Raw genomic sequence first — 142,529 nt, forward strand, 5'->3', positions numbered from 1 at the left:
CGATCTGGTCAGAAGCCACATTGTGATTCAGGCAGGTTCTGCTCTGAAACAGATGACAGGAGTCTGTTGAGTATAACACGGGCGAGGATCTTTCCAGCAGTGGAGAGTAGTGAGATGCCTCTGTAGTTGTCACAGGCTGCTCATGAGCCTTTGTTCTTGTATAGGGCTACAATGGAGGCATCTCTGAGTTCTGAGGGCATGTCTTCCTCTTCCCATATGCTGGTCAGCACTATCTGGAATGCCTGGAGCACTTTTCCATTTAAGGCCTTGTACACCTCAGTTGGGATCCCATCTTTACCGGGTGCCTTGCCTGCACTCATTTGTTTAATGGCTTTTTGGACTTCCTCTATTGAAGGAGGGACGTCAAGTTGTTCAATGGTGCGGTTTTGGGGGATCTGGTCAAGGGTGCTTTGGTCGACTGAAGAGGGTCGGTTGAGAAGCTGACTGAAGTGTTCTTTCCACCTGTTGCTGATGCCTTTTTTATCTTTCATGAGAGTGTCACCATCAGAGGATAGCAAGGGAGTGGTGGTCGTTTTAATGGCCCATAGACAGTCTTGAGGGCACTGAAAAATTGTTTGTAGTTTTTCATATCAGCAAACCGCTGGATTTCTTCTGCCTTTTTTTCCCACCATCGGTCTTGCATCTTCCTGATCTCATGCTGCACCGTGACTTGGAGAAGTTTGAATCTGTCCTTTTTAGGAGCAGAGTTTGGGTTATTTTGCCACTCCATAAAGGCTTTGTTCTTCGTGCTCAATAGGTCTTCAATAGCAGTGTTGTTCTCGTCAAACCAGTTCTGGTGGTTGCGTTGTTTTGGGCCTAGGACTACCTTTGATGTTTCCTTCACTGCGTCTCTGAACTGATTCCATTTCTCGGTTGAGCTTCCAGTGAGTGGTCCCTTGGCAGACAGCTTGTCGTCCAGGCAGGACTGGAATGTTTGCAAATAAGATGGATCTCTAAGACGACTCACGTTGTAAAATGCACGAACTGTCTGGGCGCGTTTTGGATGGCAAAGTGCAATGCGCATTTGAAGAGTCACTCTAACCAATCAGTGGTCTGTCCAGCATTCAGCTCCTCTCATGGCTCTGGTGATCTTTACATCCTGGATGTCTCGCCAGCGTACAATGATGTAGTCAATGAGATGCCACTGTTTTGATCTTGGGTGCATCCACGTTGTTTTATATTTGTTTGCCATTCTGAACACAGTGTTCGTGATGGTAAGTTCAAACTCTGAGCATTTGCTGAGTAGCAGTAGGCCGTTGTTGTTCATTTTGCCCACGCCATGTTTGCCGAGCAGTCCTTTCCATCTTTCATGGTCCTGGCCAATGTGGGCGTTGAAGTCTCCCAGTAGTATCAGCTTGTCATTTGTGGGCACTGAGTGCAGGATGGCACTCAGGTCAGAGTAGAACTGCTCAATGGTCTCCTCTGTGCTGGTCAGTGTAGGGGCATATGTGCTGATGATTGTGGCATACCGGTCTTTGCTGAGAGGCAAACGGATCTTCATGAGCCTCTCGCTGATGCCCACAGGCAAGTCTGGCAGCTGTTTGAGCAAACTGGTCTTGATGGCCAGGCCAACACCATGGATTCTGTCTTCATTTGAGGCTCTACCTTTCCAGAAGAAGGTATATCCAGTGGTGGGTTCGCTGAGTGATCTCTCACAAAATAAATATGAGGTAGGTTAGGGAGGGAGGATACTAGCAGTTGGAAGCATCAAGAAAGGCTTCATGTAGAAGATGGGTGCTTGAGTGGGATGGGATCTTGAAAAAACATTGAATTCCATTCAAAGTGGCAGAGTCGAGGATGGATCACAGTCCAGGCAAGCAGGTTGGCCAGTACAAAGGCAGAGAAACTAAAAGAGAGTTTCATGTATCAGGAACAGAAAAAGGTTTAAATTGGAAAGCCCATAAAATAAAGGAAGAGGATTAATATATGGTAAAACTAGAAAGGTATATTGACTTTAACGGGTTTTAAAGGAGGAGTTGAGAAGCTATCATAGATGCAATAGGTAACCACTGAGGCTTATTAAGGAGAGAGGTGATATCATCAGTCCTATTGATGGGCTTAATGCTAATTGGGTCTCATCCAAAGAATTGATTAATGCCTCAAATTGACTCCATTTTGAGGAAACAAGATTTATTATAAGAGAATATAGTAAAAGAAGAGCTAGTAGAGTAAGTAATTAAAGTAAGGTAAGGAGATGAGGAGGGGTGGTAAGTAAAGGCAGAGAATGAGAGAAAGGAAAGGGTAAGAGTAAAAGGTAAGCAAGAGTTGATAGGGTTTCTCAGGAATGCTTTTTATTCGATTAATTACTAAGGAAGGGGTATTTGTTTGGGTGGTTGTTGCCATATTATTCCCAAGAACCAATGCCATTTTACCCATGGTCCACTCTGCCCACTGGAGGAGTAAAACAATATGTAAATGGGTGTTAATGATATATTAAATACCCTGGGGCAACTTTAAGTTTAGTTTTGCTCTTTTCTGCACAGACTCTAAGCAAGGCAGTGAGTGTGGAAATGGAGTACTGTTTGAACTTAGTCCTGTGTGATTGGGAAACTGAAGCACCTGTACTTGCTGTTCAGAGACCCAAACCAAGGACCTAGGTTAGATGTAAAGACTGATGTGAAGAGTTTCCTTATAATTGTGAATCTAAGCAACTCATATGTCTCATAGGAAAGGAATCCCCAGTCTAATCAACTGCTTATTGTTTCTATGTTCTTTTGATTGTGTACAGCTTCTTGGCAGAGTCTCTGGGACGCTTCAGCCCATAGCACTATGCTTATGGAAAATCATTTGGCAACTCTATGGGGGAATGAGTTAGACAGGGAAAAGAACTGGTGCAGGGAAATGAATAAGAAGTTCTAGCCATGCAGGTAAGGGATGATGAGGGCCTGGTCTAGAGTGACACCTTAATAAAAAAGGGATAGAGACAAGAGATGCTGTAGGAGTAGAAATGATGGGGCAGGTTTGTGGTTCAGTGGATAGATAGCCAGACCTAGAGACAGGAGGTCCTGGGTTTATAGCTGACCTCAGAAACTTCCTAACTGTGTGACCCTGGGCAAGTCACTTAAGCCCCATTGCCTAGTCTTTACTGGTCTTCTGCCTTGGAACCAATACACTTCATTGATTCTAAGGTGGAATGTTAGGGTTATTTTTTTTTCAAAAAGAATTAAAATATCAAAATTTAATAGCTGACTATATATGGGGTGAGGGAGAGTGAGAAGTAGAGAATAATATTCAAGAGGCAAATCTGATTGACTCAGAGGGTGGGAAACCCCTTGATGATGGGGGAGTTTGGGGAGAAAAAATTAAAAGTTCTGTTTTGGTCATGTTGAGTTTGAGATATCAATGGGACAGCCAGTTGAAGTATTCAATAGGCAGCATTGTGGTACTAGAACTCAGGAGAGAAACTGAGCCAGACATATAGACCTGGGAGTTGATAATTGAATCCAATAGACCTAACAAGACCACCTAATGGAAAATTTTAAGAAAGGGGAAGGGAACAAGCATTTATTAAGCACATTTTATATGCCAGGCATTTTATAAATATTACTCAATTTGATCTTATTTCTCAAGAGAGAAGGCCTATGGAAAAATCTGAGAGTATAGCTACTTTTATAGGTGTGTGTGTGTGTGTGTGTGTGTGTGTGTGTGTGTGTCGCTAGGAAATCAGAAAAATAGCCAAAAAGTTGGTCAGGGAGATAGGAGAAAAACTAGGGATGAATGGTATCACAAAAACCCAGAAAAGAGCAAGGTTTCAGGAGGAGAACATGACCAACAGTTTCAAATGTTATAGAGAAGCCAATCAGGACAAGGATTGAGAAAAAACAATCATATTTGGCAATTTAGCAATTGATGATATTTTGGAAAGAGAAGTTCCAGTTAAGTGATGAGTTCAGAAACCAGAATGCAAAGGGTTCAGGAGTAAAAGAATAGGAAGTATAGAAGGAATTTGTCTAAGAAAGGGTAGAGAAATAGAATATAACATAAGGGGATGCTACTCTTTGTTGAAAATCTTTGTTCTTTTTGGGAAATTTCCCAAAGGGCAATAAAAGACCGCCTACCCTTTGATCCAGCCATACCACTGCTAGGTTTGTACTCCATAGAGATAATAAGGAAAAAGACATGTACAAGAATATTCATAACTGCGCTCTTTGTGGTGGCAAAAAATTGGAAAATTAAGGGATTCCCTTCAATTGGGGAATGGCTGAGCAAATTGTGGTATCTGTTGGTGATGGAATACTATTGTGCTAAAAGGAATAATAAAGTGGAGGAGTTCCATGGAGACTGGAACAACCTCCAGGAAGTGATGCAGAGCAAAAGGAGCAGAACCAGGAGAACATTGTACACAGAGACTAATACACTGTGGTATAATCGAACGTAATGGACTTCTCTCCTAGCAGCAATTCAGTGATCCAGGACAATCCCGAGGGACAAAGGAGAAAGGACACTATCCACATCCAGAGGAAGAACTGTGGGAGTAGAAACACAGAAGAAAGACATTTCCTTGATCACATGGGTTGATGGGGATATGATTGGGGATGTAGACTGTAAATGATCACCCAAGTGCAAATATTAATGATATGGAAATAGGTCTTGACCAATGATACATGTAAAACCCAGTGGAATAGCCTGTTGGCTACAGGTGGGGGCAGGGAGGAGGGGAGGGAAAGAACATGAATCATGTAGCCATGAAAAATATTCTGAATCAGATAAATAAATTTTTAAAATTAAGAAAAGAATAGGGGAAACTCAAACATAAACATAAGCAGCAGAAAAGGAGCCAGAAAATAGGGAGAAATTCAAGATTAGAAAGATTAAGGGACAAATCAGCTGGAGAAGGTGGGAGGGAATGGGATCAAGGGCATATATGGAGGAACCTAGTCTCATCAGGGGAAGAATCACATCATTACTGTAGATTTTAGTAAAGAAAGTTATTATAATTGTCCAAGTAAGAGGGAATGAGGGCCTGAAACTGTGTGATAACCATGTAAATGGAGAAGAGATAGATTCTTTTAAATATCTTTGCATATGCTTTTATTTTAAACTTAAACACTAAATAATAGGATTGTTTTCATATACAAAGAAGAACAAGTAGGGGGGAAATTTTTAACAAAACTGTAAATATTGCCTTTATTTCTGACTTTAATAAATTCAACCTATACCTTTTAAAGCTGTTCTGTGCTTCCTTCTGGCTTTTAAAGGGGACAGGTTCAAATAATGCTTTGGAGTTAGAATCAACAAGATGTGACAACTGGTTGGCTATTGGGGGAGGAAGACCACACAATGCAGTAAAGGAGAGTCAAGATTTAAAGATGACTCTAAGATTGTAAACTTGGTTGATTGGAAAGATAGTAGGACCTTGAAAACAAATTGAGAAGTTAGGAAAGGAGTAGGTTTAGGAAGGCAGATGATAAATTACATTTGGGACTCATTGAATTTAAGGCGTCCAGGAGATATCTGATCAGCTAGGTGGCACAGTGGATAGGGCACAAAGATCTAGAGTCAGGATAGACTCATCTTCCTAAATTTAAATCCAACCTAAGACACTTAGTAGCTGTGTGACCTTGGGTAAGTTATTAACCTCAGTATCCTTATATATAAAATGAACTGGAGAAAGAAATGGCAAACCACTCCAGTATCTTTGGCAAGAAAATCCCAAACAGAATCACAGGAATCAGACACAACTTAAAATGACTGAACTACAGGGAATATGGGGTGGGAGTGTCCTACAAGGTGAGGAAGACTAGAAGTCAGGAAGGAGATCAGGACTGGATATGTAGCTTTGAGGGCTGTCTAGAGACAATAATTCAATTAATTCATTGAGATCAGAGGAAGATGAGAAAGAGGCCCCAGATAAACCTACACATCAGAGGTGGGACATAGATGATGCTCTCACAAAGGAGATTAAAAGAAAAAAAAGCAATCAGACAGGTTGGGCATGGGGAAGAGGGAGGAGGGAACCAAGAGAGCAGAAGCTGTGGAGAGGTCAAGAAGGATGATGTCCCAGAAAAGGCAAGGGATTTAGCAATTAAGAGACCATTTTTTGTTAACCTTGGAGGTTTCCTTTGAGGATCAGGGTGAGAGTAAACACTGTTCCTTTTTGGGCTTTGGCTTCTTTAGGCTCAATACCTCTGTTTCTGGGACACTTGCAGATGGGTCACTGGCGACTCTTATGACCCCATCCCAGGAGGATCAATTGACCTTATACCCTATACAAGCTGCTGGCCCCTTTATCCACCTGAGTCTTGGGATCATCCAATTTTGCTTTAACTGACTCCATCTTTTTCTGCACAATAACTCAGCTTTGTTTATTTTCTTTGGGTGGTTCTTTCCTGAAAACATCCTTAAACCCTGTTAGACCATAATCCCACTTGTACCTTTAAGCATTCTGTCTCTCCTCTGCCAAGAAACTGAAGACTTTTCTTCTTCTTTTTTAATTTAGTGTGCCCTGCCTTCCTCCACACTCATCAGCTATAATATTAACTACTCTTAACATTAACTGAACAGAGCAAGGTTATTTAATTAGCCTAAATTTTCTGTCTTGATAGACAGTCAACTTGCTGGGTTGAATGCTGGGAACTGAATCATCTTAAGCCAAAGAGAACTCTTGAAATACCTTAGGCTTCCTTTTTATTTAACTCTTCTTAATTGCAGTTAGTCAATAAACGTTTATTTAGTACCCACTGTGTGCCAGGCACTGTGCTATTCTCTGGGAATTAGTTAAAAAGGCAAAAGACAGTCTTTGCCTTTGAGGGACTCAGTCTAATAGGGGAAGACAACACCTTAGAAGAAACTGGGGGTGGGGAGGGATGAGGATATAGAGGATCTGGAGGTCCTCTCTGATGTCTACCCTTAATCCTCTCCAATCAGAAGGAGTGAGGGGTCCCAGGGTCAGAGGACTGTGAGGAAGTATGAGTTTCAGAACTGATGCAATTTTACAAGAAGATGAGTTTGGGGAAATATTGATGAAGTTAAATTAATTCTTCCATTCTCCTGTGGTCCTTGTATGTTTAGGGCAGGCTTTAACACTCGAATTCTCTTAAACTTCCTTATCCAGAAGCTCTGTTATCTGAAATGAGGTCATGTTACTGTCTGCATCATGTTTACATTGAAGGCCCTCTGTTTTCTGAACCCCTGTTTATCCAATTTAACATCATGGAGTCATAGAACCTCAAACTTGGAAGCTTTAATTCAGGCTTCTCTATTCTTTTCAGATAATCAAGACCTTGGGGAAGATACTATATACACTCCTCCAGTTTCTTATTGTTTAGCCTCTGTTGTAAAACAACTCCAATTTCAGCCTAATTTTCTATGCTGGAAACACATGCTGTGTTATTTGAGTCCAGTACTTGCCCTACCTACTTTCAAACACACTTAACAAACCTGGTATGGCAATATGACCCAGCCTGATGATTTGCAGGGGAGGGAAAGATAATGTGTTTCTTAAATATTCAATTTATTATTCTATATTGTTATATATTTTATTATTTATTTGCATTCATCATGTATTTGTAATTACTTTTCAAATGTATTTATTATGTATTTGTAATTACTTATTTAAAAAATCTATTCTAACATCTACCTCACCATCACTACCAATAACAATGCAATGTGTGGAGGAAGTGATGGAGCGAGGGATCTTCCATCCATCCTTTTGATGCCATGAGGCAATATGGTACAATGGACAGAGTAGTGAATCTGTATCTGGATTCATATATAACATAGGCTACCCAGAACCTTACTGCCTGGAAAGCCAGATATGTTAGCTTTCTCTCTTCTGCCTGCCCCCAGGGATTCCCAGTAACCTCAAAGAGATCAAGGATCTAAGTTTTCTGCCATTGACTACAGCCCTTTCTAATGGTATTCCTTTGGTTGTAAGGGTTATTTTCCTATACTTCAGTTCTCTTAACTAGCCAATAACATATTGGATTTTATAAAGAAATGTTTATTTCAAAAACAAAAAGTGTACGAACTTATTCCCCCAACACGTGAGAGACGTAATCTTCCTCCCCTCCTGACTACCTCCATCTCTGTGCAGAGGAGTATTAAGTTGATAGCTTAGCTCATTTCTTAATAGTACAGTCCCACTCCCAAGTTCAAACATCACCTTGGGCTCAAGTCCCAGGAACCTTGACTTCTTGGGGGCTTTCATGTTGGACTGGTGGGTACTTGCACCAAGGTTGCCATGGTTTTAAACTCTGGTATTCTAAAGAGACCTGAAACTGGTACCTGAAACTGAAGACAAACAACACAGAAAAAGCAAATACTCCCTATCAATCTCATTTCTGGAAGCCCAGGTTAGAAAGAGGATAAGGAGAAGAAGTCCTTTCCTTCTCATTGATTCAGTTCATGGCATCCTCACTATGGATGAACTGGCATCTTTATCTTCAGATAAAACTTGCCAAAAAGAGAGCATCAAAAAAACAAAACAAATAAGCAAACAAACAAAGACTCTGACAGAAAGAGAGGGAATAAATGGCTCCATGTTGCAATTTTTAAAACAAGGCAGTCAATCAAAGAGGCTACCCCTATTGATATGGTAAGGGAGGTAGTAGGGCTCCATGTAAAGCAACTGGGCTTGCTCAAAAGGCTACTCAAAGACATCTCCATGTTAGAAGACAGGGGCATGCCCAGAGAAGCTCAGGTTACACTTACTACCTGTGTGATCTTTCAGCAAAGTCACTTAACCTCCCTGGGGCTCAATGTCCTCATCTGTAAAATGAAGGTGTCAGACCAAATAGTCTCTGAGGTCCCTTCCAGCTCATGATGTATGATCCTTTGTATGAAGATGGTCCAGCTAGGTGGCATAATGGGTAGAGCACTGAGCTTGGAATAAAAAAGACTCTTCTAGTTCAAGTCTAGCATCAGATGCTTATTAGCTGTGTGACCCTGGGCAAGTAACTTACCCCTGTTTGCCTCAGATTCCTCATCTACAAAACAAACTGGAGAAAGAAATGACAAACCACCCCAATATCTTTGCCAAGAAAACACCAAATGGGGTTACAAAGAATAAGATATGAATGAAACAACAGGACAACAACAAATGTAGTAGGTAGTAGTGGAGCAAGGTCATCATCTCCCTTTTCCATTCATACATATCTTTAAAGATATCCTTTATACGGACCATTTCTCCTTTGTATTTCCTTGTTTGTGATGTTTTATAGCCTGAACACCACCATGGGTTTCTCTGTAGCCTTTGGATAATCCTCAATCTTAATTCTTTGAAGACTATATATTCTATGACTCGACCATAACAAAAACACTAGAAGAATATTGATTTTTAAATGGATATTTGTTTCAAGGAGAAGATTAGAGTCATTAAAAGATCTGTGTGATTTCTCAGAGGTGATCCACTCCTTTCCCCTGTGTTCAATTGGGTTCAACTCATCCAAAATAAATTAGATGATAAACAAATTCTGTAAGCTGCCATTCTGGTTACATATTATAGTTTGAATAATAGGCATTCATCCACTAGGTTTTTCCTGTGTGAATAGTTAGTTCAAAATCTTTTGAGAGCTTTTAGATTTCTAATTAACAGGATCTGCTTGATTCCATTATCTCTGCAAACAGGAGAACTTAGAGGACTTCACCACATAAAGAGTCTTTCTTTGAGTTGGACTCTGTTGAATTTCCTCAATAACAATGGCAAACACAATTGGTAAACATACAGCTTCCTGTTTTTTTGTAGGTGTATATTTTATGCTTTGATATCAATGAACAGTCATCAAATAAGATTATCTGTGCTCTTATTCTTTCAAGGAATCATGCACAATTTTGACCTATGCAAGGAAGACTTCTTGTTTACAGAGAGCCTTTTGTTGAAATTTGCACTACTGAGTCAAATTCTTTTTAACAGTTAAGAATTGTTAAGATTAAAATTTGTTTCTCTGCTAAAAGTATTATATTTTATGGGTTTATTACAAATTAAGAAATAAAGAAAATACAAAATAAGAAAGCACGTGCCTAGGAGGGCTGAAAAGCCCATTCACAGCCACTTACTCTACATCTTGAGAGATTCATGTACTTAGAAGTGGAAGCAGAGAGAGGGGGCAAAGTAGGAGGAGAGTCAGTTTAAATACAAGTTGTGTTCTCACACTCAGGTGAGGACTCAGAGTGATATTGTAGGGAATTCTGGGAACTACCAAGGACTTCTGGGAATTGAAGTCTGGGGTTCAAATCTCCATTTTACAGAATGAGTGCAGTGGGATCATGTATTCTTCATATCTTACAGCCAATTTTGTGATGGTAATAATAAGGTCTGCTGCATAATATCACTTTTTAACAAAACTCTGCCTGTTCCTAATAGAGCAAGGGAAGAAGGAAAGGAAATAAGCATTTATATACTGCTTACTTCAGGTCAGGGGCTATGCTAAGCACTTTGCAAATATTGTCTTATTTGATCTCACAACAACTCTGCAAGGTAGTTAATATTATTGTCCCCGTTTTATGGTTGAGAAAACCAAGGCAAACAGCATATATGTGACTTGCCCAGAATCCTATAGCTAGTATGCACCTGAGGTCATACTCAAGTCTTCCTGACTTACAGACTAAGCACTCTAATAGTCTCATTGAGGATGCCTTTGAGGAATGCATACCTAATTTCATAAATCTTTTAAAAATGGGAAATTAGACACATAGACCAGAAGTTATTGATATCTTCTCAACTTAGCATCCTTTTTAATTTTTTTCTTTACAAAGTTGGTATCTTCCCTTGATTGCATCTCCTCTAGCATGGACCACCTTGGTATATAGTTGATCTAATCCAGCTACTTCTCATCTTTCTCTTTTCTTCAGAGCTATTAGTCTATAAGCACATCCAGACCTGTGATGTTAGAGAAACAATATGGTAGATCCACTTTTCATGATAATTAAGACTTGCATCCCCAGTTTAATTCTCAAATAATTTTAGGAAAACAAATAAGTTTTCTTTCTCGTAAAATGCTTATCATCATATTGGAAGGCAATATTGTTAATCTTTCACTATCCTTCTCGGTAAGATTTTACAGATTTTTTACAAATGTTCCTAAACTAATGTTACCCAAGGCTGCTATATCTTTCTCTCTGCTTGGCAAGCAAATCAGGTATCTGCTGACTAAAGTGGTTTTTAGGTTCTTTTGTTTTCCTTATTATAACAATTGGTTTATATTAGTTAAATTTCTATATTAAATTATTATAATCAATGTCAATTTTCTAGCCATTTCCCATTTTTTGACAGCAATAATTTGTTTAAATAGATTGAGTTGAAGTTATTTTAAACAGATGCCATATATTTTTTCTCTTGTTTATTCTTTATTCTGATCTTAATTAATTATTTAATATCCTTAATTTTATTAAGGTGGTTCTTTCCTATAATGTCTGTACTTTCACTGGACATAGACAGCTGATTCAGGAGTGACTCCCACTTCAATAATAAGTCATTTGTTGTCAAAATATAATGACTTTCATTCTGGAGTTTTTATTTGGAGTTCAGTATGCCCAGTAGATTCCAATTCTTTTCTTAAAGAAAGCATGTAGATTGTGCATGCATAAGATATTTGTATAGTCTCATTTTCCACCTTTATTTCTTATTCCTTAATTTTACTATCTAACAGAGTTTTAGCTTTCCTCTCATTCCTGTATTTGTAATGCAGGATTTATACTATGCACAATTTAATGCAAAGTATTAAAGACTATGCTCGTTTCATTTTGTAGGTCTTACGTATTTCTTCATAGAATTTCTCTCTATCAACTATAATGTCACATAGTCAATAATTATTTTCATAGTAGCCCTTTTTAAAATACCTATTGTGAATACTGAAACATGAGATGGGCAAAACTTGCCATGAAATGGTACTTCTTGATACCTTTGGGTTGCATGATAAAACCAACTCTACCAATCTCCTTTCTTGGCCTCTCCAAGGAGAACTTGTATACTCTTCCATCTCGTGACAAACTTCCTTTGGCCTTCTAAGGATTTTTAATACTAAGAATGTCAAAACTGGTTCACTCTCATTGTTTCGCTGTAATGTCCATTTATTAGTCATTGGACAAGGATCTCAAGTCAGGCTAAGTAAACATTTATTATGTGCCCAGCACTATGCTAAGTGGTAGGGGACATAAAGGCAAAAACAATCCCTGCCCTTAAGAATCTTACATTTAGTGTACCACTAGCTAAGCTAATATTTACAATATGTTTCTATATTTCTTGGGTTGCTGTGGTCCAATAATTTGTTACCAAGTGACCAGACCAACTGGCGATGAACCTCTCCAAACTTAGTCAGACCAATCCTCAGAAATCAGACTTAATCTGTTCCTAGAACCATATTTGAAGTTTTTCCAACATGTTAGAACTTATCAGAACTTATATTTCCCTGGCATTACCTTTGTTAATGCTGAGCCATCAGTGCAGGACTTCATGATGGAGTATTAGAAACATCAAATGAGAGTAAAGATTTTATTTTGTAAATCTTAAGGAATACGAATGACATTTGTTGCTCATTTTCCCTCAGAGGAATCTCTGTGTTAAGAAGACTGTTTTTTCTTTTAAATCCAGGAAAAACAGAGAAGGTCATAACAGAAAAAAAAAACAGTAGGATGTACTAGAATATTGGATCTCAGAACTTGTTATAACTATCAGAAAGTGATTATGAAGGTGGCAACAGTGTTTCCCTTTTTTCTAAGCATTGACTCATGGCATCATAGTTAATACTTTTAATTGAATTTAATTTTTTAATTCAAAGACATTTCATTTTCCCAATTACATGTAGTAATAATTGTCAACATATATTTTCCAAAATTATAAGATCCAAATCATTTCCTTCCCTTCCCTCCATCCATTTGGAAATGGTAAGCAATTTCATCTGGGCCACACATGTATTATCATACAAAACCCACTTCCATATTGGTCATTGTCATCCTAGTTATTATTAAATTTGAATTTCTCTATTCTGAGATTGAGTACCTTAAGTTATTAGAGCATTCTACAGCAAAATCGACCTCCTTATAATATCCAATCATCATTTGTGACTGTATGTCATCCAACATAAATCTTGTAATAAGCCTTCAACTGCCATATTGGTCCAAGTATAGGTCATAATATCCCCCAAACCTGTCTTTTGTAACACTTCAGTGTAGCCTATAATGATGTTCTTGGCAGGCACTTGGGAGCCAGGGTTGGCAGGGGAGAAGGATTGTGGAGGTATCCATGATTGCATATAATATATCCTCTGTGAAGGAAAGAATTATCAGAGTCCACTTCTGAGTTTCACTGAGAGTCATTCACCTGTATTTTCATTTCTTGGCTGTGGTTCACATTTCCTGTTCTGTAGATCTTCCTTAATAAGTATGGAACTTCGCCCTTATTTCTATTCCCAGTCCTCTTTCAGAAAGACTTCACAGTATAACATAGTGTTCAGGAAAAATTCATTCCACATTGATTCACCAATGTTCTGCTGCCTTATCTGTAAAATTATGGTCAAATTCCCACTCATGACTACACAGAACACTTTATACATTCCTCTCTGTGGTAGAACAACACCTTAGTGCCATGGGTAGAGAAAACTTGAGAAATATGCTGACCGTACATATGTCAGTAGTCCATAAAAAGATGGTGCTAGTTACCTGGTAAGTTCCTCATAAAATGAGTTTCAAAGCAGAAGAAAAACAACCGCTTGATCACATGCATCAACAGGGATATGGCTGGGGATGTAGACTCTAAATGATCACCCCAGTGCAAATATCAATGGTATGGAAATAGGTCTTGACCAGGGACACATGTAAAACCCAGTGGAATTGTGCATTGGATATGGGAGGGGATTGAAGGGAGGGGAGGGAAAGAACATGATTTTTGTAATCCTAGAAAAATGCTCTAAATTAATCAATTAAATAAAATTTAAAAAAGAAAAAAGTGAGTTTCAAGTTTGCATGCGTGCTTTTTGAGATTGTTAAAAACATAGGTGACCCCAACAGGCAAAACACATCTGTCAGTTAGGGTTGAGTTTTAATGATGATTCAGATCATAAGAGTAACTTTGAACTATGATGAAACTACAAACATTCAAGAAAATCGTGTTGATGAAACAACATATATGCTTTTTAGAAGTCAGAGGAGAAAATATTTTCAGAAGGTCCATTTCCTCATGAAAAGCATTTTGAGGGTCATAGCCAACTTTAGTAGGTTAATGAGCAAATAAAATAACAAAGACAAAATGGAACATTGGTTATCTAAAGAAACCATTTAATCTAGAGTTATGGAAAGTGCAAAAGTTACTTAGAGTATACTTAAAGCAAATATTGAATGGGACCAGAGATTTATGCAAACAAGTGGCCACTTCTGTAGGACATCATTAACTTAGTAGATATCCTCTAATTGCAATGGGAACTTGATAGAATGAAAATGACATGCCATTGGCCTTCAAGAAAAACAAGACTATCTTTGGCCATCAATGGCACTAGGAAGTAGACACAATACTAGAGATCTGGAGACAGGGAAGTATGGATTTTAATTCTACCTTTCATACTTAGTCATGCAACCTTGGTCAAGTCCCTTAAGGTCTCTGAGACTCATCTGTCAAATGGAAATAACCATCCCTATACGACAGGACTCTGCTGAGGCTCAAATGAGAAAATGGATATAAAGCTTTATCTACATAAATAAATGTTCACAAAACTTCTAAGCTCCTTGATATGCTATAATCCTCCATGGTGTGAGAGAAAAATGCCAACTTCATCTTTGTAGAGCCCAAAGGAAATGAAAGTTTGTATTATTGTAAAATATTTAGTTTTACAGTAAATGTTATCTGTCATAACTAGTGATGATGATGATGATGATGATGATGATGATGACAACTAGCATTACTAACATTTATATAGCCTCTCTTTGTGCCAGGTACTGTGCTAAGTGCTTCACAAATATTATTTCATTTGATCTTCACAATGACCCTGAGAGGTAGGTGATAACCCTTTCCCCACATGATCCCCGCTTTACAATTAAGTAATTGAGTATACCGAAGCAAATAGAGGTTAAATGATTCATCCAGTATCACACAGTTAATGATAAGCAGGATGCAAAATTAATGAACTAGACTTAAAATCAGTAGACTTTGGGTTTGAATCCTACCTTCGACACTCTCTTTGTAACTGTGCGTAAGTCACTTAACTCTCACTGTCATGAGGTTCATCTGGGATTCCACGCCATGATAACTTGTTTAGATAAGTCAGAATTTAATTACACTAGTTGAATACTGTATCTTTTCCTCATTATTGTTTTTCCTTCTATTATTCCTTCCTCTGATCTTTACTTTGACAAGTCATAGATAATTTTAAAAAAAGAAAAAAAGAAGAAATATGTTCCAAAGAAGAAATCAAACCTACTTCTTGAGGTAAGTCACCAGTAGGCTGGACACTTGGTGATGAAACCTTTGGCCTTTGTAAATCCATGAAACAAAGAAAAGGGCAAAATGGCCTTCGATCTTCAGCAAACACCTCCCACTTCTGAAATAAAGTTGACAGAATCATAAAAAATAATGAAGAAGAATATGCTTTTTTTAAAAGCCATAGATCTTTAAAGCCATATTTAAAGTTTAACTTAGCTGTTTGTACTCTACGAGTATCTAGCAACCAAGGAGTAGCCTTAGTTCTGGAGAAGCTGAATCATCTCAGTCTTGACATTTACCATATAAACAAAACCAGCAGTCTGAAGGACATCACAGAAAGGATGAAGGATGGCTCATAGATACCTTTGAGAGGCAGAGACAAGAGTTAGTAGAGTGGGTTTTATCACACTCCCAAAGCAGACAGAAACATAATTTTATGGGACATCTGGTCATCTTGTTTTGCAGTGCTCATGGATTTGCCAAAAAGCCACCATGAAAATAATCGAAGCTTGTGTACACCAACTAATATCATAGAAAATAGAAGAAAATTTCAACTAAAAACTCCATAAAACCAACAAAATTAAATCAAAGTATACCTCAATTCCCAATCATTTCAGTGCAAAAGAAAATAAATGAGTTTAGAGAAAGAAAGAATCTGACAATTCAGAGATTTAAAGACTGTACACTAACCTCATATTATGAACATTTTCCTCAAGAAGAGCATCAGTAGGAGTGGGACATGGTAAACACAAAATGATGACCCCCAAAATGAAATTAATTATATTTTAGAGACAGACAGAAAAAGTTTGTTATTAATTTATAAATTATACCTATATCAGCTGCTTGTGAACATTTAAACCTCTGGCTTATTAGAACAAACATCAGAATTACTATAGACATAGAAGACAGAATAAGAATGGGAAAAATGACATGAGATTAAAACCATTCATTTCTAACATGTTTATAATAAAGATGGATAATGGACAGTAGAAATGACATTTGATACCAATGACTGGTAATTTTGCATTAAATTTGTAAATTGTAAATTTGTAAATTAAAATTTGTAAATTGTCATTATGAAGAGATTACAAGATCCTAAAAAGTGCTTTACCTAGCACATATTTTATTTATTTGCCAAGTAGGAAGAAAGGGGAGGCAAAAGTAATACTTTTTTAGAATAATCTAGTTTTTAAAATCTTTCAGAGAAGGATTATATCATGGCAGATGTGTCACAAAACAGAGATACAGTGTATGATAAAATAACTTAAATAAAGTTGGCAACAGATCCAACTAAGGAAAGTAACCCTGAAGAGATTAATGGATGAAAATGGAAAGGACAGAAGAAAAAAGGAAAAAATTTTTATAAAACTATTTTTGCACATTTTACACTGGTTTAAAGTCACCACAATTGAACTAAATATAGCATCACAGTCATGAGTATCCTTATAGGGAAAGTGGAAATTGCACCAAAGAGAACAAAGACAAGAAAAGTAGGCAGACTGAGCAAAGTATAAATAGAGGAGATCCATACTTCAAGACTGCCCAGTTATAAAGAGATTGATTCATAAAGTATCTCCAAGAGAACAAGACACCAAAGGAATGGGGGGAGGATCTTATCGATACCTCCCCCTACTCCAAGAGAAGACAAACAGCCAACAACCTGTACTTCTTCCTTCCCATCGATGCAAAACTTTTATGAAAATCATTTACACATGGAGCAAGGGCATGCTCAAAGAGGATATTAGTAGTGAACAGGCAGGCTTTCACAAGCATTATTCCACAGAGGACCCTACCTTTACCGTCATTCGATTGATTGAAAGCTGGGGAGAATACAATATTCTGCTGAACTTCTTGTTTGCTGATTGTGTAAAAAGCATTTGCTTCAGTAGCAAAACACTGCCTTTAAGATTCTCTTCCAAAAAGGTACCATTTATCTATATATCAAAACCATTCAAGATGCTTTGAAAGCTAGAAGAACAGAGAACTTTGTTCAACACACTGACTTTGATCACAACCATTGGCAGAAGCATAAAACAGGAAGGTGTATGCTTGCCAAATGTGTTTGCTGTGTCCAGAGCAGACTCCAAGTTGAAGAGATATACCTCATTTGTCATGAAGTCCCCTAGAGGCTCCTATTTGTGGAGAACATTGTATTAGTTGCATTGTCTCAAAATAGGACAGAACCTACTGGAAGAGACCCATAACCACTCAAAATAGTTGGGCCAGACCATTCATACCAAGTGGACACCATGTCAGACCAAGCATATATTAGCCAGATTAAGACAAATGCAGTGAGGTAGACAACCTATGGAGCTTTTTCATACAGACGCTACAAATGGACAATGTCATGGACCCAGAATCAGAGAAGAAGAGGAGAGCAGACTAGATTGCCTCAAGAAAATGACAAAGTTCCTTCAGTGATCTTCAACTTCTCCCAGAAATAGAGGCCCATTTTAAAAATAGTTTTATTGTTATTATTGTTCAGCCATTTTTCAGTTGTTTCTGATTCTTCCTGAACCCATTTGGAGTTTTCTTGCCAATAATCCTGGAGTAGTTTGCCATTTCCTTCTCCAGCTCATTTTACAGATGAAGAAATTAAAGCAAACATGGTTAAATGACTTGCCCAAGGTCACACAGCTAGTATGTTTCTGAGGACATTTTTCAACGTCAGGTCTTCCCAATCCAGACTCAGCACTCTATTAAACTAGTTAGCTGCCCAAAACATTACTACCAGGGTTAATTGGTAGGGACAATTAATATTAATTCCAATTATTATCCTGATATTGTATTGCCATAACATATAAAACACAATGGTCTACAGATAATTAAAAATGAATTATCACAGAGAACAAAGGATAGATGTGTGGTAGCTGTGAATGGGCTGGAATATTACCAATGAGGTAATTCAAAGAATGTGAGGGAAAGTTCTTATAAGGGAAATGTGATGAAGTTAAGGGATGATATCTGGACAGCTCAAGGATTCCACTGGTGTCCCAGCAATATCAGGGCAAAAAAGTAAGGAAAACCTCCAGGATATTGGGTGAACCCTTTGTAAGAAATTGATGGATATGGCCAGGAATCATATCAGATGGGCAATCACAAATGGGTTGAGAGCATCCCTATGGAAAGAACATTTGAATTGATATTGGGGGAATATATTTCCTGAAAAGCTTGGCTCATAAATAGGCTCTCCTAATGAAATGGATGGTAGCATGATGGGCTCATATGGGCAGGAAGGAGAAAATTACAACATAAATGATGAAGATAAAATGTAAATGAATAAAACCCATAAATTGGAGATCATAACACCTACCTTCCAGGGTTATTGTGAGGATCAAACGAGATAATAATCATAAAGCCCTTAGCACAGTACCCAACACATAGTAGGTGCTTAGAAAACCATTATTCCCCTCCTTTCCTCCTAAATATGCTAATTTTGTATAATAATTTTCCAGTGTATTTTTTATATGCTTTCTTCTATTCAGAGGCTACTTATTTAATATACCAGAAGATAGCTGTCACTCAGTTTTCCTCTGAGTATCTTCGTCTCTAGCACAAATTTTCTTTTCTTTACCCATTCCTTAGAGGACATGGTTTCCAGCCATCCTCACCAACTTGTCACCCTCTTCTGAATGTATTCATTCAAGGTCTGTTTTCAAGGGTGACACCCAAAACAAGACACAATACTTCAGAGAACAGTAGGACTATTATACCTCTTGATCTGAGTGCTATGCTTCTATTGATGGATTCTAAAATATTTTTTAACAGACAACATCATGCAGTTGGGTGCTTTTGAACTTGTGTTCAGTTAAAACCCCAGGATCCTTTCTCAAATTTTACAAATTCAGAAGATGATGAGAGGACAAATAACTTGCTCACAACTCACACAACTGCCTGGTTAGTTAGTAGCAACTAGACTCCAAGTTTTACGTTGAGTATTCTTTCCCTGCGGAATTCAGTTCTAGTACAATATTTGGTAAATCTCACCTGCCTGGAAAATTATTCTGTAGATCTAACTCTAAATCCATCTGACTATAGCTTAAACCCATTGCCTATCGTCTTGTCCTTTTGTGGAGATGAGAAAAGTCTCATAACCACTGCAAGTCTCCAATCCCCCTGCCTCAGAGGTTTAGCAGCTTAATCCATAAATCTGGATTTAACCCAGAACCAAGAGGCCAGATTAATCTGTGGATTTCCCAGGAGTGTTTACGTGGGCCCCAGCTTCCATTCCTGCCGTGTGGGGCACTGTTCCCTTTCATTTTAAGAGGCTGCTTCATTTGGAGGATTTTCTCGCTAACCTTTTGTGTCTTAGCCAAGCCACAGGTCTCAGACTTGTAAAGGACCACAAAGGTCATCTAGTCTAATCTGTACCTAAACGAGAATCTTTTTACAACCTCTGGGACATGTCGTCATCCAAACTCGACTTGGAGAGCTTATGTTATTTCACTCAAAATGACAGGAAATCCACTTCACAGTCCATCCTACAGGCTATCCCCTCTCCATGATATATTCCATTTCTCCCTTTCATATCAGAGCACACACTGTTCATTATGCCTGTAATAATCTCCTCACCTCCATCTCTTGGAATTCCTAACTTCCTTCAGGACTCAATTCAAGGACCTCCTACCAGAAGCCATTCCTATTTCCCCCAGGTCTTAGCAATCCTCCCTCCCCCTCCACAGAGAAAATTACTTTGTATTTATTTGTACATATTCTGTGCTTATTTTTCTGTTTATATATTCTCTTCTCCAACAGAATGTAAGCTTTTTGCTGGCTGAGACTATTTCATTGTTCTTATATTTAAAAGTGGAAGAGGTCTTTGTTGTTGGTGATGTTCAATCATGTCCCACTCTTCATGGTCCCATTTAGGACTTTCTTGGCAAAGATACTGGAGTTGTTTACCATTTCCTTCTCCAGTTCATCTTACAGATGAGGAAACTGAGGCAAACAGGGTTAAATGACTTGCCTAGGGTAACACAGCTGATAAGTATCTGAAGCCATATTTGAACTCAGGAAGATAAGTCTTCCTCATTCTAAGCCCAGTGTTCTATCCACCTAGCTGCCAAAAGAGATCTTAGTTGTCATTTAGTCCCGTTTCTTTACTTTCCAGATGAGAAATGTCTTTGGGACCAATGAAAAATGCACAGTATTTCCTGGACCTCTTGTGAGCCCTATTCATTTTCTCCTCTCTATTAGATTGATAAATCATAGCTCATGCCTTTCCTCTGGGGGTAAATGCTTTCAAAACTCCAGAGTTTTAGAGTTAGAAAAATATATACTTGGCACACAAAGTAAATAAAATCAAATAATAGCAAACAATCCTTCCCCTATGCTGCTAGCATCAAAGTAGAGGGAAAATATGATATCACACACACTGCCTTTACTGGGTAATTGCCTTGTACACCATATCTGAGAATTTTTGTTTTCAGAATATCTGATTCTTCGTGACCCCATTTGGGGTTTTCTTGGCAAAGATACTGGAGTGGTTTGCCATTTCCTTCTCCAGCTTATCTTACAGATGAGGAAACTGAGGCAGACAACATTAAATGGCTTGCTTGGGGGGGGGATATGATTTCCTACAATGCCTTTTCTAGGTAATTAATTGACCTGTGCATCTTCTCCCCAAGTGGCACCTTAATTTTAATAGTTATGTGATACTAAGAGTAGACATACTCCTTGCCTTTAAAGAGTTTAGTCTAATGAAATTTATAGATTATATTCTAACCTACAACTTCTCTTTTCTATTGCCACTTCATTTCTTCTCTACTCCATCTACTGCCTCCTGTTTTCTCACTACATACAGAGGTTTAATTTTAAGATCTCATCAAAATAATATGTATGTCTCAGAGACCTCATCACACCAGATCTAATGTCATTATTCAGTGACTTCTTAACCTTGTATTAGAGACTTAGGGAGAGCTCAGATCTGAATATTTATGTTTACCTAATTATCAGCTTTGGCTAAGAAAATCCCCATGGGAATTCAACTAGAGACAAACATCGCTTCCTGCATTGGGTTCTACAGCAAAATGTTTGAGTTTGGGTTGATAGTTGGCCATACACTATTCAGTTAAGGTTGTTGTTCACCCTTCCATTCAAAGAGGACCAATGGCATCATGGAACAATATCTTGACTTGCATGTGAATTGGATTTAAGTGAGGCAGAGTTGTGCAAAACCATTAACTTCTCTCTTTCTTCTAGAGTCATTGAAGTCCAATGGCAAGTCAAAAGGCAGGATGATTGACTATGGTTCAGGATGCATTGGATGACCTTGGCAGCTTCAATGTCTGACCAAATTCTAAGCACTCCCTAGCACCTTCTTTAGCCACCTTTATGGGTGTTAGAAGAAAAAAAAAACTTTTACTGTGACTCACTTTGTAGTAGCAATGACTTCCCATAATTACATTAGCACTATGCTGTAAGATCTATCAACCTATCTACATACCTACCTACCTACTTACCTGTCTGTCTGTCTATCCATCTGTCTTTCTATCTAAACAGTTATATTTTTGGATTCTTAATAAAGACTTTGGAAATTCAAAGGTAAGCCCATTCATTACCTTCAATATCAAAAACCTAAATTTGAGTTAACTGAAATAGTGTTCTTCCTAAATATTTATGAACCTTTGGTAGGTGTTTATTTCCACATACCCTCCACCTGGTCTCCTCCACTAGTATATGCCTCCATTTGGCCCATTCTTGTTATATACATCATCCTCTAGTCTTAGAACTTAACCTAGTCTTAGATCTTAGGGGTACTTCAAAGTGTTTTTATTCTACTAATCAAGGACTCGGAGTAAAACTTGGCAGATATTGTAAAGCCTCATCCCCTGGGTCATTTCCTTCCAATATCTTTACTTCAGGCATTACCCCTGTCCTTTTCTGCCCCCACCCTCTGTACCTACCCAGCCACACAACCTGGAGCCCTGGCCACACCAACAGTGCGCCATTCAGCTAAGAGCCAGAGAAAGCAGAGAAAGAAACTAAGAACCAAGTGAAGGATTCTTTTCCTGGAAGTTTCTTTACATAGATGGGAGAGGAGATGGGTAGGTCTTCAAATAAAGGTGTAGATATTGGCCTAGGTATGACCTTGGACATCCTAAATTAGGCAGTTTTCATTTATGTATGATGTTGCTAGAGGAACTCCTGGTTTTCATAAGCACCAAGCAATACTCTTTGACTACTAGACACTTAGAAAATCTGGGTTTACATTATCTCAATACCCATGATGCCCAAAAATATGGAAGAAAAGATTTATTAAATTTCTTTTTGAGTACTGGTTTTTCTTAAGAAGCAGGATACTTCATAGTATTTCCCTTGATTCATACTTGATATATGTGTATATCATATAAATATATATATATATATGTATAGTATATACATATGTACATATGTGTAAAATCCTTGGAATGTTCTCATACTCACAGTAAGAGATCATATTCCACTCTTAAAATGGATGTTGGGGGAAGAAAAAATTAGCTGCAAAACCAGTGCCTAAGAGGGAACTGAGGAAATAAAACTGTTTTTTAGGAAATAAAGGGATAAGATTGAGCTCTCAGCCTCGAGGATTCCTGTAATCCAGCCTGAGCTCTGACTGTTCTTCTACTCTTTGTGCCCAAGTCCCCTCATTATCTTACTGAGGTGAACAACTCTGACCCACCTCCTCTTGGCAGATTAATTAATGATAGCGATATGCTTGAAGTATACCAAGTGCATATATTAATGCTGGGAGCAATTTTGCCCTGGTCTTCCCTTTTGACCCCAAAGTACAGCATGTGAATACAATATAGAGGATGCCAAGTCAGGGGACAGGCACATTTGCAGAGTTGAAACTCCATGTCCACTTCTGTGTGTCTGACTCATTCCTAGGAAACTGAGGGCCCACCAAGGATCTGACTGAATGGAGTACTGGTGACTAGGAATGCCAGGTCTATTGACAAGATCTGGGTTTGTTCTAACTTTGTCTTTTCCACTTGTGCGATGTCACCTAACCTCTCTGAGCCCTATACTCCATTGATAAAATGATGACCTTTAAAAATCGATGACATTTATGAACCCAGTTAAATGGCACAGTGGATAGAATACTACAAGACAGAGCACTGAAACCAGGAAGACATCTTCCTGAGTTTGAATCCAACCTCAGACACTTACTGGCTGTATGACCCTGGGCAAGTCACTTAACTATATTTCTTTCAGTTTCCTCATCTATAAAATGAGCTGAAAAAGGAAATTAAAATGGCAAACAAGTCTAGTATCTTTGCCAAGAAAACTCCAAATTGAGTCACAAAGAGTCAGACATGACTGCAATGACTCAAAAGAAGAAGATGCCTTCCAAATCTCAATCGATGGTCCTTTAAGTAATTTGCTATCTCCTTTGCATCTCAGGATATACAGAGAAATAAGCCCCCATTGCCCTCTAGGAGTTTATGTTCTATTTTTGAGATAGAACATATACTAATGACCTACTCTTATTAGCTATTCCATCATATATATGATGGAATAGCTAATATATATATATATACCCAGCTATATGGAGTTCTAAGAAAAAGCCTTGAATGAATGCTAGCCTGCTGACTGTATTCATATAGATAGTAGGCTTTGGAGTCTGGAGAGTGGAAAAGGGAAACTGCATTCATGCATAGTAAGAACAAACTCAATGGCAGCTTAGTTTAATGCCATTTGCTAACCTTCTATTCCTTACCCAAACTTTCTGAGAGTCAGAGCTGTTTATGTGGAGGGACAAATAAGCTTCTTGCCTCTGGGGAGGTTTCTCAAAACCTGGTCAAGAAAATGAGAACAGAACTACTACATTTGAAAGATCACCAACAGAGAGAGTCAGGTTCTCCCCCTCTACCGATTGACATGCTTAAAGATGCCAGATGAGTCTGGGAGGGAATAGAAATTAATACGTTGCTTCCCTACCAGTTCCTAACCATAAATCTCTAAGAAACTCAAAATTTGGTAAGTCATCACTGCAAACTTAAGTTGGAAACTTTCCTGTATTAAAAAAAAGAAAATTGGAGATCTATTTTTGGTACTATTTCTTCCATGAACTTGCTGGTACAATCTTGCCTTGGGATCATAGAGGCAGAGTTAGTAGGGACCTTAGATGTTATTGAGTCTAACCTTCTCAGTTTTACAATCAAGGAAACTGAGACTCAAAAAGGTTAAGTGATTTGCTCAACATCACACAGCTAATGAGAAAAGATTCAAACTCATTCCTTCCTGATTCCAGATCTAGTTTTTGCCACCTAGTTGGACAAGATCTGAATCAAGATTCAAACTAGAAAAGCTGTATCAGGCTCCATTTTTCTATCCTCCCCCCCGCCCACTATCACCCTGAAGGCTTCGACTTGGTGAAAAGAGAATCTATTTCAATAAACCTAATCTAGAAATATGTTTTGTGCTGGGGCCCTCTTTCATCTTTCTGATACAACTGTAGGAATCGCACAGAAAAATTATTCTTTTAGAGAGGGTATGCTACTAAATGATGGGGAAAATGGATTGGAGAGTCTATGACCTGTTCTTTTCATCTCAGAGAACTACATACTCCTAAAATAAAGCTAATTAACATGTGCACAAATTACTATAGTGTAAGATAGCATATAGTAAGTACCACATGAAAGTATTCAGAAATGATTCTACAAGATTATTCAGGAGTTATGAGAAAGACTATGTTGATAATACTGTAGACCCATGCAATTTAAAATTTTCTAATTATTATAACATGTAGTCTTCAAGATTCACCTCTGTGGGAAGGAACCAAGCAAGGCAGTGACTTTATTGGACATACGTTGTGCTTGTCAGCTTAGGTTGGCCAACATTAACCTAACTTCTGATGGTGGTAGGACTACCCCCAGAGTTTTACTTAGGTCTAGGAAGCAAACTAGTCTGGGAGAAGCAACCAAGAAGTAGGGATATAAAGCCCAGAACTTAAAAACTCCTATTTTGGACTCAGGTTATGAGGTCCATAGTCTTCATTACAGAAGAGGAAGATGCAGTCTGAGCATCTAAGAGTCAAGAGTCTGAGCTTCCAAGAAGATCCAGCTAACAGTGTTTGATTTGGAGAAAGATTGGGAGGGAGGTGTAGAGAGAAACAATCAGAGACAGAGAGACCAGGAGAAGAAAGGACAGAGGAGAGAGGGGAGAGGAAAGGACAGAATAGGAGGGAAAAGGAAAGAACATGAGAGGACAGGAGAAGACAAGAGAAGGGATAGGACAGGACAGGGCAAGTCAGGAGAGAATAAGATAGGATGAGAGAGAAGAGAGCAGAGGAGAGGGGAGAGGGCAGGACAGGTAGGACAGGAGAGAATAGGACTGAACAAGAGAGTTCAGAGGAGATGACAAGAGAGGAGAGGACAAGAGAATTTCCAAAAATTAGAGAGATATCCAGGGAATAAAAGATAAAGAGTAGGTAGAAGTGTCTCTTTGGGTCCTTGGGCCAAGCAGATCTGGTTGAGGGAATCACTCCATTAACTGAAGGTCCAAATAAGAGAAATATTTATCTGGTCCATAGGCTACTTAGACAGAACCATCAGCACATCTGAAAGTACATGCCCAAGTCATAGTCAGGGCTAAAGGTAAAGTACCCTGTTGAGGGACTCAGTTGAACAGCTATAAGTAGAAGTGGCATGCCTAAGACTCAGAAACCTGTACAATTAAAGACTAGAGGGCTAGATTCCTAGAGGCTAAGAATGACATTTTTGGTAAGCTCTAGAACCAAGTTTTATTTATTTTTTGTTTTTCTTTAAAGGCCAAGACTGGGCAAAAGAGAGTCAAGCAGTAGTGAGCTAAGAAGAATAAGGTAAATATCCTATAACTGACACTGAAGAACCAGAACTAAACTATAGGAATTGTTTCAACTTGGGAAACTATTATCCTTTTCATTTGTTATTGTATTGCCTTACATGTATTCTATTAATAGCAAAAATAATAATATAATAAACCATATATGTATGGCAGATGAAAGTTAACCAAGTTATTTTCTCACTGCAAGTGTGAGATACAAATAAGGAAGTATTGTTGCCATTTTACAAAGGAGAAAACTGGGGCTCATAGAAGGGAAGTAACTTGCTTAGAGTCACAGAATGAGTGAATGTCAGAGCCAGGATTCACTGGTCTCATCGTAAATCAATTTGTAAAACTCCTAAGTATTTAATGTGTTCTCAGAAAGTATCAGAGAGATAGAATGTCATAATGGATAGGAAACCAGTTACAGAGTTAGGAAGATATGGATTCAGCCTTTACCTCTAATACCCATTTTCCCTCCTTCTTTCTTTCCTCCCTTCCTCCCTCCCTTCCTTCCTTCCTTCCTTCCTTCCTTCTTTCCTTCCTTCCTTCCTTCCTTCCTTCCTTCCTTCCTTCCTTCCTTCTTTCCTCCCTTCCTCCCTTCCTTCCTTCCTTCCTTCCTTCCTTCCTTCCTTCCTTCTTTCCTCCCTTCCTCCCTTCCTTCCTTCCTTCCTTCCTTCCTTCCTTCCTTCCTTCCTTCCTTCCTTCCTTCCTTTCTCTCTCTCTTTCTCCTTCTCTCTCTCTTCCTCCCTCCCTCCTTTCCTTCCTTCCTCCTTCCCTCTCTCCCTCTCTCCCTCTTTCCCTCTCTCCCTTCCTATCTTCCTTCCTCCCTCCCTCCCTCCCTCTCTTTCTCTTTCTTTCTTTCTTTCTTTCTTTCTTTCTTTCTTTCTTTCTTTCTTTCTTTCTTTCTTTCTTTCTTTCTTTCTTTCTTTCTTTCTTTCTTTCTTTCTTTCTTTCTTTCTTTCTTTCTTTCTTTCTTTCTTTCTTTCTTTCTTTCTTTCTTTCTTTCTTTCTTTCTTTCCTGCTTTTTTGCTTTCTTTCTTATTACTTCCAAATCACTCTCTTGGCAGTTTCCTAAAAGTATAAGTTACATAGCAAATAGATATTCGTTTGCACTAAGTACAAGTCCCTCCATCAGGAGTTCACTACATCAATTAATTCAGAAGTTTAATTTTAAAAATCAGGAAGTAGAGAAAGTGTGTGTGTGTGTGTGTGTGTGTGTGTGTGTGTGTGTGTGTGTGTGTGATAGATGGTGGTGAAAAATCCCTATGGCCTTTTTCCTTTTAGAAACATTGTAAACTAGAGGCAGTAGTGTCGAGTGTAAACTTGAAGGGGGCACCTGGGAGTGGGACTTACTTGTGGAAAGAAGTTTCCAATGAGTGGGTAGAAGATTCCTGTCATACCACTTGCAAAGAGGAGAATAGACAATAAAGGCAATAGGAATTCCTATAAAGGAGAGGTCACTTCCTGCTGTTTTGGCAAGGGAAGGCTTCCTGGGGGATGTGAGATCTGAGCTGGGCCTTGATGGATGAAGAGGACTTTGATAGGTTTCTGGGAGAATGAGGCATACCCTCAGTAACAGGATGTGGTGGTTTTGATGGTTCTGGTGGGTTCCTGACTAATACTTCTAACCAGACTTCCAAATTTCTCCTTCCTCCCACCATATGGGTATGCTGAGGAGCAAACATGCTGCCTGTGTGTTTCTTGAATGGCACAGATGTGGTCCCCAAAGAGTTTCTGTGTTGTTCAGGATAGAATAACTGCTCAAAGAACCATCACATGGCTTATGCTCCTAGCCCTGACACTGCCGACTCTTCAGGACCTGTGCAAAGGCCAAACATATCCTATCACACTAAATTCTCGAATGAGGGTAACATTACAATATGCACAGGAAAGACAACTTTGCCCTGAACAAATAATTGGAGGGCACCTCTAGGCATTATTTCTACACAACAAAGAATTATGTGCAAGTTCAGCCTTCTCATTCCATGTGACTAAACTACCTGCTGACAGTAAACAGTAGTAATTTCAAGTTTTTCTGAGTTACATTAACTCTTTCAGGCCTCAGGGACTCTGTCCGTATACCTTAAGAGGCCCATGTGGCCAAAAGGGGTTCTTGTGGTTTAAATAGCAGCGAGGCCTAGGGAACAGCTAACTCCTGTGGTATGTAACACTGATTAGTAATAATGATAACTTTCAGCTCTTTTTCTGATAGCCTCTTCTGAAAATCCCTTTAGACAACTCTACCTAATGATTAAAAAATGTTGAGTGGTAGTTTCAGTTTTCTTTTTAAAATGTATATTTTTATCAAATGTAAAAGTCACAGTAACATTGTTCATTAAAAATATGAAAGGAAGTAGGGAAAGAAAGAAAGAGAAAGAAGGGAAGAAAGAAGAAAGAGAGAGGGGGTAGGGAGGAAGGAGGGAAGGAAGGAAGGAAGGAAGGAAGGAAGGAAGGAAGGAAGGAAGGAAGGAAGGAAGGAAGGAAGGAAGGAAGGAAGGAAGGAAGGAAGGAAGGAGGGAGGGAGGGAAGGAAGGAAGGAAGGAAGGAAGGAAGGAAGGAAGGAAGGAAGGAAGGAAGGAAGGAAGGAAGGAAGGAAGGAAGGAAGGAAGGAAGGAAGGAAGGAAGGAAGGAAGGAAGGAAGGAAGGGGAGGGAGGGAGAAAGGAAGAAAGAGAAGGAGGGAGGGAGGAAGGGAGGGAGGGAGGGAGGAAGGAAGGAAGGAAGGAAGGAAGGGAGGGAGGGAGGAAGGGAGGGAGGGAGGGAGGCAGGGAGGAAGGAAGGAAGGAAGGAAGGAAGGAAGGAAGGAAGGAAGGAAGGAAGGAAGGAAGGAAGGAAGGAAGGAAGGAAGGAAGGAAGGAAGAGAGAAACTATGACCCCTTAGCAAGAGAATCTCATTCAAAATGAATCAATCTTCAAGCATTTATTAAGTGCCTATTAGAGATAGAAATACAAAAATGAAACATTCTGTCCTCAAGGAGCAGTTCCTTGATTTACAGTATATCAGGGGAAAAAATTGTATGCCTGTAAATAGACATAATATATAATATGTTTAAGAGGGGGGGAGGGGAGAGAAGGAGAGAGAGAGAGAGAGAGAGAGAGAGAGAGAGAGAGAGAGAGAGAGAGAGAGAGAGAGAGAGAGAGAGAGAGAGAGAGAGAGGGAGAGAGAGAGAGGGAGAGATACATGTAGGGCATATAATATCTTATGTGAGCAGCTGGGTGACCCAGTGGACAGAGAACTGGGTTAGAATAAGGAAAATCTCAGTTCAAATCTGCTTCACATACTTTGTAGCTGCTTGACTGACCCTGAGCAAGTCATTTAACTTCCATCTGCCTCAGTTGTCTCAACTGTAAAATAGAAATAATAATAGCATTCTCTCCCAGGTTTGCTGTGAAGATTAAATGAGATAATATCTGTAAATCTGTAAAGCATTTAGCACAGTGCAAGAATACAGTAAGAACATATTTTGTGCATGATTTGCATGTTGTTTTTTCCATTTAATTGTGAGCTCCTTGAGGAAAGGGGTTGCCTTTTCCCTCTGTTTCTATCCCTAGTGCCCAGCACAGTGCCTCACACATATTCAGTATTTCATAAACGTTTATTGGTTGATTGATAGGGACAGTCTGTGTAGCATCACAGAGACATAAGATGGAATGGGAGTGGGGTGGGAAGGATAAGGTAGAGCAGGGAGACATAGAGACCACCAGTTTGCCTGAAAAATAGTGTAGAAGAGAGAAATCTGGAGATTTGGTCCAGAGTCAGACTGTAAAAAGCTTAGAATGCCAACAAAGGCTTTTGGGTATGGTTTGGAGTCAGAGGAGCCACTGGAGAGCCTTGAGCAGGAGCCAACGTGGCCCCTCTCTGTGTCTGAAGAGCGCCTCTTTGGCAGCCATGTGGCGTGTGGATTAGAGAGAGGAGAAGCGACCGGAGGCAGGTAGAACAATTCGAAGGTTGTGCCATGAATCCTCTTGTTTACCAGCTACCAAACTCAGTTCATGAATCTGACTTGGCTCCTGCTCGTAAGGGCAGAATACACTGGCGTTGAGTAAGGGTCTTGGGCGGACCAGTTCTGGTTATATATGTTTCCTTTGTGCCTAAAACACACATTTGCCAGGGTTGCAGTGGCAGCATCTCGTCAGGGGCTCGCCAGGGGAAAGGTGCTCTCTACATCTCTTAAAGAAACCCTGCCTGGCACTGCTGTCCTTGTGGTTTGGTAATTAGTGCAAGAAATTGCCCGTCACCTGACTAACTCTGCAAAGGTAAATGCTTTTTCCTGGGGGCAATGCCTAGCTGGTTACTTATTCCCTATTGCTTTTGAGATTTTTACACAAGAATTCAATAAGAAAAGGACATAACCTTATTTTATAGCACCATGAAGGGTTTTACTTTAAACCCCTGTGAGTTAGGAAAACCAGCCACAAAGCCTCAATTCAATCACTTGACTTGACTTATTGATCCTTTGTGCCTGGACAGGGCAGGGCAGAAAAGAGCAAGTGGGAGCTGGGCATGAATGCGACAGATGTAGCTCATTCCAACAGAACAAGGTGTCCCCAGCTTCCACCCGGCCGCCCTCCCTGCCCCCCACCCCCAAGAGAGGAAGCACCTGCTAGCCTATTCACAAAGCTTAATGCCTTGACATTTGGTGGGGTAGGGAATATGGGCATAGCTATAAAGATATTAAAATTGCATTAATTTCCTTCCTCCCTGAGTTTAGTTTAATTGGTGTTTTAATGAGTTTTCATTAATTCAGTCCCCTATTTTTTAGGATACTGTATTTAACCAAAGAAAATTAAAAAGAAAAACTCTAAGCAGAAAACAAGCATAATGGTAGTATATGGGGTCCATAGTAGTTGCTAATTACCGTTTGCTTTCATCTTGCCTCATTTTCTTGGACCCGCTCTAGTGAACACATAGGTGAATGTGGCAGGGGCCTCACCCCCATTCTCTTGCATTTGGGGGAAAATGTCTTGTATCTGTCCATTCAGAGTTTCTATTTATTTATGAGTTCCTGTAGGACAAACACTGGGTCTAAGTACAAGTTGGCATGTATCGTTTAAGTAGGTGGCATTGTTTATGGTTGGACAGTTGATCATAGGGTAAAAGACACTTGGACCCAGAAGCTGATAAATGTGGAATATCAGCAGATTTGAGAGACGCAGCCATAGATTAGGATCTAAACATTCCTACTCCCTTTCTTGGGGTTACTATTGACCCTTCTTTCTCCTAACTTCTCACATCCAAACAGTTATCAAGTTCTTACTGACTTCTCCAGGAAGCTTATGTTTCTGTTTCCTTGTTTTCACTGCCATTGCCCTAAAGCATGTCCTCTTCACCACCCTTCAGGACAATTTCTATAGCTCTCCTAACAAGTCATCCTACCTCCATACTATTCCCTCTGAGATAGCCTTCATTCTCATAACAAAATAATTCTTCTGCCTTCCAGACTTGGTCCCATTAATCCTCTTCTCCACAAATCTTAGGTGCCTCTCAATGTCCACCAAGTAAATTTAATCTAAGTGATGTGGAAAGAATCTAAAGTTTAAAATCACATCTAGGTTCAAATCTTGACTTTATCACTTTCTGACTGTAGAGAAATCCTTCCAGGTTTCAGTTTCCTTGTCTGTAAGATGAAAAGATTACACTAGATAACTACTAAGATCCTTTTTAACTCAGAATCACATAATCTAGTTCTATTGGACCGCAGAAGTCAGCTAGCTCAACTCATCCCTGAATAAGAGTTCCTTCCACAATAGATTCAACAAGTGGTTATCCATTGTTCATTGAGGGAGAATCCATTGCCTCTCCAGGCATCCCATTCTACTTTTGGAGAGCTAAGTGTCCCAGTAACCACTATAAAGATCAGATGGAAAAAAAATGAATTCAAAGCACTTTGCAGACTTCAAAACACTACATCACTATTATAGATCTTCAAGGCCTTCGATAATCTGGTACCATTCTAAGTTTCCACACTTCTCTTCTAGCACTCCCTTCCACACAATCTACACTTGCTTATAATTTTTATTTCTTTCCTTCTGTCTTTTTTTAACCCTTATCTTCTGTCTTAGAAATGATTCTGAGTATTGGTTCTAAGGCAGAAGAGTTCTAAGGGCTAGACAGTTGGGGTTAAGTGACTTGCCCAGGACACAGGACACAGCTAGGAAATGCCTAAAGCCAGATTTGAACTTAAGACCTCCCAACTCTAGGTCTGGCCCTCTAAACACACCTATATTTCTTATGCCAAAATGACTTTTTTCTTGTCTTTGGCTGTTTAATTTGAATCTAGTTTTCTTTTTAAGTCCAAGTCAAATTTCACCTCTTTAAAACCTCATATAATCTAGCTTTTCCTAAGTAAAGACCTCCTCAACTGACAAAAAAATACAATAGATCTTTTACTATTTCTTCTTTCATACCACTTCTACTTCCTATAACACATCATGAAATTTTAACAAGTTCAAACATGGTTAATCCACTATCATTAATGAAAATAGATTGTTATAGAAATGCTTAAGGGTCTGTTCCTATTTGTTATCCTGTTTCCTGTTTGTTATCCTTCTGGTTTCATCTATAAGATGTCTCAGTGAAGAGTGCTAGTCTTGGAAATCCTGCCTGAGTCACTAGCTGTGAGACCTCAAACACTTACTAGCTGTGTGATCAGAGAAGCAAGTCACTAAACCTCTGTTTCATCATCTATAAAAATGGGGGTAATAATAATGTTGTTTTGAGGATCAAATGAAATAAAATATGTACAGTGTTTTAGAAATCTTAAAGAGCTAAGTAAAGACTAGCACTTAAATGCTCTTGGGATGAAATGCCTCATACTCTATCAGTTGGTCATAAATAGAAGATGCCACGGTCATCCACTGCATGAGAGTCTATTCAGACATTAAAGATGCTAAGGTCATCCACTGCATCCGGAGCCATCCCCAATTGTACTGACCAGCTGCTGTTTCCCAACCTACCTCTCACAACATCATGTTGTCAAGACTCTTGAAATCCTTCATCCCTGGACATTAAAAAGTACTAGTGCTGCACAGCTGTCCATCTAGTATTCTTCCAGATGACCAGACTTTTCCATACTTAGAGTGCTTTGATAGCTTTTTTACACTGATTTTGTCAAAGCTGGGCTCTGCAGTGCAAAAACTAATCAGTTTATTTCACATGTGGGGGAAGGAAGGCACTCACCCTGCATTTTGGGAGACTCCACAGTCACTGAATCAGACACATATTTATAGTGTTATGGAACACAGAACAGTGAATGGATGCTGTGATTAATTTTACATTCTTTATAAGGAGACACAAGGGATAAATAGACAGGCATTGCTTTGGGTGGGCTTTTTATCTAAAATGGCTTCCACACTTTGTGTGCACAATTCATTTTTTGTAATAGGTTATAGACTGTTTATATCTACCCTACATCCATTGCTTTGGGGTGACCCACAATTTCAATTCCTTATAGATTGTAGTACAATATCATTTATAACCATTATTCATCCTTTCTTTTGAAGAAGACCAATGACATTGACTTAAGTGAGGCAGAATTGCACAGTCATCAATTTTATTCTCTCTTCCAGAGTCATGGAAGTCCAGGGCCAAGACAAAGATCAGGACACCTGGTGATGGCTCAGGATGAAGTGGATGACCTTAGAATCTTCTAATTTCTAGCCAAACTCTAAGCACGCCATCACTTGCTTCAGCTGCCTTCTTGGCCATTGGAGCAAACCATTCTCATCTGCCATTTCACCAGGGGAAGTCTTCCCATGCTTAGGATAAACACCCCCCTAACTCACTGGAAGGTTTGAAGCTCTTCAGATACCATCACACTTGTTTAGCCTGTCTGCCAAGATGGTTTTACCAGGGTGTGGCTGCTTTGCATGCTACAGCTTCTTAGAGGCACAGATGAGAGTTGGGTGAAAGGCAGACATCAAAGGTATAACCACATTGTAGTATCAGAAGAATGCTGAAAGAAAGAAAGAAAGAAAGATTTGTGTCTGTATATCCAAGAGCAAACTGGGATCACTGGAGATGCTATGCAATTTCCTCAAAACAATCCAAATCTTTTTCTTCCTCCTAGGTCAGTTCTGAGTGAAATTCATTGAATATCTAAAGTTTCTGTCCAAGAAAGTTCTATGAGCTGCCCATCTGTAATCAGAACAACAAGCATTCTTCATCCACTTGTTTTTTCTTGTTTTGATAGTTAGACCAAAATATTTTTCTCATGATTAAATGATTCATGTTGTCTCCCTCCCCACTCCCAGAGTTGACAAGCAATTTCACTGAGTTATACATGTATTGCCATTTTAAAAGCTATTTCCAAATTATTCATTTTGTAATAAAGTAATCTTTTAAAACCAAAACCCCTTGGGGAAGCTGGGTGGCGCAGTGGATTGAGAGCCAGACCTAGAGATGAGAGGTCCTAGGTTCAAATCTGGCCTCAGACACTTCCTAGCTGTGTGACCCTGGCCAAGTCACTTAACCCCCATCGCCTAGCCCTTTCCACTTTACTGCCTTAGAACCAATACACAGTATTGACTCCAAGATGGAAGATAAGAGTTTAAAAAAACAAACCCAAATCATATACTCATATAAACAAGTGATAAATCATGTTTTCTTCTACATTTCTACTCCAACAATTCTTTCTCTATTGCTATTAACAAAGTCTATTACATTTGATGTCCCCACAATGTTTCAGTTACTGTGTATAATGTTCTCCTGGTTCTGCTTATGTCACTCTGCATCAGTTCATGTAGTAGACCAAAATATAGCGAGTGATTTGGGATCTCATTTAAGAGAATCTATAATGGTATGAGCCTTGACACTATTAGCTTGACCTTATCTTCAAACAGGCACTTCAGGAATTCCTCACTATCCACAGGAACTCTCTCCACCATTTGAGTCTGCTGGACAGATCCATCATTGCAATGACTTTGGCAAGCATGCATCTTCCTACTTTCTGCTTTGTTTGATTAATAGCCAAAAGGTCATCCAACAGTTTTCTTTGTTGTTGCATTTTTCAAGAAATCTCATGTGATCTTAACATGTGGAGGAGACATCTTGTAAGCTCCAAAATGAACTTCCTTTAGTATATATAGTACTTGGTCTGGTTTAGCTGATCTTTGTCTCCTTTTGCAATTTTTACTTTCCCATAAAATATTAATTTGTTACCTTCATCAACTTAAGAGAGTTAACCTAGAAGTTAAATGAATTACCTGGAGTCAGAGGTGGAATTTGAACTCCGCTCATCTTAAATCCAAGCTTGGCACCCTGCCCATCTTTGCTGCTTCTTGACTGCTTTTGGTCATATTGCTATTGTTATATAATATGATATACCAAGAGATTTAAATAAATTGGAGATCAGGTAGATAATGGATGAGAAAGCAGCAAAGACTGGATAGGGAAGCATATATGGTGTAGAACCTTGGGAGCTAAGGGAAAGTGGCTAAAGCTTTAGAATGGGCATATGAAAAGAAAGGAAATTGGAGAAGAAAGCAAGCATCAATTGATTGAGGGACCCTAAAGATTCCAGACAGTGAAACTGGAGCAAACAAGGCCAGCCCTAGGCAAAATTAGGAAGTACCAGGAAGCTTGTCTTCAACTCCCCAACTGCTGCCTCCTGATCCTTTCATCCTTTTGCTGCCCTTTTCCCACTTCCCCAAGGGTCCAATGAGTTCCTCTTTACTGTCACTGGGGGACAAATTCCTTTATCCTGAGGTGTTTGGATTTTAATATGCTCTGTCCCAGAAGTATTTGCATTTTTAAAGGCATTCCCTAGAGAGGGAATGTATAACCTAAAGTAAAGAATTGATAAAAATGGAATTTCAATCATTAGGGAAGGAGAGTGTTGTTGTTATTGTTGCTTTTAACTAGGGATTGGGAGGGCCTTCTAACACCCCTCAAACAGGAGTCTAAAGCTACATAAATAAATTAGAACTTGGCAATAGGAGACTTCAAGGCTTCCCTCTAGGTTTGAGAAAGGCAATCAGAAAGCCTACTCTAAGGGGATGCAGTCAGGCCTGAGAACAATATTTTTAATGTGTGAACTGAGGGGTTCTATCCAAAAATATCTCTTCACTGACTTCACATCAATCTCTACTTGAGGTTAAATGCCCTTCCTCGCCTTACAAACAATCCTTTGCATTTAGTTAATACTTAAAAACACCTCACACTTTTATGGTATAATTTAGTTTACAAATGTATGATGTTCTATATTTTATAAAGCAGGCAGCCAGGTGGCTTAGTGGATAGAGTGCCTAGCCTGGTGTCAGGGAGAGCTAAGTTCAAATCCAACCTCAGACACTTACTATTTGACTCTAGGCAAATCACTTAACCCAATCTGCCTCAATTTCCTCATCTGAAAGCTGAGCTAGAGAAAGAAATGGCAAACCACTCCAGGATCTTTGCCAAGGAAAATTCCAAATAGGGTCATGAAGAGCAGGACATGACTGCAATGGCTAAATGATGACAAAAGTTTCCAAAGAGATTTACTTGCATTTCTTATTCAATCCTTGTGACAGTTCTGTGAAGTAGGTAGAACAAGTATTATTATTCCCATTTTGCAGAAAAGAAATTGGAAGCTCAGGAGGGTTAAATGATTGCCAGAAGCCATAGATTTAAATCTAGAAGGGTCCTCAGAGATGCTTCAGTCTGATGCCCTCAGTTTACAGATGAAAACAGCAGAGGTCCACAGAGCCCCAGTTATTTGCTCAAGGTCCTCTAGAAGTCAGAACTGAGGATTAAGTCAAGACCCTTTGATTCTAAATCTCATCCTCTTCCCTACATGGCCCTACTTCCATTGACACTACACTGCCTTCTCAGATTAACATGAGCCCATCATCAGGCAAGGCCCAAAGGGAACTGGCATCTTGGCTAGGGAGATTTGGAGGGAGGGAGGACAAAGAAGGGTCTACAGCTTGGGCCATTTCCCAAGTGAGGGGCCACGGAGAGGCAGGAGGGCACTGGGCATCCGGAGATGAGGGGAGGACATTGCCAAGGGGGATCCAGAGGGCAGCCAAAGCCTGCCTGACTACTTCAGAGCTTTGCCTTGGGCCAGCCCTGGAGCTACCCATGTTCTCTCAGACACCCAGGGAGAAGAGTAGGGAAGTTCTGACACCGCACTGCCAGCTTGCGTTCCTCATTTGGGCCCGCCATAGCGGCTTTGAGGGTACAGCTGCTTACTGTCGGCAGTGCCCTGCCTCCCACAGAAAGGCGAGCCAGAGACCTGCCAGGACTGATGGATTTCTGTTTGGAGCCGGAGTCACGCAGTACGAGCGCGAAGGTTGTGATCCGAAGAGACTTATCGTAAAGTCAGAAGGGCTCGGTAAACTCGGCACTAAAACAGTGCATGGAGGGGCTGCAGCGGCAGCCCGCTGTCCCGGCGCTCTGGGCTGGATTTTATAAAGCCCCCTCTCTCTTCGATCGGGCTGCGGGGGCTTCTTTATCTGACTAAAGAAATAATCATAAATCACGGGACAGAGCGGGAGGGCCGTTCTGCTGGCTCTCGGACACACTCCGGCTTTTGTCTGCTTTGTTGTTAGTTTGGCCCGTTGCAAGTTTCCAGCGCTGGGCTGAGAATGCAGCGCTGAAGCCCAGACGGGCCAGCCTTCCCAGGGCAGATGGGCAGGAAAGCCAGGCTTTGAAGCCCTTGGCGCCCTCCCGCCTGGCAGACAGGAGAGGGGGCGGACAGGGACGAGGAAACTGGAGAGGAAGGAAAGTCAGCTACTAAATGAGATGGAGGCCTTTTTGCAGCAGACCCTCCCGCAGCCGAAGGCACCCAGGTGAACGGAATGTCTGGCTTTTTAATATATTTTAAATTAAAGCCAACACAAAAATGGCAGGGAGAGAGGCGAGGAAGGGGGAGACGGGGTGGTTCCAGAAACGAATGGTCACTGTGCGCCAGGCTGTTTATCTCGTCCGTTTGTAATACAATAAAAGAGGATCAGATAAACACCGGCATAACCCCTGCCTCCATTGATAATGTAAAACAGCCCTTGTATCATTTGTCTTTCCTTCAGGCAGGATACAAAAGGCATAAAAATGAACAATTCCTGTCTAAACAAAGAAGAGCCTGAAAGCCGGGTGTATGTCAGATGTTTATTCTAGGTCATCATTAAGGGGTTGAGTGGATTTGCTTATAAACACAGGTTACCCCCGTGGGGGGGGGGGGGGGTTGGGGAAGATGCTAGAGACAAAGTGTTTTTTGCAGCAGGCAGACAACCCTTTTAAAGACACAAGGCTTCCTTCCCGCCATGCACAGTAAGTTATAGAGATAATGCTTTTTATGGGATATGAAATGTTGTCTCATGAGCAGTGTAAAGCATAATGTGCTGTAGAAACAATGCTTTCTCTCTCTTTCCCACTTTGTGCATATGCCATTTGTCATTACCCACTGAATGGGAACTTGCCTGGGATGGAAATGAGCGCCAGAGAGGGCCCTCTGACAGATGGACGGCACCTCTCTGATCCACTCCAGAAAGATCTCCTCGGGAGCCTGGGAGGCTTCCCCTGAACAGTTTTTCCTGGCAGTGAGGGCTGGAAGCATCAGGGCCTCCCTTTCAAGGATGCCTCATCTTTTCAGATCATCCATTTGGACCACTCTCATTAATCGAGGAGGCTTCCATTTATTTATTTATTTACTTACTTACTGACTTACTTCCCCTCCACCCAGGCCAGCCAAAGGCAGCTGAAGAAAAAGCGCCAAGACAAACAGAATGAGAGCCTTGGGGACTCAGTAATGGGTACAGAGCGAGCGTGTTGTAATCATTCTTTTGATTTGTGCCCAGATATGTTTTCTATTTGCTTTTGCTAAGAATGCACGTTTTCCCCCCGGATTGCAGATAATCTGAACCTGGGTAAAACCATTACAAAGTGGCCTTCAAACACCATGTCTGCATTGGAACTGAATGACTGATCAGACACCTAAATGCAATGGCTGGGAGCTGGGGTAAATTGCACAGATGTGGCGAAAACTCTCAAGGATATTTAAAGGTGCTTTGCTTTCTTGGCCCCTGTCTAGTTTGTGTGGCTTTTAGACTTTCATTTTCTTTTGTCGTTGGTAACCCAATATGATTGTTAAATGATATTCAAAAGTGAAATTATTTGATCGTTATCCCTTAAAAACAAAAATGGTCATGAAAAGTACCAAAGGATTTAGAGTCAAGGGACTTGAGTTCTAATCCCAGTTCTGCAATGGGTTAGTGTTTGTAGACTATGGACAAGTCACAACCTGTGTGTCAAGTTCACTCATCTTTAAATGAATGGTATCTTTCATTTAAAGTATAGATAGGATAATTGTGGGAAAACACTGCCGAGTATGCTGGTCTGGATTAAAATGCAATTGGGAAATATTTAACAAAATAAATAAGAATAGACTAGAACATAGATGGTCTTAATCTTTGGTTTCCTAAGTCAATATGCAGCTGCAGGGACCCTTCTGTATCTATTTGTGGGCTCCTGCTCCTATTTGATTTTGATACTGAACTAGCTGATGTCCAGGGTGCCTGGCATTTCTAGATTCTATGATCCTATAAATACTAACCCCCCAGCATTCCCATTTACTTGGGTTTATTGGTAACACTTTTCTCCTTCTGGGCAGTTGTTCTGAAGCCTTGATCTAAATCTCTTCTAACTCTCATCACTACCAACTACTGGCACCTTCTCTCCAAAGAGGTGGCCAAATTCAAGGAAAGCAAAAGTAGAATGAGTGCTTCAGCTGCACCTCTTCCATATTTTTGGAAGAAAGAGACAGGCAGAAGCCTAGGCTCATTTTGCCATTCAGAAATAAAGATGAGCATTCTATAGGTTGTATGAGGTACTTGCCTTGCAAAAAAGAGCTTGACAGCAGTCATGCAAAGGAATCCTATGCAAGGCTCAAAGTCCCAGTTTAATGTCAAGTGCTGGTTTTTATTTTAGTTACTCAGGGATCAAAGGAAAATTATTCAATAAAAAAGAACTTAAAGGGGACTTCTGTGCCAGCAAAAACCTTAATCAAAAACACTTGTATAAATGCCGCTTCCTTGACCTGCCTTTTCATATTTTCTTTCCAGTTCTTAAGCCCATTTGTAATTTTAAAAAAGGTTTCCTCTCTATCATGAGCCAGCTTTTCCTCCTCTCTCTGTCCAGAATGTCACAAGTATGACATGACAGTCTGTTGCTAAGAAACTGAATATGATGTCACAGATCCAGCATTCCAATGAGGAAGAGTAAACACTTTCAATGGATTTGTTATTCAGTGTAAGTAAAAGGGTGGTGTGTGTGTTAAGCTGCAATGGGGTAGCAAAAAACATACAGATATGGAATTGTTTTAAATAGGGAGTCAGCTTCCCCACCCTCTTGCTACAAAACCAACTCTTTAATAACCCCTAATTATCTTCACTCGTGTGACTCCCCACTGCATTTGAACTTTTCACTTTAGAGGATTTCATTTCTCAGTACTCAGAGCCTGGTCCCATCATTGTCGTATTGGAGGCTCACCACATTACAGCCTTTGTCACATTTTCCTTTTAAAGGAGTTAACCACCAACTGCTCCATGTCTCTCAAATTCTAGCTGCTCCAAAAATGAGATGGTGATATGAAATTCCTCCCACATGCAGTACACCCACTTTAATGTTTTTCCTAAAATGTATTTATCTTAGTCACGACCTTGTGAGCAGAAATAGAATGTGGCTAACATTCCCCAGGATCAAGTATACCTAAGCCTTGAAAAAGTTAAAATAAAATTGTAATTTCTAGGGAGGAGCAATTTATCTTTGCTAGATCTTTAAAAGAACTTTTAAAAAATTATAATTTAAAATCAAGCACCATTTTGGAGGTTAAATTTTTAAAAATTTAAACTTGAATTGCTTCTCTCTCTCTCTCTCTCTCTCTCTCTCTCTCTCTCTCTCTCTCTCTCTCTCTCTCTCTCTCTCTCTCTCTCTCTCTCTCAAATTTATGCTTGTCAAATTAAGAAAGCCACTGGGGAGGGCCAAGGAAAATAATAAGAGCATCTCACAAATGGTTGCTAGACATACAGAGAATAGGAAAATGTACATACCATGAATAGAAGAGGAAAATGAATACACAGCTAATAAAGCGTCTTTGCAAGTGGCAGATTGTAGCTTAATTACTCATTTAGAAAATTATAGAAAGCCATGACCTGAGCCCAGAAAAAGGAATTTGGCCAAAAGGAAGTAAGTTTGATTATTCAAGTACTTGTGGGCATGTTCAAAATTTCATTGGGAAATCTGTCTCCTTCCATCATAGAGGAGATCCATTTGGAATATCAGCGTGTTTACTTTGTCTGAGAGAGGAGGATGTAAGCTAATGAGTTTTTCGAACATTGCAAAGAAGAATGTTGCATGTGAAAGGAAAACTGAATAGTACATGCAAATGAAAGAATGCTTTGGGAACATGGGAAAGTTCATTTTGGTGTGCTGGGAAAAATCCAGACAAAATAGGGTTTAGAAAGAGGTGATGTAGTTTAAAAGAAATTCATTTGAGTTAGGGCGTTACTATAAATGTCGAATTTGACCCCGATTGGTCGTGAATGATTCAAGCCCAAGTGAACAAGCAAATAAATCCACAATATGCAATATTGCGCTGTATTTTTTTTATTCCAAAAGAAATTTCTTTGTATACTCAGTTATTTTCTTATTGCTATCCCACAAAAATCAAGTCTTTTTGATAAAAACATAGGAAACACTTCTGAGCTGAGCTTTTCATTTATGCTAATACTATCTTGAGAAGAGTAAAGGAATTGGTTTTTTTAGCCATGAGCAGGTTGAAGAGTCATGAACAATCGTGTTTATTAGCAGCCAATATTTTTTGAACATTTGCTATGAGAGAAGCCCTATATTAGATATTGAGAACATAAAGAAATTGAGTAGTTAGGTGGTTCAGTGGATAGAGTATTGGCCTAGAGTCAGAAAGATTCAAATCCTGCTTCAGACACTTACTTTTCATGTCACCCTGGGCAAGTCATTTTACTTTGTTTGCCTCCATTTTTTCATATGTTTAAAGAACTGGAGAAAGAAATGGTAACCAATCTAGTATCTTGGCCAAGAAAACCCCAAATACAGTCACGAAGAGATGGACATGATTCAACGACAACAACATACAAAGGCATAAGACGTATTCTCTACTTTTAGGGATTTTTCAATCTAGTCAATAAGCATTTATTAATTTACTAGGTAGTATGTTAAATGTTGGCGATACAAAGGAAGGCAAGAGATAACTCAAGTTCTCAAGGAGCTCATGGTCTATTAGGGGAGACAACATTTAAACAACTATGCACAAGCAAGATATATACAGTTTAACTGGAGATATCAGTAGAAAGAAGAGACTAGCTTTGAGGGAGAATGGAGAAAGGCTTCTCCTAGAAAGCAGGGTTTTAGCTGGAACTTGAAGACGCCACAGTGGCTAGGAAGCTACAGAATAAAACCCATTTGTTCATTTAACATTCATTAAGTGTTGTTCTGCTATTCTTCTCGATACTTTAAAAGATCTTTTATTTCACACACATATGTATATACATATATATATATATATTTGTACATATATATATGCTACCTCTGATGAAACATATTACATATTCCTCAGGAGAGGATCTGTGGTCAAAACACTTATTACCTGGTGGCTATCCCCATTACCTGTCAATGAGTCTTTTCAAAAGTTACTAAGCTGTTTCCTAGAGCTATTCCTGTTGTGGGAACTCTCTTTACCAATATCTAACTGATCTGTAAATTATAATCTTGGAGAATATCTGAGGCAGAGAATGGAAGTAATTTACCCATGCTCATACCTGTGTCAGGAGCAAAACTTGAACCTAGGACTTCTTACCCAAAGACTTGCTCTCTAACAAATACCCTCCTCTTCTTCTCTCTCCTCTTCTCGTCTTCTCTCCTCTTCTCATTTTTTTTTGTTTAGTCATTAAGTCATGGCAAACTCTTCATAATCCCACAAACCATAGCTATCCATGAGACTTTCTTGACAAGGATATTGAAGTGGTTCGCCATTTTCTTCCCCAGTGAATCCAATGGATCCTTTTATCAGGCAATCAGAGGTTAAGTGACTTACCCAGGGTCACATTACTAGGATGTGTCTGAGGCCAGATTTGAACTCATCTTCCTGATTCCAGTCCCAGTGCTCTATCCATTGAGTCATTTAGCTGCCTCCTTAGATACCCCTTGCACATAGTAGGTATTTTAAAAATATTTGTTTCTTTGTATTGAATGTATGATGAGTACTCTTCTGGAGGCATACATCTACAAGTAGAATGGCTATTTTAAAGAATGGAGGAGGTGCTTATATTGTATCATATTTTTTGCTTTATTGCTAGGTCTCTAGATGCATGTATGAATAACAAATAGATATCTATCCCTGATCATATCAATTTTATACAAGGCTTGATATGATAGGACATTTCCTTCTACATCTATATACTTTACAGGCCCAGTTAAACTGTAAAGATTTAAACTATTCCTGTGGATCCAAAATATCAAAGTTACATTTCAGTGAAGCACAAAAGGATCCTCTTTGGATAAAATGACCATCAAGGGCCTTATAACTACACTCAGGCCAACCATTCTTATAGTTTCATGACTGGAGCCCAGAAAAGCAAAAGGCTTTCCAGAATCACAGAATTTCAGCGTCAAATGTGACCTTGGTGGCTAACATGTCCAATCTGTACCCCAAAAAGAAGATCTACTTTGCTATGCTTGATGAGTGTTCTACAGTAAGATGTCCAGTATGGGGATCATTGTACTTTAATGTATCATTTGCTTGACTTCTAAGGGGACTCTCCTTAGGAGCTAGGATCTATAGTGTATGTCTATCTCTATATACATACATACATACATACGTACACATATATATACACACACACAAACAATTGATGCAGTGCTGTAACTGACCACATTTTAGCATTCCCTGTATATATGTATATTGTGGTGATGGAAAGTAGAAGGATATTGTTGGAAAAAAACCTTACTATATGAATGTGACAGAATCACTACTTCTAAGAGCCTTGATAATGCTAATTCTGATGATGTAAATGTGCACAAATAAACTATGGTTGTCCCTGAAAAAAAACCATTAGGAGCTAGGAGATTCTGGATACATACTGCCCATTAGTCAACCTGGAGAGCTCATCCCTGGAGCTCTCTCTCTCTGTCCCCCACCCCATTCAGAACAACAGTGGGGTTCTGAGGGTTTCCAATCAGATCCTGGCAATTTTATTCCCCCTCAGACAACTCCTTTACAAGACAAAACCCAAAGCAGGGAATGGAGTAGAGAAGGGATCCCCCTCCCATTTGGAAGAGGGGGAAAGTGTGCTTTGCAGGAAAATTCCAAAGACCAGTTAAAGGAGTACCTGGATCCCCGCAGCATAGTAACATGAGGCTGAACCTGGTGTTTGTTTGTCTGTCCTTGCTTTTCACTCTCTTCTGTCTGTGGGTTTTAAAAATAATATTCAATAACTAAAGTATCATATTTTTAAAAGTTTTATTAATAATAACTAGAGTAAAAGCTACCTAAACAACCCAGCCCACTCATGAGAGAAGAGAGCGAGGGCATGGCTTACATACAAATGTGACCACGCAAATGGGGTGGAGAGAGGAGAGGAATTCTGGGAAATACTGAAGGCTTCTGGGGGATGAAGTCCAAGGGTTCAAGACTCTAATTAATACATTTCTCATATACAAGACCTCATCCTTTTCAAATCCCTCCTCTTATGTCTATTAGCTATTTGAGCAAATTGCTCTACTTCCTTGAGCCTTGGTTTCCTCATCTATAAAATTCTTGGGTTGGACTAGATGGCCTCAGAGACCCCTTCCAGCTCTGGATCAACCTACTAGAAACTCATCCAACCATCTCATTTGATAGCTGAGGAAACGAAGACCTGGAGAAGTGGTAGGAGTCGCCCAAGGTCACACAGGTGGCAGTGCCAGCCTTTTTTTCTGGAAAAGTTTTATTTTATTTTTTGTAAAATTAGTTCTCTTAAGGATCTTTAGCTTACTTTTTCAGATCAATCAAAAAAATCAAATTCTGATGAGTAGTGAAGTAGAAAGTATTGTTTTACGAAATTAGTTGTAAAAACACAAAGGTATACTATTCGTTGACAACAGAAAGAGTTCAGATAGAAAATAAAAAATGTAAAAGTAAAATATATGCAACTGAATATTTATGGAAAAATAGATTATTAAAAAGATCAAACCCAGCGCCTCTGATGCCAAATACAAGCTTTTTTTTTTCACTAGACCACCCAAGTCTTTAAATCTAGGATAGACTTGAACAGGGAGCCCAGTCATAAGCTGCTGTTGACTTCTCATCATCCCATTAACCAGGATCCACAAGTTCATTGAAATAATACTCTCACAAAGAAGAAGGAGTATGTAGGTTGTGTATGGCTAAGACTGGATACACACAAAGACCCCTCCTGACTCCAAAATTCTGGAATTTTGAAGAGAGAGCACTTAAAATCTTTGGAAGAATGTTGAGAAAGCTTGTCTCTGGTGGTCCCACCTTTCCATTTCATTACCAAGCCTCTCATTTCAACTAGGAGGCTAAGGTAGCACAGTACATAGATCTCTGAACAAGGATTCAGGAAGACCTGAGTTCAAAACTGACTTCAGATATTTACTAGCTGTGTGACCCTAGGCAAGTCACTTAACTTTTCTCTGCCTCAGTTTTCTCAACAGTAAAATGAGGATTATAATAATAGCACCAACCTCTCAAGGTTGTTATGAGGATCGCGTGGGATAATATCTGTGAAGTACTTAACACAGTGCCTGGCACACAGTGGATGCTGGATAAATATTTTCCCTACTGCCTTCCTTCCTAGAAGCTACCATCTAGGGCACTCCATTGTAAATTACACTGCCACATCTTTCTCTCCCTCCTCCTACCAACAACACCTATCCCATTTCTCTCCAGGACCCTGGTCTCTCTCCATTAAGTAATTGCTCACCTGTAAGTGACTTAAATTACCTCTCCCAGGTAAGATAACAGGAGCCCTTTGTAGCTGATGCCTTAATCCATAAGAGGAAGTGTAGTGGTAGAAATTTCCAGCCTTGTGGCAGACTGGCCGGGGAGGTCGTTTTTAAAAGGAAAAGCTCTCCATGCCCCTGTAATCACAGCATGGAGGCAGCCGTCTCTGAACAGGGTCTGTCAAGCTTGTGATTAGAGATCTTATTCTCTTGAGAAGAATCTATTGATGAGATTGAGACTATGTGTGTGTCCTGGACCGCTCTAACCCTCTGGTGAAGCAGGCCTGTGGACCCTTTCCCCAAATCATGTTTTTAAGTGCATAAAATAAAAGAAATATACTTTTAAATGGAATCATCATTATATCGAAATAAAAGTGTGATTATTTTCCCCTTCCAAGTTCTCAGATTCTCTCAAATCTGTCTACAGACTTCTTAGGAGTGGGTGGACCCCGGGCTAAAATTCCTTCTCTGGAACCATGGCAAGTATGGACCCAACGGTTATACAATGGAAAGAACTCTGGACTGGGCATCAGTAGAACCTGTTCTAGGTCTGCTGCTAATTCTGCTCTGAACCAGTTGTGTAAACTAGAAAGAATGAATGAATAAAGATTTTAATAAACTTTTTTTATGTGCAAAGAATTATGCCAAGCCCTGGGGAAAAAATAAACAATTAAAATATTCCTTGCCTTTGAGGAGCTCACATTCTTATTCAGGGGGAAAGCATATATAGAAGATTTCAAAGCAGACAAGTCAGAAAGAATTGTCTTGTGGTCCTTAGGGTGTGGTGTAGCAGCAGAGCAGTTGGTACTGTCTCTTATTTAATACCATTTCCCTTTGTAAAAGTCATATTGGTTTCTGATATTGAACCATTTGACAGCGCCAAGGATGCTGATGGCAAGAACTTTCCTTTCTGGGTCTCTAAAAGCTGGAACTGCAGCACCTCTAGCTCCAGAGGGGTTGCTTCCCAGAGTAAGGGCTCAGGGTACTGTGCTGAGTGTTGTTATGATCAAGGCTCTTGGATTTTCTCTTGGGTTGTGTCCATCATGGTGCAAGGAGAGCTGGTAGTGGCTCAATTTGCCTGGAACATGCTACCTCCTATTTCCTCCTTAGTTCATCTCATTAGCTTGGCTTGTCCTCTCTGTGTGCAAAAGTTGGTAGGCAATTAGTGGAGATGGCTGGTCCCTTCTCCCCAGGAGTTGCTTCCCCTATATCACCGCTGTGAAGACTGGGCTGGAAGCAAGACTGATAATCTGGGGAGGGTTTCAACTCCCAGGGTTCTTGTGCCTATCTGCCCATTGATGGTTGCCAAGCAATAGCTGTTAGTAGTGATGAAGAAGGTGGACCCCTTCTTCACAATGATTTCTCCCCTTCCTGACAACAAGAGAATTTGGAGGTTTAGGGAATGATGCTATTTCCAAGGAGAATCTGGGGTTGTCTCCATCAGAATCCAAGCAAAGATGGTAGTAAATGGTGGCAGTGGTTCAAATTGTCCAGCAAGATGGCACCTCCCATTGATCCCTTGGGATACTCTGCAACTTTAGCTAGGCTGGCTTACCTGCTCTATAAGTAATCAAATCGTCCCATCTCTCCAGGTCTCCCTCATTTTCCTCATCTAGAAAATGAATGGGTTGGACTGGATGATTTTACAATCTCTTCCAGATCTAGCATTTTTTGGTTCTGGGTCTTTCTGTTCTGATCATCACCCTAAAAACAAGGTCCATTATTTCCAATAGGCAAGAAACGCATTGAGTCAGGGAATAGAATAGATACATAAAGGAAAAAAAAATTGTCTGCTTGCAAGAGAGAAATGGGAAGGGACCAGGACCAACTCACTCCTCAGCTGCCATTGCTTACTGCTTACATTTTTAAACACTTCCCTGCCTGAGTCAAACTAATTTTCTATTGAATTATCGAACCTGGCCGGGCCACCGCAGTGCATGCAGTGTTAACTTGCTTTAGTTAAAGGTATTGAATATTGTCATGCTTTGCCCTAGCTTTTGTTCATTGTTCATTTTGAATGTTTGCTTATGATTTCAATGCCTGGCTGCTATCTTTTCCCTCCTTGTTCTCTATGCCCATGCCTTAGTCATAAGGGAAAGATTGATGGACTACGCATAAGCTCTTTAATTTTGTTAATGAAAATTATTAATTAAAAAAATGAATAAGAAAACAAATCCCAGTTGGAGAAATGCATTAATGGTGCTTCGTATGCTCATAGAAAAATGCAAATAAGGAATTTCCCTTAACCTAATTAGTAGACATATAAATTCGAGCTCCATTTTTCACTCGAGCCAGCCCTTTCCAAAATTGAAGAGAGATATTGACTCACTTGCGTTAAAGGTAAGTATGAAGTACATTAAAATCACCATTTTCCCTGTAATCAAGTTTAGCTCTGCAATAACTTTGGGCTATGACACTCCTTCAGAAATGCTGTCTGATCAAAATTCTCTATGCAGGAGCACCTTATGGAATTCTGCTGGGCTAGGAGAATTGCTGCTGGGACAGTCGAAATCAATTTGTTCCTGTGATTGACACTGAGGCCTATATGTCAACCATGCTCTCTAATACCATCTGTGCTCTGAATATGATCAATAGGTATCTACTATCTACCCAGGAAATGTGCTGTTTGATTACTTTTACATGGATGCGGGGACAAAAAAATAACGTCTCGAGATGGAGTTTCATAATGTGTACGGAGAGGCGAGCTCGATGAATTATTAGAATATAGTTTGCACCGATCAACTTTTGAACTTTCATTGAACTTGTAGATTAAGAAGAGGCAGTTTTTTTTTTTCCAAGAGGAGAATTCACTCGACAACCAACAATTTTTCTTTCACATATTTAAGGGAGATGTTCGATCTGGTAAGGAAATAATAGTAATTTATGTCTCTGATAATTGAGAAGGATTATAGTTCTATACACAGAAAAAGCAACCAACCCTGGGTCCCTCTGAGTCACAGACCCTTTAAAGAAGTAGCTGCTACCTTAAAGCTGCTCAAGTCTCAGGCTATGGAACCTGAGAGCTCGTGGAGAGAAAGCTGAAAGAGAGGAGAGAATTCGCTATCAGGAATGCAAGAGCATCCTTTCTATCTCCCTCACCAAGACCCCGAATTATGGTTTGTGCATTCATTTTATTGCCCAGGCTTTTTAAAAATCAAGGAACCATTTACCTTCTTGCCTGTGTAGGTGTGCTAACACACACACACACACACACACACACACACACACACACACACACACACACACACACACACAGAGGATAGTGGGGAAAAGCCTTCCTAATATAAATAATGAACCTGCCTACTTCAATCCACAGAGACTTGCAACTCTCAGGATATCATTTGTCCTATAATCTGTTGTAACTGACTAGCACAGATTAAAACTTAAGAGGGAAGAATTGCTGACCAGCTGGAAACACATGTTTGGTACATTCCACCCTTTTCAAGTAATGATTTTGCTGATAAGCCAGCATCAGCTAAGATGAGGATCCTAATAGATGCACATTAGTAAGCTTGCTGCTGTGACACCAAATGACTTGTATTTTTTTTTCATGCTCTTTCTGGCAACCAGCTGATTTTGCTAAGCCCCAGAGTTGCATGGAGTACTGTATGCAAGCAATTTCAGCTGAATATTACTAAATGCTGGTCACACTAAACAAGTGTTTGGTCATCCCTAATGGTTACAATTTTGATTACCCATCTTCCTAGATCTCTTCTCTTTGTTGTTCCACATTTTCCTAGAAGTCTTTCCTGACCAAAGAAGCATAGATTTAGACCTAGAAGGGACCTTAAAAATAATAAAATCTTGTACTCTAAGCAATTTTAAGCAGATTAATTTTCAGAAAACTTGCAAAGAACAAAGAACTACATAAGATAACAAAGAGTAAAATGAGTAGAACAAAGAGAACTTTTTATACAGCTTTAGACTTAATATTTGAAAAATAACTTGTGTACATTCACCTCAAGAGAATGATCTGAGAAGTGGAAACAAGAAAGACATAATCTATCTATCTATCTATATCTATATCTATATATATACATATATATATACATAACTGTTTGCAGGATGATGCTTTCTGTGGTGTGGGGAAGGGAGAGTCTGAGATACCTAGTAATAAATAAATAAATACATTTTTTAAGTCATCAACTCTAACCCCTTAAAAAAAATCTAACCCCTTCATTTTAAAAATGACTGTAGCAAGAACTAGTCCTCCATATCTAGCATGGCATCATTGTGTGACTTGAAGAAAGGTAGAATAATTTTAATTTTTAAAAAAAATACAAAATAGTGTTTTCCAGAATGGGAAGGCAAAACCTCCTTCTGAAACAAAAAAATGACAACAGAAAAAAATTACCTGATTTTTTTTAATCATTAAAAATTTTTCCTGAAATGGGTTTGGATCAAGGATACATGTGATACCCAGTGGAATCGTGCATCGGCTATGGGAGGGGGGAGGAAAAGAAAATGATCTTTTTTTCCAATGAATAATGTTTGAAAATGACCAAATAAAATAATCTTTAAAAGGAAAAATAAATAAATAAATAAATATGTTTTTTCCTAAGAATTCAAGTGCTTGCCCAAGACAACACTCATTCAAAGAAAAGGGTCAGGGGAAAAGATGAGACAAAAGAGATGAGCTAAGGATTCACCATCACAAAAAAATCAGTCTGGAATGAAAAAATCTTGCCTCCAAAGTTTCTCACATTGTTCGCTTACAAAATCAAAATGTCAATCAAGTTATTGATAGAGAACAATTCCTATTTACACTTATTCTAGTCCAGCAAAAGTATAAACAAACCTAAACAATGACCCTTATAGAATTGAACACTGGAGGTCTTAGTAGGCATTCAATAAAAGCTGAAGGATGGGGGGAATGTCCAAGATTTTAAGGAAAACTAACAGCACCCTCAATTTCTTGCAAAATAAGCAATCAGAGATTCTATTTCTACAGACAGAGCTCCCACATTTAGAGAGAGCTATCCCTCTACTTGTAGCATGGGTTGTTGTGGTATGGATTAAAAAGAAGCAGAATTGTCATCTCCCTTCTGCAAGGGAGACTTTCATTCCTTCTAGGAGAGGAAATGGGATGTTGAGGCCAGGAAGCTTAGCCACTCTGATGTCCTTACTGAGTTGGGAGTATGTCTGTCTGCCCCCTTAAATACACTTAGTCTGGGGAATGGAATTTTCTGGTTCAAACTAGATTCCTGGTTACCATTCATAAATGGGGAAAAGGAGGACCCCAAGCTTTGTAGATCCGAGACTTGATTCTTTCCCCACCAGATATTACTTCTATAATTAACACATAGAGCTGACAGCAAAGAAGCCCATTTATGCAAATCAGTAATAAAACAGAAATTGGAGAAAGTAGACATAGGGAAAATGCATACCAGACAAAACAGAGTGAAGGTGCTCTCCCATTGGGTGTGGCATAACTCAACTCAACACAGGGAGAAACAGAGAGAGTCCTAAATCTCATCTAAGGGGAAATTCCCTCAAGTCTCTAGAGTAACAAACTTACAACTAGGGCAGGATGAGACTGTCCTCTCTTCTCTAATCTGCTTCATCCCAGCATTTTCCTTCAGCAGTCTGAAGTAGGGTGGCATCATCCATCTTCTCTCTTAGAGATGGAAGCCAAAAGTACACCCAAAGTGATGCAGAACCCAGAGAATCTAAAGAAACTGAAGAGACTTGAAGAGCCCAGCACTCCAGCTCATCTTAGATGCCCTTAGAAGCAAGGCACTGATATACTCCAAAGAAGAAACTGAGGCTGAGAAAGATTAAGTGGCTTGTCTGTCATCACTTACTAGTAAATATGAGACAAGGACTGTACGCAGGTCTTCCTGAAATCTCCCAAATTGTGGGTGCTTTCTCCCTCTTCAAATGACATAGCTGGTTTTTTTTTTTAACATTTTTAACATTTAACATTTTTAACATTTGTTTAACATTGTTGATTTGAATTGTCCTGACTGGCATAGTGGAGAGAACACAGGACCTGGAGTCAGGAAGTCTCATCTTTCTGAGTTCAAATCTGGCCCCAGACATTTATTAGCTATGCGACCTTGGGCAAGTTCCTTAATCCTGTTTGTCTCAGTTTCCTCATCTGTAAAATAAGCTGAAGAAGGAAATGGAAAACCACTCCAGCACTTGCCAAGAAGACCCCAAATGGGGTCACAGAGTCAGACATGACTGAATAACATCAATAACAATTATTTTTCCTCCATCTTGCCCTAGTCTATGAGTTAAGGGAGACATTCCCTTTAGAGTAAATATCACTTGGTTCTGTGTTCTTTAATCTTTCCTAGCAATGATTTTTTCCATTGCTTTTTCAAATCTCTTTTAAAAATACATCCTCTCTCTTGCCTCTAACCCCTTAATTTTATCTTCCCTCTGCCCAAATATATTTTATATTGTATACCACTTTGCCTGTGGTTCTACTATATTTTAACTATGCTGGCATGCTGTTTAATTATTATTTTATTCTGACCGGCAACCAAGTTCAGAGGCTATATTCATTCTGTTCAGAGTTTTTGTGTGTGAGGATGGGTGCTAAAACCAATGCTGGGCAATGAATTAAAATTTATTACTGCGTTATCATCATCAGGAAAATTACTTTGTATAATAGTAGTCCTCTGAAGTACATAGCTAATAAAAATCAAAAGAGGGGTTTGAGGAAGCCCAAGTGGAGCCTAACTTGCTGAAGTGAATGTTGATTCTCAACACTATGCCTCCTTCCATTCCAGAATCCGTGGAAAAGACAGTTTGAGATTTAATACTTTCCTTCTTATCCTAAATATATTGGTTTTGTTGGCACAAAAGCTTTTTGGTTTCATATCATCAAAATGATTTTACATTTTTGTAATTGCCTCTACACTTTATTTGCTTAAAAATATATCGATATATCCATAATTGTGAAACATATATGATCTTCTAAAGTTTCTATAATACAATCTTTAATATTATAATATAATCATTATATATTATAATATAATATAATCTTTAATATTAAGGCCACATACCTATTTAGGATGTATTGTAGAACATGGCATAAGGTATTGGTCTAAATCTAAATTGTGTGAAATTGCTTTTCAGTTTCCCCAGCAATTTTTATCAAACAGGGACTTGTTTTCTAAGTGACTTTTATGTTTTGGTTTATTCAAGTCAAGGATATTGAATTCCATTGTTTCTAATCCTTCTTTGTCTAGTCTAGTGATGGCAAACCTATGGCAGGGGTGCCAAAAGGGACACACAGAGCCCTCCATGTGGGCACGCCTAAAGTGACCTGCCAGAGTTTGTTAGTAGTAAGTCAGAGGGATTCAGGGCAGAGTCCCTATCCAAACACCTGAGGACATTCCTCACTTCATCCACCCCAATGCCCAGAAGCCCAATAAGAATGCTTTCACCCTCCCCTTTCTGGGGAAAGGGGGGCAGCACTCAGTCTCTAGTGGGGGGCAGACACAGCACTTGGTCTGGGGATGCTGGTAGAGTGGAGGCAGGACCTGGCACTCTGTCTCTAAAAGGTTCACCATCACTCATCTAGTCTATTCCATTTATTTCTTTCTCTATATTTTAATAACACCAAATGGTTTTATTGACTTCTAATTTATATTGTAGTTTGAGGTCTAGATCTCCTATTTCCCTCTTCATTCTATTTTTTTTTTACTATTTCCCTTGATATCCAAAATCATTTGTTTCTCCAAATAAATTTTATCATCATTTTATTGATTACTCTAAAGTATTATTTATTGTTGTCATTTTGCAAATGAGGGAACAGAGACAGGAAAGGGTTAGGTGACTTGCTCAGTTATACATAACTAGTAAATATCTGAAGCCCAATTTGAACTCAGTCCTTCCCAACTCAGGGTCTAGTTCTCTATCCACTAGGCAACCTAGAATATTCTCCTCTTCCTCTATATTGTCTTTGGTCTTTGACACACAAATAAAACCCCTTTTATATTTAATGTTTTATGAACTTGTATATATGTAAGGGAAGTTGATGACCACTCTTTGGAGCAATTTTATAAGCAAAAATTCCCAAGTAACATGGGTTGGCAAATGAATCTGAAAGAAATGTGAAGTGTCCAAAATGTATACAGGAAGGTCACATCTGTATCTGTTACTATGTGTGTATATATATATATATTTTTTTTACTTGTTTATATATATACTATTCATTTATAATTCATTCATTTATATTATTATTAATATATTATATATACCCAAATAAATACATTATTTCTATTTTTATTATATTTATTTATACTATGTATATTTTTACTTGTTTATAATACATATTTTATTTATAAATTTAATTGTTACTTTAAACAAATTTTACATATACACATATTTTGCATATGTATAGTTGTATTAGGAAGGCCACATCTTTATGTTAGGAAGTTCACATCTATATTTGTTAACTATACCTCTAGATGCTACTGATTCTACTTTTAAAGAGCTCAGAATGCTGGGATACTTTCCCTGTGAGGACACTTAAGTTCTGATTGCTAGTTGTCTTTTTTTTTTAATTTGAAAAGTTTTATTTAATTAATTAATTTAGAATATTTTCCCATAGTTGCTTGATTCATGTTCTTTCCTTCACCTACCCCATCCCTTTCCCATAGCCAGCATGCAATTCCACTAGGTTTTACTTGTGTCATTGATTCAGACCTATTTCCATATTATTGATATTTGCACTAGGGTGAACCTTTAGAGTCTACATCCCCAGTCATATCCCCATCAAGCCATGTGATCAAGCAGTTGTTTTTCTTCTGTGTTTCTACTCCCACAGTTCTTCCTCTGGATATGAATAGCATTCTTTCTCATAAGTCCCTTGATTACTAGTTTTCTATTGGATTCAGACCACAATAGATAGAACCTTAGCAACGGATAGCAACATTCCCATTATGTCTGACCATTGGGTTGATTTCTGAAGGGCTATAATGAAAGAGTGGAGACTTCTTAAAAATTTTGAGGAGAACTAAAAAATGATAGTCTCTGATCAGAACACATCTAGTCTTGTGCTCAGTTCTTGGCACTTTAGTTTTAAAAGGGAGTTGATATCCTACATAGAGCTCTGGATGGGGACAAATGGGAAGGAGAAGGGCTCATGTCATAGGAGGATCAGTTTAAGGAACGGGGAATGTTTAGCAGGGGGAAGAGAAGAGTCAAGGGAGATATGTTCACTGTTTTCAAGAGTTTGAAGAGTTATTATGTAGAAGGATTCAATTTTGTTGTTGTTGTTTGGGCTTTAGAGGGCAGAAAGAACCAAGACCAATGAGGGGAAAAGTTGCCAAGAAGTGTATTTAGTCTCCATGTCAGAAAAAAACTTCTTTTTTATTAGTTTATTTATTTATTTAATTAATTAAAGATATTTTTCCATAGTTAAATGAATCATGTTCTTTCCCTCCCCTACTCCCACTCCGCCTCCTGTAGCCAACCAGCAATTCCACTGGGTTCAGAAAAACCTTCTTCACCATTACAGCCACCCAAAAGTAAAATGGCAGTGGCAGGTTTCTCCCTCACTGGAGGTCCTTAAGAAGACACTATACGTGTCAGATAGATCATAGCTGCATAATGAAGATTAACGCAAGTGGATAGAGCACTGGGCTTGGAATCAGGAAGACCAGGGAAAACCTACGGGTTCTGTGTTAAAATATAAATGTGGGGTCTTAAGTATTTCAGTGTTATAAATATAGGAAGACATTGACTACACCCAGAGGCCAGGTGGAGGTACATTTAACATGTAAATGTGCATTGTGAATCCCTGAATAGGGAGATTATACCCAGATATAAAGTGAACTGTGTTCAAGAAGAAAGATGTCCAGGTGGAAAATTAGAGAGTTAAAGGAGGCTTTCAGTTAAAAATAGCCAAGGAAGTTTGTGCACTGTAGTCATCAAAAAATATTTATTGGTTGGTTTAGAGGAAGGGAGAAAAGTAACTGCCCAGAACTCAGTAAGAAGGAAAACAGGGAAAAGAACCTGCCATTAGAGCCCAAAAGGTGGAGAGAGGACATTGAGGGATAGAAGAGTGGCTGGAAGATAACAGTGATGGCAGCCAATCACTGTGTGGTGGGCTTAGAGAAATGAAATTCAAATCCCTGTCACACTTCTTGCTAAATAAGTGACCTTGAACAAGAGAATCTTAGTAAGCTCATCAATAAGATGAAGTTGAATGAAAAGATTTTTAAATCTAAAGTATAAATTAATTTTTAATTTTAAAAAATCATAAATATATGCATTATTATTTAATTTATAAATAAACTTTTAAATGATTCCTCCCCCCAGCTCTAACTGGTAGAACAAGTGGCTTTAGAGGCCACAGTTTTAGAGGGGAATCTGGGCTTCCATTTTATTCCTCCAGAGACCCAAAAGGAGACCCAACGCAAAGTTTTGACTTGGGTCCAAAGGTAAGGCAGTAGGGTGAATTAGGCAGAATAACTGTGACCAAAGATCAGGACCTAAGGAGTCCTTCAAAATTAATATGAAACTCAACAAGACCCACTTCACATCCTACCTCCCCTATGTGAAGCCTTCACTGATCCCAGGATCAGAAACTCTCATGGTGGGACCTCAAAGACCATCTAGTCCAACCCATATGCGAACAAGTATTTCCTCTACAAAATCCCCCCCTTCTAGGCATTTTCAGTGGCTGACACCCACGTCTGGAAATCCCCCTTCTCTGTCTCTGCCTCTTGACTTTCCTGGCTTCCTTCAAGTACCAGCAGTTAAAAGTCCTTCCTTCTATGGAAATCCTTTCCCACTCTTCCTTCATCTTAGTGCCTTCCCTCTGAGATTTGTTCCCAGTTTATCCTGAATGTTATCCTACATGTCCATAGTTGTCTGCATGTCATCTCTCCCAAGCTCTTGAGAGCAGGCATTGTTTTTTGTCTTAATACAGAGTATCTCCAGCACTTAGCACTTAGTAGTAGGTACTTAAATTCCTATTAACTTGACTATGAGATCCACTAGTCTAGTCTCTCAAAAATGTTTTTAGATCCTGATTTTGTCACTTATCAATTAATGATCGTTCATTAAACACCTACTATGTGCCAGGCACTCTGTTAAGTGCTGTGGATACAAAAAGTAGCAAAAGGCAGTTTCCCTGCCCTCAAGGAACTTACAGTGTAATGGAGAAGACAACATGCAAATATACATTTATTTATAACATGTTTATTAAATTAAGTAAATTTAATGTAATAAATTAAATAAAATATATTTATTAAGTTATAAATAATTAAAAGCAAGCTATATATGGTACAGGATAAGTTGGAAATAATTAAAAGAGGGAAAGCATTGGAATTAAGAGGGATTAAGGAAAGCTTCTTGTAGAAAGTGGGGTTTTAGTTAGGATTTAAAGGAAGCCATGGAGGTCAGTAGTTAGGGTAGAAGAGGGAGAGCTCTTCCAGGCATAATGGACAGCCAGAGAAAATGCTCAGAGCAGAGAGATGGACTGTCCTGTTTGTGGAACAGCCAGGAGGCCAGTGTCCCTGGATGGAAGAGTATATATCAGGGAGTAAGGTGCAAGAAGACTGGAAAGGCAGGAGGGGCTGGATGGGATCTGAATGCCAAACAGAGCATTTTGTACTTGCTCCTGGAGGCAATGGGCAGCCACTGGAATTTATTGAGTAGACAGTTGGCACGCTCCTACCTGCACTTTCAGAAAATCACTTTAGTAACTGAATGGAGGATATATTTGAGAAGGGAGAGCCTTGAGGTGTCTGTCATCCAATATATTGGCTATCCCTCTGAACTTTGGGCCATCTGCAAAGCTGCTTCTTTCCTTCCCTGCAGGCTTTGGGGCTGGTACTCTGGGGCAGCAAAAGAAGGGAAGCAGAACTGCATTATCACAGAGCTAAGTCATCCTTGGCAGAGGGAATTGATTGGTTCAATGAACCTCTGCTTTCACTTTATTTTATTTTAAACCCTCATCTTCTGCCTTAGAATTTGGGTAAGGGTTAAGCAAGTGGGTCCTAGAGTTGGGGAGTCTCTGAGGCCACATTTGAACCCGCGTCTCCCCAACTTGAAAGCCTGGCACATTTCCATTGTGCTGCCCAGCTACCTCTAATCACTACTCTTCAATCTGCCTTCTTAAAAGGTGGTCATTTCCCAGAATCTCAGATCTGGAAGGGACCTCAGAGCCTAAATCTAAACTGTACAAGAATCCTCTCTATCCTACACCCCGCAAGTCAGGTGATCCCTTGTAAGTGCTTTTGGCTAAATCAGGCATAAAATAACAGTACTTTTCTACTAAATGGTTAACACATTCATCAATTCATTCAAGTAAACGTGCTGAGCCCTTACTACTTGTGAAGTTCGGTGTGAAGGTCCTAGAATAGCAGAGAGAGAAGAAACTTTGAAGATTAATCTAGAGTCTAATCTTGTGTTTGCTCAGGTGGGGAGAAAGTTGCTAGTTAATGGCAGAGCCCAGTGGGAGTCTAGCAGCTAAGGAAGCAATAGAGAGTGTGAGCCTAGAGTCAGGAAGATCTGAATTCAAATTTGGTCTCAAACTTACTAGCTAGGTGTCCCTGAGAAAATCACTTAACATCTGTTTGCCTTAATTTTCTCATTCATAAAATGGGGATAATAACAGTATTTACCTCCCAGTGTTATTGTAAGGCTCAAGTGAGATCATAATTATAAAGTACTTTGTAAACCTTAAAATGCACTAGAAGTCCCATTATTATTATTACTATCATATTATTATCTTCTCACTCCCTGCTCAGTGTTGGCTCCCTAGCATCAAGATGCTTTTTGGGATCATGGGACAATACTATTTAAAAGCATTAGGGACCAAGTATAGACTATGGAAAACCCAGCTTCTTCCAAGCTCGTGTCCCCAAAACCAACCCACCAACCACAATCATAACTATGACCAAAGAGTTGGGAGGTTGTATATGCACTCTTGAACTATTGGTTCTCTCCTATACCTATGTATGGTCCCCCTCCAAAGACCTAAACTTTGATTTAACACAATAGCAAAGAAGACATTTCATTTGCCACATCAACACATCAAATCAATAAGCATTGATTAAGAATTTATATAGGGGGGCAGCTGGGTGGCTCAGTGGGTTGAGAGCCAGGCCTAGAGATGAGAAGTCCTGGGTTCAAATCTGGCCTCAGACACTTCCTAGATCTATGACCCTGGGCAAGTCACTTGAATCCCATTGCCTAGCCCTTACCACTCTTCTGCCTTGAAATTGATTCTAAGATAGAAGGTAAGGGTTTAACAGAAGAAGAACAACTGCTTGATCACATGGGTTGATGGGGATATGATTAGGGATATAGACTCTATCAATAACATGGAAATAGGTCTTGATCAATGACACATGTAAAACCCAGTGGAATTGCGTGGGGTGGGGGGGAGATTGGGAGAGGGGACGGAAAGAATTTGAACCTTGTAACCATGAAAAAATATTCTAAATTAACTAATTAAATAAAATTTTCTCAAGATAAAAAATTAAAATAAAAAAAGAAGATATGGGTTTAAAAAAATTTACTAAGTGCTAATCACTGTGCTGATACAAATGGAAGGAAAAAAAAAGACAGTCCCTTCCCTCAAGAAGCTTACATTTCCATGGGAAGATAACATGTACATAAATAATTCTATACAAATACAAGTAGATACAAATATAACTGAACTCCCAATCCCCGTTGGTATAGAACTCTCTCCTCCTTGGCAAAGGCCAGTACTGTGAGTCTCTGAAAAGTTGATGCAAGGAGAGAGGAGAGTTTTATTGTCTTTACTATCTGGATATTCTTTGGGTTTCTTTAAGTCTTAGTTTCCAGAATAATAAGACTACCAGAGCATGAAAAAGATTAGCTAAAGCATTCGATTATATGTATATTATGTATCTGTGTATATAATCGAGGCAGGCAGTGGGTAGAGCACTAGAATTAGGATCAAAAAGATTTGAGTTCAAATCCTGCCTCAAATACTCACTCACCATATGCACCTCAGCAAGTTCCTGAATTGTGCACGGTCTCATTGTCTTCATCTGTAAAATGAAGATAATAAAAGCTCTGCTTTCTAGGGTCACTGAAATAGGATAAAATGGATGATGCATGTGTATAAAGTGCTTTAGGCAAATCTTCAAGCAGTGTTGGTGCTATTCGGTCATTCCCTTGGGTCTAACTCTTCCTGACCCCATTGGGTTTTCTTGGGAAAGATACTGGGAAAAGTTGGCCGTGTCTTCTCCAGCAGATTATAAAGCCATATAGAAGTGAGTTTTTATACACCCCCACACACACGCAGACCCCTAATTATTAGGTAGACACCCCTAGACATGCTATTGCTCCCCATGCTAAGCTCTGCCTTCTTGCTGTACTGAATGAGCTCCCAGTTAGCGGGAGGATCTCCTCTCACAGAACCTGCATGACAGCCTAAACCTGGAGCCCCATCAGAGGATAATGGAATCCTGGAGAATTCGGGGGCCCAGCAAAGGCCCCTCTCTCCCCCCTGTTGCCTCCTCCTCTTCTTCCTTGCCTGTCAGCCACACACACAGCAGAGCTGAAACAATGACAGCTTCAATAGCCAGAGGGAGTTCAAAGTGTCAAACTCCCCTTCAGATTGGCATTCAGCTGAGGCTGCCACCAGCTTAACAAGTGGGATCCTGGCCCACCTCAGAATGACTAAGCAGGAGCCGGGGAAGAGTCAGCAGGATTAGAAAGTCGGGAGGTTATTGGCAACTAAGCTTGGTCCTCACAGTGGGGAAGATGAAGAGCATCTTTAACTAGGCGGATGGGCTACTGTGTAAAGAGATTCAGCCACAGCTCAGCTGGGAGGTTCTGGGCAGAAGCAACTGCTAATACCCCGGGGCCACCAATCTCTCCCTGTCTGTCTGTCTGTCTGTCTCTCTCTCTCCATCTCTGTCTCTCTGTCTCTGTCTCTCTGTCTCTGTCTCTCTCTCTGTCTCTCTCTCTCTCTCTCTCTCTCTCTCTCCATCTCTGTCTCTCTCTCTTTCCCCATCTCCTCTATCTCTCACTCTCTGTCTCTCTCTCTTTCCCCATCTCCTCTATCTCTCACTCTCTCTATCTTTCTTTCTCTCAGTGTCTCTATCCTCTTTGTCTCTCTGTCCCTCTGTTTGTCTCTGTCTCTCCCCATCTCTCTCTCCATCTGTCTCTGCTACTGTCTTTTCCTCTCTGTGTGTCTCTTTCTTTGTCTAGCTCACCTTCTCTTTGACTCTCTGTCTCTGTCTCTCTCCCCATCTCTCTCTCTGCCTGTCTCTGCATGCCTCTCTGTCTCTGTCTGTCTGTCTCTGTCTCTTTCTTCATCTATCTTTCTCTTTGTCTGTCTCTGTCTCTCTCCCCATCTCTCTGACTGCCCGTCTCTGAATGCCTCTCTCTCTCTCTATCACTTTCTGTCTCTCTTTCTCCATCTTTCTGTCTGCCTCTCTCTCTGCCTCTCTATCTCTTTCTGTGTGTGTCTGACTCTGTCTCCCTCTCCCCCTCTCTACACACACACACACACACACACACACACACACACACACACACACACACACACACTCTGGTCAGCCTCTGATTCTCTTCCCAAATCTCTACTCTTCATGACCTCTATAGCATCTTAAATCCAGATAGTCTTTTTTTTTAAACCCTTGCCTTCTGTCTTAGAATCAATACTGTGTATTCGTACCAGAGCAGAAGAGCAATAGGGGTTAAGGAATCAGGGTTAGTGGCTTGCCCAGGGTCACACACCTAAGAAGTATCTGAGGTCACATTTGGACCCGGGACCTTCCATGTCTAGGTCTTGTTCTCAATCCACCGAGCCACTGAACTGCCCCAAATTCAGATGTTCTTTAATCTTGGTTTGACCAGGTCCAGAGTCACCCCTCTGTCCTTAATAGACAGAGGCTTCTGTAGTGAGATGCTATTAAATTATTTCAGATGCCTCCACAGAGAGGTCATGGAATTAAGCAGGGATCTGTATAGTTCAGGACAGGACCTTGAAGGTATTTGAGGAGACCATTGGTGGGGCCTTTGGTTTTATGTTTTGAGCAGTTGGTTACTGTCTTCTAGTGGAGAAAAGAACCTTTGAATCTTCATATCGAAATGAGATTGTGCCCCAAAGGCTATCAAATATTTATGCAGCTAACCTAACATATCCCAGTGACAGGCCATTCAAAACATGCACTTGTCCTGGGAAATGTTGGATGCAATGGAACAGAGGACTCCTGGGCCCAAATAATGGCTCAGCTCCTTGCTCAAATGTAGGACAATAGGTAAGATGCTTCATCTCTGGGCCTCGTTTTCCTCAATTGTAAAATGAGAGGAGTGGACTAGATGACGACTAAAAGTGTTATCCAGCTTCAAACCTATGATGCCATGAATGAACAATGGGAGGGAATGTCTCTTGCCTTTCGCTAGACTTCCCAGAACTCCTTGGGCAAGGAACCATGGAGTAGTGTGGAGAAAGAAGAGGCAGTGACAGGGATTGATTGTCAAGGCTCTTCTTTCACAGGCGCTAACTGTGAAGCTCACTGAAAGACCAAAGGGAAGGTCCCACTCTCAGAAAGGAGGGCTATTAAAATCACAGGTGGTCTCCGTCAACTGCACATACTCAGGGACTGAAAATACAGTCTCTGTCTCCTGACTTTGGGAGCAATTAAATTGTACTTGCAGCTAATTGCACCTACAATTACCTACTTCCGGGTGCAATTAGCCACTTGCACCTAATTCTGAGTGTGCAAGTATTTAATTGCCTATGTGAGGAGGCATAGTTCTGGTGGCCCCAGTTTTTGCACCTGCAACTAATTGTGAGCTAAAAAAGAAGAGGCTTCCAACAAGCCAGATTGGAAGTGCTACTGGGGCCCATGGACCCTTTCTGAAAGCCAGGAGGACCTTGACCAGAGAAATCACACACACACACACACACACACACACACACACACACACACACACACACACACACTCCTTGGGTTCCCATCTTCTCTGTCCCTTGTCCCACCTCTAACTACCCTCTGCTGTCCTCAGTGACCTCAGAGTGTCAAAAGTCCAGGCAAACTGGAGTATAAAACCCAAGAACAAAAGGAGTTGGACATCTTTAGCCTGGGGCCAAAGGTTGACAAAAGATCCCTCTGATGGTGTCTTGGGTCCTGAGTTCAGATGCTCAGTATTCAGAGTTCAGAGTTCATTATTCAAATTCATTATTCATATAACATTATTCAAATAACAACTCTAGGAGAATTGTTTGAGGGTTTGAAGGGGATGGCCAAGCAGAAAAGTAAGTCATCTAAAGAAGTCCCCCATCTGATTCTGATGCAGGTTTGACAACTTTTTAATGCCTCACCTAAAGCCATAGCTCAAGATGGCCTGACCAGTCTGCTCTGTCTTCCTCAGGGTCGCCCAGATGGTGAATACTGGAGCCAAGATGCAAGCATGGATCCCTCTGACTTCCGATCTGATGCTTACTGTATGGGCAGCCCATGTTGCTTGGATGACCTTCTCAACTTGAGAACTTCCTAATGCTTTGCTTTAAAAACAAACAAACAAACAAACAGGGCAGGAACTAGTTAAATGAGCTCAGACATTTAGATTTAGTCTAGTCTTCAGTCTCAGAGAGGTGGAGCAACTTGCCCTAAATCCCAGAGGCTGGACCAAGATCTACACTCCTTTCACTAAACCACAACTGCTATTCCTCACTAATGAACAATCTCATGTATATATGCATTATTTCTTAATAATAATAATATGATTATAAATTAACATTCATATGGCACTTTCTTTGTGCCAGGCACTGTGCTGGGCATTTTGTAATAATGAGGATTATTGATGATGATGATGATGATGAGAAACAATCAACATTTATAAAGAACATCCAATGTCCCAAGCACTGAGCTAAGAGCTCGGCCACAACAACAATAACAGTAATAATAACTAACCTTGGGGGGGCAGCTGGGTAGCTCAGTGAATTGAGAGCCAGTCCTAGAGATGGGAGGTCGTAGGTTCAAATCTTGCCTCAGACACTTCCCAGCTGTGTGACCCTGGGCAAGTCACTTGACCCCCATTGCCTAGCCCTTACCACTCTTCTGCCTTGGAGCCAATACACAGTATTGACTCCAAGACGGAAGGTGAGGGTTTAAAAAAAATAATAATAATAATAACTAACCTTGATAGAGTTCTTACTATGTATTAAGCACTTTGCTAAGTGCTTTACAGTAATAATAATATAAATTAACATTTATGAAGTGCTTACTAAGTGCCAGGCATAATGCTAAGCACTTGATAATGATAGTAATAGTCATAACTAACATTTATATAGCACTTACAACATCCCAAGCAAAGAGCATTATAACAACAATAACAATAATAATTAACATTTATACAGTGTTTACTGTGTACCAGGCACTTTGCTAAGTGCTTTACAATAATAATAATATAAATTAATATTTATATAGTGCTTACTAAGTGTCAGGTACTGTGCTAAGTGTTTTCTAAAAATAATAACTTAAAATTTTTTCCATGGTTACATGATTCTTGTTGTCCCCCTCCCCTCTTCCCTCCTCCCTCCTGGAGCTGACAAGCAATTTCAGTTTTACATATATTATCACTCAAATCCTATTTCCATATCATTCATTTTTGTAAGAGAGGAATCTTTTAAAACCAAAATCCCAAATCATATCCCCCATCGAAGCATGTGATCAATTATATGTTTTCTTCTGGATTTCTACTCCCACAGTTCGTTCTCCAGATGTGGATGGCATTTTTTCTCATAAATCCCTCAGAGTTGTCCTAGATCACTGCATTGCTATTGGTAACAAAGTCAGTTCCAATTTGATTGTCCCACAATGTTTCAGTTACTGTGTACAATGTTTTCTAGGTTCTGCTTGTTTCACTCCGCATCAGTTCATGGAGGTCTTTCCAGTTCTTAAAGAAATCCTATTCATCATTCTTATAGCACAATAGTATACCATATACCACAATTTGTTCTGCCATTCCCCATCAAGGGACATCCCTTATTTTCCAATTTTTTGCCACCATAAAAAGCACAGCTATAAATACCTTTGTACAAACAGGTCCATCCCCATTTTTTTTTATCTCTTTGGGGTACAAATCCATTAGTGATATTCCAAGATCAAAGGGCAGGCGGTCTTTTAAAGCCCTTTGGACATAATTCCAAATTGCCTTCCAGAATGGTTGGATCAATTTACCACTCCACCAGCAATGCATTAGTGTCCCAATTTTGCCGCATCTCCTTCAACATCTATTAATAATAATAATAATTTTATATAGCATTTGCTATGTGCAAGGCATGGCAGTATGTACTTAATAATAATAATAGCCACTATTTACATAGCACTTACTTTCTGCCAAGCACTGTGCTAAGCACTTTACAATTATCATCTCATTTGACCTTCACAGCAGCCCTAGGAAATAGGTGCTCTCTGTCTCTGTCTCTGTCTGTCTTTCTGTCTGTCTGTCTTTCTCTCTCTCTCATACACACACACACACACACACTCACCCCATAGCCAATCTGTTACCAAGGGCTGCCAGTTTTACCTCTGCGACAACATACCCCCTTCTCTCCTCTGAAACTGCCACCACTCTAGTGTAGGCCCTCATCAACTCATTCTTGGATTATTGCAATACATTCCTAGTGGTGTTGCCTGACTCAAGTATGTCCCCACTCCAGTCCATCCTCTAGTCAGTCACTAAAGTGATTTTCCTGAAGCACAAATCCAATCATGTCACTCCTATACTCAATAAATTACAGGTATATTATAATTTGTAATAAATTCCCTATCATGTCCAGGATCAAATACATCTTCTGTTTGGTATTCCACACCCTTCACACCCTTGTCCCCTCTTATCTTTTCCATCTTCTTACACCTTTCTTCCCAAAAAATCTTCTTCAATCTAGTGATGACTGAATTTTGACTATGTGCCACTCTATCTCTCAGCTTTGGTTATTTTTTTGTGGCTGTCCTCTATATCTAGAATGCTCTCCCTCCTCATCTCCACCTACTGATTTCACTGGCTTCCTCAACTCTAACATGGGAAAGATAATTGCACCTACCTCAAGGGATTATTATGAGAAGCAGATGAGAAAATGTTTATAAAAGCTCTTAGCTTAGTACTTGGCACATAGTAGGCACATTACCCCCTTCCCTTCCTGCCCCAATGTGGAGTATGGATTATAGAGAGCAAAGACTTAAGATGGGAAGACCGGTGAAGAGAGTACTGTAATAATATAGTCAAGAGGTCATAAGAATTTAAAGTAGGGGATGGATTCTTGTGTAAATAGAGAAAAAAATGGAATATGGTTATATCTCCCAACTGGTCTTCCTGCATCCAGTCTTCTCCCTCTCCAATTCAGCCTCCACACAGCTGCCTAATTAATATTCCTGAAATGTATGTCTTCTAATGTGACCAAGACCATGTCATTTCCTTGCTCAAAAAGCTTCAAATTCCCCCTATTGACTGTAAGATAAAATACAAATTTCTGTGTTGATTGTTTGAAAGTCTCTTACAATCCAGCTACAGGCTATGTTCCAAGGTTATAATACATGACTCTCCCTCACATACCCTAGAATCCAGGCTTGAATTTCTTTAACCATGGCATCCCATGTCCACTTGCATGCCTTTACCCAGACTACCCCTCATGCCTAGAATGCTCTCACCTCTGACTCCTGGAATTCCCAGCTTCCTTCAAGGACCAACTCAAGTGCTACTTCACCAATCCCCTAGTTGTTAGGGCTTCCATCAGACCAAAATTGTTTGGTATTAATTTTAATATATTTTTATTTACTTATTTGTGGAGGAGTTGTTTCCACTTGCCCCATGCTCCCCTAACCCCATAGTAGAACATAAGTTCCTCCAGAAGAGGGGCATACTCATATTTATCTTTGTATTCCCAGAGCCTGGCACATAGTAGGTACTTAAATGAATATTTGTTGAACAGAATAAAAAAGAAGTTAATTTCATTCCACCTTCACATTATACCAACAAATACTTTCTTCTAAAAGTTTATAACACCTTGGTTTTTCATCTGTAGGTGGGAAGATCTGAGTCCTCAGACTGCTAGCTCTCTAGCAAATTTTAAGTTTAGTGCTACTAAGTCTGTGATGTCTAATTTTTCTGTGTGAAGGTCATCATAAGAAAGCGTGACGATGACCACAGCATTAGAGTTGGGTTGGATTTTTTAATTCTCAACTAGAATGATCTAGAAGTCTGTTTCGAGCACTCTGACCTAAGGTTCTGTCTCCTTCCTCTGAAGACCAAAATCACTAAATTACTATATCACCTGCTTGGTATTTTGCACATAAATTATTAAGTATATTTACAAGTATATGTCTCAGAGGCCAAGTCTGCCATATTTTTGTATCTCTAATAGGTAACATAAGACCCCATCCACAATAAGTACTCACCTCTCCAGTAGTATCATAAGATTTCTAGCTGGGAAGAACTTTGTTATTGTTGTTTAATCATTTCAGTCATGGTCAAGTCTTGGTGACCCAATTTGGGGTTTTCTTGGCAAAGATACTGGAGTGGTTTGCCATTTTCTTCTCTAGCTCATTTTACAGTCAAGAAAACTGAGGCAGAATGAAGTGGTTTGCCCAGGGTTATCCAACTCATAAGAGTCTGAGGCTGGATTTGAACTCAAGTCTTCTGGACTACAAGGTCAATGCTCTATATATTACACCACATGCCTGCTCCTGGAAGGGACCTTAGAGGTCATCTAATCCAGCTCTCTCATTTTATAAAAGAGAATATCAAAGTCCAGAGAAATTAATGACTTGTATGACGTTATATAAGGAGAAACAGGATCTGAATCTATTTGGCTCTAACACGCATTTTTTCCAATGTACTATATTCTCTCTCATTCATTGATGACTCCAGTATCCTTGCTGCTAGCTCCCTTCCTCATCCTTACTCATCCTCAGTTGGTTTCTTTAGTTTTAAATCCTTAGTCCCCTTCAGCACTCTCCTTGAAGGGCTCTATCTTGGATCTCCTATTCACCTAGAATTGTTCCAGCACTAAGATGCCAAACTATAAAATCCTCCTACCTGACCGCCACCTGCCATCTTTCCCTTGATCCCCCAACCTACTGAATCTGCTCTTCGTTTTCATTGTGACCTTTGACTTCTCCAATTCTGCCAGTTCCTTGGTTGTCCTCTAACCTTCTTAGCCACCCTGTTTAACTTAAACCTCAAGTTCAATCCTTTAAACAATGCCCTACCACCAGGAGCCCTTGACCCCTCAGCCTTCTGCTTTACCTTCCCTGTAATCCCTAGCCCTGGGAAACCCCAGCTGTCTATTTTCTCTGCTCTTAATCCCAGACTGCTTAGCATTTCTGGAGACAGTCACAGAACTATGGGAAGGACGTCCACTTCACATTCATGCTGTTTAATCTTAACTGTAGCCACACTCTACAGCAATATTTCAATTCATTTTTTTATTGGCTATTACAGGAGGTCTTAACCTGGGGTTTGTGGACTTGGTTTGTCTTTTTACATATCTGTTTTTGTAATGGTACTTCAATGTTATTGCTGTTGTTCAGTTCTTTTCAGTTGTGTCCAAGTTCTGGTGATCCCATAGGGGGTTTTCTTGGCAAAGATATTGGCGTAGTTTACCATTTCTTTCTCCAGCTCATTTGACAGAAGAGGAAAGTGCGACAAAGAGGTTAAGTGACTTTCCCAGGGTGGCACAGATAGTAAATGTCTAAGATCAGATTTGGACTCAAGCACTCTATGCACTAGGCCACTTGCTGCCTTAAATATATTGGAATAATGCTTTCAAGGGCACAAAATAAAATACATAATATTAACCCCATTTCCAGCTTAGGAAACAGAGTGAGGCGATATAGAACAAACCTGTGTCAGGATCTCCAAGGAAAACAGTCTTGTTGAGGGAGGCAAGTTCTCAGACCTATGAGAGACCCTGATGTAGGTATGTTCTGTGTTGTTCCACCCAGTTTCCTAAGGTAGAAATAGGGTTGATCCTAGGAATTTTATTTTGTGCCCTAAAAAGCATTATTCTAAGAAGGAGTTCATGGGCTTCCCCAGACTTTGCAAGGTGGTCCATGACATCAAATTGGTTTTTAAAAACACTTGCTCTATCCCATTCCTTTCCCAGTAGCCTTAGCCTCTAGCTCTACCCATCTAATTCTCAACAAACAATCAGAGATATTAGAAAGAGCACAGAATTTGCTGACAGAAGACCTGGGTTTGAATTTTGACAATGACACTTACCAGCTGCATGGCCTCCAGCAAGGCACTTATGTCCCTAGGCTTCAATTTCCTTATCTGTAAAGTGGAGGTAATAATGTTTGTGCTATCTTCCCCACAGAGTGAGCTTGAGGAAAGTACTTTGCAAAGTGAAGCTACTATAGGAGTTTTTATTACCTCCACTCCTTTGCATCTCAAAATATCTTTTCCTTATCTAGCATTTCCTGCTTCTACTTATCTCACAGAGGGAAGTAATCCTTTCTCTTCCTAATGATAATCTCTATCATTGATTCCATCTCATCTTCCTTTCTCCAGGAACTGGTTCCATCCCCTCTCTCTATTGCATGTTTAATCTTTCTTTACTTTAAAAAAAAACAAAAAAACTTGTTTGTTACATTAAGATTCTCAGGGACCTCCCTCTCTCCATCCCCTCCCCACACTAGAGAAAGCATCATTTGACAAAAAGATATACATATATTTGAAACTATATCGTGCCTGTTTCTATTAATCATTTCTTTCTCTGGAGGTGGACATATATGGGTCATTCTTCAAATAATATTCCTGTTGCTGTATGCAATCTTCTCTTGCTTCTGCTTGTTTACTTCTCTGTAATTTCATATAGGTCTTTCCATGATTTTTAAAAATTAATCTGTTCATCATTTCTTATCACAATCATATGCCACAACTTGTTTAGCCATTCCCCAGCTGATGGACATTCCCTCAATTTCCAGTTCTTTGCCACCACAGAGAACTGTTGTAGATATTTTCGAACATAGAGGTTCTTTTGCTTTTTCCCGGATCATCTTGGGAAATAAAACTTATAGTGCGATTGCTGGGTCAAAAGGCATACACAGTTTTATAACTCTTTGAACATCATTCCAGTATGTTCTCCAAAATGGTTGGATCAGTTCACAGTTCCAACAGCGTATTAGAGTTCCCATTTTTCCAATTCCCTCCAATATTTGTCACATCTATAATCTTTCCAACTCCACAGGCTTCTTCCAGACCTTCTACATATATGCCCAATTATTAAATTGTTGATTTAATATTATTATTAAATAAATTATTATTTCTCAAATTATTAAAGGGGAGGAAAAAAGCTTTCACTAAATCCTTCAAACCACGTGAACTTCTAGTCTTTATCGTCATTTTCCCTGACCACTGGATTATGAAAGAGTCCTAGGTCTGCCACCAGCTACTTATGTGAGTTCAGGCAAGCTGCCTTATCTTTCTGGGGCTCTAACGAGTCTAATGAAAGAGTAGAACTAGGTAGTTTTAAACACTCCTTCCAACTCTGATACTCTGACACATTTATGAGTCACCTACTGTATGTCAGGTGCTATTTCATTTAATAAAGAAGGTGCTCAATGAGTGTTTGTTGGATAAGTGCATGAATTTATTGGTTAATTTAAATATAATTTGGACAAATAAATTTTTGTAGGAAAAAATATACCTTTTAGACTCACTAACTAGTTAACCAGTCTAATTAGTTAAAAGATATAATAACTTAAAATAATAAATAAGTAAAATAATAAAACTTAAAAGATAAAATAAAAATTAGCATTTATGTACTACTTACTATGGGGTGTATGGGGTACTCAGGGAGGAATAATATCTTTGCTATGGAGGGCTTATCGTGCCCTCCTAGGGCAGCTCTCCAGCCTCTGATCCTCACCTGACCCCCAGCTCTCACTTGTGGCTCCCAGTAGCTGCTAGCATTGGCAGCGGCCACACCCTGGGGCAACGGCTTCGACAGGCCAGCTAAACCTTGTGAGGGTAGCATGGGGTCGTCATGGACCCCTGGTGAACCAGGGCTTTGCTTACCCAGCATGTGAAGACTTTCGGCAGAACAGGCGGAAGAAACCAACAAGAAGGTTCAACAGCTGAGATGGCGACACAGCAAAGCACTGTGGAGTGCTCAGGGAGTGTTGGAGCACAAAAGACAACACGGCCATCCAATGCAGCTGAGGAAGTCTCCAGGTGTAACGACTTTTCGTGCCACTGGACCCAGGCTTCCAACGCCGAGAGAGGGGGACTGTCTCTGTGCATCGACTTTCCCACTTAAATCTTCATGCACAGGTGTCTTTGTGCCCAAAAATGCACAAAGACAATCATTATCCTCTGTACCAAGAGACTACTACTACTACTACTTACTATGTATCAAGTATTGTGCTAAGCATTTTACAAATATAATTTCATTTGATTCTTACAACAACCCTATGGGAAGTGCTGTTATTATCCCCCTTTTATAGATGAGGGATATAGAAGTTAAATGATATATCTAAGGTCACAGAGCTAGTGTCTGAGCTAAGATTTGAACTCAAATCTTCCAGTCTCTAGACCCAATGCTCTATCTCTCTAATTATACTTGACCTCCTTTCCTCCCTTGCTGCTCTAGAGCTTCAAACCTAGCCTCAGCCAGGCAGCAAGAATAGAGAAGCAAGAAAAAGAAATTGAACAGGCCATCAAAGAACTCCCTAAGAAAAAATCCCCAGGTCCAGATGGATTCACAAATGAATTCTATCAAACATTCAAAGAATAACTAATCCCAATATTATACAAACTATTTGACAGAATAAACAAAGGAGTTCTACCAAATTCCTTTTACGACACAAACATGGTACTGATCCCAAAGGCAGGCAGGTCAAAAACAGAGAAAGAAAACTATAGACCAATCTCCTTAATGAATATAGATGCAAAAATCTTAAATAGGATATTAGCAAAAAGACTCCAGCAAGTGATTAGGAGGGTTATTCACTATGTTCAGGTGGGATTTATACCAGGAATGCAAGGATGGTTCAATATTAGGAAAACCATCCACATAATTGACCATATTAACAAGCAAACCAACAAAAATCGCATGATTATCTTAATAGAAGCAGAAAAAGCCTTTGATAAAATACACCAATTCCTATTGAAAACACTAGAAAGTATAGGAATAGAAGGGCCTTTTCTAAAAAATAATAAACAGTATATATCTAAAACCATCAGCAAACATCATCTGCAATGGGGATAAACTAAAAGCCTTCCCAATCAGATCAGGAGTGAAACAAGGATGCCCATTATCACCTCTATTATTTAACATTGTACTAGAAACACTAGCAGTAGCAATTAGAAAAGGAAAAGAAATTGAAGGCATTAAAATTGGCAATGAGGAGACCAAGCTATCACTCTTTGCAGATGACATGATGGTCTACTTAAAGAATCCTAGAGAATCCACCAAAAAGCTAGTGGAAATAATCAACAACTTTAGCAAAGGTGCAAGATGCAAAATAAACCCGCATAAGTCATCAGCATTTCTATATATCTCCAACCCATTTCAGCAGCAAGAATTAAAAAGAGAAATTCCATTTAAAATCACTCTATACAAAATACTTAGGAATCTATCTGCCAAGACAAACACAGGAACTATATGAACACAAATACAAAACACTCTCCACACAATTAAAACTAGATCTAAACAATTGGAAAAAATATTGATTGCTCATGGGTGGGATGAGCTAACATAATAAAAATGACAATCCTACCCAAATTAATTTACTTATTTAGTGCCATACACATTGAACTACCAAAAAACTTTTTTACTGAATTAGAAAAAAAACATAACAAAGTTTATTTAGAAGAACAAAAGATCAAGGATATCCAGGGAAATCAGGGGGAAAAAATGCAAAGGAAGGAGGACTTGCAGTCCCAGATCTCAAACTATACTACAAAGCAGTGGTCATCAAAACAATTTGGTACTGGATAAGAGACAGAAAGGAGGATCAGTGGAATAGACTAGGGGTAAATTACCTCAAAAAGACAGTCTATGATAAGCCCAAAGATCCCAGTTTTGGGGATCAAAACCCATTATTTAATTAAAACTGCTGGGAAAATTGGAAGACAGGATGGGAGAGATTAGGTTTGGATCAACGTCTCACCCCAATACACCAAGATAAACTCAGAATGGGAGAATGACCTGAATATAAAGAAGGAAACTATAAGCAAATTAGGTGAACACAGAATAGTATACTTGTCCAATATTTGGGAAAGGAAAGGCTTTAAAACCAAGCAAGATTTAGAAAAAATCACAAAATGTAAAATCAATAATTTTGATTACATCAAATTAAAAAGTGTTTTGTACAAACAAAACCAATGCATCCAAAATTAGAAGGGAAGCAACAAATTGGGAAGCAATCTTCATTACAAAAACCTCTGACAAAGGTCTAATTACTCAAATTTACAAAGAGCTAAACCAATTGTACAAAAAATCAAGCCATTCTCCAGTTGATAAATGGGCAAAGGGCATGAATAGGCAATTTTCAGTTAAAGAAATCAAAACTATTAATAAGCACATGAAAAAGTGTTCTAAATCTCATATAATCAGAGAAATGCAAATTAAAACAACTCTGAGGTATTACCTCACACCTAGAAAATTAGCTAATATGACAGCAAAGGAAAGTAATGAATGCTGGAGAGGATGTGGCAGTCGGGACATTAATGTCCTTGAGAATTTTTTTTTTTTTCAGGGAGGCCACCGTGTGTATATTGATATGGGTCCCTGCCTGGGCTGGATGAAATCCAAAGAAGATCAGACCTTAAAAGGGCTCCTTGAAGGGGTACAGAGGATGTCCTGCATCTCTTGGGACCTGCTTCTCATTCACTGTGATCATGGGCTTGATGTAGCACCAATTTTTGTTCAGCACCCCCATCTGCTTCATCTCCTCCGGGGTCAGGGTAAAGTCAAATACCTGGATGTTCTCAAGGACATGGTGGTGGAGTTGTGAATTGATCCAACCATCCTGGAGGGCAATTTGGAACTATGCCCAAAGGGCACTAAAAGACTGTCTGCCCTTTGATCCAGCCATAGCACTGATGGGTTTGTACCCCAAAGAGATAATAAGGAAAAAGACATGTACAAGAATATTCATAGCTGCACTCTTTGTGGTGGCAAAAAATTGGAAAATGAGGGGATGCCCTTCAGTTAGGGAATGGCTGGATAAATTGTGGTATATGTTAGTGATGGAATACTATTGTGCTCAAAGGAATAATGAACTGGAGGAATTCCATGGGGACTGGAACAACCTCCAGGAATTGATGCAGGGTGAGACGAGTAGAACCAGGAAAACATTGTACACAGAGACTGATACACTGTGGTACAATCAAATGTAATGGACTTCTCCATAAGTGGCAATGCAGTGACCCTGAACAACTTGGAGGAATCTTCGAGGAAAAACCACTATCCACATTCAAAGGAAACACTGTGGGAGTGAAAACACCTTAGGAAAACAACTGCTTGAATACATGGGTTGAGGGGATATGATTGGGGATGTAGACTCTAAATGAACATCCTAGTGCAAACATCAACATGGAAATAGGTTCTGATCAAGGACACAAGTAATATCCAATGAAATTGCCCATTAGATGCAGGAAGGGTGGGTGGAGGGGAGGAAGGGAAATAATGTGATTATTGTAACCAAGGAATAATGTTCTAAATTGACTAAATAAATGAATTCAAATGGGAAAAAAATAAAAAAAAAATAAAAATTAAAAATAAAATGCTTCACAAAAGCAAAAAAAAAAAAGAACAGAGAAGCAACTTTCTGTCATCCCTTGGTAGCTCTGAGGGGAGGAAGTCAGATGGACCTGGAATCAGGAAGACCGGAGTTCAGTCTCAGACCCTTCCTAGTTATGTGATCCTGGGCAAAAAGTCACTTAATCTCTAATTGCTGGACAACTAGAGAAGGAAATGACAAACCACTCCAGTATCCTTGCCAAGAAAATCCCATCCATGGGGTCACAAAGAGTCCAACAGGACATTAGTCCTAAGGGTCTCTCCTAATGTCTGAAATACTTCCCTCACCAGGTTTTGTGATGAGCAAATGAGAAGATATATTTAAATCTTGTGGTTTCCACCTCCATATATCTCACACCCAATCCTTCCTCTCATGTCCCACAGCCACCATCTTGGTGATCTTGGGCAAGTTTGAGCTCTCATTGTTCTACTGCAATGGCCTCCTAAATAGCCTCCTTGCTCCTCTCTCCAATCTATCTAAATTGGGGTCCAGAGTACACAAAACCTCCCCACCTCAGATGTAAAGAACCTGATAGAAAGGAGTTTGGACAGCTAGATGGCGCCATAGTATACAAAGCAATAGATTTGACATCAAGAAGCCCAGAGTTCAAATTCCATCTTGGACACTTAATGGCTGTGTGACTCTCGGCAAGTCACTTGCCCTGCCTGCCTCAGTTACCTCAACTGTAAAATGGGGTAATGATAGCTCCTAACTCCTGAGTTAGTTGTGAGGATAGAATGAGATCATATTTGAGAAATGCAGATAAGGCTCTTGGAACATTCTAAATATTTAATAAATGCTTACATCCTTCCTTGCTGAAAGAAATTGTAAAATATTCTTAGACATCGTAACTATTTCCGGCTGACTAATACGTGGTTGGGAGGGACCCATTTCAGTAGGCTGTGTAGTCAGAACTTTCAGCATCTTCCAAAGGGTCTAAGTCAACTTTGGCCCTCTCCACTGGAAAACTGGGATTTCATTGTCCCCTGAATCCAAATCTAGCACTTTCCCCACTGTACCACAAGTAAGTTGAGATCTTCTCTAGATCTTAAAAAAAGGGAACGCCTAATTTACTGAATTAAGGTACTTATGAACTACCTCCTATTTTACAAACAATATGGTACATGGTAGAATGGTTTACATCTCCCTGCATTGCATTATACTGTACCCTTCTGGATCATTTGGTCTTTTCACATCTTCATTCTAGTTTACCTAAAAAAAAAATGAGATTCCTGCCTTTGCAGCCCACCATCACTCTCAACTCCCACTTCCATGAGGATAACATAAATATCTGGTATTTTCCTGGCAGATTTACAGGAGTAAACTTGCCTCTTTCTGATGGTCTGAGTCCATCTAGTCCTGACTGTCTGGTGGCTATAGAGGACCCTTTAATTGGTGTCATCCAAAGGAAGCAAGATCTCCTGGGCTTGGCAACTTGCGTCCCTCAACAAGATTCTTTTTCCCTAAGACCTCCTCCGAGACCCTGTTCTGTGTTTCCCCCCTCAGTTTCCTTAAGCTGGAAATGGGGCTAACTTTGTCTCACCATCTGCTCAGTACAGGGTGGTAAACACTGCAAGCCACAGCTCAGAGCCAAATCTCCGCACCCAGGACTTCCCTTCCAGAAGTTAAATGGAATCATCCCTTCCCTTACTCAAATGCATCACAGCTGGAGCTAGACTAGGCCAAAGAGCATCTCACCACCTCGATCACCATCCAGCCAAAAATAACTGAAGCTCAGCTGAGTATGTGTATGTGTTTTTAACATGGAAACTGGAGAGCTGAAAGACTGATACTAAATTAACCACATCTGATTTATTGGTTGTGCTCTAGTCGTGCCAGGCAAAAAAAAACAAAACAAAACAAAAACACAGACATCATTCATTTCTTAAGTTAAGAAATAAGAAACAATGTCAGGCCAGTCCGGTTCTCACCCACCATCGCCACTGGTATATCCTGGGTGGCTTGGCTTGCATCCTTCATGGGTGGCTGGGCAGGCTGCATTTCCTCCTCAGCCTAGCTTGAGTGACTGCATGAGTCTCATTAGTGAGACCAGGTGGGAAGTTTGCATGTTCATACCCATGATGCATCAGAGTTGTGGACAGGAGTTGGTCTCCAGAGCTGTCAATTCAGCACCTTTTCACTAGGACTAAATTGACTTAAATAATTAATTTATTTCTTAAAAAGTACACAGTGTGCAACAACAACCAAATCCACTTTTGATCTGCTCCCTGACACACAGGGCTCTTGTCAGCTGGCTTTATGCAGTCCGATGGACACATCTTGTTAAATCTTACCTAGCGGGTGACATTAAATTGGAGCATGCTAAAGAGACCCTGGCTGGGGACGATGGCTGTCTTCTCCATGCCCCATTTGAAAACAAACTAAGTAATGAGCTATTTTGCAAAACTCTAACCTTTCGATTGTCGGAGCAATGCCGTACTTTGTTTCTTCAAAGACAGAATCGTCCCTAGCATTATGTTTTTGACTTAGGGGGAAAAATACTGCTTCAATTTTCATATGTGGTTGCATTATACAGATAGTTTTCATTTCTTGTCATGTTTCATGCTGTCCCAGAACCAATAAATATTTTATGCTTTTAATGCATTTATCAGCGTTCCTCTGTGTGCCTGTGCATGTGTGCATACACATATACACCGTCATTTATATAAATATATAGATGTGTGTGTGTGTGTGTGTATGTAGAGAAATGTCTTGTGTGCTAGTGTCCAAGAAGGCTTCCATATTAACAAAAAGTAGTCACTCTCTTGGGTGTTTCTCCATCAATTTGCATCTTATCCATCAAGGGAGGAAGAAATGACAATGTTTCACTGTTCTTTGCAGAAACCATGCATTGGTCTAGCCTGGAAATGATTGCGTTAAACTTTACCCACAGAATATTCTCTTAAATTGTTCTTTTTCCAGGGAAAGGGCTTCCACTGCTTCAGAACCCCCTAGATTGAATGGGGCCTGTGGCTCTCAATTTGAAACTCATTTTATTTGAGTTGCCTTTTCTTTACCTCCCACTCTGAGGATTCCTCATTTTCTGCATCGCTCCGAATATTCAGAACAAGGCTTCTGACACAACCCTCTCAGCCTCATTCCATGTTCAACCTTTAGAGGTGGCATCTTTGCCTTCTTCCATCATTCCTCACTCCATATTTCCCCACTCCAACACCCACACCCCACCCCATCCCACTCACCCAATTGACTATATGCTTCCAAGATGACTTACCTTGCTCATCACTCAAATGGTTCAACGGCATTTTTTTAAAGCCCACACTTTCTGTCTTAGTAACAACTCTAAGATTGAAGGGCAAGAGCTAGGCCATTGGAATTAAGTGACTTGCTCAGAGTCACACAGTTAAGAAGTATCTGAGGTAAAATTTGAACCCAGGTCCTATGTGCTACTCAGCTGCCCTTCAATGGCTTCTTTAGAGACTGCCAACATGGTAACTATCACAAAGAATAGACATTGGGATTACTGAAGAAAAATCACATGATTATCTGCCTGTTCTATCTCTATTATACCTTTGATGCACTTCTCTGGCTTCATTTCCTAGATCTAGAGCAGAAATGGACCTTAAAAGTTATTTATCTGTTCATTTTACAGATGAGGAAACTGAGGTCGAGTGAGGCTAAGTGAGTTGTCCCAGCTCACACAGGTAGTAAGTGGCAGGGATTCAATCCCAGGTTCTTTAACTCCAGGGAGGTGATGGCAATATAGTACAGTTATAAGAAAACTGGTCAGAAAGCCAGGAAGACAAGGGTTCAAGTTCACCTTTGCACATTTTGCTCGGGGGAGCAAATCACTTGACCTCATGATTCCACAATACTTTCCCTGGATTTCATCATTTAAATAGATATAGATCCAGAAGCCACCTCAGAATTCAGCAACAAATGGTGGCAACTCCACCATTAGAACTCAGTTCTCCTCCCCCACAGGCCAGTGTTCCTCCTATCCCACCATGCTGTTGGAAATCCATCAGTTACACAGTTGGGTTGGGGGTTTTTGTGACAACTGCAAATAAGTATCCAGGGAATGAGATGCTCCTTTCATTTCACAGTCCAAATGGCCTGGGTAGAGCTAGGGAGAGAATACCTAAGGATGAGGAAATCACAATTCCAGTGGTGTGTGACTTTCAAATTCTTCTTTAACTCTCCTAAGCCTCAATTTACCCATTTGCACAGCTAAACAATAGACTGGGGATTTGGGAACTCAGCATTCTTCTCCTGACTCCAGCTCTGATTAGGCAATTTCTGCCTCAGGCAATTTAATTAAATTCTATTTTCACACCTTGTAAATGGGGATAATCAGACTGACTGACCTCAGAGGGTTGCTATGGAGGCCAGGAAATAGAGTCCTGCATGGATAAACTTCCCAGTTTCCACAAACCATGGCTGGCCACTGGCTTTCAGCTCACAAATGCAATCTAATTAGCATCAGCTTTCCCCCAAGTCCACCAGCCCCTTAGCCAGATCTGCTATCTAAGCAAGGTGTGTGTGTGTGTGTGTATGTGTGTGGGGGGGAGAGAGAGAGAAGGAGACAGAGACAGACAGACAGACACAGAGAAAGAGAAAAAGAGATAGAGAGACAGAGAGACAGACAGAAAGATGGAGAAAAAGAAAGAAACAAAAAGATAGAGAGAGAAAGGGAGACAGAGGCAGTCAGGGAGAGATGTGTGTGTGTGTGTGTGTGTGTGTGTGTGTGTGTGTGTGTGTGTGTGTGTGTGTGTTGTGAGGGAAGGGGGAGAAGAAAGAGATGAAGCTGATTTCAGGACAGTAGACATTCATCAGCCCCATCTCCTCAAGTGGAAACAAAAGCACACAGCAGCCTGCAGACCCTGCCTCAATGGAACAAATAATTAATAGAAAGAGTGACAAGAGCTGCCATTAAAGTCCTATGGTGACGTCAAGGCGACCCACTGGATTCTCTGATTTGTTTTTGTCCAGTTACTTGAATTTCCCCCCAAAATCACTAATCTCATGGATCTAGGGAACTGCTGGTAACCTTAAATTCCTCAAGCGAAGAGATTCACCAATTTTAAAGTCATAAAGCGTTGTCTAATGCCCTGAGAGATTAGACACCTTGACCAGGGTTTTCCAGCCAGAACATTTCAGGGGGAATTTGAACACAGATCTTCCTCCCTGAGGCAGAGGCACCCCCACTGCCTCTTCACTTCCTTGTGTCCTATAGGCCCTTAATACATTTGTTGAATTGGACTGAAGCGATTGGAATTAAACTGAACTGCAATTTTAAAGGATAAGGCCTGGCTAGCCAGGCTTTGGCGTGCCTGGTGTCTAAGGACCAGTAGGACTATCTCCAAAAGTCTGGCTGCCAAGTGATAATTGTTTGGCTACAGCGACTTGCAGAGCTGTCTCTAGAGGCTCAGAGAAGCTGGGACATGAGTGTCTGGCTAGGGGGAGTATCGTTCCCCGCCCCGCCCATACATTAAGGAATTTTGGAAGTGCTGAAGTATTCTAGGAACCCGGCATCCCAAGCCACCGGTGGTGACAATTATACATTGCAACTTCTACCTAAATAACCACCATTTATTCCAGATCTGTCACTCCGCCAGTCACCGTGCTCCTTCCACAGCTTTAACAAGTATACTATTCATTTTCAGAGGAGAACAGGGGGCTTATTGTTTTTGGACATCGGGCAGGCTATAATGGAATGAGTGCTGGATTAGCAGGCGGAGGAATCTCAGCTCTGATACTGGCTGTGTGTGATTTAATCTCTCAGAGCCTCAGTTTACTCTCCTTTAAAAAAATAAGTGGGCGATGCCTATTTGAACTATCTACCTCGTGGGCCATCCTGAGGAAAACTGGGAGAGACCTTAAAAAGCCATGTAAACAGAAGCTCTCGCCGTGTCTCTCCTGATCCACACGAGAGAAATCAACGACAAAAAAGAGCAATAAAGAAAAAGAGCAAAAGATAGACCGGTAGCAAACAACGCCAAGAACAAAAAATATATATAAACCGAGTCTAGATCGTTTTTACGAATTTAAGCTGTCCAGGAAGGAAGCCCAAGGCGATCACAAGTATAACTATTGCTCCACAGAGAAAGCAAAAGCGAGAGGCTGAGGGAGCTTTCATAGGTACCGCCCTGCTTCCAAAATGCCCATGCCATCCGCCCCTTGGGGTTCTGGGATGCAAGTGGACCGGGCCAGTGACAGGACAAAGAGAAGGGGAAACTGCCTGCTGAGGAACATGCAGAACGTTCATTTTCATAAACAAGTGCAGGTAGGCCTTTTGAGGAAATGCATTTATCCATATTTCCAGGAGCAGCAGGGCTCCTCCGTTCTGCACAGTCAGCACGAAAGGTTGTGTGCCATCGGCACATTCCGCTTCCTCAGGGGCTCTCCCGCTCCTCCTCGGGTTTGACTCCGACGCTAACTCTTCCCCTCCACTTAATGATGCGACTACCCTAAGTTTCTCCTCATGCCCCTCCAGCTCTTCCCAAATCCCTCCCCAAGGCGAGAGATGACCCTGAAGGAGCATCTGGCCTCCCTAAGCAGAGGGCATGGGGGAGCAACCAGGGTGGCCCCGCTTCCCCCTTCCTGAAAGGCCTGGGGGGCTTTGTCTCAAACCCTTACTCTCCAGGCCTCTTTCCCAAGGCCTGAGGGCCCTGCCCCTCCAAAAGAGGTCACACCACCTTTGTCTGTCCGGGCCACCCGGACAGCTTTTCATGGGCTCCAGGCCTGAAAAGGGAACCTGGCCCTTTGCTAAATGCCTATTTTCTTCTTTATCAAGTTGAGAATGGAAAACAAAACAATTAATTTTAAAAGCAGCCCACAAGAATCTAAACATTATTTATGTCTCTAATTATCTCATTCTAGTGGGTATTTTAGTCCCTGTCTGGTCAGAACATTAATTATCTTCATAACTACAGCAAAAGTTAAATAATAAGCACCCAAGGCTACAGAACTACTGTAATGCGTAAGCTTAAATGAACTTATAAATTTTATTAATGGATGCTTTATACAACTCCATATATTATAAATCAAACACGGAACCTATTTCTATCTTTTAAGGTTGCCGTGAAAAAGCTTTAACATTATTGAGAATAATTTTTATTAAGTTTAAAACTCTCCCCCCCCCCTTTTTTTTTTACAGTAATGAGACTGTTATGAGGATAATTTAATCTGGTTTGTCACGAGGCACCTCGGCTTGTTAAATAAGTTAATAAATGACTATGCATTAATCAAAGTGACAAAGCTATGAAGAGCTGGGGATGGGAGACAATTCTGGTGATAGTATTAATTAGTATTTAATTAGAAACTTAGGGCCCATAAATAAAAAAATCATGGTAAGACATTTATGCAAATTGCTCTGAGACTGTGCTGGAGTTAGCTTGCTTTAAAGAAACATCATTTTTCCCCCCTAACACACAGTACACAACGGGACTATGGGCACATCACGTGGCTCGAATGAGCTATTCTTTTGTTTCCAATTTGTTCCAATTACAGGCCTGTAAATTCAAATCATTCTTTTGACTCCCTTGATTGAAATGTAGGGTTTCCACAATTTCTAATGGGACTTCTTGAAAAGAAAACATTTTTTAAAGGGATAAAGACCGAATTTCACGTGCTTTTCTGTTCTTTTTCAAGAAGATGAGTGCCACCATTTTCTAAGGGACAGAACGAGAGTCCCATTTGGCATATAAATAATGCTGCCTCCTAATATGGCAAGCCAAACCCCGGGTTTTGTTATCTGGTGGCATACAGTGGCTTGTATAGACTGAGCCAGCGTAATTTTTATGATAATTATAGCGCTTCGACTTTTCTCTCTCGATAATGTGCACTGAAAAATGGGCAATTTCTGATCAGCAAGGAGATAGATCATCTATCATTGGACTTCGCACTTCCCCGTGTTTTCCTAAGGACCGTGTTCCTCTTTTCAGACTTTATTATTTGTTGCATTTATTCAAGAAAGGTTACCCACAGTAAAACTGCTTTTTCTATTCAACAGTCTATCTCTGTCATGCCTCATTTATGTGTGAGCATGACTGACTGAAACCAGCATTATCCACAGCTGACAAGTGTCAGACCTACAGTTCAATCAGCCTCTTCCTTAAGATAATGCCCAGGGCCCAGTGTTTGAAGTAGTGGGACAATAAAGTGAAGAGAGACAATCAGGGTCAAATTGATCCAATTCCCTGTATATAAAAGGGATTCTGCCTAATAACAGAGCATTTTTTTCCCCTCTCCAAACACATTAGTCCTTAAACAGTGACTTGGCCCTCAAGAAACTCGATGACTGTCAGGAAAATGTCGAAGTTCGAAGGTGGCGGGTTTCTGGGAGCCTGGTGGGGGCATCTCTTTGTGTGGTTGGGTTTTGTCAAATCTCAAAAAAATAATGCATTCAATATCAGCTCTTTTTTTTTTAGAGTTATTTGTATGGGCTTTCAGACCAGGCCATCCTGATATTGACACAGAGATCATATGCTTGTCCTTTTGTTTTACATTTGCTTAACAGATCATTTGCATCTGCTAATAAAATTAAATCTCAGAAATGAATATGAAAGAGCCCCTTTCAGCAGCACTCCCCAATTCCCAGCGCCAATATCACAAACTGAGTTCCGGAATATGTTTCTTTATATTCGGTCTCTCTAGAACACAAGAGATAATGCAAACATTTCCTCAAAATTACCAGATCTTTCTTCAGCACCCGCAATCCTAAGACTAGAATATATATTAAGGCATTTCACTAAGATTCCAGACAATAAACAACGGAGCCAAAATCAATAAAAATGCAAAGAATATATGGCGCTTTCAACAGAGGAGCAGGAGTCCCATTAGAGATATGATTTTCCTGACCTTCAAACCACTGAAGAAAGTCTAGCAGGCAAGGTTACCCATCTATTGCGATGGAGGATGGGATAACAGATGCTTTTAATGGGGAAGGAGGCAAGTATCAGATTGCTTGGCCCCCCAAAGAGTTTGCAAGTCTAACAACTCATGATGAGGAGAAAACTCCAGGGCCAATGCCTTGGTTATCCAGGATGCTGTGATGGGGAAACAGCATAGCAGACAGGCACACTAGAGAAGAAAAACGGAAAATGAATCACCTTCCCAGAATGCCATTGGCCTGAGGCATGGTACAGAGAGAAAAGAATTCATTGTCCTATAATACACTGAGCCCAGAATGCAAGCATTGAATGGAGAAGAGAAGGGACTGTTTTCCCATGATGCCATAGGCAGAAAGCAGAGGCACAAAATTGTGAAGAATTGTGCGTAGGGAAGAAAGATGGAGGTAGGAATGGGAGAAGGGCATCCAAGGTGATGGCAGCAAACAAAAGTGGGGTTTTCTGTGGGAAATGTCAGCACAACAGGAGCTGGGATAGATATAGACTTGGCGTGTGGAAACTAGAGTAAAAGGGCCAGTTATTTCAAGGTAGAAAACAAGGAAATAGAATGTACATATTGACTTTTCTGAAATTCTCTGATTCTACCTAGGCTACTGAGACTTTCTCTACTCGAATTAAAGATTGGTTTTGGTGTCCTTGTACCCATCCCACCTACTAACCACCATAGAAAATGAAGCAAACACCCTATTGCCTAAGGCCAGTTCATTTTTATCTTTGTATATTTATTATAAAAATACTTTATATTCAAATTGCTAATTGGTAGTTTGGACTAGAGTCAGGAAGACCTGAGTTCAAATCTAGCCTCAGATACTTATTAGGTATATGACCCTGGATAAGTCATTTAACTTCTATTGGCAAACCACTCCATTATCTTTGCCCTGAAAATGCCATGGACGAGTATGGCCCATGGGGTCATGAAGAGATGGATAGGACTGAACAACAATAGCTTGGTTGCTTGTGGGTGAGAAAGCTTAAATTCATTAGAGGAGACCCAGAATTAAACTAAATACAGAGGTTCTCAGAGATAAAGATCTTTTGATGGGGAAACATCATTAATCACACTGATATTCATGGAAAGGTCTCCCCACCAATACCAGATACAGTCAGTATCCACAAAGCTTCAATTTTAAGTGTTTGGATTATAAAACTAGAGAGAAGTGGGGTAGAAAGGGAGAGGCAAAATACTCTGCATTTTAAAGGCCCTGGGGGGAAAATGAGAGAATCTATTCCCACAGTATCACAAAAAGTGAGGCAATAGGATCTGAGGGCTTGGATACAAAATGGACTTTAAAGACTATCTAGACTCAACCTTTCTGTGTGTGTCATAGACCCCCTTAGCAGTTTCATGAAGTATATGAAGGTTTTCCCAAAATCATGGGGGTTTTTTTGCATCTTATTTTTATTTTAATAATTGAAAGAAATGCCTGTTAAATTTCAGTTAGAAGTTAGTGAAACTAGAGATACAGATTTTTCCCCATTCAAGTTCACAGCCTCTTGATATCTGTTCATGCTCTTATTCATTGCAGATTAAGAATCCTTGATCTAGAACAAATTGCCTCATTTTGCAGATGACAAAATTGAGGTCCATTGAGGTTGAATGACTTCCCTTAGTTCATGTAAATAGGAAGGAGAAAAATCTGGATTTAAACCCAGATCTCACCACAAAGCTAGCATTCTTCCCACTTGACCATAGTTCTCTTGAACATCTAATATGCTACCTTTGAAGAAACTGATAATTATTTCATTGTTATTCAGTCATTTAAGTCATGTTTGATTTTTTGTGACCCCATTTGGGGTTTTCTTGGCAAAGATACTAGAGTGGTTTGTCATTACCTTTTCCAGTTCATTTTCTAGATGAGGCAAAAAAGGTTAAGTGACTTGCCCAGTGTCACGAGACATGTCCAAGGTCAAATTTGAATTCAGGTCTTGCTGATTCTTGGCCAGGCATTCTATCCACTGTGCCATTTAGCTGCCTTACTGTACCACCTTGCTGCCCTGACAATTATTTAGGGCTTTTACAGTAATAGTTATGCACAGTGACATAGCCATCCTTTCTACCTTCAATGCCACAGTCTCGAGTCAGAGCAGCGATGTCTGCTGGAAATTGATTCTTCTTCACCTGGCTAGATTCCCAACTTTTCTAGAGTGTTGATTTCCGAGTGATGCTAGTAATTCAGTGCTACCTTTGTTCTGTCACTAGTATATAATAATAAAATTTTGATAGCACTTCAAGGTTTGCAAATATGATCTCATTTGAGCATCACAACAACCCTGGAAGGTGACAAGATCCTCATTTTACAGAGAAAGAAACTGGGGCAGACAGAGGTCAAGTGATTTACCCTGGGTCACCCAGCTAGTAAGTATCTAAGGCCATATTTGAATTCACGTCTTCCTGTCTCCAGACTCAGCACTCTTATCCACCCTCCCATTTTACTTCCTCTTGAGTTAGATATTTCTAAAGTTTAAAGGCATAGAATTGTTGAAAAAGTTCCAAAGTGACTCACCGGCATGTCCAGTTATTTGTACTTAAAGTATCCTGGACTTGGAGTGAGGAGATCTGATTGTAATGGACATTGCCCAGGACACGTTCACAAGTTCCATGCTTCCTCCTAGTTGGCCACGTGTGTGTGTGTGACTCAGTGCTGTGGAGTCTCTGCATTTTTGAGGAAGATAAGACCTGCTGCTTCAGCCAGCATTTTTTAAAATAATATTTAGTTTTTTTCCAAATAGCATGTAAAAATACCTTTTAGCATTTGGTTTTTTAAAAGTTTTAGTTCCAAATTTCTCTGCCTTCCTCCCCTCCATACATGAATTGGCAGGAACTGTCTCATATCCATCTTGGTATCTAGAGCACCTAGAACTGTATTGGCAAAAAGAGATGCTTTATATATGCTTACTGATTGGTTGATTCATTAATTCTTCTAACAAAAATGTATTTAACCCCTCGCTTATTCATAGAGCCATGGAAAATACTGTATAAAGCCCCAGCCCTTGCGAAACATACAGTTGCGTTCAAGAGACAGTCTATTCTCCTACTCCCTAAAAGTGACACAGAGAACCCTTAGCTTTTTACTTTTCCCTACTATGTTATCTTCCTCAGACCTCATAAAGATTCCTTATCACTGCTACAAGGATTATTTCCAAATATGTACCTCTAATGATCAAGATCTTCCTATCATCTTTTAACTGGATTTTTCTACCCCTGAAATCTAGTTTCCTTAAGTCTAAATCTCTGATATATACTGACAAATGGCCCCCAAATCTTCACCTCTACTATTTGCTCCCCTTTTTGACCTTCACCAATTGCCTCCTTTCCCTGCTGAGGATAGGGCTTGGTAATATTTGTAAACTTCCTGGCAGACCTTAAAGTACTACATAAATGCTGCCTATCATTGTTCTTTTTTATTATCATTGTTGATATTGTTATTGTTGCTGTTACTATTATTGCTCCATAGCCTGGACCTTTGGCTATTGGCAATCATCTACTATTATTATTATTATTATTATTATTTAATATTTCTCCCATTGATCAATCTCTTATGGGGAAACTGATATCTCTACTGGGCTAACCCACATTGGTATAAGTACTGTAAATACAGAAGCCCAAAGAAGATACGGTTAGCAAGCAAAAAACATGTCAAGGAGTAACACTTTTCTTGCTTTGGCAGCACTAAGAAAAATGGCACTTTAAGAAAAAGAAAGCGCCATTATTAACATGGAAAACTAAGCTAGCTGAAACTTCTTTTGACTTTAAGATGAATTGGGCTGTTCTCAAAGCAGGGGTCAAACCCGATGAGCCTCCAGGACTCAGGAAGGGCATCACCAAATTGTGTGAAATTCCTGGGAAGTTTTTTAACTGTAGATTTGTCTCATTCTTTCCATCTTTCTTTATCTCACTCCCAGTTATCTTGTGCGTTGTGGCCAAGTTTGGTATACAAGGGTGAGAGTGAGGGTCAATTTTCATTGAGTCATTAGTACACGGTGATATAGACTAGAATGCATTTGATAAAATAAGTTCTATTGATATCTTTTATTTTTGTACCTAACCAAAATTTCCCTCAGTACTCCTCCCCTTCCCCTTCCCAGAGAGCCATCTCATATAACAAATACTATTTTTTAAAAGAGAAAAATCAGTAACATGGATTCACATATCAAAAGATGTCCAAAAATATATGCAATGTCCCAATAGTAGACCTCATACCTCAGCAAAGGAGTTTGGAGGCAGATGTCACATTTGTTCTTTGGATTTTTGCAACAATCATTTTTAAACCCTTACCTTTGGTCTTAGGATTAATACTGTGCATTGGTTCCAATGCAGGAGAGCCCTAAGCACTAGGCAATGGGGGCTAAATGACTTGCTCAGGGTCATACAGCTAAGAAATATGTGAGGTCAAATTGGAATCCAGGACTTCCCATTTCTAGACCAGGCTCTCAATCCACTGAGCCACCTAGCTGTCTCCCCAACATTCACTTTTACTTGTTTTGTAGTTATTTTTTCTCTTTATATTGCTATAAACATGTTTATTCCTTTCTTGGTTCTGCTTACTTTATTCCAGATCATATCATGTAAATTTTTCCATGCTCCCATGTATTCATCATAATTGTTATTTTTGTACTACAGTAATATTCTATTACATTTATATACCATAATTTAATTAGCCATTTTCCAATTAATTAAGCATCTATTTTGCTTCCAAGTCTTTGCTACAACCAAAAAATATTGCTATAAATATTTTGGTGTGTATGGGGACTTCCATCTTATCTATGGGGTAAATCTAGTAGCTTATTCCCATAAAGCCAACTAGTAGAATCTCTGGGTCAAAAGATCTGAACATTTTAGTCTTTTTTTTTTTGCAAAATTCCAAATTGTTTTCCAAAATAGTTTTACTGGGGGCAGCTAGATGGCTCAGTGGATTGAGATCCAGGCCCAGAGATGGGAGGTCCTTGGTTCAAATGTGGCCTCAGACACTTCCTAACTGTGTGATCCTGGGCAAGTCACTTAACCCCCATTGTCTACCCTTTACCACTCTTTTGCCTTGGAACCAATACCCAGTATTAATTTGAAGATGGAAGGTAAAGGTTAAGAAATAGTTTTATTAATTCACAGCTCTACTAGTAATGTGTTTGTGTGCCTATCTTCCCCATAATTCTTCCAAATTCAAATATTCCTATCCTTAGTCATCTTTGAGAACCTGCAGGGAGTGAGGTGAAACCTCAGCATTGTTGATAATCATTTCTTCTATTATTCATGATTTGGAAACTTCTTCTAAGGCTACCTTATCACCCCCAAGGACATGCTTAAATGTCCTTAAATGTCATAATTCATTAAATAATTAATTTACAAATGAATAGTATTTTTCAGGCCATTGGCAACAAATGAATGACACCTGACTAGCTAATAACCAAATATGGAAAAGCTGAATCAAGATTTAAAGGGACAAAGAGGAAGCTAGTCTGAATTGTGCTCGAAGGGCTGTACCAAGTCCAAGTTAAAGTATAGGTGAACTATTCATGTCCAGAGAAAGAACTATGGAAGTATAAACACAGAAGAAAAACAATTGCTTGACCACATGGTTTGATGGGGATATGATTGGGGATGTAGATTCTAAATGATCTCCCTAGTGTCAATATCAATAATATAGAAATAGGTCTTGATCAATGATACATGTAAAACCCAGTGGAACTGCTCATTGGCTATGGGGTGGGGAGGAGCGGAGGGAAAGAACATGAATCATGTAACCATGGAAAAATATTCTAAATTAATTAATTATTTTTTTCGATTAAAAAAATAAATAAATGAAGTATATGTGAGTTGACAGGTCCAAACCAGATGAACAAACAAGTGGCAGGCAAAGGTGGCATGCTGAAGGTCTAGTCTTAGCTAAGATGAAATGGGGATTGGACTACACAAGCGAGTAGGGATAACTAAACCACTTTACTGACCACTGTTTAGTCAATCAGTTCACAAGCATTTATTAGATACCTACTATGGGCCAGGAACTGGGCTAAATCCTGGGGATCTGGAGAAAAGCAAAAGATAGTGCCTCCTCTCACGAAGCACATAGTTTAATAGGGGAGAAAACATGAGAGCAAGAACTGAATATTCAAACACGATATATAGAGGATAAATTGGGGGCAGCCAATAGAAGGAAGTCATTACTTAGGTGGCATAAGTTCATCCCTTGGTAGACCCAGCTTAGAAGTGGCAGTAATTGAAAACAGCAGGACGACTTGAGGACTCATGGATTCATTTTATATTTAAAGGTTAACAACACTCTGTTTACAAAACCACTGCAAGCTAAGTAGTACAAGTATTATTTTTTTCAACTTACAGTTGAGGAAACTGAGTAAGAGATAAAATGACTCAGTATATGCGCAATTGATAATTATTAAATTCATTAATCAGACAGAAAGATAGCCCCCCCCCCAAAAAAAAAAAAACAACCTACCATTTATAGAGCAGTCTTAAGGTTTCAAAAACAGTCAGGACTTTCCAATTCCAGCCTGGTACTCTATTCAAAATACTTCCTGGCTGCCATTAGTATAGCCTAGAGTTAAGGAAGGTTCTATAGGTGAGTTCAAATCTGGCCTCAGACACATACTAGTTATGTCAGCCAGGGATAGGGTTGCTTAACCTCTGTTTGCCTGTTTCCTTACTTGTAAAAATGGAGATAGTAATAGAGCCTACTTTCCAGAGTGCTGAGGACCAAATGAGATAATATTTGTACAGTGCTTAACACAGTGCCTGGCACATAGTAGATTTTATATATATATAATAGGGTAACCAGGTGGTACAGTGTATACAGAGTGCCAGAGAGTAGGAAAGGTCTGAGTTCAAATTGAGCCTCAGATACCATTCATGTGACCCTGGACAAGTCACTTCACTTTGTTTGCCTCAGTTTCCTTATCTGTATAATGAGCTGGAGAAGAACATGACAAACCACTCCAATATATTTGCCAAGAGAAAAACCCAAAAGGGGGTCACAAAGATTCAGGCAAGGACTTAAAATGACTATATAACATGTTTAAGATGTGAATATTATTATAAATTGTTATTATTGCCATTATTATTATTATATGTCCATGAGATTATGAAAGGCCAGGAAAAAGGCATTTGTGGACTCTCTTTGGAAGATTTATCACAAAGCATAGAAAGGAATCCCATGGGGCAAGCAAACCTGAAGGGGTCATGATTTTCATTGGTCCAGACAGCACCCATATTGATGAAATTATGGACACACCAAAGCAAAGAAATGTGCTTTAGTTCAGAACAATTTTCTAAAGTCATTGGTATGATTAGTGCCAAGATTAAGTTTGGAAGTGCTTGAGAAACACCGTTTTCAACAGTATTTTAAACAAAATATTTTGAGGAGCAGCTAAATGACAGTGGATTGAGCACCAGACCTAGAGACAAGGGATCCTGGGTTCAAATCTGACCTCAGACACTTCCCAGCTGTGTGACCCTGGGCAAGTCACTTAACCCCCATTGCCTAACCCTTACCACTCTTCTGCCTTGGAGCCAATACACAGTATTGATTCCAAGATGGAAGGTAAGGGTTTGATTAAAAAAAAAAATTCCACGTCCCTGGGAGCACAACATAGCTTTCACAAGGGGAGACGCGTGGTATGGTGGAAAGAGCTCTTGGTTTAGATCAAGAGGACCTGAGCTCAAGTTCTGCCTCTTGTTCTCTATATAAACTAGAGCCACTCAGTTTCATTAGCTATAAAACAAGTTCATTAGACTAGACGACCTCTAAAGTCCTTTTTTTGCTCTAAATCTATGAGCCTAAAGCCAATGCACACACTTTTCACTATGAGAGCCTGAAGTCTGAGCAATGGGGGATACTAGAAAAGGGGACAACTAAGTTTAGGACCTGACTAGTAGCATATTGTGCACTATGTGGATGGTCTAAAAAGTATACTAGATGGCTTTGAACTAATTAATTACATGCACTTTAGGGCAGTGATGGCAAATGTTTTAGAGAATGAGTCCCCAAACTGCAAACTACATGGGAGAGGGGAAGGAGACTAGCCCTACCCCATGTCCCTCCCACTTTCTAGTAACTCTTTCTGGCAAACTCAGCAATGCATGCCCACAGAGAGGGCTCTGAGTGCCATAAGTTCACCAGTGTGGGTCTAGAGCTTCAGAGTCCTCTAAATTAGACACAATAATAGCAATACAACCTATATCACAGGGCATCTGGGGTGTATGGGGTGCTCATGGAGGAGTAATATCTCTGGTATGGAGGGCTTGTCGTGCCCTCCTAGGGCAGCTCTCCAGCCACTGACCCCCACCTGACACCCAGCTCTCACTTGTGGCTCCCAGTAGCTGCTAGCATGCGGCAGTGGCCACACCCCAGGAATGGCTTCGACAGGCTGGCTAAACCTTGTGAGGGTAGCCATTGGGTTGTCGTGGACCCCTGGTGAACTAGGGCTTTGCTCACCCAGCATGTGAAGACTGCTTCGGCTGAACAGATGGAAGAAACCAATAAGAAGGTTCAACGGCTGAGAGGGTGACACAGCAAAGCACTGTGGAGTGCTTAGGGCATGTTGGAGCACAAAAGACAACACGGCCATCCAATGCAGCTGAGGAAGTCTCCAGGTGTAATGACTTTTCGTGCCACTGGACCCAGGCTTCCAACGCCAAGAGAGTGGGACTGTCTCTGTGCATCGGCTTTTCCACTTAAATCTTCATGCACAAGTGTCTTTGTGCACAAAAACACACAAAGACAATCGTCATCCTCAGTTACGGAGAGACTACTACTACTACTACTACAGGGCATCTAGGTGACACAGTGGATAGAGTACTGGGCCTGAAATCAGGAAGACTGTTCTTCCTGAGTTCAAATCTGGCCTCAGACACTTACTAGCTGTCACTTTACTCTCTTTGCCTCAGATTCTTCATCTGTCAAAAGTGTTGGAGAAGGAAATGGCATGCCACTCAAGTTTCTTTGCTAAGAAAACCCCAGATGAGGGGGCAGCTGGGTAGCCCAGTGGGTTGAGAGGCAGGTCCGGAGATGGGAGCTCCTGGGTTCAAATCTGGCCTCAGACACTTCCCAGCTGTGTGACCCTGGGCAAGTCACTTGACCCCCATTGCCTAGCCCTTCCCACTCTTCTTCCTTGGAGCCAATATACAGTATTGATTCTAAGATGGAAGGTAAGGGTTTTAAAAACAAACAAACAAACAAACCTAGATGGGATCATGAAAAAAATTTTGACTAGATCTCTCTTTTAATAGCAGATACATAGTTGAACTCTGACAAAACAGGAAACATATACCATAGCATGATGGCAGACCTTAAAGTGCAAGCATTCTACAAATGTGTGGTCACTGCTATTGTTTTTCTAATCACCCACATCAGACTGCTCATCCCTAGACTCTCTACCATAGGTTATCAAGTTTGACATTTTCTTCTTCCAATTATCACAAATCTCAATTGGAGGAGACACAAAAGTTTCACGTGATTGTAAGCCGCACAAAGCTTTCTCCCGTGCACTGAGACTTTTGGAAGACCCTGCACATCCACTGATGTCGTGGGGCGTCTATGCCGACTCCACTTCTGTCCTTCCTCCAGCCTTGGCCAAGCTTCATTAGAATGAATCTGTGCTTAGAAAGACCTAGAATAAGGGCCAATTCTATCTCGGGCTGCACTTGGAGGCTGTCTTTTCCACGGGCAGCGTGTGCAGCTTCTGTCTTCTTTGCGATAACAAAATGTGAGCCATTTGTGGCCGCTCAGCAATTCCAGGATTTGCAAACTCGGCTTAGTGAATGCAATCTGGTCCATGGATTCTTCCCAGGGAAACGCGCCTTCTGCTCACTGCGCTGTGCTATGATCCGGTGTGCTTGTGGTAGTTCCCACCTGCATTTGTATTTCTGGCCCTCCCATCCACAAGCCAGGGCTAGCAGATGGCTCGCTGGGATTCCATAGGATTGGAGTTGGGCACGCTGACCCTTTGGCTACATGCAAACGGTGCTGTGGCACGTGCCTGAATGTCTGCGACCAGATGGCAACTGTTCCTCACCCCCAGAGCAACCTCAGTGTGGAGATGCAGCAATGCCTTCAAGAGTCTGAAATTGTCACGTGGGGGAGAACTTAGCTCTATTCTGTGAGGGTCCATAGGGTAGATCTAGGGGGGCACTTGTAGGCAACAAATCTTGATGCAATATAAGGAAGAACCTTCTAATAATTAAGACTCTCCAGCAACGGAACTATCTAATAAAGAGAGTCAATCAATAGCATTTTTTTAAACCGTTACCATCTGTCTTAGTATCAGTTCTAAGACAGAAGGGCAAAGGCTAGGTAAACAGGGTTAAGTGACTTGCCAAGGGTCACACAGCATGGAAGTGTCTGAAATCAGATCTGAACCCAAGTCCCCCAGACTCCAGACCTTGAGCTCTTTCCACAGTGCCACTTTGATTCCCCCTGTAAACGTTTCTTAAGTACCTCCTATATGCAAGGCCCTCTATTAAGTTCTGGGGGCTCAAAGAAAGGGGGAAAACTGTCTCTGCTCTCAAGGAGCTCATGATCTAATAGGGAAGACCATATGCAAACAACTGTGTACAAACAAGCTATTTTTATAGGATAAATTGGAAATCATCAACAGAATGAAGACCCTTGTCATTTTTGTCATCAAGTGTGTTCAAATAAAGGCCAGATGACCACCAATGGGTGGTGCTATAGAAGGGATCCCTGCATTAATATCTACATGATACAAGACTTGGAATCAGAAAGACCTGGATTCAAATTCTACCTTAGACACTTGCTGTGTGACCCTGGGTAAATCACTTAACCTCTCTGTGTCAGTTTCCTTCAGTATAAAATGGAGATAACAGCTCCTACCTCCCCGAATTGCTATGAGAATTGAATGAAATAATGTGTGCAAAACTTTTTGCAAACTTCAGTCACTAAATAAATGCAAGTTATTGTTACTGGATGGGAGGCTGGTCAAATCCATGCTAATGTGGTCAGTGGATTTATGCTCATTTAAACAAATAATTCTGACCCCCCTGAAAGTTCACGGGGCAGGGATGGGGTGGGATTTTACATAGATGAGACTTGGATATCTCCTGCAATCGTCCACTCATTCGTTTAAAAAGCACTCATCCTTAAGAAATGACAAGCTGGGAAATTTTTTTAAAACATTGAAAGACTGCCATTAAATTATGAAGAATGAAATGAGCAGGACCAAAAGAACATTATCTACAGCTACAGAAATATTGTTTGAAGAATGACTTCTGTGTGTCCACCTCCAGAGAAAGAGCTGATGAATAGAAACAAGCACAACACAGTTTTATGTAGACATACATCTTTTTGTCAAATGATGCCTTCTCTGCTGGGGGAGAGGAAGGAGAAGAGAGAGAGAGAGAGAGAGAGAGAGAGAGAGAGAGAGAGAGAGAGAGAGAGAGAGAGAGAGAGAGAGAGAGAGAGAGACAGAGACAGAGAGAGAGAGACAGAGAGAGAGACAGAGAGAGAGACAGAGAGACGGAGAGACGGAGAGACGGAGAGACAGAGAGACAGAGACAGAGAGAGACAGAGACAGAGAGAGACAGAGACAGAGACAGAGAGACAGAGACAGAGACAGAGAGAGACAGAGTGTTACCTAGACATTTTAATGTAACAAACAAACAAATAAATTTTTAAAGGCATTTATCAAATGCCTGCTATGGGCTAAGGGCTTCAGATACAAAAATCAAACAGTCCTCATTCTCAAGGAATGCTAATATTATAGTGGGGGAAAAAAACATCTGCCCTGATGTTAAGTATATGTCCCTATAATAGGCAGATCTCTCCAGGACACTCTAGTTAAGGCCAAATACTTCTGCTCTCTGACTCACAGAATCTCAGCTCTTGCCCATTCATGGTAGGGTAGCTTTATTACACACTTTTTGGTACTGAAACCAAAGAGGACCAAAATGGCATCACTGGCGGCATCTTTTGACTAGAGCATGAATTGGATTTGTGGGAGGAGAAGCCGTGGAAGTCATCAGCTTCCCTCTCTCTTCTAGAGCTGTCAAAGTTCAGCGGCAAGACAAAAGGCAAGACTCCTGACGAGACAGCGGATGACCCTGGCCTCTATGAGGTACCACCAAGCTCCTGGTGCTCCACAGAATCTGATTTTGCTGCCTCCCTGTCTGGTGGAATAAATCGTTCTCATCCTCCCATTCCTCTGGGGAACGTCTTCGCATGCCTTCACTCCCTGACAGGTTTGAGCCCCGTCCGTCACCCTCAGTTTCACCCATCTGCCCAGATGGTTTTACTGGGGTGTGGATGCTACTTGTGCTACAGCTTCTTGGAGCCACGGGTGGATGAGCAGCCCTGAAAGGGGCTTGGCAAGCCCTCCCACCAGAAGTACTAGTTTTCCCTGAATTCCCAACAATACACGTGCACGCTAGCTACGGACACAAACAGCCCTGGAAGGATAGGTAGATCTGAAACATCCAACTGGCCACCTCTCATCACTCTCACTCAAGCTGAAAAGGCTATCCTGTGGGGAAGCTTTGAATGGGCACCGAGGGAGGGACCAGAGCTTGGGTTATTCGTTCAACAGACCTCTATCCAATGCCTCAGAAGTGCGAAGGCATCGGGAGAGCGACAGAGGCATCAAACGCAGCCAGCAACCTTAGAGTTTCGATGGGGAGACAAGGCTGGTCCACATGAAAAGAGAGATGACAATCCAGGGCAGGCCAGGAGAGATGCCAGAAGAGTAGTAGAGGCAGTCAGTTCAGAGGAGGGCGAGACTACTGCAGACTTGGGGGTGGGTGAGTTGGGGTGGCAGGAAGTTGTTTAGGGAAGAAACAGCTGGAACTTGAACTGAGACTGGCTATCAGTGGGTTATTGTTGTATTTATACTTTGAACATCAAAGAGGCATCCCTTCTTCGTTTCATTTGGTTTGTTGTTTCCAGCGTTTCAAAGGCAAGCCAATATGTTGCCAGTATCTGTACAATATGTAGCTATTGACAGAAGGAGCACAAAAGAACCCAGACAGCCAAGTGTAGGTTGGATAAAACCAGTTTTTCTGAATCTGATTCAGAGCCATTTTTTGATGCTAAAAGGTGGCATTATGACTCAGCGAGGACTTTGCATCCTTTTGTTTTTCTTTTCCTGGGTGGCTTTGCCAAGGACCTCATGGATATCATTATTTTCTGATTACTGTTATTAGACACATTCTTTTGGAGGTAAAATGGTACTTTGTTTCATCTCCCAACCAAGAGGCCTAGTTTTCAGTTGCTGCTTTCTTATCTCTCTATTTGAAATCCCCCAAACCACTTCCCTCTGCAGTGCTCCCTTCCTGAAGCCCACCAACACGTTGCTTCCTTTCATTCGGGCTGTTGATAGAAAGACAACCCTGAAGCACCACTAGGGGGGATAGAATTGGGAAACAGAATTTGGAACTATGATGGAATCTTCCCATTTTTCTCTAACTAAGGGGTTCTTAATGGGTTAAAAGGAGTCCATGAACTTGCTATTTTAAAATAAAATTACTGTTTTAATATAATTAATTTCCTTTATAATCCTAATCATCCAAGTGGCTCAGTGGATCAAATGTGAGATCTCAGGCACTTCCTAGTTTTAGGACCCTGGACAAGTCATTTAACTCCCATTCTACCATTTCTTTACCTCTCTTTTGCCTTGGAATCAATACACAGCATTAATTCTAAAACAAAAGCTTTAAAAAATCCTAATCACTTTATTGCATGCACTCTGAGAAGGGGTCTATAGACGTCACCAAAAGAGGTCTGTGACCAAAAAGGATTAAGAACTTATGCTCTCCTTATAGGCTGGATCCAGTTCTGAGAGTCAGAAGACCTGAGTGAATTTCTCTACCATTTATTTTTGCCTATGTAAACTTCCTAGGGCACGTGACCTCTTTAGGCTTCATCTATCAAGTGACAAATATTGGACTAGGTAATCTCGAAGGTCTCTTCATGCTCAATGATCCCATGATCTAAGGAGAATAGAAAGACTTGTCTTCTCTGTGACAAGGGTAACAGGAAAAACTCAACTGGGGCACCTTCCATGGAGTGGGGCTTTGACTAGGTAGGAAAGGACACATGCGAGAGCCCCTTGCTTATGGATAAGCACAACCAGTGGTTTCCGGTTGGTCTTCACGTGTCCCCACAAACAGAGTACTGGCCTAAAAGAAATGGGTCTGGAAGAGGTGCTGATGAGTGGAGTGTGTAGAACCGACCTCTCCTCGGAGGAATAGGAGTGTGAGAGGGGAACTATGTTGTCATCCTCCCCCACCAGGGCTTACAGATTACCCTCACATTCCTTCCAGCTCATTCCTGTTCATGACAGTTAGGTCTAGACTCATCCTCCACTCCCAATGCAATGAATTCTCCTGACGGTGTTCTTTAGGCTTGGTGGAAAATGACTGGGCCTAGAAGATCAATGACTGATTACATTGATTGAAACTTTCATTATATGAAACTCTAGTGAGAATACTCCTTCTATTGATACAGATCAACTCCCTATTTGGTAGTGTTATAGAATCTTTCTTGGGGCATTCAGAGGTTGACCTGTCCAAAGTCACCCAGTCAATATAAAAATAATAATAATAGCAATTATGATTATAAGAATGATAATTTAAAAAATAACCAACATTTATATAGTGTTTTAAGGTTTGCAAAGCATTTTGCATATGTTATGGCATTTAAACATCACATACATGAGATAAATGCTATTATTTTCCCATATTATGGATGAGGAAACCAAAGCCAAGAGAGGTCAAGCATGGAAGAATATAAATTCAGGTTTTCTTGGATCGAAGTCTAATGCCCTATCCACCACAGCAGTGATGTCAAAGTCAAATAGAAACAGGGCCACTAAATGTAAAAGAAAATTCCTGCTGGCAAATTTGACTTAAATGATCACATATTAATACTGTGGTTGTTCACTTGTTTCCCTTGTATTCTACTCTTCATGACCTCATTAGGAGTTTCCTTGGGGAAAATACTAGAGTGGTTTGCCATTTATTTTTCCAGATCATTTTACAGATGAGTAAACTGAGGCAAGCAGGGTTGAGGGACAGCTAATAAGTGTCTGATGTCAGATTTGAACTCAGGTCTTCCTGACTCTAAACCTTAAACTTTATCCACCTTGCTGCCTATGTATATTAACTCTATACTCAATTATATTTTTATTTATTTTGTTAAATATTTCCCAAATACATTTTAATATGGTTCTCTGAAATGTTATGGGCCACATAGTCTCTGGGCTGCAAGTTCGACATCTCTGCTCCATACCATCCATGCCTCATAGGTAACAGAGGTGAGATTTGAATCAAAGTCTCTGATTCTAAGCCAGGCTCTCTATCCATTAGTTCTTACTTCCTGTTTAATCCTCTGAAGAAAGTTGGAAATACTTACCAGAAAGTCAGGCTCGAGGATCATTTTGTGATCCTTACAATAGATTTTACTCAACACCATGGACACCAACCTAGAACCTGAGCTTGTTCTACCACTATGGCCATAATGACTGCAATAATTTCTATTACTTGACGATTTACAGGTTAACTAAGTGCTATCCTCAGCCCCACCCTGTGATATGATAGGTAGCTCAAGTGCCTCATTGTCAGACCAGGAAACAAAAGCACCAAGTGGGGAAATGACCATCTCATGGTCACACAACTAACAAATTGCAGGGCCAGAATTAGAACCCAAGTCCTGTGATTATAGTGCCATCTAGTCCAACCCACAATGATATTCTTAAACAACCAGTTTTTTTTTTTAATCCAACTATGGAAGGTATTCTCAGAGTATCTTTTAAAAAATTGGGAAGAATGATAATGATGATAATGACAGATAATATTTAAATGCACCTAAAGATTTATAATACATTTTAGAAATCTTATATCATCCCAGCCATCTCCTGCTCAATGGCCCTCCCTTGAGGGATCAAGAGAAATCCTGATGATGACATGTTCAGGGAAGACTAACACTTCTGGTTGGAGGGCTTGCTGAGCCCTTTTCAGGGTTACTCATCCACCTTCGGTGTCCATTTCTCACTCAACTCTCACCTGTGACTCTAAGAAATTGTAGTATGCCCAGGGGCCAGACCTTGGTAAAACCATCTCAACAGTTGGGCTGAGCCAGGTCGAGGTTAACTGACAAACTTCAAACCCATTGGTGAAATAGGGGGTGCCTACTTAAGGCACGTAGAGACTTCGCCTGGTGGAATGGGCAGCTGAGAACAATTTGTTGTAACAGCCTAGTGTTGGAGGTGGCTGAAGCAGGTGCTGTGAAGTGCTTAGATCCCAGTCAAGACATCAAAGAAGTAGTCAAGGTTATCCATTACATCCTGGGCCATTACCGTCATCTTGACTTTTATCTTGCCAGTGGACTTGGATGAGTCTGGGAGGGAGGGAGGGAGAAAGAGAGAGAGAGAGAGAGAGAGAGAGAGAGAGAGAGAGAGAGAGAGAGAGAGAGAGAGAGAGAGAGAGAGAGAGAGAGAGAGAGAGAGAGAGAGAGAGAGAGAGATTGAGAATTAGGCTGAGGATTTTTTTTTACAACTCTGACAAATCCAATTCACAGGCAAAATCAAGATATCATCCCATTATGCCATTTAACCTCTTCAGAAAAAAATGAAGGACATATAATCACCCTAACTAAGAATGAGCCATATGGAGAATACTCCAGGTCCTTTCTAGTCATGGGATCCTGGGATTTCATGTAGTTTTAAAAAAGTTGTTATACTAGAATAGTAGAGATGGGAGAGACGTCAGAGATTGACTAATTTAATTCTTCCTTATTATAGATGAGAAAACTGACACCCAGTGAGATGGTATAACTGCCCAAGGATCACATGGCCAGTTCTAGACAGAGCGCTGGCCTCTACCTCTCCAGACTTATAGTCCAGAGTTCCTTCCCCTATACAAGAGAATTGTATTTGCACACATTCCTCTCTGGAGAGAGCTCATAAGCAGGTGAAGAGGCACTATCTAAGAAAGCTTATGAATGCTTCCCAAACTATGAAATTTGGTTTGGTGCTGCTGGCAAAAGCTCTGTTCCAGACCTAAGGCTGAAGTATTTATTTACGTAAATAAATTTTTCCTTTAGGAAAAGGGCCAGGTGTTCTGATGTGTGAACAGGTAACCAAATTAAATGTCTCTCATGACAGCAGTTGCCATTCTTCTTATGCCAGGTGCTACTTTGCTGATTCAGATCATTCCCTCTTGCAATGAGTCTATTATTCTTGGTCTCACCTTTGCCAGGGGTTGAAGTTCAAAGACAGATAGTCCACTTTGCTTTGGCTGGAAGCTGGATGACTCCTTCCCCCCAGAGAACAGTTCAGACTGATTTTCCAGTGGCTCAGCTATGGCCTAAAGAGAGGGTAAAGATGAAAATGAAACTCAATTTTTTTCTCCTCTCCTCTTCAGAGAGGCAGCCAGAGAGTGCTGGTCCTACAATCAGGAAGATTCATCTCTCCAAGTTCAAATTTGGTGTCAGATACTTATTAGCTATATGACCATGGGAAAGTCATTTAATCATGGTTGTCTCAGTTTCCTTATCTGTAAAATGAACTGGAAAAGAAAGTGGCAAATCACTCAGCCAAGAAAACCAAAAAGTAAGATCCCAAAGAGTCAGACATGAGCAAAATGACTGAACAATAGCCGCAAACATCTTCAGAAAAATGTGAGTGCCCTATGGTGAGTGAGCAGAATACTCTTCTCAGGGGTGTTCTGAATAAGTGTGGTTCCATCCCTAAGGACTCTGGAGTCAAGGGGCCTCTGTTTGAATCCTGGTTCTATGTGACCTCGAACAAGTCGTTTCAACTCATCTCTAAAACAAAAGGGTTAGACTAGAGAATCTCTGGGGTCACTTCTAGCTCTAACTCTATGAGCCTATGGGGAATGACTGAACAATGTGGTAAATGATGGAGATGGAATACTATTGTGCTATAAAAAATGATAAATTGATGGAATTCTATAGGAACTGGAAAGACCTACATAAACTGATGCACAGTGAAATAAGCAGAACCAGGAAAACATTATACACAGAAACTGTAACATTATAGGGCAAACAAATATAATTGACTTTTCTACCAATAGCAATGCAATGATCCAGGACAGTTCTGAGGTGCTTATGAGAAAGAAGAATGCTATCCACATCCAGAGAAAGAACTGTGGGAGTAGAAACGCAGAAAGAAAGCCTATGATTTATTACTTTTTTAAATGGGTATAGGATTTAGGGTTTTCGTTCATAAAGGATTACTTTTTTACAAAAATGAATTCTATGGAAATGGGTTTGAGTGATTATATATGTGTGTGTGTGTGTGTGTGTGTGTGTGTGTGTGTGTATAACTCAATGGAATTTCTTGTCAACTCCAGGAAGGGGGAGGGAGAAAAAATGAAGGAAGGGGGAGGGATGAGGGGAGGGAGAAAAGATGAATCATGTAACCATAGGAAAAATGTAAAAATAAAAAATAATAATCTATAATCCTAAAACCCTATATAAGTACATAGAAATGGTTACACATTGTCAGTCCCATGATTCACCTACACTAGTGATGATGAACCTTTTAGAGAACACATGCCATGCCCCCACACCTTGTGCTATGCCCCACCCACCCACCCCAGACTGAGTGTCAAGCCGCTGCCCTGTCTCCTTACAAGGTAGGGAGAAAACACTCTCATTGGGCTGCTGAGCAGAGGAAAGAGTGAAGTAAAAAAATGTCCTTGGGTTTAGAGTTTGGGTTAGAAATGAATTTAGGGTTAGGGTTAAGGAGGGGAATGACCTGAGAGCTCTGCTTCCCTCCCTAGCTTTGCAGCCTGTGACCTGCCCACCTTATCCTAGACAGGGGATGGAGGAAGCACTCCCATTGGGCTGCTGGGCAGAGGGGCAGGTCATGTGAGAAATGTCCTCAGGCCCATTGGAGAGGGGGAAGGAGGCAACTTGACCTAAGTCCCTCAGCCTCTCTAGTAATGAATTCTGGCAGGTGATGGGCTCTGTGTGCCTTTTCTGGAATGAATGCCATAGGTTTGCCATCACAGACCTAGACCAATGTTCTATTATACTTAGAGAACCCTAGCACCCCCCCTCAAAAGGACTAATTGTGCCAGGCATTAAAACAAGTACTTTAAAAATATTATCTCATTGTATCTTCATGAAACCATCAGAAGATAGTGCCATTATTATCTCCATTTTACATTTGAAGAAACTGATGCATACACTGGTAAAGTGACTTGGTCAGGGTAACACAACTAGATAGCTTGTTAAGTGTCCAAGTCAGATTTGAACTCAGGTCTTCCAGTGCTCTATCCACTCTATCACCCTCATGTCTTTAGGTATGGGACAAGGGCAGGCAGATGAGGTAGGAAGCATAATTAAACTATTTAATAACGGAACCTTGAAAGTTAAGCTAACTTCTCTCAGCATTTATGACTCTGTCACTCATAAATGTATGCAAACTTCTTTGAAAATCCATTCATATTTCCTGTCTAGTCTACTGTTAGGGAAATTAGTTCCATTAGTTTATTATATGCTGTGTGCTGACTTTTTTGTCCTAAATTTAGTTTATTCAAGTTTCAAATATGTCTTTTTACCCAGCTACTCACTTAAGTCTCTTTTAGGATTTGCCCAAAAAGCCTACCCTCATTTCAGCTCTTCTCCATTGTTCTTCTGGATTTTTACAGATTTCTATCATGAAGACAGAAGCAGAGGCAGCTAGGTGGCATATCTAGCCTCGATACTTACTAGCTATGTGACCCTGCACAAGACACTTCTTCCTGTTTGCCTCAGTTTCCTCAACTATAAAATGGGCTAAGTAAAGAAATGGCAGACTACTCCAGTATCATATCTCTGCCAAGAAAACCCCAAATGGGATCACAAAGAATTGAACTCAACTGAACAAGAACTCCAAATCACAAAGTCAGAATGAAATGCAATAGTGAACATAGGGCAGGGCTAGGAGCCAGGAAGACCAATATGAAAGTTGTGTCTCATACTGTCTGTGTGATCCTGGACAAGTCCCTGAATGCCTCAGCACCCCCAAGATAATTGACTAAGACTATAAATTACAGACAAATTATTCATCTTCCTCAGTAGAGGGAGTTCACCATGTGATGAAATCACTGGAATGGACCAAAAGAGGCAATCACTCAGAGAAGAATAGAACTGCAAGGGAATTTTGAGCTCATCTTTGGATTACACAGGAGGAAACTAAGGTTCAGGGCCTGAAGTTATATCCTCAGTCACACAAGCATTAAATTTAAAAATTTTTGTTCAAACAAAACCAATGCAACCAAGATTAGAAGAGGAAAAAACAAACTGGGGGTGGGGGGTGGGGGTTTTATAGCAGGTATCTGACAAAAGCCTCGTTTCCCAGATATATAGAGAGAACTGAATTAAATATATAAGAAATCAAGGCATTTCCCTATTGATAAATGGTCAAAGGATATGAACAGCCAGTTCTTAGATGAATAAATTAAAATTATCTTTAATCAGATGAAAAATTGCTCCAAATCACTATTAATTAGAGAAATGCAAACTAAAAGAACTTTGAGGTACCACCTTACACCCATCAGACTGGCTAATGTGCCAAAAAGGGAAAATGACTAATGATGGAGGGAATATAAAAAAAATGGGACACTAATACACTAATCTTGATGGAGCTATGAACTGATAACTATTCTAGAGAAGAATTTGGAACCATGCCCAAAGGGCCATAAAACTGCATCTACTAGGTCTGCATCCCAAAGAGATCAAATATAGAGGGAAAAAACTATTTTACAAAAATACTTATAGCAAAGAACTGGAAATTGAAAGGATGCCCATCAATTGAGGAATGGCTGACTAAGTTGTGGTACAGGGTTGTAACAGAATACTATTGTGCCAAAAGAAATGCCAGACAAGATGATCACCAAAAAAATGTGGAAAGACTTCTACGAAGTGCTGCAAAGTGAAGTGAACAGAATGAGGAGAATGTTGAACATAACAATAACAAGAGTATATAATGATCAACTGTGAAGGACTTAATTATTATCAGCAAGGCAAGGATCCAGTACAACTCTAAGGGACTAATGACAAAAAAAGGTGATTATCCATCACCCAAAAAGGAACTGATGGAATCTGAATGCAGATGGAAGTTGCATTCTTTACTTTCTTTTTCCTTCTTGAAATTTTCTCTACTGTAAGCGATATGTTTCTCGTTTTACAATAAGATGAATATTAAGCATTTGTAATATTACCCTGCAGTGCTGGAAAGGTGAGAGGGATAAGGGGGAAGGAGAGAACATGGACCAGAAAAATGATTATTAAAAATTGTATCCACGTGTAATTTTTAAAAATCACGTGAGCAGCAAGTCTGGTAGGTGGTCTTCTGGAAACAAATGGAATGCTATTAGTCCAACCCTCTCAAAACCTTTCCCTTTCTAGGCTGAAAAGCTCCAATCTTTTTAGTTGTTTGTCCTTCATTTCAAAGAAAACCAATGACATTGTTAGGTAATGTCTTAACTTGATGGTGAATTAGATTTAAATAGGGCAGAAATTCTTTAGACTCACTCTTTTTTGCTCATCAGAGTCAAAAGTAAGGACCACTGGTGATGGTTTGGGATGCAGTGGATAACCTGGTCTTGTTCTACGTTTGACCAACTTCTAAGCACTCCCCAGTGCCTGCTTCAGCCACCTTCATGGCCACTGGAGTAAATTGTTCTCGCCAGTCCATTCCACTAAGGGAAGGCTTCCCATGCTTGGGATAGACACCCCTCTCATTCACTAAAGAGTTTGAGGCTTGTGATTTACTCTCAACCTGGTTTAGCCCCTCTGCCATAATGGTTTTACTGGAGTGTATCTGGTGTGCAGCTTCTTCAAGCCACAGATGAGAGCTAGCCACCAAAGGTGGATGAACAGCCCTGAAAAGGCTCAGCAAGCTACCACAGCAGAGAATACCCTGTGTGCAGCTAGGTGGCATATATCCTCATTGCCATCCTTCTGATCATTGCAGTTCTTTTTCTATAGACATTTTCAAGCTTCCTGTTACCTTAGGTTCACAGAATCATAGATTTAAAGCTGGGAGAGACGACGGAGGTTGGCTAATCCAGCTACCTCATTTCACAGATGAAGGACCAATGCTGGAAAAGTTATATGACTTGCCTAAGGTCACACAGGTATTATGTGCCAGAGGTAAGACTTGGACCCAAGTCATCTAACTCCAAAACCAATATGTTCTTTCTACCTTTGGCCTGAATTGCACCATAAACGTTCAACGTAAAAACTACACCACTGTTTTACAGAAGGGATTCTGGTCATGCTTTCTATTTACTAGCATGATGAGAATGTGGATGGCAGGTAAGGTCTAGATCTGTGCTTTCAAGTTTTCTCTGGAGGTATTTTAAAAGTTGCATCACACACACACACAGAGGAAGTCAGTTTCAACTTTCCTCTCCCTTGCCATCCTTCTTCCAATCATTCTGTTAGCTACTTTGCCCTGAGGGAAGTTTACAGCTTCAGGGGACCAGAATTACTTTTTTTTTTTTAATTCTTCCCTCCCTGTTTCTTAGGTGAGAAGCTACTGTGTGCTCAGTAAGACAGTAAGTAAAACCAAGGCTGTGGGATCTGACTAGCCTGGACCTTGAAGACCTTCAGTTGGAAAGAAGGATCAGCAAAACACAAAGGTGTTTCCCCTTCTTTCCTCTTCACGTTCAGAAAGCCAGTGATGGCTTGATTATCTTTCCCATGGTCTATTGTAGACTAATTTCTGTCTTCTGATAATAGTTCTGTTTAGAATAATTAAAAGACATCCAGATTAAATTTCAGAAATGCACAAGATTCTGGTGTTAAATGAGGTGCTCCACCCCAAGGGGATCCACAAATAGTTAATCAATCAGGAAATCTGCAGACAACAAACACTGTAATCAATCAGCCGAGGAGTAGTTATTGATCACCTATTATGTGGCCAGCATGGAGCCTATGAGGGTGCTCTCTTATGAGCTATTAGAGACGGGCTGGTGGGTCATCACAGTCATAGTGAGATAAAAGTCGAATGAATCAAGAAGGCAGCACCCACATGTACCAGGCACCATGTTAAGCACTGGGCATTCAGAGACAGGTAAAAACAATCCCTGCCCTCAAGGAGCTCCCAGTCTAATTGGAAGTGAGAGGAACAGCCTTCAAACAACTATGTGCAAACAAGACATAGCTGGAATAAAGTAGGGATAGTCTCAGAGTTAACATCCTAGCATTAAGGTGGATTGGTAAAAGCTTTTTTCAGAGGGAGGGATTTTATCTGAGACTTTAAGGAAGCCAAGGAAATTAGGACATGAGGAAGGGAAGTGGTCCAGGTACTGTATACAGCCAGTGAAAATGGCTGGAGTAGGGGCAGCTAGGTGGCTCAATGGATTGAGAGCCAAGCCTACAGATGGGGAGTCCTGAGTTCAAATTCAACCTCAGACACTGACTAGCTGGGTAACCCTGGGCAAGTCTCATTAAACCCCATTACCTAGCCCTTACCACCTTTCTGCCTTGGAGCCAATACACAGTATTAATTCTAAGATGAAAGGTAAGGATTTTTTTTTTAAAGAAAGAAAATGCTAGAGTTAGAAGGGGTTTTTAGTGCAAGGGAAATCTAGGAGGCCAGTGGCATTGACTTGCAAAGTACTACAGGGCTGGGATTTAAGAAAAGAAAGGGGTGAGGAATAGAGGAAAGCAATGGAGTAAAATGTAAGATTAGAAAGATAGAAAGGCTTTAAAAGACAAACAGAAACTGTTCTAGAAATTATTTTCATCAATGACTGCAATCCCAAGAGACTGACATTGACCCAGAGATAAATATGTTGGTACCCAAGGACAGTCAACCATGGGACATTGCAGGGCTATGGTTCCTGGGAGCATTGGGCCCTATGCAAATTTGCTTCTTCACCATATACAAAGAAAATACTCTTCCATAATTTCTGCCATAGCTAGGAAGTGAGTGACAAGAATCACCAGCACCAGGAATCCCTGGTGCTGCTTTATACAGCTTCAGCCTTATGGCTCCCAAGTGGAGACCATGACTGATCTGTGGGCATCTCATCACAACTGTGAAGAGAGGGAAGTTGTTTACAACCTGCCATATCTTAGCCCAAGGGCTTCTCTACTGGAGACAGCAGGCAGCTTTTATAGCTCTAAGCCACTAACACAGCTAACAGTTGAAAAGGATAAAAAGAGAAGTATAGGACAGAGTCCCTTCCCTTGAGGAGCTTACAATCCATTTAGGGAGACCAGTAACACATGAAAAGTTAAATAGCGAGATAAGAGATACCATAAAGCACTACATGATTAATTGCCAGATGGTTAGCATGAAGCAGAAGGGCGAGAATTTCAGAGGAGAGAGAGACTTCTATGAGCACTAAAAAGGTCAGGAAAAGCATGAGAGAGTCATAGATTTAGTGCAACCCCCTAATTTACCAAATGAGGAATTTGAAGTCCCAAGAGGTTAAATGACCTACTCAGGTGACACAAGGAGTCAAGTGGCCTAGAAGGATAGATTTACAGGTCCTCTGATTCCAAATCCAATGCTTTTCTCAGCGTGGCACTCTACTTCTCATCTGTGTCATAGTGTCAAAATTTCAGAATTGCACAATTCAGTAGAGTTGAACTGAAAAAGGAAACTAGAGACGAGGAAGCCCAATTCATTTGTTTTACCAATAAGGACTTTGAGTTTTAGAGAAGTAAAGGACGTGCTCTTATTCAGTCGCAAATTAGTAGTAGGACTGGGATTGAAATTCATGTCTCCTGACTTCTAGTCCTGATTCTTGCCTTTGTGGTACCATATTGACAGCTGGACTTAGAACACAAGAACATGGGATTACAGGTCTGGAGCTGGAGCTTCAGAAATCCTTTAACAGAAGTCTTCTCATTTTATAGCTCATGAAGCTGAAGCCCATAAGTGTTAACACGTGTATTAACCAAAATCATACAAGTAGTAAGTAGCCAAGTAAGGACTTGAACTCAGGTTCTCTGACTCTAAATCCGATGATCCTTCCAGATAATATATACAGTCAGGCCATCATGGATATTTGCACTAATGAATCAAAGCAAGGATAAAAATAATTCAAACCCTACCAAAATTATAATTTCCTTAGAATCCATCATATGCATGCATCACTTATCTAATTGTGTCTTACTTAAAATAATATAGGAGTAGAGAGGTGGCACAGTGGATTACCTGCAGCACTTCCTCCATATCCTTTGTGGAGTTAAAATGGAACACATTGTACTTCTCCTTGGTATTCACACAGGCCTGGGTGGCATGGGGTCCATCACAGGGGCATCAGCCTTCCCAGTTTAGCCCTGGGGCTTAGCACAGACTTGAAAAACCAATCAAACCAATTGACCAGCTCTGCAGAACCAAGATGAAGCAAACCAGATACCAAGGGAACTAGAATGTGTGTGTGTGTCTCCTATGCAGTCATGCATGAAACTGACCTTGTCTTCCCTCTTTGTCCTATTGCCCCTCTGTGCTTCTCCCTGTCCTTCTGAATTTCTTGTCATTTCTGATGCCCCATGGTGTTCAGGAATTGTTTTATGTATATTTATCATGCAGAAAAGGTAGTAACCAACCCAGGCTGGACTATATCTATGGATATATATGTGGGGATTATCTGCATTAAAGAGTAAAAATTGTAATCACTTTAGAATTCAGCATATGTATGTATGTGTAGTAAAGCTTAACTTTTCCAATTGTGTCTTGCTTACAATCAAACAGGAGTAGCTAAGTGGCATTAATATATAGAGTACCAGACCTGGAATCAGTAAGACTAGAGTTCTGATCTGGCCTCAGAAACTCACTAGCTGTGTGTCCTTGGGCAAGTCCCTTAACTCTGTTTGCCTCAGTTTCCTTATCTGTAAAATTAGGAGGAGAAGGAAATGGCAAATGGCTTCAGTATCTTTGCCAAGAAAATTTCCCCAAATGGAATCATGAAGACTGAAAAAATGACTGAACAACAACAAATACAGTAATACAATAAAATAAAGATTCAGGAAAGGGTTCATTGACTAAGTCATAAAAAATAGATAGAATTTGGATAGGTAGAAGGGAGGGAACAACTATGTCAAGAGTGAGAGGTGGCATTCATAAGGCTGTGAAGGCACTTTAAAGGAATAGATAGGGAGGACCAGGTAATAGCATTCCCTCTTTCTTCCCTTGGCATGTCAAAGAATCATAGAATGATAGTGCTGCAAGGAGCCTTGGGGATCTGCTATTCCAAACCCTCTACCTCCAGAAAAAGACTAGAACTGGGCTAGAAATGTTAACTCACTCTCCCCACATCACAAGGCTAGTGAGGAGAGCACTGACTCTTTATGCCAGGGCAATGCTTTCTCCATTCTACCTCAGAATAAGATCTCTGTTGTTATATAAAGACAGCAGTGATGTGTTTATGGGAGTGCAATTGGAGGTGCTTGGTTTGATTCAGAGCACTCCAACAAAAGAAATCTGGATTTGAATTCTAGCATTCAATATTGTAGAGCCACATGGACAATAAATTCTTGTTGACTGCCTGACATAGCTTTTCTCATCCAGGGCATTCATTAGGCTCTGGGACCGTGAGCATAACAGAGCTGGATCCACCATTATGGCAATCCTTTTGGTTTCTTTAGCTATCAACCAATGACCCCCAAAGTAGTTGACCTGGAAGTTATTAGATTATTGTGGTTGTTGAGCTGAAAAAGAGAATAAATGTTGGCAGAGCCATAACTAGGGCAGGGTGAATGGGGCTTTGCCCCAAGGCACTGAAATTTAGAGAGTAGGAACATTTAAAATAATGATTTTAAAAGATTGTACATTTTTTTAAAGAATCTGTTGCATTTACATTTTGATGGCATTTTCTCTCCTTAGCATCACAGGAATAACTTGAGTTTAGCACCTAGTTAGCAAGAATAATAAGCTAAAATAGGACATTAACAGATGGCCTCCCTTCCTTCCCTTGCAACCTCATTCACTCACATCAGGTGAGCTTCTCCCCAGGGAAATCCTCTCAAATTCCCCCTAAGCATTGGCTTCCCCGGCAGTCTTCTGTTGTCACAGGGTGGGGTCTATCACTCTTCCCCTGTACTGTGTTCCAAGATCTTCCCCTCAATTGAAATAGTATTCATTAACTTATATTATTTTCACCTCATGAATTGCAAAGTTCGTTTAAGGGTGCATCTTGTGTGACCAGCCCCTGGCACTAAAATTGCTAGTTACAGCTCTGATTATTGGTATTATGAAACTTACAAACACCCCAATGAACCCTTTGTCAATCCCTCAAATTACGCAAAGAAAATGAAGAAGAAGTGGAATGTTACAGGTGCCTAACACCTTCTAATGAAAGAGTCAACTGGGGTGTATGGAGTTACTGGCCTACATTGACCATCTATACTGAGCTACATTGATTTGGTGGGTTGTTTTTGCTTCCTAAGCTTGTTTCTATGTGTGGTGCCACATACTAGAACACAAGACAGGAGCCATTGTGACCCTACTACTCCCTTTCTGGTTATTGCCACTCCTTAGTTCTACCTGTCAGCAACTCAAACTCTCCATGACCCATCTTGGTTTTTAGGTGGCATCACCTCTTCTCTCTAAAATAGACCACTCTTTATCAGCAAGGAAAGCAAGCTCTTTCTTCCACTCCTGCTCCCCTAAAATAATAGCATAGAAAGATGGATGTTCCACTGGGATGCAGAGGAATAACAAGCAATTTTGAGACCCACAATAAGTAATACAGAATATGCCCTGGGGCAAGCAGCAGGAAAGGTGTCCTCAAGCCAACCCTTTAAGACAAACTAAGTTGAGATGAGGCAAGGACCCATCGAGGAGAGGCTTTAGACTTTATGATGTAAGTTTCCTTGGGAGAGAAACCCTAGGATATTAACACATAGAAAGGATGCAGCAAGCTCATCTAGAGAGTCCACCACCAGGGATGGGAGAGTAGGACCCTGAACCATCTTGCTATTGTTAAAAGTTGGATTCTTGTGGAAATATGTTTTGCATGGTCACAATACATAATCTAGATCAAATTGCTTACTATCTCAAGGAGGAGGAATGGAAGGGAGAGAATTTGAAATTCAAACTTTTAGGAGATGAATATTAACAATTGTTTTTTCATGTAATTGGGGAAAAAACAAAATATTATGTTGAATTTTTAAAGTTGTATTCTTAAAGTTATGGTTCTCATTTGGCATCTGACTTCCTTCCTTCAAGGAGCACATAGAGGATATATCTCAGTGCCCACCTCAGTGCTTTCCTGGCTGATAAGGAGTGGTCTACTTTAGAGAGAAGAGGTGATACCACCTAAAAACCAAGATGGTCACCAAGAGTTTGCATTGCCGACAGTCCAGTTGCCAATATACACACCTTCTCTCTTCCCAACCTTCCTCCCAGGGGACCATGACTTCTAACTGCCAGGATCCTTCCTTCTCTGTGCCTTACTTCTTCCTTCTAGCACAGGAATCCAAGTCCAACTAAATTCACTTGTTCCTCCAAATAGAATGCCAGCCTTTGGATCCTCCCACAAGCTCTTCTGCCCTTGGCCTTACTGCCCTGAGCTCATTGGTAGGAATACAGTAACACATCACCCAAACTTCACCTTCCTCAGGCCACCGCATCATTGTTGAGGTAGGAAAGACTCATCTAGATTTCAGTGGCTAAAACATATCATTTATATGATATGATATACAATATAATATAGCTCATTACATTATCTAGTATATTGTATCTATTATAGTCTCTGTCCCCCAGTTTTCTCATTTGTGAAGTGGAGAGTTGGATTTGATGGCCCCTAAGTTGATTTCCTATTATGCTAATCATATTGTAGTTTATTTATTATATTAGATCACATGATATATTATCTGCTAACATCCCTCTCCTATATAATAATAGTGGTATTAAGACATATCACCATCCCAAGTCACTGATGATATTTCCTACAATTACTGTTGCAAGAAGAGAAAATAAAAGTCTGATGTTTGATGGGAGTTTTTATGTTTCTCATTAGTCTTTTTAGAAGGGCTCAGTATGTTTTCTTGGTTCCAATTACCCGTACCTTTCTTCTTTTGGGGATTAGTAACTATTCAACTCACCCAAAACATAGAACACTATAACTAAAATGTTCACTCTTTTCCCAACAGGGTGCTTAGGTTTTGACCGAGTAATCAAACTTTGTAAGAAGTTTCTCTGAGATGTTTACTCTGCCAAGTCATGGGAATAGAAAGTATTTTGTTCTATTATGCATGTCTGCTTGCTGAAAGAAAAGGAAAAAATTTCTGTAAACATAGAGGGTTCAGGATGACCATCTTTTTATTATTATATCTTTTGATAAATAGCATTCCTGACAGCACCTGCCACTAAAAATCACTAATAATAACAAAATACCAATTTTGTACTTGAAAATTTGGAGAATTCTTTTCTTGCTCAAGCTCATTTAATCCTCACAGCAATCTCACAAGATAAATACTAATATCTTCCTGTTGAAGATCGGAAACTAAGACTCGGAGACAGTAAATGATTAACTGGAGTCACACAATTAGTGTCTGAAAAGGAATTCAAATTCAGGTGTTCCTAAATCCAAATCCTAAAGTCTGTCCCCTTTGCTTTCCTGACAAAAAATTCTTTTTATGATAGAACATGGGAATTCAAAATAGTATTCCAAATTCCAGTTCTCTCCACAGAGAGTTGCTGAGAATTTTAATACCCTAGGCAATGTGTTATGTTAAACTTATGCAGCCACCTCTAAATTATCTGTGCAAATGTCGTCAGAAACAGCGTGGAGAAGTAAAATCCACATATAATTTAAAACCTCAGGATAATCATTACTTTTAGCTTCCTCCTCACCAATCTTTACCCTGAACTAATAATAAGTAATTTACTGTTGCAACCAGTCATGTTTGAGCTCTTCCCCCCATCTCATCCCTTGTCCACCCTCTGATGGAGCCAAAGATAATCATAGGTAATTATAAAGTCATAGCTATAACCATGCTGTACTGGAGAAAGAGTTGGTCTTAGAGTTAAGAAGGTATAGGTTAAATCCCTATATCTGAAACATACTACCTATGTGACCATAGGTAAGTCCTTTAGGCATTCAGTGCCTTAGCAACTCTCTAAAGTGTTAAGTTAGAAAATCATTGCTTCTTTCTATCAGGGGAGAGAGTTTTCACACTAGAATTTCCCTAACTTGATGAAGTCACAGCTCCCCTCACCAAGAAAGGGAGAACTAAAAGATAACTAGCCCAGGGGTTTTTAACCTGGGATTCATGAAATTTGGTTTGGTTTTTTTTTTAGAGAGAAAGAGACAGACAGACAGGCAGACAGACACAGAGATAGAGAAAGACAGACAGACAGACAGAGACAGAGATAGACAGACAGAGACAGAGAATGAAATAGTGAGATAGATTGATTATGAATGATATATAGATAGATGGGTAGTGAGATAGATGACATAGAGAACTTGATAAACTAAATTTCAATATAATTTGTTTCCTTTGTAACCCCCCCTTTTTTTTTTGCCTTAAAAAACATGATTCTGAAAAGTTTCTACAGGCTTCCCCAGATTGCCAAAGGGTTCTCTGAAACAACCAAAAAAGATGACAGAACCACTAATCTAGTTCAACTCCCTCATTTTACAAAGGAGGAAAATAAAGGCCAGAGAACTTAAGTGTCCAAGATCATGCCAGAAGCAATAATAACGTGGAGTAGCGAGGAAAATGAAAGGGAAACCAAAGGCCTAGATAATCAGTAGCTAAGTAAAGGAGAGCCTAACTCTATTAGCACACTATGATTTCTGGCACATGGGCATTGCCAACTTTCTTTTGGACTTTCATTCCAGGATGTACTGTAGGTCTGTGTGTACATGGAACCTAAATAATCAGTCAACTCAGTGAAAAATTCAATTTTGTTGGAAACATCAAGTCAGACTGATTGCTTGGCATGATTGGAACAAAATAACTAATTGATTCGACAGACGGTTTTACTTTCCACCTGATTTGGCAGAGCATCAACAGCTACATTTCCCTCTCTCCTTGGCTTCCCCAACTCCTGGATCAGTGTTGGATCAAAATACTAGGGCTAGAGGTAAAATTCAATTCTAGTCAAAATCTTCAAATGGTGGGGGGGAAAGTTTCCAAACCACGGCCCATGGCTCATTTATTCTGATAGAATAAGAGAACTTGGACATCCCCTTTTGTCCTTTATGGTTATGCGACTTAAGTGTGTGTGCTGAGGGTACCCACAGTCATTTGCTTAGAATCCTTGTCTTAGAGTAAGAGATTCCAGATTGGCTTACCTATTCCAATTCCAATTCCAATTCTCACTTGATCTGTAATCATTACCAAAGTTGGAAAAAGAGAGAAGGGAAGGGAAGGGAAGGGAAGGGAAGGGAAGGGAAGGGAAGGGAAGGGAAGGGAAGGGAAGGGAAGGGAAGGGAAGGGAAGGGAAGGGAAGGGAAGGGAAGGGAAGGGAAGGGAAGGGAAGGGAAGGGAAGGGAAGAGAGGAAGGGAAGGGAAGGGAAGGGAAGGGAAGGGAAGGGAAGGGAAGAGAGGAAGGGAAGGGAAGGGAAGGGAAGGGGAAGGGGAAGGGGAAGGGGAAGGGGAAAAGGGAGGGGAAGGGGGAAGGGGGAGGGGGAGGGGAGGGGAGGGAAGAGGGAGAGGGAAGAGGGAGAGGGAAGGGAAGGGGATGCAAGGGGAGGAGAGGGAAAAGAAGAGAAGGAAAGGGAAGAGGAAGGCAAGAGGAGGGAAGGGGAGGGAAGGAAATGGGAGGGGAGGGGGAAGGGAGGGGAGAATAAAGGATAAAAGGTGGGAAAACACAGGGCAAGTAGTCCAATTTGGTTAATAAGTTCCAGGTCACTCCCTTTGGAAAATGACCTGTACCAGGTATTAAAGCCAAAAATTCACTTGGCAATAGGTCCTGGAAAAACATGGTCTGAGTAAGGGAGCAACAGATCTCAAACTAAGAGAGAATCCACACAAAGTAGGATCAATAGAACAATTAGTAAAGAGAATAGTGGGGCTTTGATTAATGACAATTTCTTCTTGCAAAGAAGCAAACAGCTAGCTACACTCTTCCATTTGCCTTCTCCTACTCCACTGAAAGCAATGCAGCTGTGGACTTAGAGAGCTTTAAATTATGAGCTCTTTCATCCAGATATTGTTACTCAAGTCTTATTTGCATTTCCACAGTGGAATTCTGGGATACCCTGGGGTTCAATTTTCATAGATAGGGCTGGAAAGAATTTAAAGTTATCTCCAAGCTCCCTAGATAGCAGAATCAGGGTCATTTACATTATAACGTCCTGAGATGTCCCTCTTTGGAAGTGTTGAAGGCCAAGAATGTTACTCTATCTGCCTCTGTGGATGGCAGAAACCAAATAAAAATGTGATTTTGTGTGATGGTGTATCATCTAGCTACCTAGCAATCTTAGAGTGTCTCTGAATAGCTTCCTTTGGAGAATAATTTTTTTAAGCATTCAGGGATATATTTTCGTGTCTATGTATGAGATAGGCTGGAGAGAATGAGTGACTTTTGCCCAACAAACATGGAATGAAACCTAGGATCAAGATGACAAAACTTCAATAAACAACTTAGCTACCTAGGATTTTTGCCCATTGCAACTTCTTTCATGCCACACCTTAGTGAGGAGTATAGCACTGCTCAGCTATAGGGAACAAAGTGTGATGGCAATTGCCTAAGTCATCACCTTCCTGCCAGTGGTGCCTGCCCTCGATGATGGTGGGGTTGGAAGCATGTGAACTGGATAATCAGTTCATGGGTTACACCAGAGAGAATGAGTCCTGTGGAACCAATCTCTGGAGGGAAGCCAATGTAGATGATGGATTAGAATTGCTCTGCTTGGCCCCAGGGGACAGAACTGAGAGCAATGGATAGAAGTTGCAAAAAGGCAGGTTTCTATTCTATACAAGGAAAATCATGTTACTAATTAATAGAATAGACAAGTTGACCTCTGAAATTTTTTCCATTTCTAAGGTTCTATGATCCCATTGTTCTTTGTACCTAGACAAAAATAAGAGTAGTGACAGTGTTCACCAAACAACAATCACGAACAACAGAAGTCAGTCAATCGATAATAAAAGCTTCTTCTTGTTCTTCTTTTTTTGTTCTTCTTCTTCTGATCCCTACTGCCTCCAATGTTGAGTCCCATAGCAAAATGTCTGTGTGTGGATTGATAGTTTACCACATGCTATTCATTTAAAGTTGTTCCTCCTTCATTTTTTGAAGAGGACCAATGGCATAATGGATGATATCTTGGCTTGTGCATAAATTGGATTTAAGTGAGGCATAGTTGCATAAAGTCGTCAGTCTCACTCTCTTCCAGAGTCATCCAAGCCCAGTGGCAAGACAAAAGTCAAGACGATTGGTGATGGCTCAGAATGCGGAAATGACTTTTGGGATCCTCAATGTCTGACCAAGCTCTAAGTACCCCCTTGCAAATGCTTCAGCCACTTCATGATCATTGAAACAACTTGTTGTCATCCTCCAACTTCTCTGGAAGAAGTCTTCACATGCTTGGGCAGACATCTCCCTAATTTACCAATGGATGTTAGTCACCTTCATCATGGTTTAGTCCCTCTATGGAGATGGTTTAACCGAGGTGCAGCCACTGTGCATGCTACAGCTTCTTGGAGCCACAGGTGACAATTGAGTGCCAGGTAGATGAGCCAAGGGTAGGCAGCAGCCCTGAAGAGGGCTTAGCAAGCCTTCTCACCAGAGGTGCCAATCCTCCTTGAACAGTGGTGGAAGGTCATAAGTCAAGGCTCAGGGGTGATTATCACCTTTGGGGGGGGGGATGCATCCTCCTGAAGAGGATAGAAACTCCAGACCCCTCGTAGCATCCTGAAGCAAGTCTCTGTTTTTCCAATAATACAGACCTGAAGAGACCTTCGAGCTCATCTAGATCTCCTACCCCATTTTCCAGTTTTCCTGGCATAGTGGAAAGAGCATTGTCTCTGGGAGTCAGAGCATCTGGAATTGAATTCTGTTTCTGCAACGTATTTCCTATGTAATTTGGAGTAAGTCACTTAAACACCCAGAACCACTAAACCTAGAAAATTGGAAGATTAGAATAGGTCTATTATTAGAAGTTATTATTATTCTAATTCTATATAATATATATTCTAATTCTATATAATATATATAATTCTACATAATAATTCTAATAAAAATTATTATTCTAATTATTCAATTAGAAGTACTGTCCAGCTCCTCCCTCTCTCTCTCAATAAATAAATAAATTAATTAATTAAAAAAAATATATATATATATATAATCTCATGGCTCTCTCCTTTGAAACAACCCTCTGAACCCTCTGATTTCACAGCCCTTTAGTCCTGGGAATTGCCTGTCATCTGGTTCTATTGTCACTTCCAAAGATGCCATGGCCATTCCTCCTTTTAGTCCCTCTGCTACAGCGGCTGCTGAGGAGGTGAAAGGAAGCTGGGAGAGGGTCATTGTCTGACTCTACTCCCGTTACAAGGACCACTGCTTCACCCCAGCTCTGGTGGCCTGCCAGCAGCCCTGGGAGAAGATTAAGTGCCCCTCCTGGAGTGGGGCCACACCCTTCTACTCCAGGGGCTCCCCAGACCCTCCAATTGATCTTGATCTCCCTCCCAGGAGACCCAGAGAGCACATATGCAAATTCAACAAAACCAGCCTGGATTAGCTCGTGGGCAGAAGCTAAGAAATGGATGTTCTTTCCAGATCCTCCTCATCATGCCCAATCTGTCAGGACTGGGAGAGGGAAATCATTTACTCTGGGAAGAAACCCTGCCTGTGTTACTCAGAACTCATTTGCATCGAGTTAATGATTCACACACTGGAGGGACCTTGGGCTCCCTCCCAAACTCGGGGGAGGGGCAAGGAACTTCCTTTCACCCCATTTTTCTCCAGCAGGACCATGAGTCATGAACATGGGATCAGGAAACACTTGACCCACTGACACTCCCCCCCAGGGGGCTGGCCCAGGAATGGGCCACACCAACCACCATGGCAGGTGATAGAGCAGCAAGGACACTGGCAGGCCTGGGGAAAGAGCAGCAAACGTAGATGGAGGCAGAAGCCAGAACCTGAACAGGCAGAGGGCCAGGGCACTGGGTGGGGTGAAGCAAAACAAAGGCCTGGCCAGCAAGCCTGTTTAATTATTCATCTCCAGAGAATGAATGACAGTCTCTTCCATAGAGGGGTGGAGGGCTGAGAAGTGGGGAGCAGGGACAGGCTTCCTTGGAGTCGTTCACTCAAATATCGGGCATCCTTGGCTTGGCATTCCTTGCCACATGTTTCTGGTCTGGGAGCTGAGAAACTGGCCTCGTGACCAATTCCCAGCCCCCAGCTCCCAGCTCCATCCTCTGTGGCCTCAGTGCCTCTTCCTTTAGCTAGGGTTAGGGGCGTGGATCATCCTTCCCAACAGCCAGAACAGATGTAGGAGAGGAAGTTACAGAACTCCAGGGACCCAAAAAAGCAAAATCAATTCTGGCTGATCTTTTCTTTTTTCTTTTTCCTTTCTTTCCACCACTTCCCTCTCCTCCTTTCCGTGTCCATCAAAGGGACTGGGTTAAGTCATTGGAAGTGAACCAGAATTAGTGGGGGGCTGTCCCTGCGTATCACTGGACTTGGGGGTTTTGCTTCCACACACAGACCGGGATTCCGGGGGGGGGAGGGGGGCGGGCCTGCTGGATCCTAGTGTATTTGAATGAACAAGACACTTAACAATGGCCTTGCCACAAAAGAAATCTGGTAATGAGATCAGGAGAGAGCAGGCTGAATTGTTCCCGAGTCTTTGTCCGGAGTTCGGTATTAATCTCCACTGCTCTATTTCACAATCATTGTTTTTAATAGAATAGATTAGATTTCCATCAGCACAAAATGCCACAGTCAATAATTAACAAGGCAGATGCAGGCTCCTCTCACCCAATCACACATACCTGCCTGCGCCCATTGGGCTGACAGTTGGCCAGGGCATGATGGGAGGTAGACTGGGCCATACCACACGCCACTGAGATTAGCCCGAGAAAAGGGTGTTCCGGGGACAATTCGAGAGGAATAAGAAGTAGTGACACAGAAAGAGGGGGCCCGCTGGGCTGCAGTGGAAACCCAAATGGCAGGGGTCGTGGAAGGCCGGTGAGAATTAGGAAAGTAAAAACTTTACGGGAATTAAAAAAAGGAGCGGGCAATGGCAGCTGCCAAAGCAGCACTTCGAACGGCAGAACCTCAAGCACAGCAGGAAAACTAGTTGTTGGGACTCGAGCTCTTTTGTGGGCTCGGATTTTTACAAGAAGCCGATTTCCCCCCAAATGTTATTGACTTGGTCTAGAGAAGATAAAATACAGTGGACTTCCCCCTATCCCAGATGCTCAGTTATCCCAAACACCTGCCTGCGGTAATTACAGGGCTTCCGAGGAAAACGGCAGAAAGAAATCTGTTCGCATATTTTCCTCCCACTGTGCTTGGCTCATTTGAATTATAATGTATTACAGTCCATAGTATGAAATTTTGTGCCTTGAATAATGAATTCCCTCTGAGCTCGGTACCTGCATTCCTCTTTGGTGTCCATTGAAAATTGCATGTTCGACATCCCAGTGTTAAACTGAGGATGATTTCAAAGTCCTGGAATCATGTGATGTTAAACACCCCAATGGCAGCGTTTCTCCGCTCCTCTCCACACCTGCGGAACGCATCCAGCCCTTCCTTGGCTCCCAATATCCCTTGCGTGGCGCCGAGAGCGTTGGACCCCGACGCAGGGAGACCAGAGCCTCAGTCTGGTCTCAGAGGGCGCCCGCCACGCGATGGCCTCTCTGTCTCAGTTTCCTCATCTCTGAAATGATGACACAATTATTCCCCGTGTTGTTGTGGGGATGAGATGCCATATTTACAAAAGTGCTTTGCAAACCTTAAACCATTCTATAAATGCTGTTATTGTTATCGTTAATGTGTCACTGAATGGATTAGGAGAGAGTTCTGTATCTCCCACAAACGACACAAGTAGAATGCAGCGATACAAACACGGTATCTTGCTTTCGAAGCCAGACTAATACTTTGGCGGGTGTACTAAATGAATGTGTTCTACTACTTTCAAACAGTTTTAACATCTGCTGCCTTCTTTTATATTCACAACCACCTCACGAGGGAAGGAAAGCCCGATAGTACTATCCAAATGTCACAAGTGGAAAACCTGGGGAAGAAAGAAAGAGGAAAAGACCCGGCCAAGATCACGACAGGTGTATGTAGCAAAAAATTCACAGAATAAATAGCGTCTCTTGACTCTTTTCCCATTCTTTCATAGTTCACAGGACTATGCAGAGCTATGGGTATATATCTTATTTATTGTTTGCTCTTTGTTTAGAGGAGGATCGATGGGGAGACGCTGGGTGGCTCAATGGATTGAGAGCCAGGTCTAGAGACACAAGGTCCTGGGTTCAAATCTGGCCTCAGACATTTTCCCCAGTGGTATGACCCTGGGCAAGTCACTTAACCCCCATTATCTAGCCCTTACCACTCTTGCTTTGGAGCCAATACCCCGTATTGACTCCAAGGCAGAAGGTAAGAGTTTTAAAAATCAACAAAAAAGAAGAGGATCAATGATATCACAGGGGCATCTGGAGCAGAGGTACTCAAAGTCATCTTCCAGTTGAACAAGTCCAGTAGCAAGACAAAATTTAGGGCAACTGGTGATGACTCAGGATGCAGCAAATAGCCTTGGTGTCCTCAATGTCTGACCAAGTTCTAAGCTCTCCTTCAGCCATCTTCATGCCTGTTGGAACGGATTGTGCTCATCCTTGTGACAAGGAAATCACTTTAAAAGACTGATATATATTAATTTAAGGTCGCCAAGGAATTCAGCTATGTAATTCCTAAATGAAAACTCAAATCAGCAGTCAACCTTTTATGGAGTTTTTAATTACAAACAGGAGGAAGAAAGGTATGAGAGAGAGAGAGAGAGAGAGAGAGAGAGAGAGAGAGAGAGAGAGAGAGAGAGGGTGGGGGGGGGGAGAGAAGGGAATAGGGCTTAAATACCCCCTCTGTTTAGGCTGGGCCAAAAGGCCCAAGCCCTTAGATAGCTGAGGCAAAGAAGAGATCAGTCCCTATCACTCACATGACCAAAATGGAGAAACAGTCTCAGGGGCCTCCACCTCCAGCCTCCTTCAGAGCAAACTTCTCAGAGCACAACCTCTCAGAGCAAAATCTCTCCAACTCCCCCAGTCCTCAGACCCCACTATCTTTAAGGACACCATCTAAGTTCCCTCCCCTCAGTTCTCACATCTACCAATCACTGTCCATGTCTTCCCTGTGCCAATGGTGGCTCTAGCTTAACCCAGGACCACCCAGAGGTCTGCCCCTTTGCACATGTCTGTTGAAGGTCATATTCTCAAATAATTAAATCTTGATCCTTGCTGCAGCCCTTCCTAAATCCTTTTACTCTGAGTAGGGTGGAGACTGTAGTTTCAAGACCTGGTTCTGTCATTCCAAGTATCTCTATTGTATCAATTCTAAAATCAATCATGACTCAAAGAACTTCCTGTTCTATGCTTAAGCATAGGTCAAAGCCCTTTCCATTGTTTAGCAAAAGGTTTCTGTCCTAAAGTAGTCTTAGGTAGGGAGGAGAAGGATCCTCCCATGCCAAGGGGGTTCACATTCCAATAGAGTTCTTACTATCAGTAGGAAATTTTTTCCAGTATGAGATTTCCCAATGGGGAAATTTCCAACATTCATAAGTCTAAGAATTTTAAGGTTTACATCCTTCCATTTCACTGTGGGAAGTCTTCACACCCTTGGAGTAGACATCTCATTAACTCACCAAGGGTTTATGGTCTGTTAGTACCCTCAGCCTGATTTCAGCCATCTGTGGAGATGATTTTATCAGAGTGTGGTCCCTGCACATGCTGCAGCTTCTAGGAGCCTCTTCTTAGAGTTGGGTGACTGGTGGACACCAAAGGTAGATGAGCAGCCCTGAAAAGGGCATGGAAAACCTTTCACAACAAAGATGCTAGTCCTCCTTGGACCTCCACGCCATAGAAGCAGTAAGGAGTGACTGGTGAAGATCAAGAGAGATCCCTTTGCCATTCTAAGAGACAGAATCAAAATGAATGCTTGGCTTCCAATCAGAAGACCCAAGTTCCAATGTCATCTCTGCTCCCTGGTACCTTTGTGACTGAGCAAGTCCCTAAGCCTGTCACCTCATCTGTAAACAGAAGAAGTTGGACTAGATGACCTAGAGTCTGGGAATCTAAATCGGCGATCCTTTGATCCAGGCAGCCTCAGAATAATAAAATAGAGTAAATGTATTCGTTTCACAAAACAGCATGCAAATCTTTAGGATTTCTATCTTCTGTGACTTGTACCTTTTCTTCACTCACATCCCTCGGTTGCCAGGTGGTCCCCTGAATGCTTCTCTCCAGGGTATTCTGTCATTACCTTGAACAGTCAGTACTGTTTTTATCCCCATTTTACAGATGAAGAAACCAAAGCAAACAGAAGTTAAGTGACTTGCCTAGGGTCACACAACTAGTAAATTATTTAGACCAAGTTTAAACTCAGGTCTTCCTGACTCCAGGCTAGCTGAAGAGCACTGTGCTTCCTCTTATCCAAATTATGACTGCAGAAGGTAGCAGTTTTCTGATCAACCTGATGAGTTTACAGGCGATTAGTCCTTTATTTGGAACCTCCATCATTTCTCATTGTTGAGGGATGAATTGATTGACTTGGACAGCTGCAGTTTAAAGCCACTCCTTTGTGCTTGGCCAGTAAAAAAAAAAAATCCACCTTTTTTGCCTTTCAGAGAGATCAGAGAGCAATAGAGCAAAGGGTACATTTAGCTTCTGAGATGTTTAGAGCCTTCTTTATAGAGGAGGAGGGGATTTCCTATGTAGCATCAGAGATTTTGCCATTCTAGAAATCCCAAATTTGAGAATTCTGGGATCCAGAGGGAGAAAAGGAATTGCTAGGTGATGTAAGCTTCTTCTTTTTTCCCAGTTTAAATTTGTTTGCTTGCTTCATTAGAGTTCCGTGTATCTCCCTCTCTCCCTCCCCTCTCTGCACTAGAAAAGACATCATTTGGCAAAAAAAGAAAAAAGAAAAGAAAAGAAACACACACACACACACACACACACACACACACACACACACACACACCCTATGCTGTTTCTGTTTATCAGTTCTTTCTCTGGAAGAGGACATTCATGTTTGTTCTTCAAATTGTATTTCTGTGGCTGTATATAATGTTCTTTTGGCTCTGCTCATTTTGCTCTTCATAATGTCATGTAGAACTTTCCATGATTTTTAAAAATTAATTTGCTCATCATTTCTTACTGCATAGTAATATTCCATCACCATCACAACGTGAGCTTTTTGAGAAGAGGTTCTACATCTAGAAGAGCAGTAAGGGTCTGAGCCACAACATAAGGGAGCAAAAATCCAAGCTTTGCCCTCCATCTAGACCAGGCTGGTATGAACAGAAGAGAGTTCACTTTTCCAGCACCCCCAAATTGGTTTTCCTTATAAAGATAGCCTAAACACTCAGGTAGGATGAGTCAATAAGTATTCTTAGAGCTCTGTCAGACGTTGAACACTCCAAGGTCATCCACTGCATCCTGGGTCATTGCTAGTCATCTTGACTTTTGTCTTGCCACTGGATTTCCATGACTCTAGAAGAGAGTGAGACTGACGATTTTGTACAACTCTGCCTCATTTAAATCCCATTCACAGGCAAGGCAAGACATTACTCATTGTGATGTCCTTGGTCCTTCTGGAAAATGAAAGCTAAATAACAACAGCCACAAGAGGAAAGGTGCCTGTAAAGGTTCCAGGTAAAAGTAAGACTTACTGGAATATGGAAGTGGGAGAAGAGTTTCCTATCGAATCCTTCTGGGGATGCCCATTCATGCCCTGTACCATGGATCAATCACCAAGTATCATACAACTATGTTTGGGTTTCTGGGATGAAAATGAATGGTAGTCAAGGGGTCACTCCTTTAGCAACATCCAGTTTATGTCTTTCTTAGGAGAGTACAGGTTCTTAGGGTGGTCTTACAAGTATAGAGAACTGTACGGAACGATCAAGAAAGGAGAAACATCAAAAAAGGGAAGTGCATGGTATCAATTGTTTTGAGGCTACTGTGAATTTTTATATATTTTCATTTTCTGTGGCCAAAATAAACACTGTCTTATACCCAATATGCACTATTTCGTACCTAACTTGATATGGGGACTTTTTACCCACATCTGTGGAGATCTAGACAAAAGCTATTTCCAAGGTATGTTTGGAAATTTCCCAGAGAGGGAAAGGGACAAAATGAGCCAAAGAAAGAATGATTTATTGAGGCTGCCTCCAAGACTGGTCCAAGTCTGTGTGAGCAAAGCATAGGGTGTTTAGCCATGGATTGCATCTGGGATCTTCCAGGATTATTGTGCTGGCAGAGGGTAGCTAGACTTATTTGCCCTAGCATGGCAAGTAGTCAGCCTAGGTAATTCAGGATTGGTTGATTATTTTTAGACCTAGACTATTTGCCCTAGTAAAGAATGAGTCAGAAGCGAATGCTCCAATTGTATCATGTGAGTTGCACCAAATAGTTTTCTTGCTAAAGTTTTCCAGGGCCCAAGCTGGCCCCTGGTTGGGAGGCCTGGAGCCTACATTCCACAGTTGTTCCCCTCTGACTCCCTATAAGAATAGTTTCTTCCATACCCAAACCTGTACCTACCCACCATACAGTTGATTTCGTATTTGTCTATCTTGAGATTCTAAGTCAAACTCTCCTGTTTTGCAATCCCAAACTCACTTTTTGCTAAGACAGGAAGTTATCTGACTTCCTGGGGCCTTTTGGTGCTACTCTCACACTTCTATTGACTCAAAGGGAAGAGAGGGAAAAGAGTTCACAAAATATATTCTCATTATTGTGCTCAGGAAAACAAAAAAGAGTAATTCAACCTGAATACGCAGTTCACCCTTGAAATTCACAAAGTATACCATTCTTTCTTATAAATTTTAGGACTCAGAATAGAAGAGATCTTAAAGATTGTCCCTTATTTTTAGAGGAGGAAACAACCCCAAGAAAGTTAGATTTGCCCATTGTCAATATCTAGGATTCAATCCCTGTGCCATTTTCCCAAAACCATAGATATCTTTCTCTTATCATCTCCTATCTTTTACTCTCTTTAAGGGTATACTTACCTCCTCCTCTCCATTCCAGATTACAAACTCCCTAAAGGCAAAGTCATGTTTTATTTATTTTTGTCTTAGCATCTAAAAGAGAGTTTTACACATAGTAGGAACTTCATAAATATTTGTTTTATACTGAATGAATTGGAATCAGATAATTGAGGAGGAAAAGACAACTAAGTTCAGCTATTTGCTCCAGCAAAAGGGACTTAGTCTGAATAACTCCAGCAGATTCTTCTCAAATGCAGGCATTAAATAGGCAGAGAAATGATCAAAAGAGAGAAACAGGAAAGAGCAAAGGTCCTGGATAACCCACAAAGAAAATCATTTAGGTCTGCTAGATGGGCAGCCCATTGTGTCAGTCCATCAGTACCCATGTCTTATATTGGCATTGCAAATGCTCAGCCAAGACTTGAATAGAAGAAGAGTGGGCTAGAAAGCAGCTCTTTCAGTAATTCCAAGTGGCAACCTGATGTCAAAGGCCAACTCTTCAACTCCAATATTCTCCTAGAGTTTCAATAGAGCTCCTAATCATAAAACATCATCTTTGAAGAATCATAATTATGGACAACTTAGAAGGCAATAGAGAGATGCATGATGGTTCCAAGGAAGTCATAGCAGAATACCAATCCTAAATGGCATCCAAGTAGCAACATGCAAGATATTATCAAGGATACACATGACCAGAAAAGGAGTTAAGTCTGCCTTGTAGCTGGAATGAGGGACTAGAAATGGACAACCCACTAGCAGGGTGCCTAGTATATAGTAGGTATTTTTAAAATGTTGCCCATTGCACTGATAACTATAAAATATTTTTTTTCCACCCTAAAGGAAGGCCTCTGGTGCATTATAGGGATTCTCTATGAGAGGTGCAGACAAGCACCAAACAGGATAACAAGGTCTAAAAAGGTCCCACTGAAGTAACAATGGTGGTTGTCACATTGCTTTCTGGTTAAGGACTTGTCTCTCTGCGCTTCTATATCCTGGGAAATGTATCAGGATTATGAAACTAAAGCCCTACATTTGGAGTTGAAAGGACTTTGGCCCGAAGAGTAGAAAACTGTAAAGTGGCAAGAATGTGAAAGACTTTGCCAACAACCATTCTGGGTGTGACAGTACTTCATTAACCAAACTGAACTGTCACTCTGTCTCCAAAAGCAATAAGAGACTGGGAGCATGATTTGCACTAGAACAAATTGTTCCTGTACTGATTTCTCTACCTTGTCCCAAAGGCACCTCCTCTAGGACATCTGGTTCTGCCTTTTAGGGTCACTGAGTCATAGAATGTTCGAGCTGGGAGGGACCTAAGAAGTCACCTAACCCAGCCCAACTATTTTATAGATAAGGAAAATAAAGTCCAGGAAAAGTGACTTACCAAAGGTCACCTAGCAAGTATTTACTGGCCATTTGGCCAGTCCATCAGGGAAAAAGATAGTTTACATAGAATACTTCAGAATCTAGTTCAAATAAAGAATACAAATAACAAGGTCCAACACTTGAGAACTGCTCTTACTGTACAATGTTGATTCCCCTCCCATCCACCATTATTTTCCATAAAAGTTTCTATGTCACTCTATAATGGTAGCTGAAATTCTTTTAGCAGATTCAAAATCTTTTTTCTACAATCATTAATAAGGTTGGAAGAGATAACACAGGGTCTCTGATTATAGAAAAAGATAGACAAGTACAGGAATTATATGAACACAACTACAAAACACTTCACACAATTAAAACTAAATCTAAATAATTAGAAAACATTAACCGCTCATGGGTAGGATTAGCTAACATAATAAAAATTACAATCCTACCCAAACTAATTTACTTATTTAGTGCAATATCTATCAAAATACCAAAACATTTTTATAGAATAAGAAAAAATCATAACGAAGTTGATCTGGAAGAACAAAAGATCAAGAATATCAAGGGAAATAATGGAAAAGGTAAAAAATATTAATTTTAACTCTATTTATGAAAACAAGTCAAAATGAGAGCAGGGGAGAAAAGAAGGCATGGGGCCCCTGTAATAATAGATGGATAGTATGAGGTGCCTTCAAGAAAGGTAAAAAGATATAAGTGCAGGGTATTAGTAACACCATTTTTTACTAAGATAGCACTGTTCTTGGGCTCTGTCTTACCAAAAATTATTCTATCCTTTTCCTGCATTCTTTGGACATTTTTCTCCTACTAATATATCCTTACCTTGGGGAATAACTTAATTTCCCATGGATGCTGAAAAGGATATAGCTACAAGGTGCCTACCATGATCTCTCTCTCTCTCTCTCTCTCTCTCTCTCTCTCTCTCTCTCTCTCTCTCTCTCTCTCTCTCTCTCTCTCTCTTTCTCTCTCTCTGTCTCTGTCTCTCTCTTTCTCTCTTTCTCTCTCTTTCTCTCTCTCTGTCTCTGTCTCTCTTCTCGCTCTCTTTCTCTCTCTCTCTTGCTCTTTTGCGCGCTCTCTCTCTCTCTCTCTCTGTCTGTCTCTATCTCTGTCTGTGTCTGTCTCTCCTTCTCTCTCTGTCTCTGTCTCTCTGTCTCTCTCTAACACACACACACACACACACACACACACACACACACATCACCACCGCCACCACCACACTACACCACACCACATATATCTGGTACCATAGAGAAGGCTTGTTTTAGTATGATTTCATGAAGAGTATTGAAATGCCTGCCTCAAAATATCCACTCTTCAAGCCTATCATTGGGCCTGAAATGGCACCATCTCTTACCTTCTTTGTGGTAATAAGTTGAAGTACTTGCTTAAAATGCAAACATATTACCTGGGAAGTGTAACACATTAACATTGTAACATTTTATAACAATAATAATAACCGCTTATATTTATATAGCATTTGAACTTTTACGAAGTATTTTACATTTTCTTTATATTATATGTATAAGGCACTTTGCAAAATGTTAAGCACCATATAAATGCCAATTATTATTTCTATATGAACTTTACTACGACCTCATCAGGTCAGGACTGAAGCTATTCCATCCTCATTCTGTTGCTGAGGAAACTGAATTTCAGAGACGTTCAGTAATTCATCCAGAATTGCAAACTTAGTAGTATGAAAGGGAGAACTCAAACCTTGTTCTTCTGTATGCCCAACATAGTACTCCAGCCACCATGCAACACCCCATATTTTATAATTTTATAAATGAATTTCATTCAGTTAGTTTTAGTTGCCCAGCAGGTCTACAATAGAGTGAGGAATTTGAAATCAAGGAACTGGGTTCAAATTCTGGCTCTCTTATTTAACAATTATAGAAGCTGCGGCAAATCATTTAACCTTAATCTTCTGTTTCTTCATCTATAAAAAGAAGGGGTTAGACTAGATCAGTGATGGTGAGCCTATGGCATGGGTGCCAAAGATGGCATGCAGAGCACTTTCTGTGGGCTCTTGGCCACTCCCCTCCCCCAGTTCCTTAACTAGAAAGACAGAAGGACTCAGTTGGAGCTGCTCCCCTCTCCCTCTCCACCACACCTGACAACATTTTTTCACATCACCTGTCCTTCTGCCCAGCAGTCCAATGGGAGCACTTCTCCCTGTCCTGTGTGGGATATAGTGGGGGAGCACATACATAGCACATGGTTTTGGAGGGATGGGGGACAGCACAGAATGTGGTCTGGGGGGTTGGAGTAGAGGCAGGGCTGGGCATTCCATCTCTAAAATGTTCACCATCACTGGACTAGATGAAGTCTAAGTTCCCTTCCATCTCTAATCTTATGAACCAAATACCTATGGGTAGTGTCCAAAAGGGCATCTAGATGACACAGTGGATAGAACACTGAGCCTGGAGTCAGGAAGAAAAAAACTGAAGTGATTTGCCATTTTCTTCTCCAGATCATTTTACAGATGAGGAAACTGGGACAAACAAAGGCCAGATTTGAACTTGGGTCCTCCTAACTCCAGAGCCAGCATTCTATCCACTTGGCCACCTAGCCACCATTATTATACCATGCTTTCACACAAAATTGTAAGGAGGCCAAATTGTCCTTCTTGTTGATTTTCATAGTCAACACTCCGTCCACCTCCTTCCTGCCTCTAGTTGGCTATCTCCCATGTCTGGAATGCACTCCCTCCTCACCTCCATTTCTCAAAGTTCTTAGTTCCCTTCATTGCTTATATTAAGCACTACCTTCTCCATAAATCTTCCCAGATGCTCTCAGCCCTCCCCTCAAAATTACATTGGCATTTGACGCCCTCGGAATCTGTTCCCAACCTACTTTTTCATCCTCATTATAATTATTTTGACTTGAAGTCAAAAGACCTGGTTCTGATCATTTCTAGCTGTATGACTACCTGTATCACCTAATATCGCTGAGCTATACTTAATTTCCTTATCTGTATGATGGGGATAAACACAGGCCACTTTCCTCAAATGTATGGGAGCAGTTGGGTGACACAGTGATGAAATAAAATCCTTCCTCCAAAGGGAGACATATTGCTTGGGAAAGGCCAAGATGGGTGCGAGAGGAGAAACACCTGCCTAGGACCTCCCCCCGGGCCAGTGAAGGGCTTTTGAAACCAAGTTTATTTTGATAGTTTGTGTAAAAGGGAAAGGCTATGAAGGGTCCTTTAGGACAGATCTAAACTCAGACCCATCTTCCACACAGCTTGTGAGAGGTACTCTTCATTGCTTCTGCAGGTCCGGTCTATCTTACCGAAAACCCCAAAATGCTACCTGACTATCTGCTAACCTAATTACCCAGATTGTCTTTAAGAAGGCTAAGAAGACAGGACTCACAAATAGCCTGAATCCCCTCTCAAGCCTGGGGTTGGCTTCCTAGGTAAACCAGAGTCCCAGGTGACAAACCCTTGGGATTACCTTAGCCAACTTGGTCTTTGACTGGTAGCTCGCAGACAGGTGAATCTCAGTACTCCAGGGAAAAGGCAGGACTCCTCCAAGGCAATAGTCCCACCCAGGAATATCCAAATATCTTTCCATAAGATCAGGATTTTCAAGGGAATGCCAGAGCAAAGATCCTCCTTCCAGCTCAGTGGAAAGCCAGACTCAGAAGGGGCAATTAAAACCAGTCAAATCCCAAGATTCTCCTCTCCTTCCAGAATCTTTCCCCTCAGGGCTTAGATCCAAATTCTCCTCCTTTCCTCTTAAAGTCAATCTATGAAAATTACTCTATCCCTTACTTACATTCCTATAGAGGATGGAGTATGTAGAACCTAGCATCAGGAAGCATCTTTCTGAGTTCAAATCTGGCTTAGACATTTACTAGCTGTGTGACCCTGAGCAAGTCACTTCACCCTGTTCGCCTCAGTGTCATCATCATCTATAAAATGAGCTAGAAAAAGAAATAGTAAAAATATTCTGGTATCTCTGCCAAGAAAACCCCCCAAAATCAGACACAACTGAAAAACAATGGAACTGAGCTTCATAGATATGAGAAAAGCATTTTGTAAGCCTTAAAGCAAAATTGATATGTGATTGATTAATGATTTATATTATTATTATTACTGTGGCCCAGTATGTGGCTATAGTGGTGAGTGCCCATAGTAGCCCAGTAGACATGTTAGAGTTGTATCTATGTTACACATATTTTATTTTTACCTATTTATGTTCATGTTCTCTCCCTTGACTAGATTTAAAGCTCCTTGAGGACAGGAGCTGTTTTTACATTCTCCAGAACTTGGCAGAGCGTCTGACACATAGAAGACTTAATTAATGCTTCTTGATTGATTGAATGACATGATGATTCCCAAGATCCCTTCCAGCTTTAAATCTACAACCCTGGAATATCATTCTCCTATGCAATAACTCTCAATGGCTCTCTACTGCCTGTAACTATCCTTGGGAGCAGGCAGCAAGGGGCTGAGGTGGAAGAAATTGAGGGACTCCATGGAGGTGTCAGCCTTTACCCCCAAATTTGAAAAACAGTATGGAGAAATGGGTAGACTTGGAAGAGGAAGATCTGGACTCTGATCATATCTCTGTCCCTCTTTCTTCTCACCTTTATTACTACCTTTATGACCTTGGACAAGTGACTTAACTTCTCTGTGCCTCAGATTCCATACTTGAAAATGAGAAGGTTGGACTCGGTAGCCTCCAAGGTCCTTTCCAGTCCTCAATCTATGATCCTTTGATTTCTTTTACTAGTCAGGAGCCTAAAATGTTAGCCCCAGTTTCCAGAACTTGTGAGGAGACCTAGATTTGAGATCTTGAGCCTCAGTTTCTTCTTCCCGTTGTAAGATATAAAGCAAATGGGAAATATTATTGTTATTGAAGTCTAAACCCTTAGTTGTGATCATTGATTAATATCTAGATTTTTCAGACTACTTTCCTCCTCTCCTATCTAAGCTGAGCTTGAGCTTGATCTGGGAGCTTAAAGAATGGTCTCCTTGATCCAATGGAGGACCCAGAAGGAAGAAGAAAAAGGTCTGGTTCCAGTAGGATGCCAATGTGGGCTACAAGATGTCAAAGTCTTGTCTGGGTCTTTGTGTCTACAGGTACAGCCAGAAGACAATACAATAGTCTGAGAAGGAGGTGAAAGGCAAGGAAAGGGAAAGGTTCCAGACTGGTAAGAGGATACCTTGTCCTCTCCCCGATTTTGCCAAGAAGAGAGTCAAAAAGAGGGAGAACTCTTATGTGAGAAGATCAGGAGATACCGTGATCTTGGTAAGATTGTCTTCTTCACCCAGCTGCTTTTAGAGAGGAGAGGAAGCTAAGGGAGAGAGCCAAGGTTCAAGCCCCAAGGTCCTTGATTCCAAGTCCAGCACTCAGAGAACAAGCCATTTGGGGGAAAGAAGCATGGAGTGCAGGATCACTTAACGACATAACCCCCCACCAGCTCCCACGCTAACCCCTTGGGGCTGTCTGCCTCACATCCTACAGAAAGAGGACCTGAAAGGAGGGAAGACGTTGCTGTCTTCTGATAGGGAGTCCGAGGCTCCCAGGCCAGCCTACAGCTGCCAGGAAAGAGGATTGGAAGGCACAGATGCTGCTGTGTGAGGTTTGCCCAGGAGGGCCTGGGGCTGGCCTACAGAACCAGAAAGGCAGGTGCATCGGGGAGGGGAGGGAACCTAGAGCAAGTTCTGCATCTGGCAGTGCGTGCCCCTGAGCGCCAGGCTGGGGACAACAGCCTCGATTGTCCCTCACAACAGTAGCCCTGCTGATCCCAGAGAAAAGAAAGGCATGGGTCCTTTCTGGGAAGAATGCCCCACTTTTCTCCCCAGCGCCGGGGCCCCTGAGCAGAGGCTCCAAAGTCATGGAATCCACAGCTCTCGAGTTGGCAGGCCATCCGGAGGCCTGGATGCCATCCCCAGCCAGCGGCGGACTCTGAGCCCCTCCAGGCTGGAATAGAGACACACTCTCCTCTTTGTGCCCGAGACTTGGCCCGAGCCAGACGGAATCCTTTGCAGACAAAGCTGCCTCGGGTACCTCTGAAGCCACGAGGAGAGGATGCAAAGACCCTGCCTCTGTCTCCCGTGCCCCCAGGGCCTCCGCTCCCCTCGGATACTTCACATGCCGCCACGCCAGGCCTGGGTCCCCACACGCTGCCTGCCGCCGTCCTTTCAAAGTAAGGGTCAAATCCAAGAGAACACAAAGGCAGCAAAATGCCTTCGGGGCAGAGTCCGGTGCAGCTCATGTCAGGGATGTTGTATGAAAACAAGGCTGGAGGTCATATCGCTTGGCGGATGAAAGACATTTTGCTTTAAAGACTTTTACCTAGTAAACAAAGTGAGAAAAATTACAGGCAGGTCCTCAGGCACTGCAGAGAACAATGCTAGACTCACTGGTATGTCGTGAAATCCCCAATAAATCCAGTTTAGTCTAGTGAAAAGTGCCCTGGGATGGCAGCTGGGAAAGCCTGGGCCCAGTTCAGGCTGACTAATTTGTGCTATGACTTTGGGCAAGCCTATTTAAAGCTCGCCCTCAACAAGTATCAGCTACGTGAGGCAGGTCTCTCCACCGCTTCAGGCCTCAGTTTCCCCATCTGTAAAAGGAAGGACTTCGATTGAGAGGCATCCGTCCTAGGCCTGTGACCTTCTGTGTTCTCTCCAATTACCATTTAAAACTAAATCAGTCTGAATAGCTGTAAAAGGCTTTGCAAAGCTGAGAATTGTTCAAATTAAATGAGTTTTTCTACTAAAAGTATTATATTTTTTAGAGGTTTATTAAAGATTGTTAGAAATCAAGGAAATAAGAAAATACAAAATAAGAAAGCACGTGTCTAGGAGGGCTGAGAAGCCCATTCACAGCCTCTTGCTCTACATCTTGAGAGATGCCTGTGCTTAGAAGCAGAAGCAGAGAGAGCAAGTAGGTGGTACAGTCCGTTTAAATACCCATTTTGTTCTCAGCCCAGGTGGGTATCTCTGGTGAGATTATAGGGAATTCTGGGAACTGCCAAGGACTTCTGGGGATTGAAGTCTGGGGTTCAAATCTCCATTTTTACAGAATTGTAAAAATGGACTTGAATCCAGGACTTCAATCCCCAGAAGTCCTTGCTCCACTTCCCCAGAATGCCCTCTAATCTCACTGAAACCTCACCTGGACTGAGAGCGAGATGGAGTATTTTAACCTGGTTGTGAATAGGCTCTGCCCTTTTTTTACTTCCACTTGGGGGCATACCCGGCTCTCCACCTAGCAGGCAAGATGTGAGTAGTCGTAAATAGGCTCTCTGGGCCTAGACACATGCTTTTCTTACTTGTGTTTTCTTTATATTTAATCTTCAATAAACCTCATAAAAATAATCATACTCCTTGCAGAGAGAAACTAATTTCTACCTGCCTCAGCTTCCCCAAAATTTTAATCTTTACAGAATTGAATAGAAATGCTCTCAAGAATTATTGTTCATTAATATTATTATCAGAATATATTCTTTATTTATATAGACATAGACATAGATCATATATATGTATATAATATATAAAAAATATTTTTTGTTGGTTTATTGGACTAGATGCTTTGTGAAGTCCCTCCTAGTTCCAACCTTCTCCCAAATTCCAGAACAGAGTCTCTGATGGCATCTTACTAAAAGGAAACCTAAGACAAATGACAAGCACAGCTATTATGGCATTCTCCAACACCAGAGTTCTTGGCTGCCACTAGTTGAGGCTAGCAAATGGCCTTTTGGCAAAGAGCTGCTGGCTAGGGCAAAGAACAATTTATCCTAGGGGAACAGAAAAGAATGCTGGTCTCATTCCCTTCGCTACCAGTGTTCCTCCTAGGGGAAGGTGGGCCAGAGAGTGATTTGTAGTTCTATGGGAGGCTGAGGTCATCTGAACAAACAGGATTTGGCAGTACATTATCCCTTCAAATAGCTGTGGAAAGGGAAGCACAGAAAAGGGACTTGTCCAGAGCCTCCTAGCCAAGGCATCCATCCAGACCTTCAGCACAGAGCCAGAGCCCTGCCTCGGTAATCTGGAGCCCATGGCAGGACTGGATTTCTGAGCTCTGTCTCCTACTTGGAGCCACCTTCTGAAATGTGGTCCCCCCTAGGAAGCTAGCTTATTGTGCCATGGATACCCATCGGTATAGCCACAAGACTGGGCAACTCCATTGTGATAATAATATTAATAATAAAAATCCTATTTCTACAGGGATTTAAGGCTTACAAAATGTTTTTTTCTAATATCTCTCTGAGGTGGGGGTATAATATAAGTCCCATTATTCAGAAGAAGCTGCAGAGATGGAAGTGGTTCAGCTAGTCCTCTAGCTAGGAATTATCAGAGCTAGAATTCAAAGCCAGTACCCTAGCCACAGCCATGCTCCTTGGGCTTTCCTTCGCTCCCAGCGGTGGGAGAGGTGAGGCTTATCTGCTGAGGAACAAGAAGCCCCTATCTTCATGGCCAAGTGCACTCACTTCAATGGACAGCGAAGTCTAATGTTTAGAGACTCACTTATGGGGCATTGACCCTAGGACTGAGTTGAGACAAGGACTCACAGTACCCATAGCTTTAAGTAAAATCTTAAGCAGGACTTTAGGCATCAATCAGCCAACTTTCTAGCCTGCAATGTGACTGCTGAGCTCTGTATTGGGTGCTGCAAAAACCATAATTATCACCCACTGGTTCCTTTCTATGGTTTGGTAGTGAGTGCATGGCCCACCCTCTCAGAAAAGCAGACCAGATCTGAAATTCCACTTGGCTAAGCCAATGGCGCATGAAGCACGTGCCTCAGTGGGAAGATGCTGGTGGGATGCAGCCCATCAGTGAGCGAGCGTGGGAGCATCCCAGGAAACCGGTCACCAAAGCCATTTATCTTGTGCAATGGGGTAGAATCTACTAGTTGCCACATCCCTAAGGATCTGGCCATGCTTTCTTTATTTCCACTGTGATAATCATAACTATACACAGCACAATCATTTGGTACTTTTATTTCCAGACTCATGGCAGCTGCTGGGGCTGGACCATTTCGGGGAGACATTATTACTATGATTACAGTGTGTGAGAGGCGTCCAGGGCAATGACCAATGATTTACAATCTCATGGTCATTCATTCAGCAGTGGGTAATACTATGGAACTTACCTTGCAATTGTGAAACAAGGAGAGCTCTGTGTGGACCAGTTTTGCCATCCAAACCCCCGCCTTTGCTTTTGACTCAGGATAATCTGTCACGGTGCCAGGTCAGGCTTTAGAGTTAAAGAAAAAGAAGACACTAAACGAGGGAACATGAAATGATACTCTTCCCCCATTAGGGGCCTCTGAATAGGACATTCAGGCAGTAGCATCAAGGGGAGGAAAAAAGCCACTGAAAGAAGCATCTGGAAAGCAATTTCATTTTTAAAAGGAGCAGCAGAAATTGGCCAGAAAAGCTTTGCAAGATACAGCAAGTTTTTCCCAGCAAGAGCAGCAGGATCCCAACACACAGATTGGATTTGTAATCAGAAGCTCTGAATTTAAATTCCATCTCTGCTACTCATCGTGTGCCTTAGATGGGCCACTTCTCGTAGCCGGGCCTCAATTTTCTCATCTGTAAAATGAGGGGTAGTGAAAGGACTAGACAATCTCTAAAATGTTTTCCAGATTCAAATCTATAAACTTGTTTGTACGATAAAGCAAGTAGATCTGAATACATGTTTGTATATGTGCATAGATCTACTCACATGTACATAGAGACATATGAATGCACATACTAACAAATGTATACATATACACACATACCTGGTAATATGCTTTCCTTCCTTCTTTTTCCTTCTTTCTATCTTCCTTCCTTCCTTCCTTTCTTTCTTTTTCTTCCTCCCTTCCTTCCTTCCTTCCTTCCTTCCTTCCTTCCTTCCTTTCTTTCTTTCTTTCTTTCTTTCTTTCTTTCTTTCTTTCTTTCTTTCTTTCTTTCTTTCTTTCTTTCTTTCTTTCTTTCCTTTCTTTTTCTTTCTTTCTTTCTTTCTTTCTTCCTTCTTTCCTTCCTTCCTTTCTTTCTCTTCCTTTCTCCCTTCCTTCCTTCCTTCCTTCCTTCCTTCCTTCCTTCCTTCCTTCCTTTCTTTCTTTCTTTCTTTCTTTCTTTCTTTCTTTCTTTCTTTCTTTCTTTCTTTCTTTCTTTCTTTCTTTCTTTCTTTCTTTCTTTCTTTCTTCTTTCTTTTCTTTCTTCTTCTTTCTTCCTTCTTTCTCTTCCTTTCTTCCTTCCTTCCTTTTTTCTTCCTTCCTTCCTTCCTTCCTTTCCTTCCTTCCTTTCTTTCTTTTCTTTCTTTCTTTCTTTCTTTCTTTCTTTCTTTCTTTCTTTCTTTCTTTCTTTCTTTCTTTCTTTTTCTTTCTTTCTTTCTTCCTTCTTTCTCTTCCTTTCTTCCTTCCTTCCTTTTTTCTTCTTCCTTCCTTCCTTCCTTCCTTCCTTCTTCCTTCCTTCCTTCCTTCCTTCCTTCTTCTTTCTTTCTTTCTTTCTTTCTTTCTTTCTTTCTTTCTTTCGACTCTCCTTTATTTGGCATTTCTCTCTTGACTTTCAATTTCCTAATTTCTGGATCCCTTCACTACCTCCAGGATCTTAATCCTTTATTCCTACTACTATATTCTTTCACAATTCTGAATCTTCTTGGCAGTCATTCCTGAATCTCTCTTCAGATTCTCCCTTGCCTTGTCAGACTCTGTTCCTTACGCCCCCTCTGTTCCCAACTTCATCCCTTCAGTGTAAAACACTCAGTAGGGAAGTTCCCCTCTGAAGACCTTCCAGACCATCACAGCCCTAATCATTAACCACTAGCCCTTCATCTCCTGCCATATGATAATAAGATTTTAACAATGATCCCCCAAAAAAGATAGACTTGAGACAAGGCAATAATATGATAATCAAGGTCTAAACAGAAACTAAAATTCAAGTGATCTATCTAAATGGAAGGGAAAAATTGTTGAAAATATACATGGCAAATATAGGTCTAAGCAGGCAAAAAGTCCACAATGGAGAAAGAAGTCTAATATTAGATATTTAACAGCAGAGAGCATGAAGCAGAAACCTAGATCATAGAGCTTTGTAGAATATTAGAAAATATGCCCAAACATTGGGAAAGTGGAGAGGGATAGAGACACTGAACAATTAGAAGACACATAGCCACTGAAGCCTAAAATTCAAGCCAGAAACAAGGTTCTAGGAAAATAGACCATAAAGCTGTAAAGTCAAGCACTGAGGCAATATGGTGTAGTGGAATTTGAAGCTGGAAAACCTGGGTTCGAATCCCAGTTCTTCTATGTATGAATGACTTTGGCAAAGCCACTCAACCTACCTGAGTCCAGTTCCCAATGTAATCTCAACTTTTGACTGAATCCTCAGATATCTAATGAAGGTAGTGCTTGACTTGATGCTGAGTTCTTGAACTCCTGATCTAGAACTTCTAATACTTGGGTCTGTTTAATATTACAGTTTCTAGACTTTATGTAGCAATGTCCTCTTTTATTGTTGTAGTGCTTAGTAATTTCAGTAGTGTCTTTGTGGCTCCATTTTGGGTTTTTTTTGGCAAAGCTACTGGAGTGGTTTGCCATTTCCTCCTTCTGTGCATTTGAAAGATTAGGAAATTGAGGCAAATAGGGTTCAGTATTTTGCCCAGAGTCATACAGCTAAGAAATGTCTGAGGCCAGATTTGAACTTAGGAAGATGAATCTTCCTGACCCCAGAGCCTGCACTCTACTGCTTCACCTGGCTATACCACCTAGCAGTCCCCTTTCTTGTCCCACCCCAGGTCACAACCTTCCCTTCCCCACAACTTTTTTTAAAACTATCTCCCCGAATAATTTTCCTAATTCCTCTTATTATTTTATTTCACCAGGCTTGTGCTTGGTTCAGTGTAGGAGTGTCAGGAGTTCTCAACAGGAACGCCAGTAATGCGGGCCATTCTTTGGCCCAAGCTTCTAGTCTGAGGACGTTGCCTGGAACATTGAGAAGTTGGCCATATTCCTCTGCATTACACAGGCAGTATGGATAAGCGCTATGACTTGGACTTGTCTTCCAGACTCCAAAGTCAGTTCTTTATCCATTTTACCACCATTATGTTCAAATAAAATTAGGAATTTTATGATGATTCCCATAATACCCGAACCTTAAGCACTAAATAGAAATAAACAGAAGAACATATGCAGATATTGGCTTACTCAAAGAAGAAAGCAGACACGACAAGAAGATGTGCCTGAATCATTAACCATGCCCACGGTGACAGTTCACAGCCATGTGGAAATTCAAAATAAACTGACTCAGATTTGCCCTCCTTTGTGCATACCATATTAAGTAACTCCTGCACAACAGTCATTGTTGGTGGAAGCAGTTCCCATTTTAATTTTGCTTTTTTTGACTTTCATTTGAATTTTGTTTTCGTTGGGAGAAAAAGGACACAATTATACGGGGGGATGCTGAAAAATATGCCATAATTTTGTCTATAGTTTCACGCCTCCATCACCATTGCAAAGATCTGTCCCATTCCTCAGTTTACAAAATTGGCTTAAAGACAGAATGATTCTAGAGTATGACAGAACCTATAGATAAGGCTGTCTATAATTTAGGATGTGCAGACCTAGAAACAGCTAGTGAATAGAGCTCCAGGTCTGGAGTTGGGAGCATCTGAATTCAAAATTGTCCTCTGTTGCTTCCTAGGTGTGTGACGCTGAGCAGGTCACTTAACCCTGCACCAAGCCTTTGCCCTTCTGTCTTAGAGTCGTCGATAAGACAGGAAGCAAAGGTTTAAAAAAAGAATGTGTACACCTCAAGCTTTTTTTTTGACAGAAGGAATCCCTGTCAATACAAACAAATTGATTTTTTATAATGTCACAAAATTCGTGGACCATGTAAGGGATACTGACTTAGAGATGGAGGTTTAGAATAATAGTGAACACGTCCTGACCTATTTGTTTCTTGTCCAATCAGGGCACTGAGAACTTTTTGTAGTTTCCAGGCAGGGTAGAAGGGACTTTGACTGCCCACCCAGTCTCAGCAAGGTGAGAGGTTGTAGGAGAAGCTGTTGCTTGGTCTCAGGCTTTCTACTACAGATGGGCAAGGCTCAGGGCTGCAGTGTCTAGCCAGGATTGGTGTGAGCAGATAGGCAGGACTCTGAGGTCCAAAAGGGCATCAGGAAAGGCACAGGGGTGTGTCCCAGTGGGTGGGTGGCATAAAGGGTACATGCTGCACCTCCCACATGCTTCTTCTGCTCCCAAATCTCATCAGGGAATAGCCAAGCACAGAAAGAGCCCCTCGATTGAGTCTACTCGGGCTTCCCCAGAGCCAGAAAAGGTGATGAAAGCCAGTGAGGACCCTTGGAGGGAAGGCCAAGGTAAAAACCTTAGGAGAGACAGGACATCTAAGATCCTAATCTCTCAGCCAAAAGATGGTGACCCAGCCAGAGCACCAGGGTCCAGGCTAAAGCCAAGGATACAGCCAACTCTAAAATCTATGGTGATACCCTTTCCTCATGCCCAGAGGGCTCTGAGAGGCTACAGCTAAGGATCCCGTGGGCTCTGAGAAGCTACTATGGTTGTCCTCCAAAGGAGGGGAGAGGCTAAAGCTCCAAATCCCTTAAAGAAGGAGAGGGCAGTACTGCCTATGGGTAAGGGTCAGGACATGAGAAAGAAGAAGAGGGGTTTAGGGAGCCAGGCAGGCTATTACAGAACCCATTCAAAGGTCAGAGGATCTCACGTAGCCCAGGCTGGTTAGACTGGCTAGTATTTGAATGAACACTATTCTCTTCCAGCTTCCAAGCCTGGCAGAGAAGGGATTGGCAAGGTAGCCAACAACTAGGAGACATAGAGAACCAAAGTTGAAACTGGGCTCCACGCAGCCCTTGTTAGACTTGAATGTCCTCTGAACTACCGTGCTAATGGAGCCAGCATCCCCTTGGGAGGCTTTTCATTCCCAAGCAGAGAGAAAGCTGGTTTTTAAAGACTACACCCAGAAGTCCTTAGCTCAGCACCAGAGTAGAATTGTCCTATGAGGCCACAACACTTACACCCCCATTTCTCTTCAGCCTCTAGAGTCTAGGAGGGCTATGGAACTTGCTTAGATGGAAAAGAGAGAGACGTAAGTCTAGTGATGTGGGAGAGAGAGACATTCTGATTCTGTTCCGATAATTGTAAGAGGGCTTTTTAGTTCTGGGGACATTTACATGTAAGGTAAAATTATGGCCCAACAATAAATCAATACTAGCTAGCATTCCCCACCTCAACTCACTTGGTATTTATGTTAGACACGTTTTATTACTGATCTCTCTGCATTTCACATCCCGCCAGGAGAATGTAAAGTCCTCAAGCACAGGGACTATTTTCATTTTTGTCTGTGTATCCCTGACACCTAGTTCGATGCCTGGAACACAGTGGGTACTTAATCAATGCTTTTTTAAAGCTGGATTGTGTTGAATCTATAAAATTGGAAGAAATTGTGATTTTATTACCCACCTTATAAAGTTCTTATGAGGAATGTACTTTATAAACCCTGTAGTACTGTAGAAATTCAAGGTGTTCTTACCATCGTCATCAAAGATGATTTCCCGGTGATCCATCTACACTGTAGCTTAATACGCATCAGCCAAGAATGTCATCATCATCACTAGTTATAATAATGATAATGAGATTTTCTTAGGGTATCCTACTACTCCTAAGTCCTTTCAGCATCCCATCAAATTCATAGCACACAGGGGTCTTTTTTCCTTCTCTTTCTAATAGACATTGAACTTTTCTACTGGTACATACCTCTTAGAAATACAATTTTGCTATAGATAACTCTCCAGCTCATCTTATAGACGAAGAAACTGAGGCAAAAAGGATTGAGTGACTTGCCCAAGGTCTCCCAGTTAGTTAAGTGTCTGGGAGAAGTTTGGAACTCAGCATTGTATCCACTCTGCATTACCTAGCTGCCCCAATTTTTGAGTTCTGTTGGCATTGTTACCTTTACAGATTTTTTTGGTAAGCCTATTCTCTCCACTCACACAGCTACTACTCTAGCCCAAGTCCTCATCACCCCTTGCCTGGACTACAGCAGTAACCTTCTAATTGCTCTTCCAGCCTCAAGTTTCTTCTTTCCAATACATCCTCCATTCTGCCAAAGGGGTTGTCATAAGCACAGATTTGATGGTGCCACCTACTCAATAAAAACCAATGGTTCCCAAGACCTCTAAGTTCAAATATAGAATCTTTGTTTGTCATTTAAAGCCCTTCATAAGTCAGCCCTTTCATGCCTTTCCAGTCTTCATACATGTTTTCCTCCTGCATATAATCCATATACTCTGGCTCTTCCTCACGGGCAGTACACCATCTCTCATCTTTATGCTTCTCACTGACTCCCTTCCAATACCCCAAATACTCTCCTTCCTCAATCTGA

General features: G+C 40.7%; 1 long non-coding RNA gene across 2 annotated transcripts; it reads right to left on the bottom strand.

Moving 5' to 3' along the window:
* Positions 1–44,317: 44,317 nt before the first annotated feature.
* LOC103103548 (uncharacterized) lies at positions 44,318–120,330 on the bottom strand. 2 transcript variants are annotated; one of them, XR_008917945.1, is made up of 4 exons: positions 120,169–120,330; positions 100,884–101,000; positions 63,374–63,556; positions 44,318–44,554 (listed from the first exon to the last, which is right to left on the bottom strand). It is a non-coding gene; the product is annotated as an uncharacterized LOC103103548 (long non-coding RNA). The 2 variants fall into 2 exon arrangements; XR_463787.3 differs by lacking the exons at positions 44,318–44,554; positions 63,374–63,556 and adding an exon at positions 99,385–100,032.
* Positions 120,331–142,529: the final 22,199 nt, after the last annotated feature.

The sequence above is a fragment of the Monodelphis domestica genome, chromosome 3 (assembly GCF_027887165.1).
Source record: "Monodelphis domestica isolate mMonDom1 chromosome 3, mMonDom1.pri, whole genome shotgun sequence".
Taxonomy (NCBI): Eukaryota; Metazoa; Chordata; class Mammalia; order Didelphimorphia; family Didelphidae; genus Monodelphis; species Monodelphis domestica.